The sequence below is a fragment of the Lactuca virosa genome, chromosome 2 (assembly GCF_052849685.1).
Source record: "Lactuca virosa cultivar CGN04683 chromosome 2, Lactuca_virosa_CGN04683_v6, whole genome shotgun sequence".
Lineage (NCBI taxonomy): Eukaryota > Viridiplantae > Streptophyta > Magnoliopsida > Asterales > Asteraceae > Lactuca > Lactuca virosa.
Genome location: NC_136427.1, coordinates 24,391,763 through 24,503,769, shown reverse-complemented (window position 1 = coordinate 24,503,769; position 112,007 = coordinate 24,391,763). Strand labels below are relative to the sequence as shown.

The window sequence follows — 112,007 nt, the reverse complement described above, 5'->3', positions numbered from 1 at the left end:
TTCTCTACGGGAGGAAGTGTCGCACCCCGATATGTTTGGATGAAGTCGGAAAGCGGATTATAAGGTGTACTGAGGTAGTGCTCCAAACCACAGAGATGATTCAGCAGGTTAGACAGAGACTGCAGACAACTCAGAGTTGGAAGAAGAGTTACGCAGACCGACGAAGTCCGGAGTTGGAATTCCAGGTTCGGGACATGGTTTTGTTGAAGGTGTCACCCTGGAAAGGTGTGATACGCTTCAGGAAGCAAGGAAAGTTGGGATCCCAATTCATTGGACCATTTCGTGTGATAGTCAGGGTGGGCAAAGTGGCTTACCGATTGGATCTATCGGAGGAGCTCGGTCAGATTCATAACACATTCCATGTTTCTCAGTTGCAAAAATTCTTGGTTGATGATATGGCCTTGGTACTGCATGATGATATTTAGTACGACAAGCGTCTGAACTACATTGAGAGACCGATAGTGATTTTTGATCAAAAAATGAAGGCCTTGCGCAACAAGGTGGTACCATTGTTCATGGTTCTGTGGCAACATCGGAAAGGCTCTGAGTGGACTTGGGAACCGGAGTCAGATATGAGGAATCATTATCTGGAGCTGTTCACTTCGACGGACTTCGAGGACGAAATCTGATCCAAGTAGGGGAGAATTTTTACACACGAATCCTGGTAAATTTTCCCTTTAATCTTTTAAATTATGAAGTTGGTACTTTGGTCCTTATGCGGGGCATACCTAGTGGGTACGTTGGTCGTAAGTGGGGTTTTAGCGGAACATCGCCATTTTGGGAGTATGTTGGGCATACTTCGTCTGGACATAAACCCTAATCCTTAGGGTTTGGACCCTATATATTGAACCTTAAGTCCCATTCCCTTATTCCATCTCCAGACTCCATCACTTGAAACATTTCCATTGCAAACCTAGCCCTATTGTTGCATTTTGAAGCTTGAAAGTGTGTTTTTGTGTGTTTCAAAGGAAGAAGAAGGTGGTGGTGATGCATGGAAGCTAGAAGCAAGTTTGGATCTTAAAGTTTTGCATCTTTCTCAACCTTCAGAAGGTATAAAGTTCATACATTGGTGAATAACTTATTAGATCTTGATTATATGATGAAATTATGAGCTTTTGTCCTTCAATTATAACTTTCTTGTGCATGGCTTGCTATAGAATGTATGGGTTGATCTTTTGGACGTTTTCTAGTTTAGAATGATAAAAATGAATTCTGGACCCTTAGTTCTTTCCCATGCAAGAGTATAGATGTCTTAATGGCTTAAGATGTTGACTTTTGTTTAGTATTTAGCTCTAATGGCCATGCAAGACCATAAAGTTGGAAACTTTATGGTCAAGGACAACATTTGGGACTTAGATCTATGTTTTGGACGAAAGAGCCTATATATTAAGCTCTTAATGGATTGAGAGGATTCAGTTGCGTACGTTGGGAGTACGAGATGGTACACAACGCGTATACAGTGAGATCCCTGATTGTTTTGTCGCGGTCGAGTACGCCCCGCGTACGTTCACGCCCTGCGTACGGGGCTAAGTCGATCCGGCTGGGTTGACTCGATTGATTTAGTTAGTTTGACCAATGTTTATTTAAGGGTATTTTTTGATAATATGGTATTAATTGAGGTTGGGGTGTGATTTGCATAATAGGTGACGGGTAGAGACGGTATTCGGATTCGATACTTATTGCAACTTGTGTCCAGTTTGAGAGGTGAGTTTTCTCACTAGGCCAATGGGTCTAAGGCACCAATGTTGACCCATTTATTGAGTTTATGTATCTTAGAATGTAGGATTGCTATGATAGCTCTATGTGTGATTTATTTGCATATATGTCGACATATGGATTGTTGGGTTGAGACTGGAGGTCAACAAACCCGATATGGTAAGTTTGAGGCCACACGCTGTAACAATTGGTAAAAATTGGTTAGAGTTTGGCGGTCATACCACCACGAACCGCTAGGTATTAATGGCCAGTTGTATGTAAATTGATGTTTATGATGTATATTAACTATATTCTATTTATAATTTCTTTCAGAACATCCCAAACTACTCAGACCATCTATCGCTGAAGATTGAATAAAAAATCAACAAAAATTAAATATAATTTTGGCGTTAAAAATAAAATTTTGCATCAGATATATTTGAGAGTTATGGATAAGGTATTTGAATAGATTATGTGCTGCTGACTTTGTGCATATACAGAACGTCCAAAACGAAGGTCGTATGAGAAAGTTACGCCTTTTTAAAATTACAAAAATCAGTATTTATCTGATTTTTCTGAAACAAACTGTGCACTGCTTTGTTTGGAATAGCTACGAACCTCAAAAATCAATTTTGAGCATGTTTTTGAATTCAAACTACGGACTATTATTTTATTATATTTTTAACCTCGACCAAAATCAGATTCGTAAAATTTGTCGAATCCGATCATATTAATCGTGAAACTTTAAATGTAAATTCACGGAGTTTGGTATATCAGAATTGAAATTCGTTTGCATTTTTTATTTCAGCATGACCAGGAAAATCAACAGACAGTTTCATAAAAATATTACGGAGTCGGGAACGATGGCACGAGAATCGAGAATCGGAGATTACATCATAAAATAAATAAAATACATATTATTTGATTTTACATCAAATATCTTTCAAAATCTGATTTGTGTACAACAAAATCATTTTTAATCAAAAAAAATCCCTAAAAAAATCAGATCTTGATATGGTTTCAATTATTGATGAAAGTTTGAGCTGGAAGCTACTCCATTCCCAAAAACCACTCAGCTCTCTCTCTCTCTCTCTCTCTCTCTCTCTCTCTCTCTCTCGTCTTCCTCAATCTATCTCCCAGTTTTATTTCTTCCTCTTCCTCTTCATTTTTATGTAAACACACCACCAGAGGTGGATGCATTTCCGAAGACCATCAAGAACAACAACTCCACCGGCGAGCCAAGAGGCTGTTGTAATATCCCGACTTTCAGGTATACGAATTATTTTTTGTATGATTTTCCAGTCGAAATCGGCGAGTTGGGTAGCCTCAACTCGGCGTGTTGAGGAATGTTTTGGCCGCGAGATTTAATGAAGCAACTCGGCGAGTTGTGACACCCCCATTTTCACAGCCAGAAAAGACCGATTTATTTTATGCTTTGTTTAAAAATCAGAGTAATATTTTAAATAAAAGTGTTGCGGAATTTGTTCCCAAAACAAAATATGATAAAGATTTATCAAAGCATTTCCGGAGAAATGTATTTCATTAAAAACCTCGGGATGTCATGTTCGATACAGATCAAAAGTATAAACAGTACAATATAAGCCTTACAACATTTATTCATATCTACAGGCCTATAATCCGTAATCCCTCATCCAAAACATCAAATATATGCTCGAGTACCAGTACCTGTAATACAAGAAACTGAGTGGATAAGGCTTGGGAGTCTGGTGAGCACATAGGGTTTTCAACCCACAATAAATAAGTTATTTAATTTCATCAACTAACAATAACCCGATTACCCGCTCCCGTTATCCTCACTTTACGTCCCTAAACACCAATCATAAGGGACCTAGCCTAAGGATCATCATCGGGATGGACACTACTGCTAAGGGGGTTCCTCGGCAATAAATGTCCTAAAGGCAACCATGAGGGGGATGGAGTACACCGGTGAACACATCGTTCACAAACACCTACAGGTTGCGAGCCTGGTAGCGTTCCACTGGACTGTCTAGAATAGTCTATGGTCATCATATATACTCTGCTAGATGACTAGATCATCGTAAACATCGAGGCCTCTCATCATTTTATCGCACATCGTCTATTTCATCTACCCATGTTTTACCCCAACATTTTTGTAGATATAAAATACATATACAGTTTAAATCATTTAAAACTTGTATAAAAATGTTCATCCCCCAACATTTTCGACGGGCCATAACTTCTTCGTTATAACTCGGGTTTCGGCGTTCTTTATATACCCGGAATCCTTGTTTCGACCACTACAACTTTATGTATAGATATCGGGTTTATATCACACTTTAATTTTGACGCTTATTTTTATCCTTTATTTATTATACCTTTATAATTAAGTACAAAGCACATAAATTCACATAATTCACATAATACTCAAATAATTCATCTTTATTACTTCAAAAGAAGTTACATTGGTTGACCTAGACTATTACATCATCTACTAATGCTTAGCCCATAAACACGGGCGTTACAATTCTCTCCCCCTTAGGATGATTCCGTCCCGGAATCATGCATCAGCAAACAAATGTGGATAGCGACTCATCATGTCACTCTCTGTCTCCCCATGTGAGATTCGGTCCATTCGAATGTTTCCAACGGACTAGCACAAAATCGACCATCTTGCGTCGTAACTTCTTAGTCTTACGGTCAACGATTGCCTCAGGCTCTTCGATTAGCCTCTTATTCTCATCCATTCTTAATTCTGAGATTGGAATTATGTCGGGAACTTCTCCCGTGAATTTCCTCAAATAACACACATGGAAGGTGTCATGAATACCCTCTAGTTCTTTGGGTAATTCGAGCTTGTAAGCTTGGTTCCCAATCTTCTGAAGAACTTTAAACGGTCCAATAAACCTTGGTCTCAACTTTCCTCGTTTCCCGAATCTTATAAGTCCCTTCCACGGTGAGACTTTAAGCAAAACCGAATCTCCTACTTCAAAAGTCATCGGTCATCTTTTCTTGTCAGCATAGCTCTTCTGACGATCCTGAGCTGCTAACATTCTTTCCCTAATCACCTTCAACTTTTCAGCAGTCTCATGTACTATCTCGGGGCCCATAAACTGCTTTTCCCCAGCCTCAAGCCAACAAGACGGCGTACGACATTTCTGTCCGTACAAAGCTTGATAGGGTGTCATCTTGATGCTCGAGTGGAAACTGTTATTGTAGGAAAACTCTACCAAAGGTAAGTGCTCATCCCACTTACCTTGGAACTCTATGGTACATGCTCTCAGCATATCTTCCAGTGTTTGCATCGTCCTTTCGCTCTGACCATCAGTCTGCGGATGGTAAGTTGTACTCAAACACAACTTCGTACCTAATTCCTCTTATAGACTTCTCCAAAACCTAGACGTGAAACGACTATCACGATCCGATACAATCGTAAGAGGAACACCGTGAAGTCTTACTACCTCCTTCATGTAAGCATTTGCGAGCTTATCCATAGACCACCTCTCGTTGGCTGTTATGAAGTGTGCACTCTTAGTGAAACGATCCACGACCACCCAAATCATGTCGTGACCGTTCTTTGTCCTGGGCAGTTTAGTCACAAAATCCATGGTGATGTATTCCCATTTACCCATGGGTACAGGTAAAGGTTCTAAACTCCCATACGGTTTCTGATGTTGTGCCTTAACTCTTGCACAGGTTACACACTCGGCCACATACTTTGCAACATCGAGCTTCATCGTTGGCCACCAGTAGTAGGGTTTTAGGTCCCTATACATTTTTGTGCTGCCGGGATGAATTAAGTACATGGTCTTGTGTGCTTCTTCCATCAGAAGATCTCTTATTCCTCCCGTCTTAGGTACCCAAATCCGATCTTGGAATACCTTCAGTCCTTGACTGTTTGTACCGAACACTAACGTTTTGTCCAAACGTTCTTCCTTTCGGTCATCCTTCTCTGAAGCTTCTTCTTGATCTTTCCTGATACTTTCCACAATCGTCGAGACAACTTCTCTTCTTAATGCTCTTGGCCTTTTCCTTTCAAGGTGTACCTTCCGACTGAGAGCATCAGCAACAACATTTGCTTTACCGGGGTGGTAAAGTATCTTACAGTCGTAGTCCTTGAGTAACTCTAACCAGCGTTGTTGTCTCATGTTCAATTCTTTCTGATTAAAGAGATATTGGAGACTCTTATGATCAGTGAAAAGTTTGTACTTTGTGTCATAGAGATAATGCCTCCATATCTTTAGGGAAAATACTATCGTTGCCAACTCCAAATCATGAGTGGGGTAGTTCTTTTCATGTTCTTTCAATTTTCGAGATGCATATGCTATCACCTTCTCTCTTTGGGTCAGAACACAACCCAACCCGACTCCAGATGCGTCACTATAGACCCTGAAGTCTTCAACTCCATCGGGTAGAGAAAGAATCGATGCTTCACACAATTTCTTCTTTAGCTTCTCGAATGCTTCTTCGTGCTTCTCACTCCATATATAAGTAGCTCCTTTGTGGGTCAAAGCTGTCAACGGAGCAGATATTGAAGAAAAGCCTTGGATAAACCTTCGGTAATATCCAGCTAATCCCAGAAAGCTTCGAATCTCCATGGGACTTTTCGGTCGTTCCCACTTCATCACAGCTTCGATCTTTGTTGGGTCAACCATTATCCCTTCTTGGTTAACCACATGACCCAAGAATTGGACTTCTCGGATCCAAAAATCATATTTGGAGAACTTTGCATACAACTTCTCCTTCTTCAATACTTCTAACACTTCCCGCAAGTGTCTGCCATGCTCCTCTTGACTTTTCGAGTAAATCGGAATGTCATCTATGAACACTATCACAGATTTATCGAGGAATGGTTTACAAACCTTGTTCATCAAATCCATGAACGCTGTTGGAGCATTGGTTAGTCCAATTGACATAACCAAGAACTCGTAGTGTCCATATCTTGTTCTGAATGCAGTCTTCTCAATATCTTGCTCTCTTACCTTTAGCTGATGATATCCTGACCTGAGATCGATCTTTGAGAAATAGCTCGAACCTTGCAGCTGATCGAATAGGTCATCAATCCTCGGCAATGGGTACTTGTTCTTTACTGTTGCCTTGTTCAGCTCTCTGTAATCTATACACATTCTCATGCTTACGTCTTTCTTCTTCACGAATAGCACCAGAGCTCCCCAGGGTGATGAACTAGGTCGAATGAAACCGTTGTCCAATAACTCCTGAAGTTGCGTCATGAGCTCCTTCAACTCCGTCGGTGCTAATCGATACGGTGCTTTTGCTATTGGTGTCGTTCCTGGTAACAAGTCTATTCGGAACTCTACTTGTCTATCAGGCAGTAATTCGGGAAGATCTTCGGGAAAGACTTCCGGATAATCACATACCACTGGTATACTCTGCACTTCCTTTTTCTCCTTCTTTGCATCAATTACGAATGCCAAATATGATGTGCATCCTTTGGACAAACATTTTCTGGCTTTCATCAGGGAGATGATTCCAGAATTTACTCTGCGTTTGTCCCCGTACACCATGAATGACTCATTTCCGGGTGGGTTTACTCTTACTATATTCTTTCGGCATAGTATCTCGGCATCATTGGCACTGAACCAATACATTCCCAGAACGATGTCGAAATCGTTCAATTCTACGGGAAACAACTCTTCGTGGAATTCGTTTCCGTTTAAGTCGATGACATGGTTCCTAATATGATCACTAACAGGTACGAACTTGCCACTGGCAACTTCTACAATCAGGGCATTATCAAGTTTTTCTACGGGCAATGCTAGTTTCCCACCAAACTTATGTGACACAAAGGAGTAGTTTGCTCCGGAATCAAACAGTATATTGGCAGGCAAACCATTTACAAGAAAGGTACCTAAAGCGACATCTGCTGCCTCCTTTGCAGCCTCGAGCGTCATCTGGAAGGCTCTTGCCTTCGGCTTTTGTGGAATGTTGGGTCTTCCTGCCTCCTTCTTCTTCGGGCAGTCCCTCGAAATGTGCCCTTCCTCGTTGCACTCATAACAGACCCTCTTAGTGAACGTTCACTCGTTGGCATAGTGCCCGGGCTTTCCACACTTGAAACAGGTGACCCCTCCGTCACATTTTCCTTGGTGCTTCTTCTTGCATTTGTCGCACCATTTTGCTTCGGCTCCTCCTCCTCTCGAACCAGACTTCGAGAACTTACTCTTCTTGCTGGACCTTGAGGATCCATCAAATTTCCTTTTCTCACCAACCTCCACTCTCTCCAGACCCTTCTCTCGAATCTGGGTCTCCACATTCTTAGCAGCCCAGATGGCGGCTTTCAGAGTGGTTGCTTGCTTGACCATCGGACCAAAGTCTGCTGGCAGTCTATTTGCGAACCTCTCAATTTTGGAGAGTTCGGTTGGCACCATGTATGGAAATAACTTCATCTTCTCAGTGAATGCAGTAGCATAGTCGTCAATGCTCATTCTCCCATTCTTCAAGTTTTGGAACTCATTGTTTAAATCAATCGGATCTATCTCTGAACAGTACTGCATCTTCAGTTGTTCCAAGAACTCTTCCCATGAAATCTTCAGAGCTTCTCCTCGTGGCATCGTATCTGCCAATAACTTCCACCAGCTCAAGACTCCGGTCTTCAGTTGCCTAACTGCAAAGACAGTCTTCTGTTTATCGCTATAGTTGCATCTCTTGAACACCATCTCCATTTCGGAGATCCAGTCCATAATCTCAACAGGCTTTGGGCTTCCTGAAAGACTTGGTGGCTTAGCACCCAAGAAATTCTTATACATCCGCCCATCCTTGTCGTTTCCCCTCTCCGGGTCATTCCTTCGTTCTCCTTGAGTCCCAACTTGAATCACATGGCGGCTATAGTTCCCTTCCTCCGATTGCTCGGGAATCAGCTCGGGTTGCTCAATGGGCATGGTAGGTTCGTCCCTATTTTCGTGCAACATCTGCCTCATTTCCTCCCTTTGTTCTGCTAACATAGCCCGAATCATGGCTTGTACTCCAGCCATGGTGATTGGCTCGGGTGCAACTTCTACTACAACAAGTATTTTCTGAATCACTGTGGGCTGATTCCTATTCCCATTTGCATTCCCAGCTCCACTGCGGGTTCTTGCCATTTTGATCTATACACCGAATAAGGTGAATTTAGATATTTATTTAGGATAGACGTTTAAATTTATCCTTATCGCTCCGAAACGTTTACATGTTAGTTCTAATGTCGTAGTCGTACGCTTAGAATCCTGAACACATAAGGTTTCCAGATCCGGTCGGCAACAGACTATAGATCCGAACAAATAATAGCACATAAATGCATTTTAGGCATCTTTCCTAAAATAAACTAGTGCTTGTGTCTAAAATATACTAGACACTCCTCTCACAATCATCGCTTAGCATTCTAAGTTTAAGTCTAGAAATCCTACAAGTTCCTAGTTCGCTTAAACGAATGCTCTGATACCAACTGTGACATCCCCATTTTCACGGCCAGAAAAGACCGATTTTGTTTATGCTTTGTTTAAAAATCAGAGTAATATTTTAAATAAAAGTGTTGCGGAAATTGTTCCCAAAAGAAAATATGATAAAGATTTATCAAAGCATTTCCGGAGAAATGTATTTCATTAAAAACATCGGGATGTCATGTTCGATACAGATCAAAAGCATAAACAGTACAATATAAGCCTTACAACATTTATTCATATCTACAGGCCTATAATCCGTAATCCCTCATCCAAAACATCACATATATGCTCGAGTGCCACTACCTGTAATACAAGAAACTGAGTGGATTAGGCTTGGGAGCCTGGTGAGCACATAGGGTTTTCAACCCACAATAAATAAGTTATTTAATTTCATCAACCAACAATAACCCGATTACCCGTTCCCGTTATCTTCACTTTACGTCCCTAAACACCAATCATAAGGGACCTAGCCTAAGGATCATCATCGGGATGGACACTACTGCTAAGGGGGTTCCTCGGCAATAAATGTCCTAAAGGCAACCATGAGGGGGATGGAGTACACCGGTGAACACATCGTTCACAAACACCTACAGGTTGCGAGTCTGGTAGCGTTCCACTGGACTGTCTAGAATAGTCTATGGTCGTCATCTATAATCCGCTAGATGACTGGATCATCGTAAACATCGAGGCCTCTCATCATTTTATCGCACATCGTCTATTTCATCTACCCATGTTTTACCCCAACATTTTTGTAGATATAAAATACATATACAGTTTAAATCATTTAAAACTTGTATAAAAATGTTCATCCAACATAGATATCAAGTAAACAGATAATATGCACATATAACACGTAATTTATATAAAAATACTTCGTATCTATGTGTAAGATGAAAGTAACTATGCACTCATTTGTTAAAGTGACGATTCAAAATTCAAGCAGCGCTTCGCTTCTTAACAATATGATTTCATTCGACGAAACAACAGGTTTTTATTAAAATCCGGGTTTCGCTGGAGCAGCATTTCCGAGCCGAAAATCTCTTCTTCTCGGAGCCGTCGAGCGCTTCGGGGCTTTCTTCTAGCGCTAGGGGAGTTCCCTAGGGCTTAGGGGGTTTTGGGAGGTTTAGAGAAAGAGTAGAGAGAAGAAAGAATGGGAAAGATGTGAAGAAAATGAGGGTGGGAGAGGTTCAATTTGTAGAGTGAAATATGGCTGAACTTGGTGCCACATGTCACCATCTGGTGGCAAAACTTGGGGAGAAAGCAATGGTCAAGATTGTGTCACGTCACCCATTTTCGCACAGCACACTTCCGACTTCTAAAATCCATAACTTTCACATACGAGTTCCATTTTTGACGTTCTTTATATCCACGTGCAGGTAAAAATAAGATCTACAACTTTCATTTTGACTCCGTACGCTAATTCTCGACCGATCTTAAACTTAACAGTACGAGGAGATTATACTATTAAATGTCCGCGTAAAATTCATAACTTCTACATACGAACTCCGTTTTCATCTGTATTTTTACCATTGAGTTCCTATTAATGAGATCATCAATTCTCATTTAGGTCGCGTAGGTCAAAAATCGCTCGATCTAAAATTCGAGTTTCGGGTTGTGCACTGCTATGCCAAATCTTAGAAAATTCATAACTTCCACATACGAAGTCAGATTTGGGCGTTCTTTTTATGCACGCTCTTGGTTTAACGTATAATACAACTTTCGTTTGTATTACTAAGGCTAAAAACTCCTCTATCATAAATTCACTATTTACGTCTCCCGGTGTCGTGCCGGTTTTGCCGTAAAACTTCGACGGGCCATAACTTCTTCGTTATAACTCGGATTTCGGCGTTCTTTATATACCCAGAATCCTTGTTTCGACCACTACAACTTTATGTATAGATATCGGGTTTATATCACACTTTAATTTTGACACTTATTTTTATCCTTTATTTATTATACCTTTATAATTAAGTATAAAACACATAAATTCACATACTTCACATAATACTCAGATAATTCATCTTTATTACTTCGAAAGGAGTTACATTGGTTGACCTAGACTATTACATCATCTACTAATGCTTAGCCCAGAATTGAGGGCTACCCATTGGTATTCCAGTCCAAGGACTGAGGGAGCAAGCCAGGCATAAGCTGTGGGCCCAAGGGAAAGCCAGAATTATGTTGTGGGATCGAGAGCAAGCCAGATATGAGTTGTGGGCCTGATAGGCAAGCCAGATTTATACTGTGGGCTCAAGGGGTAATCCAGTCTTTTAGTTGTGGACCCAATACATGCAGTTATTTGTATATGTTATCTGTTTGGGTGTTGGTACTTTGGGGGAACTCACTAAGCTTTGTGCTTACAGTTTTGGTTTATGGTTTCTAGTACTTTAGCGGATCTTGTCAGGGTGAAGGCGTGACAGTACACATCCTCGCATTTTTGGATTTATGATTTCTGGGAGACTCTGATAATGACAAAGTTTTGAAAACTATGTTGAGAACGATTTTGGTTTTAAATAATGTTTTGGAAACAATGGGTTTTGTAAACACTTCTATAGAAAAAGGGGTTGTTTTGAAAAGTTTAAATTTTATGGATGTTAAAGCTGGCATCGCCACCACCAACACATCCCTCTTCCTTTGTTTCATCGAGTACAACCCCAAAAAAAACACCCCCTGGATTCGTGTGGTGCTGTTGTTGTCTTTATCTCTCATTTTTTTAGCTCGGTAATACACCTCTCACCGGAGGTGGGTGACCCTACATGTAAGTCCCCAAATTCGCTATGATGTATCAATCGGATTCACTTGATGGTGCGGAATCCCAATCAAGTGAATGATGCAAGATCAAATATGTAATAAGAACACAAATAGTTAATCTTCAATGCACACTATTAGATTGAATAGTTGGGTACATAAGATGTTGATTACACACTGTTCTCTCTTGTTACTCTCTAAACTCACGTCCAACGCATGTGGCAGCCCCTAGAACGTCCAACACCCTATTTTAGGCTTAGGTAACACTATATATACCTAGACCTAATAACAAAGCCAAATCCCAAAACCTAAACAAAACAATATTAAGCCCAATCGAAATCACATGCGATTTTGGTCCAAACAACACCAAAACATGGTGTTTTCGGTCCTAGACCGAGAACTCTAATTGCTTAAGAAAAGCAAAGTATAAACCACAATTTATGACCTAACAATCTCCCCCCTTGGTTTATAGCTTTCTTTTCTCTTAGAATAAATCATAATTTAGTCCTAACAATCTCCCCATTGGTTTATTGCTTTCTTTTCTTTTCAGACCTCCTTGATCTTTGGCTTTCAGCCCTAATCTTCGATTTCTTCATAAATGCAAGATGAACATATGAATTTTCTTCATGAATAACTTCATCTTTAGTAGTTGGGCTTTTCTTCAAAATTTGACTTTGAACGCACGTTGGGTGTAGAGGCTTCATGTAAAGGTTCTTGACAATCAGCACTTTCAGCTTTGTAAAACTTCAGAGAAAATAACAGAGAGACTGATTCTTATGGATCACTTCAGCAAGTTCATAGATAGCAGCAAATTGATTGAGGATGCTTCAATGCAATCTGTCACATAACTTCAAGTACAGCTTCACCTTGCTTATGGGGTTGAAAGATTAAGTGTTGAAAGATGATCTTCACTTCTTGTTCCTTCGAAAGAATGTTCTTTGTCGATCACCGATGCGTCTTGAAAAGTAACAAATGACTAAAAATTCCCTGTGGATCACAGAATCATAAAGACCCTTCTCACCACAGTTGTTCAAGGACCTAGCCTTGGCTCATAAGGAGACTACTCGCAGTATCTGTGTGAACACGAAGGAACACACTGCGATTTGTTGAGTATCGGAGAAATACTCGTGGCTAGTTTTGATGTTAGCCCCTGTATATCCTAGATCAAAGATCTCAATACAGTTTTTCAAGTTAACAAGTTAACTTGGCCCTTGGCGACACGTTCGACGATATCTGTTTCCCTGTTGGGTGAATCGCCCTGGTGCCGTGACAGTTCTTAGGTAAATATAACTGATAAGACTAATTTGACAATCTGTACAGTTTCAGACTTTCAATTCCTTAAATACGACAGTTCTTATAAAGAAACCGCCTAACTGACATTTTGTACAGTTTCACACCAGGTATGAACCATTATCCGTCAATTTCATGGGTGAAAAAATCTAGAACATTAAAATGTTCACCGTCAATTCAGAAATAGATGGATTTCGGATTTTGGGTTTCACTTACAATCATGGTGACAATGACTTCCAAGATCATGAACACAAATTTTTTGGTAATCGTCAGCCGAGTTGTTTTATACTCGAACCTCAAGGGGTACCGGTACATGGAAATCATTTAATGGAGAAAATTTAGATATGGGTGAAGAATGGTTGGGAGTTTCACATTATTCATGGTGAAAATGACTTTTGATCATTTACATTTGATGCGAAGACTCCTATTAATACTGGTATATGTCTCAATATGGAAGAGTCTATCACTCGCATTTGAATCCTCCGTCAATTCCATTCCAAGTTTCTTCTCTTTGCTCAAAAAATTCCGATATAGTCTCCTTGAGTCTCTTCTTCTTAAGAATTCACGTTTTAGATACAGTCTCCTTGAGTCTCTGTCACACCCCCGAACCAGACGGCGGAAACGTCTGGGGGCTTGCTCGTGACTTCATCTTGAAATATCATTACAGTGAATATAATTGAAACATAACATCATCATCACCACACATGTAATATAACAACATTCATTGTTTACATCGAGTATTGTATTTGAATATTACATGCCAAAATAGTAAGAGTATGATGAAACAAAATATAACACGATATCCATTAGTTTGTTTCGTTCATCCTGCTTCAACGGTTTCCTGAGAATACAAGTTATTTTGGAAAACGGTCAACATAAAATGTTGGTGAGTTCATAAGCATGTTTGTGAAAATGATTTGCATAATTTTGAAAACCACCAGAAAATCCGATATTTTCTGCAAACTGTTTAGTATGTTTGTGTCAGATCTTGTATTAATGCATGTATGTTATTGTTTATTTGACTAAAAGGGGTAAAGAGAATGTAGAGAGAATGTAAAGAGCATGTAAAGAGAATATTCCCAGACAACCCGATGTTGTCTGTAAAAGAGAAAGTTGCCATACCAACCCCCGAGGTTGAGTACTAGTAAGAGTATGTTTCCGAGTAATCCAAGAGAAAAGAGAATGGTCTTCCGTAAACTTCATAACGTTAATTCCTCTAAGCGAGCCGTCATAACCATACTAATAATGACAAGTTCGCCTGTCTTTGCGTCTTTGGGACGCCGCCGGAATAGAATAAGGTTTTCATCACCCTAGACTGAGTTAGTCTAACTGTAGCGAACAGCTCAGGTGTGGGATGTCATCCCCGTATAGATCTATACACAAATCCCCGCTCTCCCTTCAAGAGACTCTGGTTATAACTACAGGCTACGATCGTACACTTAATAGGTGCCAACCGATAAAAACTCACTAGATCCTTAATCGAATTTACGTGAAGAAAAAGTATAAACTCATTCTAGGCCCAATGATCAATGTAAGTGAACCACTAAGGCATCACTAAACATGAAATCATTTCAAGACCCAAATGGAATGAGATTATATAACATGGGTTCGAAATATATATGAAAGGACAACTAAGGCCCATTTCACATGTAAGGTATTTACAGGCCCAAATAGCACACAAATAGTATCCAAGGTCCGTTCGCGCATGTTAATGGGTCAATGAGGCCCAATAAACATGTAAATAGTATACAGGACCTCTCACACATAAAAATGGGCCACTAAGGCCCAATAACTTAGAAAGTGATCAAATTAATTCGTTTGTTAGTTTAGCGTTGGTTTTGGTTCAAGTATTCACTAAAATAGCATAAAAGTCCACTTTTTGTAAAAATGACGTTCTTGGCCCAATAAGCCAAAAATTTACAATTGAGGTCCAATTTTTGTAAGAATAACACTTTAATCTCCATTTTGTTCAAAACTTGTGTTGATGGCTAGTTTGTGGTAAAAATAACATTTTAAACCCATTTTGTCAAAAATATCATTTATGGCTTGATTTTTGTGAAAATACACATTTTTCTGGTTTTGGGCTTTTCCGATCTAGTTTTTGGAAAATTTGTAGAAAAATCATCGTAAGTCTAAATTTGGATCCGTAAATTCTGGAAGTTTGGAAATTTTGTCTACTTTGTTCACAATTTTTCTCATAATTTTTAATGGCTTCTAAAAAGTGTGAAATTGCTCACCTTCACAGGCTGGTCCGAAAATATTTCAATTATGATAGACAGTTTTGTAAAATTCGCCAAAAATTGTAGAAAAATCGTATGAAAACGTGAGAGTAGTCATTTTAAAGGTATAAATCTGAACTCTATCCATGTAAAACAGTTTTGAAAAATATTATCATTAAGGGGTTCAAAACAGTCCGAGATTGGACCAAAACGTTTCTGTCAAGGGCTGTTTTATGAGTTTAATTTATAGATCTTAGAACACAACACTTATTTTTTGCTATTTAAAGTGTATAAATCCCAGATCTACTAGTTTATATGTAATATATGTGATAAAACATACTTTTCTAAAGGTTCTTATGAAGATCCAATTGGTAAACTTCAAGTTCTTAACATATTTTTAGATTAATGAAGAAATCAACACCTAATCACCAAATAATACATGGAAAACACACATAATCATGCATATACACATAGATCTACACATAAGACTTGTATTCTCCCCCAAAAACCAAGTAAAAATCGAAAATAGGGGGTATGAACTCACCTTTGCTTGTTGTTCTCGGTTTTGAAGAAGAAATGGAAGAGGTTTCGGTTCTAGCAAGCCTTCCTTGAATAGATCTCGAACTTATGGGGATTTTCTAAGAGTATGATCACAAAGATGCTTAGAAGGAGTGATCTTAACATAAGAATGAAGTTACACAACTTAGATATGTAAGGACTTACCAAGGAAAGATGATTTTTGGTGGAAATCTCCTTGAACAACCCTAGATCTTCGAAAATTTGGAGAAGAGAGGAGGTTTTCTAGAGAGGGTGTTCTTGAAAGATTTTGGAAAGAAAATGAGGTGGTGAGGAGGCCTTATGGCCGTGAGTTTGAAGAAGGGAGGGAGGAGAGAGGAAGCTTGCCTAGATACATGGGAAAATTACATTGTTGTATGGTGGTTATGGTGCATGGGTGACCACCATGTAACATTGAGGTGGCGCTTGCAAAATAAACCACCTTTTCTCTTTTTTTTTGTATGCATGATGTGGGTTGGGCCGAGATTTGGGCTAGGAAGAAAGAAATTGAGGAGATTTGAGCCTTTACTTGAATTGTTCGAATTCATGAAGCCCAAAAATAAATTTTCGGCCCATTGGGCCTTTAAGGTAGTTCACGGCCCAAAAGTATAAAAGAATGGGTTCTATGGTCCATTAAGGTTAATTGGAGTTGTTATGGCCCAATAAGGCCCATTAGAAATAAGATGGATCATTTTGGGCCCAAAGTAGTCAAGTTGAAAGTTTATTGGTTCATTAGACCCAATAAGAGAATCCTAGTCCATAATAATCTTGAACCGAGATTTCTAAGGTTTCCAACCCTTAGTTGAACATATGAGATGTATTTGAACGAGAATAGAGCATAGGCTTTTACAATGGATGATGTTTACATGGGAATAGAATTTCCTAGCAAAATGCCAGTTGTGACAGTCTCTTCTTCTTTTCAATTTACGTTTCAAGACAAATGAGATTTTGAGATAAACATAAAAAATAAAAATAAACTTAGTACACAATAGAAATAACTGATAAATAAAAATAAAATTAAAATACACTCAAAAGTAAAAATAAAATATTTTTGGATTTTTAATTTTCTGAAAATGAAATAAAACAGAAATAAACATCTTTTTGGAATTTTAAATTTTATGATTTTTGTTTGATTTTTAATTCTCTCCCCTAAATTTGTGCATAGAGGAAATATGAACAAATTTACTAAAAACAAAAATTAATGACTAAATTTTAAGACTTTTGGGATCAAAGTTGTCAAGCAATTCAATATCTTCTATCATCACACACACTTGCATGTTCAGATCTGGTCAATCACTGGTATTGTGGTCCACTTAAACACGAAGGATATTGACAAGTTGGACAGATTATAAATGACAAGACATTTGCTCTTATATTCCTAAATAGACCACTTAGCTGACGACGACCAATGATATTGTTGTCCACTTAAATTCAGCAGCGAGATCTACAAACAACCTATTAAATGGTTCAATTTTAGATGTACTAGAACGTGTTCCCCACTTCTCAACATACCCCGGTAATCAAGACCTTACAAAGAGTTCCTTACTTTAGGTGAGTAGACAATCATAAAGGAAGAGGTCAGATTCAGGATGCATATGTTGTATACTCAGGTCGGATCTTTTCCAATCACGCAGAGGGAGTAACATATGACTAACTAGAATAGAGAGATTGAGAATTAGAATGGTGCATATGTTGTGTTCCAGGTCGGATCTCTTCCAATCACGTAGAGGAAACAACATATGACTAATAGATAGAAATAATTACATAAATAAGAGGGTGCATAGAAATAGAGTTACATATGTTGCATTCTAGGTCCGATCTTCCGATCACACAGAGGAGACAGCATATGACTGACATATAGAAAGCAAGAAAATGATTTCCTACAGACCTACTTTATCAGAACCCCCAGTCGCCCTATCAATACCAGAATTAAGGACAAAAGTCCGTACATCGAAGAAATGTTAAGCCACAGTTCTATATACATATGACTTTAGTGTATCCCGCAGGCTCCCATGTTTATCTCACTGCTCAATCTACCCGAGCGTCACATGGTCAGACCAAATGAACCTATCTAAGTCCACACTATCAAGTCCTTTCATTGTCAATCTGTGTCTAGTCCTTTTGAATCATTTGTACCTACCAGCGCATTGAGCACAGAGTCTAGACAATTTAGTTTCAGTGCATTATATGCATTTCAAATTGCCTTTTATCACAAATATTCATATCATTTCTCAAAAGTACTTACAGGAGAAAACATCTTTTTGATTTTTTTTTGATTTTCTAGTTTTTTTTAATTTCTCCCCCTAAATTTGTGCATAGGGGAGAAAGGAATTAAAAGCGCAAATATAAACAAACAAAGATAAAAATTTGTCTTTGAAACGAATCAGTTGAATAAAACTCAGGAGTATCGAAAGAATTCAAATCGTAAGTCAGCAATTGAAGACGCATCCAGATGACTTGATAACAACAAGCAAATGCAACAACAAATTCAGCCTAAGCTGTGTTTCAATTCTGGAACGAAGTAAGCAAACTCAAAAATTCTTCACGTCGTTAAGTACTATCCCCATTTGTGATCCTCTTCTTTCTTCCTTTCCCTCAAAGGACACAAACTTGACCTCAAATGCCCAAAACTCGCCAAAAACACGGGATTTTCAATACTTTAATGCCAAACTCGATCTAATTATGAAGAACACGATGAATAATGGCCAAAAATTCATAAAGTATAAATCAAAAACACCTAGAAACTCCAAGAAAAACCGTTTGCAATGACCCGATTGATACCGATCCAAGCTCTGATACCACTTGTAAGTCCCCAAATTCGCTATGATGTATCAATCGGATTCACTTGATGGTGCGGAATCCCAATCAAGTGAATGATGCAAGATCAAATATGTAATAATAACACAAATAGTTAATCTTCAATGCACACTATTAGATTGAATAGTTGGGTACACAAGATGTTGATTACACACTATTCTCGCTTGTTTCTCTCTAAACTCACGTCCAACGCATGTGGCAGCCCCTAGAACGTCCAACACCCTATTTTAGGCTTAGATAACACTATATATACCTAGACCTAATAACCAAGACAAAGCCCAAAACCTAAACAAAACAATATTAAGCCCAACCGAAATCACATGCGATTTCGGTCGATACAACACCAAAACATGGTGTTTTCGGTCCTACACCGAGAACTCTAATGGCTTAAGAAAAGAAAAGTAAAAACCACAATTTATGACCTAAAAATCTCCCCCTTGGTTTATTGCTAGCCACTTTTACAACTTGTCTACAAGATGAACATCAGACTGATCGAATGCCCCAGCCCACAGCTTCTTGTCAATTATAGTGGCAACCATTCCAGTGAAAACTTTGCCAACAACTTCAAATAATTCATTTTCTACAACAAGTTGAAAATGTGACAATGTATGAATATCACGTTCACCAAACTTCAGCAAATCTCTGGGACCGACAAGACGATACTGGCCCTTCTTTAGCTTGATCACCACTGTCGCGATAATCTCATCATAAACCCAGAATTACATTGAGTCCAAAGAGCCTTCTGGTACATGTTTAGGAACCGGAATCCTTTTAACTTTCTTTGTGGGTGGCCACATAACATTCACCATGGTTTTATTAGTTCGAGGATCAATGACATCTTTTGCCTTTCTCGTGAACGATGAAACAGTCTTCATGCCTTCAAATTTATTTTTAGCTTGAGCCTCAAGAAACCTCTTAAAATCCCAGGCCACAGAGTCATTGGTTGGATTGTTGAAAGGAGCGTGAATAAGTTCAGCAAGATCAACTTTTGTCCATGACATAAAGTCATCTGGCTTCTCATAGTACTCAATTCGCTTGCTCTTTCGCTTTACAACCCACATTTTCCTGTCAGCATCATATCCCCACATCAAAATGCCAGAGCGATCTCCATACTTGTCAGTAAATTTCTTTCCTATTTCCCTCAAAAACATTTCAGGGTGATCACCTGAAACATTCTGATATGAATGTTGTTGGATAAGGTGTCTAAGTTCGTAACTATATTTGGTATGACTTGACCCGACCCGACATGGTCCATTTGGGTTGCACTTCACCTAACAATTTGTATGGATATATTTTTGAGAATAAGATGTTTATGATCCATTAATATATTATTTGTTATAATATATTAATATTATTTAATTAGTGTTGATCAAGAATTGATTTATGGAATTAATTCAATGATCAAATGAAACTAATTAAATATGGATTCTTGCATATATATGGAATGGGCTAAGAGTATATGGAAGTCCATGGATAGTCCATGGAGCTTTTAACCCATGGATCCTAGGTAAATGAAGAGTCATGGGTATTAGGGTGTAACCCTAATCCTCCATAGTATATAAAGAGGTCCTTGGTTCTAGAATTGGCACTAGAGTGTGTGAGAAACAATGGTGGGCCGATTCTAGCAAGCATCATATTCTCTCAAGTATTTCCAAGTTGTTTTGGGTGATTTGTGACACCACTTGAGGCATCCACACTATTGGTGCTAGGCTCTAAAAATCCAAGCATTCAACCACAAAAGAAAGGTATGTTGTTCTACTTAAAGTTTTGTATTACAAGTACCCCATAACATGTTAGTTAGGTTGTAAACCTTGGAAATTTAAATTTGCATGTATTTAGAGAAAAAATAGATCCAAGGTTTTTAGGGTTACATGTACACCATAGGAGTGTTAGTATGCTCAAAACCCAAAAAATGCTTCATTACTAACATCTTCCGTTTCAGCTCCTCAATTCGAGCTTGCTTCTTTCTTCTTTCTTGAGCAGAAGAAGGACCAGAAGATAAAAATGTGTCAAGAATTGCTTTGATACCACTTGTAAGTCCCGAAAATGCTATGATGTATCAATCAGATTCACTTGATGGTGGGGAATCCCAATCAAGTGAATGAATCAAGATGAAATGTAGAATAAGAATACAAAATGTTAATCTTCAATGCACACAATATATTGATTAATCGTCATGTACACAAGATTCGATTACACATTGTTTTCTCTCTAGTTCTCTCTAATTCACGTCCCAAGCAATATAGCAGCCCCTTGAACGTCCCACACCTTATTTTAGGCTTAGATAACACTATATATACCTAGACCTAATAACCAAAACCCATGCCCAAAACCCAAACAAAACAATATTAAGCCTAACCGAAATCACATGTGATTTTGGTCCAAACAACACCAAAACATGGTGTTGTCGGTCCTAGACCGAGAACTCTAATATCTTATGAAAAGCAAAGTATAAACCACAATTTATGACCTAAAAATCTCCCCCTTGGTTTATAGCTTTCTTTTCACTTAGAATAAACCATAATTTATGACCTAACACTCCAACCACCAGAAATGGATGACAACCCCTCCTCATCATCCTCTTTCTACTAATCGATCTCACCAAACACCCCACTTACTGTGGTTTTAGTCCGATCGGCCTCCTTACTTTCATGGTTAACGGTCGGAATAAGAAAAAGGGCAACCTTGCTGCCTTCCGCCCTTCTTCCCCGTCTTTGAATCGATCAAGCACCAGAGGTGCTTCCCATTCTGTGTTTCCACCTTTCCTTTCTCGATCAGGAAAAGATCAAGGATCCATTTACCCTCAAATAGTGACTACCAGTGACGAGGGAAAAGAAGGAAAGGCTCGCCGGAGATGCCGGATGTCGGCTCTCCCTTCCCTGCGATCTGCTTGACTACCGTTGTAGCTCCCCGTCACTTTTCTGCTTCCGTCCGTCCGTCCCTCTTCTTCTTCAATCAGATGGGAGATGAAGAACCCACCCCTATGTCGATTGTAATGGTCTAAATGGCCAGATCAGTCCCTTAAGCTATATTAAAAGGTCCAAAACAACCCTCGATGGTGTTAAGGTGACTAATCGGTCCCCTCACTCTGTTAAAAGATCAAATCATCCCCGTAGTTGTATTATTCTGACCAAAACAAACCCCATTGATTTAAGTATTACCAAATCAGCCCTTATTTACTTATGTTAAATCAAATCAACCACACATTTATTAAATTATTACCAAAACGGTCCTTTCATTTGGTTATTTGGTAAATATAACCCTTTTGTTAGTTAAGTTGTTAAGCAGCCCTTTATTTGTTTTTAAAAGATCAAACTATTTCCTTTTGATTTAAATCGCTACAAAGTAGTCCCTTTTTGTTTATATCAATACATAATGGTTTCAAAAGTGTTTCAAACTTCACGAGTGTCAAGTTGCAGTGTCTCACGTAAAGCGTCACCAAAAACAAATCTGATCGAGATCACGCATCGAATGTGAGTTTCTACGGCCCCTCTTTTACTGTTGTAATATTTGGGGGGGGGGGGGGAATACATGCGTGTCTATTGAAGTTTTGATGATTTTCATGTTTTTATACACAAAATAGCATCATATTTTATTATTGGTCAAAAGTTTATGAATTATGAATATAAATTGTCTAAATCATATAAGCTGAAGTAGAATGCTATAAATGATATAAATACACCTTGTTGTGATATATTAATTAATATTAATAAAAATCAAAGATTATATGTGAATTACTATAATAACATGAGTTGGTATTATAAGTCACAACAATGACGATTTTATATGTATAAGTTAAAGTATTGACTGGAAGTATGAAACGATATACGAATGACCAAAAATATTATTCGATTATAAAATGAAAGTACATTGTCATAAATTGTGGAAAGACTAAGTTTATGAAATTATGTAATTATTAGATAAAATTATCAAATTTAACTTTTAATATATAAGGTTGTGTAACAATGAATGTAAAATGTATTAATATATTTTTATATTAATTATAAAAATATAACTCAATTTACTAAGTTATGGATTTTATTGCAATAAATAACATGATCGACTTCACGACTTGAGAGTCGTTATTTGCGAAATATGGTATAGCATTAATCATGTAAGTTATAAATATTATGAGAATTGTTGGTTTCACATTGGTTGAAACCTGGAAAATATTTTCAAAATAGCCGTTATGTTGTCCAAATTTCATCACGGTAGATAATAAAATTTGGATATATGTTAAGTCTTATGATTCTCAAATACCAAAAGACTTAAATCAAAATCATTCCTAGACACCAAAGAATTATAAGTATTCAAGAGTCTTGTATCAGAAAGTTTAGGACTAGGATGCCTAGACTCATTGTTAGGATTCATCACACCCACGGGACGTTTTGTATGAGCTACGTTTATTCTAAAAGCTTTATGAGTTAGGATAATTTCTTAAGCTGCATGGGCTATGTTTGTCACAATACTAAGACCGTACATCTTAGTGGAAAGTGTATCGACCCAAATTTCCAAATAAATTTTTCATTTTTAATTAATCAAAACATTCCCATAAAATATGAAATCTCAATGAAAATTGTTTTCAAAATCCATTACATCAATATTTTATTTCAAATATCAGAGTGTCCCCATATAAAATGTCGGAGAGTGCACGTCGCGTCATCAAACCTTGCCCTTGCCCTTAGGCTCTGAAGTACCTGAAACAATCAACAAACTGTAAGCTATTGCTTAGTGAGTTCCCCAGAGCATACCCCACCCAATCCACATAATCACATAATCCATATTAGCTATATTAGCTACACAAACCACATAAGCCATGAATACAAACATATAAGGATGTCATGGAAACCCTCCAAGGTCTTACACTAGGTGCCACTGGAACCCCCACGTGGTCTTAGCCCACTGCCATGGGAACCCCCACATGATCTTAACTACTTGCCATGGGAACCCCCACATGGTCTCAAATACCTGCCATGGGAACCCCCACATGGTCTTCGCTAACCAAAGAATTATCATACAAACCAACCATATGGTCATGCTAGGATGCCATGGAAACCCTCCAAGGTCTTACACTAGTTGTCATGGGAACCCCCACATGGTCTTAATCTACTGCCACGGGAACCCCCGGGGTCTTCCATATAAATGTCATACCAACATAACACATAATCATCTAACAATCCATATATCCTATAATGGGCCGACCTTGGTGTCTTAGACCCATTGGTATGGTGAGGAGACTCACCTCTGTCTGCTGAATCCGAAAGCTGCTCTCCTAACAGTCTGAAACCACCCGTGCTGAACAACACTACCGTTATCCCAAAATTAGGGTTGAATATAATCTAATTAAAGAACCCAAGTACCCAATCCCAAGTCCTTTCATAATGGCCCAAGAGTCTTTCATTGCTAATGGGCCCAAAGTCCATTTCCAAAACTATTAATGGGCCTCATGGACCAATAAGGCCCAACCATAGCAACCATGACCAAAACATATAAATTAGACCACTAACTCAAATCATGACCAGGCCCAATAACCGATTAAGGCCCAAAGGGCTAACAAGCCCAAAACAAGCCCAAACCCATATGAGTGTGTACGCCTTGCGTACCACTCCTGTACGCTTAGCGTACTGAGTCCTTGAGCTGTACGCGCTGCGTATGCTATATTACACCCAACGTACAAGTATATTAAGCATCTACTTTCATTAAGTGCTTAATACTTGATGTTATCATGTCCAAAATCAGGTCCGAGTTCATTAAGACGTTCTAGGGCATAAAGTTGGCAACTTTATGCCCTTGCATGCCATATGGGACTTCAAAACTTCATTCTTCACATTAGGACTTCATATAAAGCTTCAAACTCATGCATGGAGTCTAGATAACCCTCAAGCTAGCACCTTTATGCGTCTAACATGCTCACAAAGCTCATATCTAACCATTTCAGTCTCTGGAGTTGCTCAACTCTCAAGAGAAGGTCCAAGAACCAACAAAAGGGACAATATGGAAAACCCTAACTAGATCTAATGAATAAGATGACAAGATCATCACTTTATACCTCCATAAGTTCTTCAAGGTAAACTAAATGCAGATTCTTGAAGCACAATGCCACTCCAAGCTTGCTCACTAACTTCTTCTTCTTAAATAAGCTTCAAAATGGCCACCAACACACTTCTATGCTCCAAAATCACACTCTCAAAGGAAAACCGAGGTAAATAGACGAAAACGAGGCTCTAAAGGCGGATTAGGGTTTAGTCCCAATGACTTAAGGATGCTTAAATAGGTATTAAGTCCGAAAATTAGGGTTTTGGTTCTTTGTCGCGTACGCCTCGCGTACTTATACGTACGCAATACACCTTCGCGATCCTTCCTCCATAGTACACTAAGTGTTGTACCCTTAGGTACGCCCAACGTACAAAAAGGGACCATTTTTTCCAACTAAATCATTTATAAGGGTTAGAATGGTTTACCTGATTTGGAGTGTTACATAAAGTCCTCTGTGTCATAACCGTTAATCAGTATGGAACGAGGAACGCTAGGTATAAGTTCAGTATTGGAGACTTATATGGGTTGACATCCCATCATCGGTTGCTAGCTACAACCATTGGTTGACGAGTCGAAACGAACGTTGGCGAATCCTAAATGATAAAGTCCACGACAATAAATAATCATGGGTGTGGACTTTCAGCACTAAAACTTGCAAGTGTTGGTTACAGTTCAATTATGACCTTATTATAGATCCCAGGTTAATACCAAAAATTAAGTCATATAATAGTTAATACCAGAAATTAAGTCATAGAATAGTTAATTAATATCATGACGCGACTGAACGAGGTTTATTAACTTACATAAAACAAGTTATTTATATAAACCCTTTTGTTTTTGTGCGAAAACACAATATTTATGTGGGGAGGAGTTTGCCCCACTGGTTAAGTGTCGGTTTCTAAATTAAGTAAGATAATACTTAATTAATACTACGACACGAATTTACAAGGTTTATAAACTCGAAACTTATGAGTTTTATATATGAACTATACGAATGCTTGTACAATGTTTCAAGGGTAAACCTGACTATTTTATGTTTTCACAAATAGTGACATGATTTTCTTTTATATAAATTGGTATTCAAAATCCTTATATAAAATATTTTGGTCATGAGAACCGTAAAAATTTGTTATAAGTTTGATTTACTTATATATTTAGTAAATGGTGTATTCATGGATTTGAGCAAACGATATTTTTAAATGAGTACAAATACACTTTCAAAACTCATTTATTTTTATACTTTTGATAGAAAGATACGAATTTATAAAAGCTGGTTAACCAGATAAATTTTACAAAACACTTTGATTATAAAAATACTTTATGTTAAAACCTGTAGAACTTACCAACAATTTTGTTGATGTATTTTAAATGCATGTATTCTCAGGTTATTTAGCAGGTCGTAAGTGTCCGTTTAGAAGACTCTCTGTCATCTTTATTATACATTTGTAAACGTCAGATTGTTAGGCGTGTGTCTCGATTTAGCAATGGTCTTGTCAATGTAATTTCTGTTTCATTAATAATAGAAGATTATATTTGTACCGTTCAATGTATGTTCGATGACCGTGATCACTGATTTACGTTACACACCTTGGCGTTTCCGCCGGCAGCCGGGGGTGTGACACGCACCAACAAACCTGGACGGTTAGGTTGAGGCCACTTGCCAACAAAACCTAGGCGGTTGGGTTAAGGTGATACTACTCTGTGCTGTAAACCAACAAACCCAATATGGTTGGGTTGAGGTCAAGGACCAACAAACTCTGTATGCATGCTTGTACTGTATTTATATTTGTTTGTGATGTGATGTATTTTGAGAAACCCACCAAGCTTGGCTTACAATTTTGGATTTCACTGTTTCAAGTACTTCTGATGAGCGGAGAAAAACGAAGGCGTGATTATACACCTCATCCCGTTGTTATGTTGATGGATACGTTGATTTGATATTTGATTTATTATGATTTGTAAACAATGTTTTGGTACTTTGGATTTGTGAAATTATGTTTTTAAAATGAAAATGTTTACTTTGGTTTTTGGGATGTTACATTGTCCAATTTTAAATTTTGTGATGTAATTTTTTCATTTTTGCTCTAGCTCTCTGTTAGAGTTTAGTGTGATGCAACTCAACCATTCTAAAAAAAGTTGAATAAGCCGGTGTCTATGATTGAATGGGTATTTAATGAAATGTGTACCGTAACAATGAAGTGGAAGAGCCGAATGATTATTTAATTATAAAAAAAAAATGATGATTATGATTGAATATGTTATTTTTTTTTGTTAATAAGTATTTAGTGAATGATGTGAAAATAATATTTGTTGAACTGTTAACTGGATTATAATTGCTTTAATTTTAATATGATAACATGAGTGGCCATCAAATAAAATAATATAATTACAAAAATATAGCTATATAAATTATAATCAATAACTTTACATAAAATACGAAAAAGAACAATAAAAGTGTAGCAATCATTACATGTTATTGTCACAAATGACAACGAATCAATTCGGAACAAAATGGCAATTCTCAAAAGAAAGTAGTATAAAATGTAAACAAATAAAAGAACAGGGGCCTGCTATGCCTTTTCCCAATTCTTTTATCACTCCCGCTTCTCTCTCTCTTCTGAAAACACCGAAATTCCCTCTCGTCTAACAAACCCTAAATTCAGACAAGAGAGAGACGTGTGAGGTTTCAGTTAGCGTCTCAGATAGCTCAAACCTAAATTTCCAAATAACTTCAGCTCTGCTGGCGATTAATTATCAGTTTCACTCTGTAAGTTTTCATGACTCCTTTTTTTTTTTTTATTCTTTAGAACTGTTTACGTGCTCTTCAATTTCCAGTTTGGTGTGTGTGTGTATAATGGCGACGTGAAGAGATTGAGCTCAGTTATTTCTAGATTTAGTCGAGGATTTTGTACCCTTAAAGATGAAATTCTTCAATTTTTAACGCAATATTGCTGTAATTTCAAGCTCGATTTCTTTGATTTGTTAGCTTTTTTGGTTATTTTGTACTTATTAATGATGTTCGATTTCAAATAATCCGAATGTTGTAGGCTAGTTGTTTTTTATTAGTCAGCAAAATCGTACGTGTTGACTTTTAGATTATTTGTTGTTTGAGTCGTGGGTTGGTGTAATTACGAACTAATATATTCTATCAGGTATAATCTATTTAAATGGAGAGTCAAGAGATGGCTTTTCATAGTACTGATGGAGTTAATGATATGAATGGTCATACTTCATTTGCTAATGGATTCGAACCCAAAGAAGCTGGGATTGGTGTTGAACACAGTGACAGTTTCAATGTCGAGTTTTTAGAAGATCTGGATTCAATGATGGAAGACATTGATAATCGACTAAGAGTTGCACGAGTGGTGAGTGATTCTGTGATAAAGGGAATGGTAAGTGCTGTTGAACAAGAGGCAGAAGAAAAGTTAAAGGCAAAAGACTTAGAGCTTGCAAGCTTAAAGAGGTCTCTGCAATTTCATAATTCGAATGGAGAAGAAGATCAAAACAAGTCTTGGTTGTTGCAAGGAACTCATGAATCAGAAACTATTCAGGTTAGTTTTGAAGATGCTTATGTGAAGGATGATGAATTAAAGGAATCATTGGTTTTCTTAAGAAATTCTGCTACAGATCAGTTTAAGAAGCTTAGGAAGCAGATTGAGAGTGTGAAGGGTTGTAAACTTAAGAGAAATGGATCTTGTCATGAAATAGTGGGGTTGGGTGGGATTTTGAAAGAGGAGAAGTATGAAAATGGTGTGTGTTTGGAAAAAACAGTTGATAATCTTGAAATGGTGATGAACAATGCATGTGGATTGGTGGATAAATTTTCTAAAACTTTACTTAGTAAATGTCAACAAGAGCATGAATTGAAAAGAAAACTTGAAGATATGGTAATGCAGACTTCTATAAGATCAATTTGGGATCAAAATATGGATTTGGCTGAGAAATTTAGTAGCATTTCACTTTTAAGAAATGAGTTAGAGACATTGACAAAGTTGCTTCCACATCATGAATCAGGGAATCTGCTCTCTCATGGTTCTTTTGATTTTGATAATACTCATGGAAACCCTTTAAGGAGTCAACTTTCTTCAAGATGGGAGGAAAGTGGAAAGTCAACTGAAGGTTTAGATGTTCCTGATAGTTTTGATGCAGCTCAATTAAGCCACTTGAACAAGGAGCAATTAGTAAAGTTTTTCAACAACACGATTTCCAAGATGAAAAGGGAACATGAATCCGAAATTCAGAAGAAGACTGAAGCCTATATTAGTTTAAAGGGGAAATACCTGAGTGAAAGGCGCTCTTTTGTCCTCCCTAAAGAGTTCGAAACATTAAAAAGGAAGATTCCGGAAGTTGTTTCCAAATTGGATGGAATTCTTTCTGAAAGTGATGAGTTTCCTGGAAAGGGTGATAGCGTTGTTAGTATTGACATTCTAAATAAAACACTTAACACCCTTTTAAGAGAAAACAATCATCTTAAAGATTCACTTATTGTTAAAAATGATGAAGTAAAGCATCTTGAATCCCAACTTTCTTCATCTGATGCACATTTCCAAAAAATGGTGAAGACCCATGAATCTTTAGTAACAGATGCATGTATAGAAGCTTCCATTGTTGAAGATGTATACAAATGTGCTGTTGGAGGGCTAAATTGTCAATTCCAAGACATGAAAGAAGAATCAGAGGTGGAAATTATCGCAATGCATGATATATATGAGGCTCTATTGGGATCTGGTGCTGAAGATTCTAGTGTTTCTGCAGTTGAGGACACATTTATGGAATCTTTATTTATGCAAGAACTATTGCAGACTGTATTCAAAGAATCTTTAACTGATGCTGAGAAAAAGATTGAGACTTTACATGAAGAATATATAAGCATCAACAAAAAGAAGGAAAAGGAAAGGGAGGCTGAAATGATATTGGAAGGTGAAGAGAGAGCAAAATTAGTGGAAGAAAAGGAAAGGTTAAAAAGGGAATTGACAAAAGAAAAAGAGCAATTTGAATTAGCTTTAAACGAGTGTAATAATTTAAGAAAACAAGCAAATTGGCATGAAACATTGATGCTGAAGAAAAACAAAGAAGTGGATGAAATCAATGACAAGTTTTCAAAAGCACAAGAGAAAGTTTTATCTCAGAGAATGGAAATAAACTCCCTTAAAGAAAAAGTTGATTTATCAATGAAAGAGATAAAAGCATTGAATGATTACAAAATCATGGTTCTTGATGTTTCAAATGAGAAACAGAGTTTAATGTCATTGATTGAAATGAAAGAGAAAGAACATAGGAAGCAGATGGAAGCGATAGTTGTTCTTGTTGATGAATTATCATCAAAGATTGGTGATTTTGAAAAAAGGGTAACATGGGATCTTTCAGATAATAATACAAGGTATTTAACTTTATCTTTATTGTTCTTTCATATATACAATCTTTGATATAATCAATTTCCTTTTTTTTAAATGTTTAGGTTGGAAAAATCAAGATCTGAATTAAATTCTTTCATCAAGGAAGTTAGTGTACTTAAAAAAACGGGGATTTTATACAAACAGAAGTTTGAAACAAAATGTAATGATCTTCAAATGGCTGAAGATGAGGTAAGTAATTCTTGGATGCTCTTTTTTTTAAATGATTTTATGTTCTTGAAACAAATAGCAGTTTCTTTTTCTTGCTATTAAATATTACCTTCACAAGATTGTTATAATCTTTATTCATTAGTTTGATATTATAGGGTTATTTTTGGTAAGAATAGTGGTATTGGCAAATAAGTTTATTTTGTGTTATTTTATTTTATATGGAAATAAACTGATTATTTTCCATATTAAGATTGATGGCATGTTTGGTATGATGGAATAAACTCACAAAGGAATGGAATGGAATGAGTGATTGCATTCCATTATCAAATTGATAAACAAATACAAAAAATATTATTTTATAAAAAGTAAACTTCAAATCAAATTACAATACAGTTACACCATTAAACAGGTTACATATAAACATATCTCATGTTTGTTTGAAATGTATTTTATATATATTTAATATATAGTCAAACAAATTTTCTTGATCACTTTAATTTTTTTTTTTGCTAAAAAGACTTACATTAAATAAAACTTTATTAAATTTCAAAATGAAATAAGTTTAATTTTTTTTTGGATTCAGGTTGATCTTTTGGGAGATGAAGTTGAAACCCTTTTAGGGCTTCTTGAGAAGATATATATAGCTCTTGATCATTACTCTCCAGTCTTGCAACATTACTCAGGGGTAAAACTGTAATTATTTATTTAAGGATAATATCATTATCATCCCTATTTTTCTACTTTATTATATTTTCAGTATCATCCGTATAAAAATATTTGTTACTGAAAAATAGAATTTTAAAAGGTTAAATGCATATTTATGCATCAAAATTTTACATTCTCCCCAATTTATACAATAAAGTGGCTTTTTAAAAAAAATAGAAATATGCAATGTTTCATCATTTTACCAGTTTATGCAATAATGTGTTTGCTTCTTTTACCAATTTACCTCAAAATGTTTCACAATTTTACCAATATATGCAACTGATAACAATTAAATTATTGCATTTTTTTTTGTCTTAATATCAAACTTGTGTTGATATTTTGTATAAAAACAACTTTGTTGCATAAATGTGCATTTAACCCAAATTCAAAGCAATACAACAAAAAAAGAAGCAAATGACAATATTACCCCTCCATTCTAATTCAGGTTATTGAAATCTTGGAGCTGGTTAGAAGAGAATTAAGTGGAGAATCTTTGAAAGCACATTGAGTAAGGTAGGTTCTCTTATACATTGCTACCCTTTTTTTTTTTTTTTTAAATATGCAAAAAAAAAATGTTATTTCTTGCATTTAGCCCTTTAATAAAAATTGAAAATATTCATATTTGATGATACAGGTGCACTTGTTGGGATCATCAGTTTTGAAAGAATGCAAGGTCTATTACTATTAGTACTGTGAAAAGTAGTTAAAAGTATGTGAATTTACCTTTTTGCCCATCTTTTTCGTGTCTACACATACAAACACACACGAATACAACACAAACCACCTTTCCGTTTGGGTTTCTTTTTTGGCCTTTATATATATATTTAGTTCTTTACCCAAAATGGTATGTGAATTTACCTTTTTGCCCATGTTTTTTTGCTTTATTCTTTTGGGTTTATGTCTTCTTGTATATATATAGTACAATAGCTTTTTAATGCTTGTTGAAATCCGTATAAGTTTTAATCATTTCATATAATTAATTCCAAATTTTTGTATTTATTATGAGATTTAGAGTATGTTTGGTTTTTTTCAATAAGTTTTTGTATATTATATGTAAATATATTCTGTAGTTGTAACCTTGTAGTTTGTACAATGCATATTTGAGTATTAAGTTGTGATTTTTCTTATTTACAAAAAAAAAAGCAATTAAACTTGATAAAAGCTCATAATAATCCAAATAAAGTTATAATAAAAAGTATATTTTTAGTTATTCTAAAGGTGTAATTTAATTAAATTTGTAAGATTTGATAGAAGATATGTTTTGCTAAAAACATCATAGATAAAAATGGGTTATGAAGGTTGCCTTTGCCTTTTGGTAAGAGACAACATTGGATTTTAATGGATAAACCTTTTTATCTATTTTTTTAATTCGTTTCTTTTTACACACAAAAAAAGAAGTAAAAGCGTTGGGCTTATTGGGTCTAATCCAATATTCGGATGGGTATCAAAAGTCAATAGTTCACACTATATATCAAATACGTAAAAGCCTTGGGCTTATTAGGTTTAATAGATAAATATTACTAACTATTGGTTGGCATAATATTATTTATGTTTTATTCAACCATACATCAACATATCTTCGTATCTTTCTACTACTGGCTTCCCTTTGACTTGACAATCATGATACATGATTCCACTTTGATGTAAGATGTATAATTGAGTTGTTTGGAAGTACCATGCATTTTGGCTTATATTTTGGTGAATGCAAACGATTTTCATCCAAAAATGCATCTACACCCTTGATATATTTGTGAAAATGACATTTTTAACAAGATATTGATTTCAATGTGAAGCATAGATTTTATATGTGTAAATATTGAACTTGCATTGCGATTTCGGTGGACCTTCTTTCTTGATCTACCTTACTTATCATTAGACTGTTCATACAACAAAAGACAAGTACATCCTTTTGTAGCAAAAAGATCGATTTATGCATAGAGAACTACTTAATAGAATAAGTCTATAAATATACACATAAATTATAACTTTTTACAAATAAATCCCTACCTTACCCCCTCCCCCCATACCCACCCATCCACACACACATTTCTAAGTATGTGATTCTTTATACAAAAATTATTCAGGTAACATTTTATCTAAATACCATTTTTTTATTGAAACAACACTTAGTGAGGAAAAAAGAAAAACGTCTGGTCTCTCATCTTCTAACTCCTAAATGGATAAAAACAAAAACAACAACAACAACAACACAGATCCCAAAAATTCCATTATAATGGGATATGAGTAGGTATAAGTCAATAGCCAGGTCTTCCAAGACGGAAGATCGATTGCGTCTCTAAGATAACCTTCGACATGTACACAACAAAAACATGTAGAAAAGGAAAGCAAAGGAAAACTAAGTCATAATATACAATAAGACATAAACATGAGTACTTTCTAAAAATGCATATCGATCTGAGAACATGCGAAAGAGGAAACTCCAATGATAGAGAACAATGTAACAATACATGAATAATCAGATAAGTAACATAAGTTTAGGAAACCGTCATCAACAAATAAAGATAAAAAGCAAAGACATGTAAGGTGAAGAGGCTATCCATCAACACTAATGTTTCACTTCCAAGCTGCCCTACATGAGGTCACGTCCTTAGTAAGCAAGTTTATTAATGTCAAGTCTCAATCTATCCTCTCATTTCCTTCTAGGATGCCATCTCTTCCTCTTAATGTCAAAAGCCTCCTATTACACTGACTTGTAGAGGAGAGAGAAAATTAATTTTCAAAATTTACCCATTTTTTCTCATATTCATCCCCTCTATTTCTTTTGTCATGTCATGTTAATGATACCACTCCCACCTTTTTCCTTTGTCATGGTAAATCAAAATGAAGTTTATGGGGAGCTTAGGTGGCCATGAGAAGTATGACACCATTTCCTCTGGCCTAATGCACATAGTTCAAAAATAATATAGGTGTAAAATTTGTTAGTTTTGATATATATATATATATATATATATATATATATATATATATATATATATATATATATATATATATAGAGAGAGAGAGAGAGAGAGAGTTAAGATCAAATAAGAAGAAAATTTTTGGGAGGAAGGTAAGAAGTTTTTTTTCTACATATTTTTTTCGCGAACAAACAAAATGAATCATTAGATGATTCATTTGGAAGATGATTCACAAGAAAAAATTCTCAAAAAACATCTCGATGATTCATTTATACAATGATTTTGTTGTTATTCACTAAAATTGTCATAAAAGTGATTTTTTTCTTAATTTACTTAAAAATGAATCATAAAGATGTTTTTTTGGGAATTTTTTCTTGTGAATCATCTTACAAATGAATCATCTAGTGATTCATTTATTTTGTTCGTCAAAAAAATATATAGAAAAAAAACTTGTTACATTCCTACCAAAAATTTCCTTTTTACCGGATCTATATCCTATATATATATATATATATATATATATATATATATATATATATATATATATATATATATATATATAATTTATTCTTAAAAATAAGTGTTTAAGTTTAAGATAAAGTCACGAAGTACAACGAACTACATCAACAACCTTGATTTCTGACGTGACATTTACCTGTCTTACAACACTAGGATCAAGAAAGACGGATTTCACCATGGTTCCACTGGCTTTGTTACACCATTCGTGCAGGTCGCTACTTATGCGACAAGGAATTTCGCTACCTTAGGACAGTTAGAGTTACTGCCTTTTCGGACCCTCAAGAAAAAATTATATTGAATCTATAAATTCATATTTTTTTAACAAGTTAGAGTGATCTTGAAAATATAAATATAAAATCAATAATTATTTTGTATTACAATATGGAACTATAATTATCTATAGACGCCAATGCTAGGTATTAAATGTAAATCATGACAATATATTTTAAGTTTTTAAAGTACATATTTTTATATGTAAAATCACAATACTAGTATCAATATTTTTATATTTGCTAAGATACATGCATTAAAAACATGTAAAATCACAATACAAATATCAATATTTTTATATTTGCTAAGATACATGCATTAAAAAGTTGATTTGATCATTTAATACAATAAAAAAAGGTAAAACTAGTTAAAATATAATTATTATATATAAAAAATTCAAACGCACATTGTTATTTAGCATAAATTTTTTTATAAGTTTACCTTTTGTAGCATAGATCTTGTTGTCTGTCGTTGGATATAGTTTACGATTGACAACGATAGTTTCTAACGGTTGCGTCAAAACCCTAATTAGGGTTTATCTACGTCAAAGTCTAACGAAGAGTAGAGTGTCATCGATTTGAATAACTCGGAATCGAGATCTGTACCCAATAAATTTGGAATATTTTTCATTTAATAGAGATGTCAGCAGTTGAACAAGAAGACAACTCAAATCAAAACCGAAGAATAACTTGGGAAGGTTGCAGCGTTTTGCTTGATATCAACGATGGTGATCGCCTCGTTTTCTCTCGTCTCACTGCTGGATCGTAAGTCATTACTCAATCGGTTCCAAACAACCCTACATTTTGATTTTTGATTTCGAACCTGCTATCTTTGTTTAGGAATTCGATATGGATATTGCTGTCAAATTAACATCAATATCGAATTATCTAATATTTGTGTAGTAAATATAGTGGATTACGAAATTTCCTTACAAGTTAGGAAATTTTCGTAAATTCGCTCTTCTTTCAGAATGATGACATCGTTTCAGTTTTGCATAATATGCGTTTTGATGATGATTGCTTTGATTGAAGAGTAGCATTTTATATGTGCTATTTTGCTTAAGATAGTGAAGATTGAGGATGAGATTTGACCAATCTTTGTGAATGGAGAGATTGTTTCAGCTTTTTCTATGTGCTTTTGATGATAGAATTGATGATTGTTGTAGGATTGTGAAAATTGGGAATAAGAATTACCCTCTTCGGCCATTGATTGGGTGTCCATTTGGTTCTTTATTTCAAGTAGAGAATGGAGCAAATGGTCCTTCATTGGCTCGTATTATTTCAACTGCAGCAGGTTTGTTTACTTTCTTTTGTTTATATTTATTCATTGTTTACTTTTTTACATCACATAGATCCATAAGCATGAAACTTGATATATTCCACCAATTACATTGATTTTCCCTTTTTTCTTTTCTTTTCTATCAGATAATAATGCTGAAGACAAGAAAGAATGTGACATAAAAGAAGAGTCAAGAGACAATCGTGCATTGATCGATAATAATACAGCCCAAACACTTACTGGTGAAGATATAGAAGGAATGCGAAGGTTAGAACTTGTTCTCTCACTTTCAAGTTCTTTTAAAATGACTCTTTTGCCCTCTTGGACCATATCCATAAAAAGTGATAAACTAAAGGGATGAATTTTGTAAATTGCTTTCTTTTCTTGATAAGTATGACTTATATATAGCTTTAATCCAGACAGGGTGCAAGTGGGAATGCTATAGTTGAAGCTCTTATTGCCAACAGTGCAACATTTGAGAATAAAACGTCTTTTTCACAAGTGCGTATTCTTCTATACAAATTACAACTATGCTTACATGTGTAGATTGCATACTGAACTTTTACGATTTTACCCTCTGCAGGAAAAATACAGGCTTAAGAAACAAAAAAAGTATGCTCCTAAAGTACTCTTGAGACGCCCCTTTGCACGAAGGTAATTGGAAATAAAACTATAATACACAAAGTCAAAATTATCATTGCTATTTCTTGCATATAACCCTAAATCATATTATCTTCCCATGTTGACTTTTTTCTTATCTTATCTCTTTCAGTATATGTGACACTTACTTCAAAAAGTATCCAGCAAGAATCGGGTAAATAATTATAATATCATCTTTCTTCAGTGACTTAATTAAATAATCATCAATCTCTTGTTTTGGAATCGATTAATCAATTATGCATATCTGAATCAATCTCAGGTTCTTGAGAGTTGACACATTATCTCTTCTTCTCTCATTTGCTAATGTTTCTGCACACTCTGATGTTCTTGTTGTGGATATGATTGGTGGTTTAATTACTGGTGCTGTTGCAGAGCGTTTAGGAGGTATGATTTTATGTTATTTTATAAAGTATAACTATTATTATTCTTTTTTATTTCCAACTTTTGTTATAATTTACTCTAAATAACATGTGCTTATTTAAAGGGAGAAAAGTGTTGTAGAATTTTTGATTTAATAGACTTAATATGGATGACTTAATCTGGTAAGCTATAAGCTATATACATTATACATGTGTTTCTTTTTTATTTAATGCAGAAAGAAAATGACCCATTTACCCTTATTCCTATTTTTTATGCTACTAAACTTTTTTGAAGATAAATAATGTTTGTTTTTGGTTGTTTAAACTTTAAATAATGATGTGGATTTAACAGGTACTGGTTATGTGTGCAATACTTATCGTGGAGATTCTCCATATTCCATTGAGATTGTCAGAATATTCAACTTTAATGATGAAATTAACAAAAGGTACATCACATCACCTTCCAATTCCAATTCCATCAAATCAATAATCTGTGAACAAATCACTCAATGTTTTGTAAGATGTTTTTGGAAAGAATGGAATTTGTCAAAAGGAATTGGAATTTTCAAATCCATCAAACATAGACTTTGAAGTATTCCAATGGAATTGAATTCTGTCCACACCATGGAATGGAATCCCAAATTCCAATTCCGACGATCCAACCCCACAAATGACAAACCATACACACCCTTTTTGATTTTCGATGGAGAGGTTTATTATATTGAAAAGTATATAAAAAGTAATCAATCAATCTTTTTTTTTTGGTTTTAGGATTGTGAGGTTGTCTCTTGATGAACTTTCTAATAATGGAGATTGGAAGGAAGATGAGATGATGCTTCAATCTGCAAATGATAGTAATGTTGATAATCCATCATCCAATCAGTCTGATGTTGTGTTGGAATCTTTAAGTTTGGAGGTGGGTAGCATGGAAGAGTCAGTTGCCTCAAAAGTATATAAAGCTGTAAAACCTGGAGAAAAAGCTCCTCAAGATGCTATCAAATCATGGAAAGAAAATGGATTTTCAAGGTTCACATCAATTTGCTTATGTCATGTTTGTTACTCAAGATAGACCTGCCACTTGTCACCTGTCATCTATCACTTGTCACCTGTTATCTATCACTTGTCACCTGTCATCTATCACTTGTCACCTGTCATCTATCACTTGTTATTTGTCACTTCACTTCTCATTTGTCATCTATCACTTGTCACCTATTATTTGTCACTTCACTTCTCATTTGTCATTTGTCATCTATCACTTGTCATCTGTCACTTGTCACCGGTCATTTGTCACTTTACTTCTCATTTGTCATCTGTCACTTGTCACTTCATTCTCATTTGTCACCTATCATATGTCACCTGTCATCTATCACTTGTCACCTGTCATTTATCACTTCACTTCTCATTTGTCATTTGTCATCTATCACTTCTCATCTGTCACCTGTCATTTGTCATTTGTCACTTTACTTGTCATTTGTCATCTGTCACTTGTCACTTCACTTCTCATTTGTCACCTATCATCTATGACTTGTCACCTGTCATTTGTCACTTCACTTCTCATTTGTCATTTGTCATCTATCACCTGTCATTTGTCACTTGTCACCTGTCATTTGTCACTTCACTTCTCATTTGTCACATGTCATCTGTCACCTGTCATTTGTCACCCATGTTTTTTTGCCTACCTATAAAAGTGGGACATGGACTCGCGCCTTATCTCTTGTTTGTGCAAAAGACATAAATTGCCCATTTCATACTAATTATTAAAAATAGTCCTAGAAAGCTTGTCCCCATGCCTTCTCTTGTAGTAGAATAAATGCATGAAAAAAGATGTTATGAAATAATAATAATTTGTTATTATTTGATATGTTGCAGCTTAATAATAGCTGCTCCAGATGTGGATGCTTGGAGTATTGTGAAGGAGGTTTTACCATTTTTATCTTTTTCAGCTCCTTTTGTCATTTACCATCAGTATCTTCAGGTCATTTCTTATTTGAATCTTTTTTTATTAATTTTTTTTAATGTGATATAATTTTCTAGCTTTCTTAAAATCAGACATTAATGGAAGTTGTGTTCAACTGTAGCCATTGGCAACATGCATGCATAATCTTCAGGTTGAGAAAATGGCAATTGGCTTACAGATTACAGAACCTTGGCTACGTGAATATCAGGTTTTTTTTTTCTACTTCTAATTGTTTAATAAGCAAATATTTGTAAATTATTTAATTTTCCAACACTTTATTATAAAAAAAGAGTAAATTACACAAATGGTCCCTATGGTTTGGGGTAATTTGCGCATTTGGTCCCTAACTTATTTTTTTAACTCGGAAGGTCTCTACTATTTGTTTTTGTTACACGCTTGGTTCCTGTATCACCTAAAAGGACTATTATGCTCTTATTTAAATAAATTAAAATAGTCTTTTTAGGTAAGATAAGGTGAGGTAGGGGTGGGGTTGGGGGTGTGTTTATTTAAATAAATTAAAAAATCAAGGGTAAAATAGTCTTTTTAGGTAAGACAGGGACCAAACGCATAACAAAAACAAACAGTAGGAACCTTCCGAGTTAAAAAATAAGTTAGGGACCAAACGCGCAAATTACCCCAAACCATAGGGACCATTCGTGTAATTTACTCTAAAAAACATATGAAAGTTAATAATTTTTGTTTGTGGGTATTATTATGATGTAGGTTCTTCCTTCAAGAACTCATCCACACATGCAAATGAGTGCTTGTGGTGGATACATATTAAGTGGCACTAAAATATGCAATGAAAAGTCAACAACAACAACCCAATAAGTCAACACCTTACTCTTCCATAAGTTGATTTTTCTTTTGTAAAACTTTTATTTTTTTGTCATGATGAAAGTCCCAATTTTGAATGTTATAGTATAAAGTGGGCATTCATTCATTCTCTCATAAACTTGGATATTAGTAGATTTCTTTGTAGGTTTTTATTATCTGTTTCTGTTAAAGATTTTGGTCACTTTGAGGTGGAAATTTCAAATTTTGTTCATGTGTTATGTAGATACTCTGTATTGATTTTTTAACGTTGTTTTGTTATAAGTAATCAATTATTATCGATCTTTTTTGAATACTCGATATTTTTTTTGTAGTAATCTTGTTTGTTTGAATCCATGATGATTGGGCTTTTTTGTTTTCCTTTTTTTTTTTCAAAACAAAATCTATTTGAAATACCCTTGCATGTTATTTTAATCATATATTTAAATGTCTCATTTAATAGTTATCATTTATCTTATCAATAATCTTTCACTAAATGTTTTATTTTATTAGCTCTCAACTAGTTTATCAAACAAAAGTTATTTTACCAGACAACATTATTTGGTCAAAATAACCTCAGCAACCTAAAAAGAGATATATTCCCACTATGACAAAAACCATCTTAGCACGCCCCTAATGGAGGGTGTTATAGGAAGACTTTTGTAATATCTCAATTAAGTCTTTACAAAATGGTGATTTGTAGTGGAGAGAATGACTTACATAGTAATAAGCACTAGAACGAACTTTTGTAAATGAATTATTAGAAAAAGATTTTGAAAATGTCAAGAGTTTGCGAAAGGGTGTGCTTGTGTGGGTGTTTTTTTTTTTCGTTTAATAATTCTATTTTATTTGGGTTGATGAAAACTATTTATTTTTAAAGACGTTTCCATTGCAACCATTGTTGCTCTTAATTTATGGTTTAGTAGCAAGACCGTTCCAAATACATTTTAGTCTGAGATGAGAGGAAAGAAAAAACTCATTAAAATTACAAATATCGCCAACCTTGTTATAATAATCCAATAACCTAAAGAAAGTTACTTTAACAAACTTCTTAGACACAATTTTTTTTATTAATAGTAGTATTAAGGAAATAAATATGACCTATAAACATTCATTAATCTAAAGAAAAAAAACACTTCTTCTAGCTTTTTAAGATGTAAAATCATTAATAATGTTATCAAGATCAATCCTATACAACATATATTTCTCTATATAAAAAAATACCAAATTGTTTAACATTTCTTGTGACATCGACGTAAATAATTCTTGAGTAACTTCAACTTTGAAAAACTTATGTCTAAAGATATTCAATATGGAATAAAAACATTCGGATAACAATAAATTCTTTTAACAAATTCCAAAATTTTAATTGCATACTCTATATGATTAGGCAAAATCATGTACAACACTTTTACTTTAGAAAACAAATCATTTGAATCTACATCATATACAATGTCATTAGAAAAACTAGTTGAAAATATTATACAATCAATTGACGTATCCACAACAACACAAAAGTAATAGAACCTTAAAATACTCTTCGTGTGATTGTATTTCTTGTTCATGATTAGTTTCATCAAATTGTTTTTTTTTTCTAATAACACGACGTCTTAATGTAAGTTTAGGCTCAACGTCCACATCAAATGCAATAACTTTAGCGATATTTATACTCGAAGCACACCCTTCATTTCTAAAATTCTTAGAAATAGTCATTATATTTTGTAATTGATGGTTAATAGTGGCATCATGACAAATAACAAATAAAACTTCATGCCAGATAATCATTCCAAGTAAAACCTCAAAACTCTCAGTAGCACTAACTATGTGAGTACTAGAACTTTTAGTTTCACTTTTTGATTTTGGGTCATCGTATTGGAGCTTGAACTTTAATAACTTTGACACTTTTAATCCTACTTTTTCAACAACTATTGGATAATACAGTTAAAATTGGAACATTATCTATAACATTTTCCATCCTTTAGTAGAACTAGAATATAATGTATATATGTGTTGCACAACACAAAAAAAAAAAACCTTTAACCCAAGAAACTGTCATATAACTAAGAGTAAGGTTAATACTATGCCAAACACATGACATATATACACCTCTAGGATTAATTTCAAGTAGTCACATTTTGAATCCCTTGACAACATACAACATGGTTGTATATGGATACACATAACAAATATCAGTTTACCTTGTCATCATCATAAACGCATGCAACAATGCTAATCGACATATATTTATATGATAACCTATGTTATTATTCAATACACGTAATTTTCTGGCCATAAAATTAATCAACCCATAATAGGTTATATTATATTGAATTTTGGTCTCAGACTTCGTTGCTCAATACCCATATGCAAATTGAAAGTAAAATTATATTTAACATTCGCTGACATTTACTCCAAAACGACATTTAACATTCGCCCACACCCCTGTGCTACAAAGAATTACTATAATAGTAGTACCATTTTGTGGATTCATTATCAATTCAATTATATAGGAAAATAAAGATGATACAATACATAAAGAGAAGTAATTGAAATAAAGTTATCTATTTATATGGGATGATATATGTAAAAATCAACCTAATATGCAAATGACAGGAATTTTTTGAATTTAACAAACGATAATGTTTCTTAAAAGTACCAAACCACGATATGTTTCTTAAAAGTACTAAATGATAATATTAAAACTTATAAAGTACAACCCATAATATTACAAAAAACATTAATGAATTTAACAAGAAGATGTGGAAGAGTCTATTTTGTCGAGATGTCTACATAGATGACATTAAAAACGAGTTGTCTAACAACATGAGCAAATATTGTGATATTAAGCATGTGGTCGGATATATAAGGGTAAACCATACAAATGACTTGCAAAACAATATGGAAAAATGAGAAATCAACATCTTATTTTTGCAACATCGGAAAAAATTTTCAATACCTTCTCATAGTCCTCATAAGATTAGGGTTGAAATAAGGAAAACGATGATATACGTGCATGGTATACGACTCAACACCACATGTATGAAGTTGATTGAGTCCCATTGAAGTAGTTGAAACACTAGAAGAAGACGCAAGTATATTGAAATTAGATTTCCAAGCTTTATGAAATATATGAACTACTTTTAAACAATTATTGATTGATAATTAGAGTATTGTGTGGCTATCTCGTAGAATCATAATGGCCCTTTAGTACATTTTATGTCACCTCCCACCTTAATAACAACCATGGCTTGCAAACAGATAACGAGTTTCCTATACCACATCATTCCTAACCATTGTATTGTAAAGAAGCAAATATACACAAATGATTTAAAAGCTTCCCTCACAAATGACTTAAATGTAGACGAAACTACAAAATTGGTCCCTGTGGTATTTAAAAAACTTTTGATATGGTCCAAAAAGTTTTTGACTTGCATGGAAGGTCCAAAATTAGGAATTTCCTTTGGTTTTGGTCCCTGGAAGACTTGAAATGACCATTTTACCCTTTTAATTTTTTTATATTTATTTTAATAAAAGTCTTATTTAAAATTAAAAAAAAAATCAGGCAACCACCCTACCCTCACTAGTACCCTACCCCTTATTTTAATCTCTCACCTTCAATTTCACAACATCAACTTCACCGTCGATTGCTTCTCCTCTATCATCCCTCTTCATCATCGAGTGCATCTCCTTTGTACTACATCTTCACCATGGACCTGCATCATCTTCTTCGTCCCTCTCCACCGGCCAACTACATCATTAAAATTTCCCCATCCTCATCGTAAACTGAAAACCATCAACAAAATCGAAGATTAGAAATCAAGACTCCTCTTCAAAACTTGTATACCAGTCGATCGATTGGAAATACGGTCTACCAAGAAAAATTCATCCTTGGGTTTTATAGATTCCACAAGATTTGTAAACAATGGTTTGATAATGAGCAAGAAATTTGATCTAACAGCCTATCGATTGGAAATCGACATCCATCTGCAAAATAGAAAACAAAATCGAAATTAGGGTTAAATGGATAACAATCGATGGCATTCATCATTTTGCAGAGGTATCAATAAATGTTGGTGGGGGATGGGGGGAGGGGTTACGGTTAGAGGATGTTATATATATATATATATATATATATATATATATATATATATATATATATATATATATATATATATATATATATTGTAAATGTATTAATATAGATTTAAGAAATACGGAAAAGGAAATAAAAAGGACATAATCGTATTTTCAAGTTTTTTTGGACCAAAATCACAAAAATGTTTTGATTTTGGATATTCCATGTAAGTTAGAAACTTTTTGGACCCTATCTAAATTTTTTTGAATACTACAGAGACCAATGTTGCAGTATTTTGCTTATGTCAGAAAAGTATACCCGCATATCCGCGAGCATGCATTTGTGATTTCTATGTTACTTTGTTAAAATCCGAAACAAATTGGTTCTATGACGATATATCACCACCTATTATGATCATTTTAGTGAATAACTCTTTCATAAAAAAATGATAACTATTTGTTTATACAACGAAGTTGATCTTAACAATTTATTTAACGTATTTTCATCAACTTTTTAGTAATTTATGTAACAAAATAAATTATGTACAAATTTATGCAAACATAAATTGATAAATCTCATAATAAATTAAAATATAACTATAAAGATTAATAGAAATCAAAGCTATTATATAACTTAACAATATATCATTTGAAAATTATACATATTATCGAAAAAAGATAACAAAAAAGTTACAAAATTATATATAATTTAATAAAAACATGTAAATTTATTCTTATCCTTATCCAATTTTAAAAAAAAATCCAAACATGAATCATGACATTATACACCATCTAATTGGGCCAGGCCTAACTTTGGAAAAACAGCAGAAGAGCAGAAGTGGAGCGTAGCGTTGGTGGGTTTTCTTCCTCTACGCATTCGAACTCCAAAGTCCCGCCTGCCTTAAACCTTCCCGCTGTTTCACCAACACATCACCACCACGTCCACCCTATTTGTTTCTACTCCTGTCCTTTTTCTATATTATATTTCAACGCCAACAGACAACAAGAATCAAACACCAGTCAGCTCCGGCGGTGGTGGTGGTGGTGGTGGCGATGTCAATGTCGGTTGCTGCCGGTGCTGATGACGTCAACTTGTCAGTTCAAAACCCTCTATCCAGAATACAACACACGCACCAACAAATTTCTTTTTGCAATCCTCCTATTGCTACTCAAAATTTGCCCATGTTCTTGATTTCAGTAAGTTAATTCATTGTCCCTCACTTTCTCCCCTTTATTCGCATACTAATTTGAAGTTTTTTCGTTGCTTTGTCTGATTAATTGCTGTTTATTTCGTAGAATCTAAGTTTTACACATTGAGTGTTTTTCGGATTGCTTATTTGACCAATGAGTTAACTTGTTTACAGTTTTTTCGCTTTCATATTTATTTGGGTTTCATGTTTTCAACATAATGTTCGGATTAAGTACTTTTAGTTGCGTTCATTGTAGAAAGATGCCGCTTTGATATATGTTTGACTCAAGGTCAAAGCGTGAGTCCTCATATGAACATTCATTCCTCTTGAAGTGTCTATCTCTCATTGATGAACCTAATAAAGCTACAACTATTAATCTAAGAAGTAAACTTATTACAATTAGGGTTTTATTTTGTTGTTGGGTTTATCCCCATTGGTCATTTAGGATGCGTTTGTTACACATGACAAATAAGATAGTCTTGTAATTAGTTTTCTTGTGTTTTGGTGGGGACAAAATTGTAATTTTGCCTCACCCAAAACTGTGGGATATGAACTCGCTCTTGTTCTCTTGTTTGTACAAAAGACATCAATGCCCTTTTCATCCTCATCATCAGAAATAGCAAATTCTATATTAAAACAAAGATCAAAATTATGGATACAAACATCAAGATAATATGTAACAAATCTATATAAGCAAACTATTAGATGTCATGTTATACCAAATTAGGCCTCGTTTATGCTTTTTACTTCATTGTGTTGTTATTTTTAGTAAATTATTTACACAATTATAATATTCAATATCATTAATGTTATCATCATCATCATCATCATCATAATCATAATCATCATGAAATATCAACTACATCAAGAAGTCAAATCCATATGGTAATTTCATTTTTTTTTCTATCTTATAAAACAGCCAAAACAAACCATCAAAAGTGAAGCAATTAATACAAATACAATTCCTGAAGAAGTAGATTGTCCTTCATTTGGATCATTGCCTTGTGGTGTTGTCAAGAGAAACAAGAAATTAAAGGCTTTTAAGCCTGGAAATCAAGAACCAAATGCTGGTAATACAAATACATCTTTTTTTTTTTTTCATTTGTAAATATTGTTTTTTTTGTAATTTTATTTTGAAAATTGATTAAACTCTCTTTTTATTACAGATTCTGGAGAAAATCTAGTTGCTGCTTGTCGTTATGATAGTTCTCTTGGTAAGCTTACTCGAATCAGTATTTTAATTGGAATTGGAATTGGAATTCAAGATTCCATTCCATGATGTGTTTTGTTGTTAATTGGACAAAATTTAATTCCACCCGAATCCTTCTAATTCCATCATTCATGGAATTCACAATATCTTTCAAGTTTGGAAGGACTTCAATCCCATTCCTTCTCTTATTTGTTAAAAGACCAAAATACCCCTACATATATAGATAAAAATATAATCTTTCAGAATTGGAATTCAAGATTCCGTTATATGACGTTTGGTTTCCAAATGGAAAAAATTCAGTTACATCGGAATCACCATCCCTTACAGAGTTTTCATTCCTTCCCTTTTTGTTAAAAGACCAAAATACCCTTGTATATAAAGATTCTAAAAATTAACTATACACGAAATTGAATTTCATTCATATTCTGCAAACCAAACATCCTTAAATATGCATGTTATGATTTCCAGTTTTTTTTTTTAATGAAAAAGTTTATTAAATTGTTAACAGGACTCCTCACAAAGAAGTTTGTTAATTTGATACATGCTGACAAGGATGGAATTCTTGATCTAAACAAAGCTGCAGTTATATTGGAAGTATGATCTGATATACATTGTCCTTCATTAATGGTTTATAAAGACTTATTTATAAATGTTTTCATCATTTTATTGTTTTTTTTGTAGTGATTAAACATTTAAAGTTTTAAACCATTGTCCTTTTATTGATTTAGCCACTAAGCTATTATTTGTTATCAGTTTAGCCACTGAACTATTATTATAATAATTATCATAGATAAGTAATAGTTTAGTGGCTCAATCAATAAAAAAGTGAAAGTACTTTGTGTTTATTTATTTATTTATTTGGTCCTAAAATGAAACTTTATTGCATATTTAATATAAAAACCACTTTGTTGCATAAAAATTGACAAAAGGTGAAACATTATTGCATATATGTTCACTTAATCATGGATATTATATATAGTTTTTACTTATTTGGTAGGTCCAAAAGAGGAGAATTTATGATATTACAAATGTTCTTGAAGGGATAGGATTAGTAGAAAAGGCTTCAAAGAATCACATACGTTGGAAGTAAGTTCATTCTTTTTATATTATAAATTTTGTGCATATATTTTCATTTTCTAACACATGGACTTATTATTTACAGGAAAAGTAAGACTTTATCACCACAAAATTTGGATAAACATGTTAAAAGATTAAAGGTATGTATAAAATAAATCATTTTTTTGTAACAGGTGTGTGTATTTATTATTTTTATAAGGTTTGTGCACTAAGAAAAGAAAAAAAGAAAAGAAATGAAAGACTTCATGCAAAATGTAAGGATTTGTTTGATTGGATAGAATGGAATAACTCTACTCTATATATTGTTTAATTATAATTTATGATTTTTTTTATTTATGAAAATAAAAAAGGAAACATAATAATAGTTCAGTAAAACCCAAATATGATTATAATAGAAAAAATATATTTTCTAGTTTAACCTTGGAAAATAAAATTGTAATTTAATTACAAAAGGTGGAAAAAAAAATCATATTTTACAAACTTGGAAATCTGCCAATATACTAAAGGTAACTGGGTAGAAAATGTTGTTGTCCAAATTTGAGGGGGTGAAAGTGATATTTTACAAAGTAGAGGGGTAGAAAGTGCCATTGTACAAAGTAGGGTGTGTAAACTGTAACATGCCAACATTATGAAAGTCTAGGGACAAAACATGCCAACATAGAAAATCTTGTGGCCAAAATCGGAAATAAAAAAGTCTTGTGGTCAAAATCTGAAATAAGAAACTCTTGTGGCAAAAGTGTGAAACACAAAAACTATACTATTCCTATTTCCTAAGCCAATCGGTTTTTAATATGTATAATAATTGTGAAAATTTTTATAAAGAATTTGTGTTGTTAAAAAATTATATTTAATAAAACGTGTTATATTTTAAATTGTAATCATTCATTCATTCCAATGTGTTTAAGGGATCAAAAGTAACAAAATGGAAGGAATTGTCCATTCCACTCCATGAGACAAAACAAAAAGTTAATTTTGTGATTCCAATGGGATGAGTGATTCCATTCCTTTCTATGACAGGCTGAGCTTCAACATCTAAATGCTGAAGAATCAAGACTTGATGAGTGTATAAGGGAAACACAACAACGCCTCAACTCTATGGAATTTGATCATAATACTCGAAAGTATGTTGTTTTTTCACATATAATAACTCTTATGATACTATATATATATATATATATATATATATATATATATATATATATATATATATATATATATTATAAAAAATTTGACTGATTTAAGTTTTTAATATCCTTGAAAGAATGAAAAAAATACAAAAGCACAATGTACTTTCACCATTTTATTGATTTAGCCACGTATACTTTATTGGGTTAATATCAAAAAAGATCTTATATTTTGTGTTTTTTTCCAGACGAAACCTCAACTTTATTTTTTTTTCCTGAAAAAGACCTTGTATTTTTTCGTTTTTTCCGAAAAATCCCTCAACTTTGTATTTTTTTTTTTCCAAAAAAACCCCTCAACCTTCTAAATGCTTTCAAATAAACCCTCAACTTTTTAAGTTTTTCTCGAAAAAACCCTCACATTTTACATTATTTTTGGAAAAAAAAATGACTAAAAGGGCCAAATTGGAAAAAAAATGAAAAAAATTCAAGGTCTTTTTCAGGCAAAAAATAATAGTTTAGTCACTATAGAAAATAGTTAAGTGGCTAAATAGATCTAATTGTGAAAGTACAAGTGCTTTTCTGTATTTTCCCTTTTTTCTTTTGTATTTACATTTTCATAATTTGTCCAATAAATTATTTTAAAAAAAGTTAATAACTCTGATATGATATCACTGATTCTTTCAGACATCTTTACTTAAGAGGAGAAGATTTTAGGAATCTTCCATGTTTTGAGGTTTGACTGGTTTCAAAGATTTCATATTTTTTTAATTTTATTCCCATAATTTTATATTAAATCCTGTTCTTTGATTATTTATTTATTTTTATTTATTTTTGACAGAATGAGACTTTAATAGCAGTAAGAGCACCACATGGTAGTTCTATTGAAGTTCCTGATCCTGATCAGGTGAGTATTGTAAATGAAACATGAATTTTTTTATTTTATTTTATTTTTAAATATTTTTTTTAGTGTTAAATGCAAGAAATAGCAATGTACTTTCATTTATTTATTTTTTATTATCCTATCATACTTTCTTTTACAAAATTTTACTTTAAATCAGTAGATTTTTCAAAGCACAATGTCCTAATAAGAAAAATCAGAAATTACTACAATGCTATTACTTTCATTTATCTTTTTATTTTATTCATAATGACTTTATTAAGATATATAAAAAAAAAATGTTGAATGTGCAGGATTATGGTTTCTCTCAAAAGCAATTTAAACTTATTATCAGAAGTCATACAGCTCCCATTGATCTGTATCTCATAAGGTACTTTCTTTCTCATTAATGATACTATTTAAAACACATTAATTCATTATGTCCAGATTAAGTAAAAAAGAAATTTTAATATATAAAGATGAGTTCAATTTATAGTTTTTGTTGTATCTTTTTATATTCTATTTCTCGTGTTCATTGCAACATGTATGTTTTGTTTTAGTGAATCATTTAAAGAATCTACTCAAGAAGGTGGGAGCCACATCAGCAAAAATAGTAGAGATTTACAAACACATTTAGATTCAGTCAAAGTCAACTCGGTTGACTCCCCTTCATATGGAATTCAAAAGATAATCCCACCACAAAATGATGTAAGTTTCTTACACATCACATGGCATGACATGACATGACATGACATGACATAACATAACAGAAAAGATTAAGTTAAACTGGGAATGAGACTGATGTCAATGGGACAAAAGTTGCAAGTTTTTGTCTCACTTGAAAAAGGTGGGACAAGGACTTGCTATCAGTCTCTTGTCTGTGTAAAAGACGTAAATACCCTCATCATCCTCATCAAAAATAGCCTTAGAAAGTTTGTGTAAGAGAAAACAAGTTGTACAAAATAGCCCTAGAAAAAGTTGGGACAAAAATTGTAATTTTTTGTCCCACCTAAAAAGGTGGACAATGCAAATGACGAAAATGCCCTCTTCCTTATAAAAAAAATAGCCCTAGAAAGTTTGTCTACGACAGAACAGCTGAACAGGTTGTACTGCATTTGATTGAGATTGAGACTTATGTCAGTGGGACAAAAATATGATTTTTTTTGCCCATCAAAAAAAGATGGGAGGACTCATTCTCGATCTCTTATATGTGCAAAAGACATAAATGCCCTTGTCATTTTCTTATAAAAAAGATTATCTGAATATTTGTGATTCTGATACCATGTGGGTTGTTGGTTGCAGATTGAGGATGATTATTGGTTTGGGCCAAACCCAGAGGTGAGTGCTACCGATTTATGGGGTCCAAATCTACCATAACATATTAAAACCTTCATTATTATTTAACATTTTAGAACTAGTTTTATAGCAAGGTTTAATTGATTAAAAAAAAAAGGAAATATGGAAAGTAGATGATATTACATTAGTTGTTTTGGTAATAAGAGTTGTTTTTAAACATACTTAGAGCATTAAAAAAAGGCTTTGGGTGTTTGGCAACCAAATGGTGTAACCTTGTATTATTATTATGATGATATATGGTTAGATTAATAGTGAAAAGAATTATTTAAAGTTATATTAGAAATCACTTTTACCAAAGTTTGATGAATATTAATGTTTTCAAGTGATATATATATATATATATATATATATATATATATATATATATATATATATATATATATATATATATATATATATATATATATATATTTTAATTATGACATATCAGCTTTTTGCAATGAGAATTTTCTTATTATTCATGCCATGGGAAATGTGAAACGAAAAAAAAAAAAAAAAAAGAATCCCCCCTCCCTATTTATCTATTGATTTGTTTAATAATGTAGAAGTTTGTTAAAATATATTAATAAATATAATCTAAATAAATTATAATATATAACATACTTATATAGTAATAAACTTATTTAATTAATAAATGAAATAATTAAAATGTAATAGATAAGCAAGAAGATAAATTTATAGTTTATGTTGACGTGGTTTCATATGGCATTTTGCTAGGTTGGTAGTGAGGTGGCATTGCAATATTCAGTTACAAGGGAATTGAGATACGATGGAGAAGCTTTAATACTAAACTTTGTTTTATAAATACATATATTGTTACATATTTAACATAAAGTATAAAAGTTAATTTACACAAAATATATTGTTGTAAAAATGTAATCAAGAGCTTTCAAATGATTACTATATTGAATAGGATATTAGAAAAGATTAATAACTACAATGACCAAGTTAGGAGGTTACATAATATTAAGTCACTACAAGATCGCCCTTAGCTAATACACATTAATCCTACTTTTAAATCTATTCATTTGTTCACAACGAGATTTGAACCTTCAGTCTCTCGTAAAGGAAAATTTTATACCACACCTGATACCGTTGGAATATAAACCTTTTGGTAAAATATGCATAAATTTGCAAAAAAAGGAAAATGATTTGTGAAATTGTTTGGTAAAAGAACATTTTCTTTGTGATATAAAAAGCAAATACTTAGCAAAAGTCATTTATTAAGGAATTTTTCAAAATTAAATTTAAAAACTTAATATTGAATAAATATTCTTTTTGATATGATATCTTTAGCATGTGATCCGAATGAAAAAAATCATGCTAAAACCATCATTTGTGTTTTCTCTCTGTGTGTTTTTTTTAGAGTGGAGATAATATAAATGACAAATCTAGTTTTAAAGGGTCAAAATATCTCCCGAAATAAATAATAATATAATATGATACTCTTTTGTACATATATTTGAGAATAATGTAAGGGGTCTACATAGCGACTTAGTGTGCATATTTTGAGGTGAAAATAATAAACTTTGTTATCTATTTTGATAAATTGTACATAAAGTGTTTTCTTATTTCTTGATATATGGTTTTTCAGACACACACTATGAGGAACACTCGTATGTTTGAAAATATCTTTATTAACTAGTTTTCGAATAAATTTATTAAAAATAGAATAACTTAGACTTGATGGTTGCAAAACCCTTTTATTTATGACTCTGTAATTGTTTTTTTGCTAGCTTATTGTTAGTTGTGTGTGTGTTTGTTTTTCTTTATTTTTTTTAATTAAGTTGTTAATAAAAAAGACATGATTAACGGAAACAGGTAAGAAAACTGGACTTTTCTAATTAGGTACTATTTTTTTTTTTATTATTAAAAATATCTTATTTATGTTTTCGTTACATTTCCCATCTGTTATTATTTTCTTAAATATTTTGTAAACATTTATTCATCTTAACAACACCTTATTTAAACAACTAGGCGGAAAAACAAAGTGTAAAATGGTTTGAATTTCGTATATTTTTCTAGAAAAAATAATAATTAAAACGGGTGAAATTGTTGTAAATTGTTACTTCTAGCATCCGTGGTCTTTGGTAATCTATTGTGTAATACATATATGTAATGAAATGCTTCTTTAATCCTAAGATCAAAATATAAATAAATATTTATAAGATACAAGAACGTGTTGTGGATTTAAAGTGAAAGAAATTAGAAAACATCCACATATACATTTCAAGAGAGAACATTACTTTAGGCTACATAAAAAGTTTACTAAAAAAATTAACAGGTATACAAATCCAAAGTCCAAAATATAAATTGAAATAAGTTCAAAAGAAAGGACTCATCTCTGACAATTGGTTGCTGCTTAGAACACATCCACCAATAAAATTGATTTCATAAAGAAAGGCATGTATGTACTATTCAACTATAAAGTTAACACGCCCTCTTTGTTACTGGACTACACACAACAATCTCTATAAGAAAAAGAAAGACACTTCAAAATAAAGAAGGAAAACAAGTTGATTAAAGCCTCTATTTTTCATATCTTGCAAATCCCACCATTTATTTATCTTCATTTACCCAGAGTACATCCCCATTTTCGATTTTTCATTTCAATCTCTTTAAAGAACCCAACCATTGTGTAGCTTCATTTACCCAAATTGCTTCTATTTTTTCCAGCAAACTCTGACTGCAATATTGCTTCCATAATACACATGTTGTTGACAACAAGTACCCATGAAGTTGTTTCTTTTCAGATCATTATATTTATACCCGCATACTTTTGAAGTGTTTGAATAAGTGTTTGAATAGGCATAACACATATAAATTATGCCATGGAGTGGGGAGAGCTCTTCTATTTGTGCAGATCTGTTTACTTTTCATAGAGTAGACAAAATGAGATCTCCTGTCGAAGTGTCGATTATTGTCATTATTGGAATTGGAATAGGTATTCTCGGAATTATTTTGGACTGAAGTCTTGACTGGATTTCTTTTCAGGTAAAATCTCATGTTTTTATTATACTTTTTAGTTACTTGCTTTGTTTTCAACTGAACAAGTATATTAATGATTCATTACATACATCACTATAAAACAACATGTTTTATCAATATTTTATGGAGCTTCTTTTGTATTTGCATATGGATACATGCATACAAAACATATATTTGTTCATGATGAAATCAAGCCCTTAGATTCAAAATATATTAATGTTGATTTCAAAATTTTCAACTTTCAATTATATATATATATATATATATATATATATATATATATATATATATATATATATAGAGAGAGAGAGAGAGAGAGAGAGAGAGAGAGAGAGAGAGAGAGAGAGAGAGAGAGGGCCGTTCAATCGAGAACAATTGAGAACAAAAATCACTTTTAAATTTACAAGGTGACATTTTTGTAATTAGTTTAAAGATTCGATGCAAACATCCAACATTTAAAAAATGACGAAGGTAGAATCATAAATATCAAAACCAATCCTGCAACTGCTAAATCGTGTGCATACATCACGTCTCCTCGATAACCAAAATTAAAAATCCTCTTTCTCTCAACCCAAAACCCTCATTTCTCTCAACCCAAAACCCTCATTTCTCTCTCACATTTCAACAGACTTTCAACAAAAACGCAAACATTTTCATCGATTTTCGTTGAATCAATCACAAAAACACTTGAAATGTCGTTGAAAACAACAAAATCGCCGTCAAAACCTTCATCTAAAGGTATCAAAACTCACACTGATGTGTTTTTCATCAATATCACTCGATTTTCATGATTATCGAGTTTTCTACTATAATTTTGGTCAATAAACACTAAATTTGTATTATTATAAAGTTTTTTTTTGAACGAAACCCCTAGTTTTTTATGTCGATCAAGTTATTGAAGGTTTTCTGTTTTGATAACACTCGATTTTACAACTATATCGAGTTTTTCTACTGTTTATTAGATCAATATACACGAATCTCCATTTATTCAAAAGTTTTTGTGTACAAAAACACTAGTTTTCGATGTCAAACAAATTATTGAATGTTTTCTGTTTAATAACACTCGATTTTACGACTATCAGCGATTATTTTTTCGATTTAGTATTTTGTTATTCATGTATTAAGTAAATAAAGTATGTTTGAACTTGTAGAAGTTACTAAAACGTTTGAAATAAAATATTCGAGAAATAAGATCTTAAAACTGTGAATGAAGGTGATAAATCTGTAACACCCATAAAATTTAAGCCAATTTAAAACTTTTTTTTAAAACATTTAAAACCATTAAGTTATTACAATTTGTTTTCAAAATAGTTTAAGCATCAGAGTATCCTTAGAATCAATCATGAAAATATGAGGAGGTGCACGATCACGCCTTCGCCTTCCCGCAATCATCAGAAATACCTGAAACAAAACCAACAACTGTAAGCCCGAAGCTTAGTGAGTTTCCCCCAAAATACCAACCTCATATAACCATACTCATATAATATCAACAAATACAAAATAACATGCATAATGAGCCTTCAGCCTGACTGGACCGCCTCGCAGGCCTTCAGTCTATCTGGACTGCTCTCCGAGCCTTCGGCACGTCTGGACCGCCTCGTAGGGCCTTCAGCCTATCCGGACCGCTCGCCGGGCCTTCGGTCTGACTATCATACCCTCCTGGGTCTGTAGTCTATCCGGACCGCCCTGGGTATGTTGGCCTTCAGCACAAAGCAGGACCGCCTCAACCCACCCCCAATCAAACAAACATGTGCACATACATGTCATACGCTAGCATATATAACAGTCAATCGATTTAACAGATCAAATAGCATAGCAACATCTTATAACCAGGATACCGACCTAACCAGTCACTAATATAGCATCATCCTATGCCCAGGATATTGACCTAACCAGGTCACTAACATATGTACAAATAATCATACGGATCTAACAGATCACATAGCATATCAACATCCTATAACCAGGATGTCGACCTAACCAGGTCACTAACATATATACAGATAATCATACGTATCTAACAGATTACATAGCATAACAACATCCTAAAACCAGGATGCAATCATAAAGGGCCGGCCTTGGTGCCGTAGACCCTGTTGATACAAAACACACACACAACCACCTTCCATGGTGGCTGGTGGCGACGGAACATGGCAGCTAGCGGTAGCCACCATGGCTGGCGGCCATGGTGGGTCTTTCTCCAGCCTCCGGCCGCACCAACTCGCACACCAGTAATCACACACATACCCCGGAACCGTTACACCACCACCCACCTAGTGGTTCACGGTGGCGACACGGGAAAATGGAAACAACAGCGTAACAACCGCCCTGCCACGATCCCCATCGTTATTCATGGCGGTTCCTCCGATCTCTCACGTCATCCGGCGGCTCGGGTTGGTGACAGAAAGGAGAAGAAAAGAAGGGCGGCGGCGGGCATCGGTAAGGGCTGAACAGCGTAGAAGAAGAAGCGGTTGGGGCCGCCTTGACCTCTTCGGAACAGTCCTGCAGCGGCGAAGAGACGACGCTCGGTCCTCGTCGGCAGCTCCGACTCTAACAGCGACAGCGCAGCGGCGGCTGGGGGAAATGGAACTCGACAGCGACGACGGATCGCCTGCTGGTCCCTGGTGGTCTTCAGCTTTTCAGGTCATGGATAATGGGTTCGCTGGTCTCGGTTGATCGGAGCAGGTGAAATGGTGATGGCGCCGGAGAGAGGAGAAGGTGGAGGTGGCGGCTTGGAGGATCCGATGGCATAAGGTGGCGGCTAGCAAACTAATTTAGGGTTAGGGTTTTGCGTGAATTATGATACATATATACGTGGGTTAAATGAGGGTGACGAGGTAAATCCCGTGTCCATAATCATCTTGGCACAAATAACAAATCTAGTCCCTCCCCATAGAATCTTTTTCTTATTAAGCCTATAATTTACAAAATAGCCTCCATCATTTTAGATTCTTACCAACAGCAGTCCCAGATGTTACCATTTAACCCCTAGCACTCCGATGCCCTTTAAATTTAAGTCCTAATAATTACCAAGTAGCCCCTGTCTTCAAAATCCTTCACAACATGAATCCCGAAATTACACCTTAACCCTCGAAAATCAAAATTATATCATTTGGCTCCCCAAAACTAACACCCCATTAATTATTATTTGATTTCAGACCATAATATTATAAAATAATAATAAAAATCACTTCTCGGGGTTCCGGGTTTATTATCTAATTATTCTATTTAAACGGGATGTTACAACTCTCTCCCACTTAAATTTAATTTCGTCCTCGAAATCGTCTCTTATCATTCCTTATATGCCAGACAACTTGAACTACATGGCCGCAACTACAAGCATACCCCAGCTTTTCCAAGGCAACCGTATCCAACACTCACAGAGTTTTGAAACCTGGTGGTAATTGAATTCTTTGCAATACAATTACATTTACTCAATCTGAAATCTGGTGTCTCGAAATGGTCTGGCGTCCTGACAGCCTGCCCACACTGGATCATTGCCGAGTTCTTGCACTTTTCTCCCAACTAGTTACTCAACTGCCAATAACCTGGGTTCCCACCCGATAACATAATCACCAATCCCACACTACTACCTGTAATTCTCTTCTTGACAAGAGATTAGGTACTCCTTCAAGAGAAATTCATCTTGATAACCAATTCCTAGTGATATAATGAACAACGGAATGTAAACTGGGAGATGAACCCCTTTTTGGATCAACACGACAATGTTTCCTTTGGTTCCTGAACCACATACATATAATAACCGACTCATAAGCTCAAACACTCATACCTGGCCCAATCAGCCTCGGGCTGGAATATCAGGCATGCCCACGACGGCTCCAGTCATCCTCAGGATGCAATACCCAAGGTAAGATTACCACTATATACGAACTCAGGTCTAACTCACAACTTGAGGTTCAGGAACCTACCCTTGTATTTCGCACAAACTTTCTAATTTCTCGTAGCCGATTACGGCTCGCTCGAACCTCCACAATATGTCTATTCCGAAAGCGCTTCAACAGATGTATGAACTACTAGGATCACTAGGCCCATAGCCTATGACTGGAATACCCCTACAAGGCCCTCATCATAGGTCTGGATTGCCTCTGAGCCCACAACATGAGTCTGGTATGCCCCACCTGGCCCTCAGCTCATGACTGGAATGCTCCTGATAAACTATCAACCTTGTCCAAAAGAAAAACCTAACCAACGTCCTTCACACACCAACCAGTGCCACGATGCTTCAATCCCACCATGCACGATTCACTTATATAATAGGTTGCTATCCAAGCAAACTCCTGCAACTCACGATCGCACATGACCCTAGAATAGCATGATAGCCGAACTCTGAATCCAATTGCAAACTTCATCCCAAACCTAATCAAGCACGTAAGCCGAACCAACCCTATTGCCACCTTGTATACCCGCCGTTACACATGAAGAATTACTACCATGTACATAATTGGGAATCCCTAACTCCACATTCACTCGCCATAAAGCCCATACTGGATCGAGACTGATCCGATTCTACAAATACCAAAGCTAGTCCGAGAAAACTTCCACAATTATTCCCAAGGTTACCGAAAATCCGAGTCCGATAAGAATCAAAAGTCTATTCCACTACTGAGGAGAAACATACCCCAAAGACTTAGGAAATGCAAGCACACTGCATAAGTAAATTGTTGACGCGTTCCTAGCTCCTCAACTGTCGCCTCTTGAATTTCCTTCGGAGAATTTCTCGCTTTCTGGGAGGTTCACCGATTAACGCCTGTCCGACCCTTCTTGAAACCGCAGTCTGAACAACAACAGACAAAACTTTCAATGGCTGACGCTCAACCTGAAAAATTCCCAATTCTGCTATCAAGCACCAAGATGACACGATTCGCACGCTGGGGAGTTTTACCGAACTCCCAACTCACACAAACCTTAACCCAATCAGCTACTTGGGTTGTCTTCCTTTCTGACAACGATGCGAAACTAATCCCACTTTCAAAACCGCTCCTGCTTCTGAATCTCATGATAATTCTCTTCCACTTAGAACACTAACCACAACCACTGGTATGGAACCCGACGTAACTTAGCCGATAGCCCCCGATGCTTGAATGATCCCACATCCAAATCTTGAAGTCCAAAGATAGATGCTCTACTAATACTTTAGCAACAAGCTATTTCCCTTGGCGCTCTCATACGCTAATCAATAACGATTACTAAAAACCACTGAATCCTGACAATGTCAAATAACTATCCCATGGGACTCTGTCCGCAACCTCCCACATAATACCCTTCTTCCCAAGTGCTCCAAACAAATCTCTCACTCTCGAGCTCTAAAAATCATATCATTCAGGGCCTCGCACCTTGACTCACTTACCAGCTCAATCGTCCATAGCTGAACTGCTGTAACTGAAGCAACCTCTGCCCTAACCGGGCTACAAACTACTCCCAAAACTTAGTCTCTAATCCTGAGATATCGCACAATCAATCCATACCGCTCGATACAAGAGATCCAAGGCAAATCCGATCTCAGCCCCTACGGGTCGGAACGGTAATCGCGTACGCCTCATGAGATACTCATGCCACATCGACCCACCTGCGCTTACCAGCGATAAAATATTGTCGCCAACCCTTGCGACTAACTGACCCGAGCTGGAATACAACCTGATCCTGGGTCACAAGCCTGCTCAATCCTTCGAGCTCGAAAGCTGAAAGGGCACAATCCTTTCCCTAGAAACGACATTCCAACCCTATCACTTAACCATTCTACTTCCAGCTGCATAAATCCAGCTGAACATAATCATTACTCCTTTCCGGAGTCCCCGCGACTCACATTCCAGCCTCGAGCAAAACCCCCGAAGCCTCAAATCTAGAAACTCATGTGCTAGACTCTCTCCCGCTCAGCCTGCGGAATGTAATGAGTATCGAACATCTCCCTGATCACAAATAACTGCAGCCCTTTGCTCATCAGAATATGTCCCTGTAACAAATCCTGGTACTGGAAAGCTCGACCAGCTCCTCCCCCTGCCGTCGTTACAGCTGTTGAAGCTGTTGTGGCAGCCGTCTCAGCAATGGCTGCATAGCGCTCGTCAGAATACTCAACCATGGCGGTCCTGATAGACCTAATCATCTCCGGAATCTGACCCCGAACAATCTCGATCACCTCCTCCCGGATGATCTCCCTGACACGATCCTCTAACAATACTGGCCTATCCTGGCTGCCAGCTCCCTATCCTGACCCGGATCCGGTCTCAAAACGCCTCGTAACCATCATTCTGATAATAAACCAGAAAGATCTCGTATAGTCCATATAATAACTGGGAACAAACTCCCAACTAAACCCCAGGGGTTGTGACTTCCTTGCTACGCGTATGGGTCCTGTTCTTTCAGTAGTACGGGCCCATACTACCTTCCACACCTACCCATATTTGTCTCAAGTATCACCACAACACCCTAACAATGTACATAAACATAGCAAGCGCTCAATCCTCACTTCCAGAGGAATGCTAAATATCTCATAACTGGCCTCCCGGCCTCACACAACCCACCCATCCATGAAACTTCCACCAACCCTGCAGCACTAGTGTATGCTAGCCATACATAACGCTGGACCCCATAGACTTTCGAATATCCAATCCTACCCTAAGCTCCCAATCAAACAAGAACAGAACATAAGGCCAAATCAAACATTCTCAGGCTATAAGATCTTAATTATGTACGGCCGTGATGCATACACTAAGCAACTACAGTAATGATGTCAATTTCATAAAAGGAAAAACCCTAGGCTATCAGGCATCATATAATCAGGCAATTCTATCATGCAATTCCTGAAGCTCCCTAGCCTAGTACTAGCATGATGTTCTAACATATCACATAATCAAATACTGTATGGTATTTTGGGGTTACTTACTGACTCCGGATGATCGTACACCCTGCATCCTCCTTTACTTATTTTGAAAACCATTTAAAACCCTTTTGAAAATCTTTCCTTGATTTGAGAATGGATTCACACGAATTTTCCTCCAATTCACTCAAACCAAGGCTCTGATACTAACTTGTAACACCCATAAAATTCAAGCCAAGGCTGACGGCCATGGTGGGTCTTTCTCCAGCCTCCGGCCGTAGCAACTCGCACAGCAGTAATCACACATATACCCCATAACCGTTACACCACCACCCACCTAGTGGTTCACGGTGGTGGCACGGGAAAATGGCAACAATAGCGTAACAACCGCCCTCCCACAATCCCCATCGTTATTCATGGCGGTTCCACCGATCTCTCACGTCGTCCGACGGCTTGGGTTGGTGACAGAAAGGAGAAGAAAAGAAGGGCGGCGGCGGGCATCGGTAAGGGCTGAACAGCGTAGAAGAAGAAGCGGTTGGGGCCGCCTTGACCTCTTCGGAAAAGTCCTGCAACGGCGAAGATACGACGCTCGGTCCTCGTCGGCAGCTCCGGCTCTAACAGCGACAGTGCAGCGGCGGCTGGGGGAAATGGAACCCGATAGCGACGACGGATCGCCTGCTGGTCCCCGGTCGTCTTCAGCTTTTCAGGTCATGGAGGATGGGTTCGCTGGTCTTGGTTGATCGGAGCAGGCGAAATGGTGATGGCGCCGGAGAGAGGAGAAGGTGGAGGTGGCGGCTTGGAGGATTCGATGGCATAAGGTGGCGGCTAGCAAACTAATTTAGGGTTAGGGTTTTGCGTGAATTATGATACATATATACGTGGGTTAAATGATGGTGATGGGGTAAATCCAATGTCCATAATCAACTTGGCACAAATAACAAATCTAGTCCCTCCCCATAGAATCTTTTTCTTATTAAGCCTATAATTTACAAAATAGCCCCCATCATTCTTGATTCTTACCAACACCAGTCCCAGATGTTACCATTTAACCCCTAGCACCCCGATGCCCTTTAAATTTAAGTCCTAATAATTACCAAGTAGCCCCTGTCTTCAAAATCCTTCACAACATGATTCCCGAAATTACACCTTAACCCTCGGAAATCAAAATTATATCATTTGGCTCCCCAAAACCAACACCCCATTAATTATTATTTGATTTCAGACCATAATATTATAAAATAATAATAAAAATCACTTCTCGGGGTTCCGGGTTTATTATTTAATTATTCTATTTAAACGGGATGTTACAAAATCATTTGTGTTCTATGACTGTGTTCAATCATAAATGATTTGATGATGTTATAATCTGCAAAAGGATTTACAAAAACTAAATCATATATGATTTACATATGTTATAATTACATGTGATTTGATGATAAATTCTTATATATGATTTGTTGATGTTATAATCTCCAAAAGGATTTATAGAAACTGAATCATATATTATTTATATAGATTGTAATCACATGTGATTATGTAAATTATTTTTAATCACATCTGATTATATAAATATAAATAACATTTTTTATATATTCAATTCTATGTGACTAACTTTATATATATATATATATATATATATATATATATATATATATATATATATATATATATATATATATATATATATATATAAAATTTACAGCAAATATACTTCTTGAGATATCTGAATGAGATCAATCATCCAAGATGTCATGCCCTTCAAGACTCAAATATCAAACCACAAATACCACATATGATATGTAAAAGTAAAAATAACAAAAGATATTGTGGAGTATTTGTGATGAGATATATGGAAACATATATGGGTTAAACAGATAGAAAAATTGGATTTCCAAAAGAAGGTGTTCAAGATGCATTGCTTGATTGGGTGAGAATTAGATATGCTTACACATTGATAAATTCTGAAAATAATTTATTGAAGGATGATATCATGGAGCTTGCTCATGATTACAACAAACAAGATAAAAAGATTAGAGAAAACGATCAAAGAAAAGCTTATGCAGAAATCCATAAAAGGTTGATGGACTGCCAATGAGGATGATTGAAGGCAAAGTGGTGAATGGGAGAAATGAAGATGGAAGTGCTGAAGGTGAAGGGGTGAAGGTGAAGGTGAAGATGGAAGTGGAGAGTGTTGAAGGCGAAGAAGGAAATTGTGAAGTTTGAAGGACTGTTTGTCAATGAATAATTTGATTGTTGGTTTATTTAGACAATGTTTACTTTTTAATTAGATGAATTCTTGCTACTTTATTAAGACAATGTTTAGGTTTTAATTAGATAAATGTTTGAACATATATATGATATCATGGATATGTGAAGCTTAATATGGATAAGTAGTTTATTACTTTAGAAAACAATCTTTATTTTTTTGTTTAACTGTAAATTAATGTTTAGACAATGTTTTATTTTAAATCATATATGATTTTGATATTTCTGACAGTTATAAAATGCCTTGTTCTTTGTACAATACGATGTGATATCGACAATCACGTGTGATTATTTGTATAATCACATATGATTTAGACAATCACATGTCATTAGCACAATATAGATTAAATCACATATGATTATAAATGTTTTTTTATAATACATTTATGTTGAATAACTTAACCATGTCCTATATATCAATCACATATGTGATTAAACATATAAACTTGAATATAAACACATGTGATTAGAATAATTATACAAATACATGATTAATTTGCATTAATTATGAACAATGTATGATTTATACATCAATGACATGTGATTACAAACATAAACATAATTTGAATACCCAATCACATATGATTATACATATAAAAGCAAAAAAAATACAATAGTATAATATGTGATTAAACATATAAACATTAATATAAACACATGTGATTAGAAAAATCATACAAAGACATATAAACTCTTGTATAATAATTTATTTTCACAATGGCATGTGATTATGAATGCAATCACATATTATTTGGAAAATTATGTATGATTATATTCATAATCATTTACGAAAGAATTAACATATGATTTCGAAAAACACATGTGATTAAAAGATTCTTGATCAGAAATATTAAATCAGAAAGAATCGCATATGATTAAATTGCATCTATTATGAACAATGTATGATTTATACATCAATCACATGTGATTACAAACATAAACATAGTTTGAATACTCAATCACATATTATTACCATATGTAATGTAGACAAACATATTAAATCAAAGACACTCACATATGATTATCACTTGTAATGAAAATTGAAAACAAACTCAAATATGATTATTATCAATTGTTATGAACATATAATGCTTAAAAAAGTAGAAAACTAATAATCAAAAAATAAATATCATAACAATCAAATATTATTATGACTTAAAAAATCATATATGATTATCACTTGTTATGAACATTGTATGCTATACATCATTTCTGAGCAACAAATCTGCTTGGACAAGTACGGTTGTTATGCGGTTCTCTTTTACCACACTCTGAGTATTTTCTGGTCTTCTTTTGAACTTTCATAATTGATTTTTCAACTTCACCAATAAGCATTTTCTTTCTACATCCTTTATTGCACTGAACATCTAGAACAAAAATCTCAACCTCTTCTGGTGTAGTAACATTATAAAGACTCTCAAGGACATCAAAATTTGTAATAGGCACTTCATTTGAAGAATTACTCTTCACATCATTCAACAAAAGTTGTGTTTTTTCAGCCAAAGACACTAGCTTCTGCTTATCATCTCTCACAATATCTAAAGCAGATTCAATATTGAAAAATACTTCATTGACCAGTTTAGTAACATCTGCATCCTCTTCATCAAAACGATCTCTTGATAGTTGATAATTTGAAGATATTACATCCTTTCTACATCGCCTAAGAATATATTTATCCAGGATTTAATCAAAAATTTTGCTCATCAATATTTTGAAAGCATGTCTACACAGTATACCGAAACGATTAAAATGTCCACAACTACAGTTCACTTCTTTTTCAGCATATTTTAGTTCCACCTATGACAATACAAAATCACATATGATTGTACATTAACCATATGATTATACATGTACTTATAATCATATATGATTATACATGTACATATAATCACATGTACCTATAATCACATCTGGAGTGGCACGTATGATCACATGTGATTTTAATCACATGTACCTATAATCAAATCTGATTATAATTACATGTGATTTAAAAAAAATTAATTTTTTCTATAATCACATCTAAAACTCATGATCTTTATAATCACATGTGATTATAATCATATGTACCTAAAACACATCTGATTATAACATTATGATCATATAAAAAATCAGGTATATTTAAAAAATAAAATACCTTATACGTTGGTTTTACTTCATGTTTTTGGTTCTTGTGCATATTTTTAAAAAGTTCTCATCCATCTCCCTTGCTTAAATCTTTAACATCACAATACCATCCTCCTTTATAAATCTCTTTTTGAACTTCAAAAAATAACTTGCTCGTGTAGACGTTTGCTGCATGTTCTTCTATCATACATGGAGACTTTAAAGAATAATGTGCTCCCTTAGTTTTATGATCAAGTTCACGTTGTGTATATTGTTGTTTTTGAATGGAATTGTCGTAATTCTTCATGAAATTTAGAATGAAATTTTCCGTTTGTGAGTATGTATTGAAAAAGGATTTGATACTCTCAGACCTTGATGTTGTCTTCATCAACACATACATTGGAAAATCACTGAAATATGCACGTACCTACACTTCCTTATTTTTAAAAATATCTTTAAACCACCTCTCATCTTCAAGATTAAATTATTTCATCAACAGTTCATTATTCCACTAAAAAACATCACGCTCAATATACATGTCCTAAACAAGCTTATTGAATCTTTTCTTGAAATCAGTGCTTTTAAGAAATTCCACTGTAACGCCCGCAGATCCGGACTAGTCAATTTAGAGACAATAAACATCAAAAATGAATTTTTGAAAGAAGATTATTTAGAATAATAATCTTAACTAAGTTGTAAAATATGTCATAAGGATTCCGTATAAATAAAGAACGCCGTAATCCGAGTTATAACGAAGAAGTTATGGCCCATCGAAGTTTTACGGCAAAACCGGCACGGCACTACGTAACGTAAAAAATGAATTTTTGATAAACTAATTTTTAGCCTTAGAGGCCTAAATGAAATTTGTAGTATACGTTAACCGAGAGCGTGCATAAAAAGAACGCCCAAATCTAACTTCGTATGACGAAGTTATAATTTTTCTAAGATTTGTCATAGCAGTGCACAACCCGGAGAATTTTAGATCGATCGATTTTTGGCCAACACAACCTAAATGAGAATTGAAGATCTCATTAATAGGAGCTCAACGATAAAAAGACAGACCAAAACGGAGTCCGTATGTAGAAGTTATGAATTTTACACGGTCATTTAACAGTGTAATCTTCTCATACTTTTAAATTTATAATCGGTCGAGAATTAGCCAACGGAGTTAAAAGGAGAGTTGTAGATCTTGTCAATACCTATGCGTGGATATAAAGAACGTCGAAAACGGAGCTCGTATACGAAAATTACGAGGTTTAGAAGTCGACAGGGTGCTGCTGCGAAGGGGGTGACGTGGCTGAATCTGGGCTATTGCTTTCTCCCCAAGTCTTGCCACCAGATGGTGACATGTGGCACCAACTCGACGAGTTGGAGGTCCCAACTCGACAAGTTGAGCTGTGTTTCAGCCTATAAACAAGATGCAAGGCTTCCACTCTTTCTCACACCTTTCCCTCATTCTTTATCTCTCTACTCTCTCTCTAAACCTCCCAAAACCCTCCTAAAGCCCTAGTAACCTCAAGGTGCTAGAGGAAAGCCCCGGAGCACCCGAAAGCTCCGATAAAAAGAGCTTTTCGGCTCAGAAGCTCTGCTCCAGCGAAACCTGGTTTTTAAGAAAACCCTCTGTAAGTGAGATACGCCTACCTTATTTTAAATATAACTTATATTTAATGTTGTTAGGAAATTATAATAAATATTTGGGATATTATTATGACTTATATAAGTGTCGTTATAATGCCTTTTTAACTACTCACGGTACGAGGAATTTGGTTTGAAGGGCCGCCTGGGTTGTTGGATTTCAGAAGTGCTTTAATGCCAAAATGGTCTTGCCCTCCGGTGTTTCATGTCTGGCCCCTGTCTGTACATAGTAGTTGAGAAGTATTGTTTAACGCTTATATAATAATAATAATAATAATAATAATAATAATAATAATAATAATAAGACTATTAATTAGTCGCGGTGAATATTAAATTAAAATCTAGTGGTAATAATATTAGGTTTCATCGAGGGAAATTGTTTCAAGAAGCGAAGCGCTGTCTGAGTTCGGAATCATCACCTTAACAAGTGAGTGCATAGTTACTTTCATATTACAAATAGATATGAAGTATTTTATATGAATTAGGGGTGTTCGCGACTCGGTTTGAAACCGTGAAACCGGCCAAACCGGTCATCGGTTTGGTTTTACGGTTTGTATTTTTCTTTACGGTTTGGCTTGCGGTTTCGAACTTTTCAAACCGTAGTGAACGGTTTGGCTTACGGTTTTTAAGATTTCAAACCGTATAAAAACCGGACCGGACCGCAAGGTTTTTATATATATTATTTAATTTTTTTATATGTAATTATATTTTGTTGTATTATATATTAATTTTTAAATATAAATAATAAGATTAAAACCCACCAAATTTAATTATTACAGCCCAATCCTAGTTTCTTTTGTGAAGTCCAATTGAAAAATTAGGTGCCCAATCCAACTATCCCACAGTTCAAAGACGGGAAGTAAGTTTTTATTTCTCTTACCCTAATCGCAAAAGAATCAAGCTCAGAAGTGAACTCAGAAGAGTCGAAGCCGTTTCCCTTTATACACCTCGAAGCCGCCTGCAGCAGCTCCAACTACACCTAGACACAGCCTGCAGCAGCTCCGACTACAGGTTCGCTTCTCGTTCAGAATAGTCTTGCTCCGCTTACAGGTCCACTTCTCGTTCTTCCTTTCTGAACAAATCGTTTGATTTTTTTGATTTTGATATGAGCTCTAAGCCCCTGTCTTCTAATCAAATGTGATTAAGATAAGCTGATTCATACTCAAATGGATACAGATTTAGATATATGTTCAAAAAGTATTTGAGAAAGAAGAAATTGTTCTTGTTTTAGATGGCAACTTTCAACATCCAGGAGGCTCTTATTTGGAAAGAAAAAATCGAGTCTGTTATTGATCAGGTATATTTGTAACTTTACATATGTTTATGTGAAAGCTAATGATTTGTTAATCTTTTACAACATCAAGAGTCATTGGTTGCTAATGGAAATAAATATCATTCTTTTGAGTATAAATCTAGGATGGATAGCGGAAGGAATGCTTCCTCATCAGATCAGGAAAGCCAGTAAGATCTCCCCCCCCCCTTTTCCTTTATTTCTGATAAATTATGTTTAAAAAAGTAATTGAGAAAATTGATACTAATCCAATATTTATAGATATTTCTTGATTTGTAGGTATAATGCAGCTGAAGATGAAAAGATTCACGTCCAAGTTTGATGCGAAAACAACCATTGGATATGGTGATTGTTCTTTTCCTCTTTTCCTCTTAATTATTATTTTCCTTTTTCCAATTTTATTATTCAATTTAGTAACAGGTCCTCCTGAATATTGGATTGGACCCAATAATGTTCAACATTATCAAGCCAGAATGCCAACAATCAGGCATTTTCAAGAAAACACACACTGACATCTCCTTCAATGCCAAAATGGTAATTTTTTTCTTCTAACTTAATTACTGAAATCAATGGGTATTCCGTATTTGGATTATTACTTATTTCTATCATGTAAAATTCCAAGCAAGACTTCGTATCTTTGAAGAGCTACTTGAAGTTGATTTCCTTGTATGACCTATTTTCTTATATATCCCACACTTGTAGTGTAGTCTTATATTTTTACACGATTATTTACATAGATATTTATTTACTTGTTTTTTATTTGAAATTTGAAAATACAGCTAGAATGGTAGTTTCCAGGATGGTAGCTTGGTTGAAGGGGTGGATGGACATACAACAATTCTATATCACAGAGACACAGACTTCAGCTTGATTGGTTCCCAACGTAATAAATTAAATTATTCTTTAATCATTTTGTTTCTCCATATTTGTATTAATATGTAAACTTTAATGTTTTTATAACAAAACATATATCATCCGGTTCCACCCGAAGGATCACGCACCGCTCGGTTTAATACCTTTAATAGTGCAATATTTTTTTCTTTTCTAAATTAGTCTAATGGGCTTGCCTAAAATGGGCCTAAAAAGCCCAAACCGTGAAACCAAACCGAAGCCAAACCGTTAGTAACGGTTTGGTTTGGTTCGATTTTAATTTTTAATGGTTCGGTTTCGGTTTTCGCTTGACAAAAACCGTTACTAACGGTTTGGTTTCGGTTTTACCTAAAAACCGAAAAAACCGGACCGTGAACACCCCTAATATGAATTACATGTTATGTGTGCATATTATCTGTATACGTGCTATCTATGCTGCATGAACGATTTTATACATGTTTTAATTGATTTAAACTGTAATGTATTTTATACATATAAATTACAATGGGTAAAGATGGGTAGATGAAATTTGAGTTGGATGATGAGATGAAAGGTGACATAGGCCATGAGATAAGGGTGAGAGGTGAACAATGAGAGAAGCCTTTTACCCAAGCGTTGGCCTCGTCATCTAGCAGAGTATGGATGACAACCATAGACTATTCTAGACAGTCCAATGGAACACTAGCAGGCTCGCAACCTGTAGGTGTTGTGAACGATATGTTCACCCCGTGTACTCTAAAAACCCATTGACATGTATTGTGGGTGGACTCCCGAAAACGATACTGTCAATAAACAAGATAAACCCTGACGACTATGGACTTAGTGCCTGTTGTATAAACCCTGACGACTATGGACTTAGTGCCTGTTGTATAAACCCTGGCGACTATGGACTTAGTGCCTGTTGTATAAACCCTGACGACTATGTACTTAGTGCCTATTGTATAAACACTGGCGACTATGGACTTAGTGCCTGTTGTATAAACCCTACAGACGATGGACTTCGTGCCTATTCCTTAGGATAATCCTTAGGAATGAACGAACGAGGAATAGCTGATTCTTAGGGTAGACCCTTAAGAGTAAAGAAGATAATGGGGATGGGAAATTGGGTTGACTGTTTGATGTTTAAACATAATAACTATATTATTGTGGGTTGAAAACCCTATGTACTCACCAGGTTTCCCAACCTGGCCCACTCAAGTTTATTTGTATCACAGGTGTCGATATGAAGCTACTTTACACTGAGAGATTTAAATAGATGTAGATCAATAATGTAAAAGAATGAAAGGTCTGTTTATGCTTATGTTTTTGTATTGACAATGACATCCCAAAGTTTTAAAAGGAATAAAAATACATTTCTTCGGAAATGATTTGATAACACATTTATCATGTTTTTCTAGGAACAAATTCTGCAACATTGTTATTAGAAGAGGTACTTTTATTTTTATAAAGCATAAACAAAATCGGTCTTTTCTGGCCGTGAAAATAGGGATATCACAGTTGGTATCAGAGCATTAGTTTAAGCGAACTAGGAATAAGTATTTATTTGTAGACTTAAACTTAGAATGCTAAGCAATGATCGTGAGGAGTGTGTCTAATAAATTTTAGGTAATACACCAGAATAGACACAAGCACTATCTAATTTAGGAAAAATGCCTAACATGCTTTTATGTGCTAAATGATTTATGATATGATCGGATCTATGGTCTTGTCACAACCAGGAATTCTGATACCTTGTAAAACCCTTAACAAAGTTAACATTGTAGTTAAAGCTTGGAAAACATGTATGATGCTTGTTCAATGATCACAAAAATTCTATCAAATACTCTACACAAACATTCAAGTAGTCAACAAAAGGTTGGAAACCCTAAAAATCCCGTTTCAAGTCCATTTTGGAATAGGATTTTCTTATTGGGCCTAATGGACCAATAAGCTTCCAATTTGACTATTTTGGGCTTAGAACTCTTATAGGGGCTCTAATTGGACCCATTAGCATGAAACTTAACATTTTGGGCCTCATAAGCCTAAAATGGACTAGTTTATTTTTAATGGGCCTTATTGGGCCATAACAAATCTAGTTAGCCCTAATGGGCCATAAAACTCATACTTTGATGAATATTGGGCCGTGAATTACTCTAAAAGGGCCAATGGGCTAAAAACCATCCAATTGGGCCCATATTATGGACTTAAGCACAAAAGGCCCAAAAATCTTCTTTCTCTTCTCTCTTTCTCGGCCCAAGGGGAAAAAAATAGAAACTAGTGGAATAAGGAGGGTTAGCCACCTCCTTGTTACATTTTGGTCTTCCATGCAAAACCTCACATGTCTCCATGCACCATCCTATCACCTCTCTCTCTTCTCTTTCTCTCCCTCTCTTCTTATTTTCGACCGAGAGGAGACACACACACACACACACAAAATTCATTCCAACTCTTTCCAAATCCTCTCAAGAACACTTTCACTTCTCCTTCAAAATTTTCGAGATTAAGAGCTTTTCAAGGAGGTTATTCCACAAAAATCATCATCTTAGGTAAGTTGATGCTTGGATCCATGATCTAGATTCTTTGTTTTATCAAAAATCTCTTCTTAACTCATATAAAATCATGATCATCATCCTAGAAACCTCTAAGATCGAGATCCACCCAAGAAGGCTTGCTAGGACCAAATTTTCTTCATTTCTTCCTTCAAAATCAAAAACAACAAGCAAAGGTGAGTTCATACCCCTCTATTTTCGGTTTTCACAAGTTTTATGGGGGAGAATACAAGTAAAATATGTAGATCTATGTGTATGTGTATGCTATGTATGATTTCATGTATGTATGTGTGATTTTATGTGTTTATGTGGTAAAAATGTAACAAAAAGGGAAGAAATCTCGAGATCTATGGCACAAAAGAGGAAACAAACATGATCTAATATACTTTTCATTGAACAAGTCAAGAAAAGTTTCTAGCTTAAGTCATAATAAACAAAATGCAACATAAAACTCATTTTTGGGCTAAATTTGTCAAGTAAATAAAAGTTGAGTCGAAATTTGTCATTTACGGTTTTCCTAAGGATTAAAAGAGTCAAAATAGTAAAAACAAATGTTTTTATGAATATTATACTCTTTAAAGGACTTGAAATGTAAATTGTAGCTTAATGGGCTAATTTTTGGGCTTTTCGGCCCATAGGCCCAAAAATTGCAAAAATACGATTTTTAAGGGGCTTAAGTGGTACAATTCTCAAAACAGGGGGTAAAAGTGGTAAACAAAACTATTTCAAGGGTTAAAATGTTTTTCTTTTCCAAAAAGGATAAAAAATGTAAAGTTTTTGGAATTTGGGCCAAAATTGTAAAAGTTGCGAAAAAGTTGGACTTTAACCGAAAGACTCTTTGCTGGAAGGGCTGAAACTATCAAAGAGTAAATTTTGAGCTAAAATTATTTATTTAAACAAGTCTATGGGTCAAACATGTCAAGAAAATGAGTTAAGGGCCTAAAATGTCTTTTTCTTTATGTAAGGGACTAAAATTGTCATTTTTATTGAAAAAAAGGGCTGAATGGGTCAAATCAATATTTTGAGTCAACTATTTTGGTTTTAAGATATTTGGGTCAAAAGAATACCAAATTACAACTTATGAAAGTGGAATGAAGAATATACATATATTTTCAAATATCGTTATAAACAACCGACAAGTTTCGTGCCGTTGAGAATTTAACAATTATTCAATCAAACTTCCGACCATTATACTATACCTAAAACAAGTAAATATTCAAATAGTTGGGCTTGAAAGACCTTAATCATGCTTATTGGGCCTTCGTGACCCATTGACATGACTTTTGGGCCCAACAATAATAACACATGTCTATTGGGCCTCCTGTGACCCAATTACATGTTTAAGGGACCCTCAATGGCATATATATGCTATTGGGCCTTGGTGGCCCATTAGCATTGCTAGTAAGGTCCAAATTAAATCAAATATGAAATGGGCCAACGCGTCCTTCGTATAACCAACAGCCTAAAATAACTCACGTAATTAGCAGGACTTTGTATTCCTCTTCTCCTCGTTTGTTAGGCTTATTTGCAATCAAAGTAAACAAATTCAGGTCGTTAATCAATAGTAATCAATGGTGATTCGGACGCGGAGTCCGAAGTCATCAACCCCTCTTACCCGACTAGGGTGCCCGCTCATCGGATGGGCCCGACTGGCCCTACACCCCCCCTGGGGTATCGATCTTTGGAGATGGAGCAGACGGTAGGGACAGCGACCCCCGTTTGACATGGCACGCGAGTTCTACGACTTGAGGGAGGGAGGACCAGTTGAACGCGCGCTTCCGGTCATGGTGAGACGATTGCGGAACACTGGCGACCTAGCTCAGAGCACCGCCGATCAGATGCACCAGATGCGGACTAGAGTCGAGCGTGCAGAATAGGAGACGCGATAGGTTATCCGAGAGTTCCACATGAGGCAGGTGAGGTGGGAGACTCGACTCCGAGACGCAGAACGACAGGTGGCTCGCCTTCAGGGAGCGTCCACTTCCTCAGCACCACCCCCTGGCGCGTCCCACCATGACTAGGGCTAGTCATATCTATCTTTAGTATTATGCTTATATGATCTATGCTATGTACCATCGACTCTATGTTTAAGTGATTACACTACTCATAGAGTCGTTACGCTACCGAACTTGCACCACTTATGTATGCCCCTTCGAGCAAATTTTCATGTATCAAAGTACGGATATTATTAATGGAAAAATTTTATGTGCTCTATTGTGATGTTGTTATCTGTTATGTATCCATGATTGTATGCTAATTTGTGAAACCACTTAAGTACATGCAATACACCTAGTTTATAGGATCACAATCTCACAAAAATCATAGGCACTCAACATCTTTCCGTTCCATGACAGAAAGATGCCTCAACGACCAACCCGTGGAAACCCTGGACCAACCCCACCCGAAGTCAACTCAACTGCATTCCAAGCAGCTGTATCTGCTGCGGTTACTGCAGCCATGGCGCAAATCCACCAAGGGAACAATGATGGAGGCAATGGACAAGGGGCTGGAAGTTCGAACAACGGAAAAAATCAAGGACCTACCAAGATGTGCTCTTACAAGGATTTCACCAATGCCAAGCCACGAACCTTTAATGGCACGGGTGGAATGATAACCCTAAAGAGATGGATTGAGAAGGTGGAATCAGTATTTGAGAAATGTGAATGCCCCGAAGAGTCGCTGCATGCACATTCATTGACCAAGCTCTCACCTGGTGGAATGGACATGTGGAGACCATGAATCTCCCCGTAGCCAACGCCATGCCGTGGGCGGAGTTGAAAGAAATGCTGATGGATGAGTACTGCCCGCGAGGCAAAACTCAGAAAATGGAGCAAGAGTTGTGGAATCTCACCGTCCGAAACTCTGATATAGATGCATACATATCAAGGTTTAGCGAACTGTCACTGTTGTGCCCTGGCATGATTACTTCAGAGGGAAAGAAAATCGAACGATTCATCTGGGGATTAACCTCCCCAATTCAAGGAAATGTGATAGCTGCAAACCCCGAAACCTTCGACAGTGCCAAGAGGTTGGCCAAGAAACTATACGACCACAACAACAAGAAGGGCGAGAAGCCAGTGGAAACTGAGGGCAAGAAGGAGGGTGACAACAAGAAAGGAAAGAACAACAAGAGAAAAGGGCGACAAGGCTCAGAGTCATCAAAGAAGCAACAAACAGTGACAGTCAATGCTGCAACCACTCAAGTTCCCTCCACACCACATGCTCCAGCCTCAGCTAATCCAAGTGCCCCTAGGCAGTATTCCGGGAATCTCCCAAAGTGCAACAAGTGCGGTCTCCATCATAATGGCGAATGCAGGGAGATGCATTGTACCAGTTGCAATCGGAAGGGTCATGTGACAACCCGATATTTCGAATCAATGTAATGACCTAAAAAGTCAAGAATTGTAATCTCTTTTGATATAATGAAATTAGCGTCAAAAATAAAATGTTCAAAAGTCTCTATTAGGTTGCCTAAAATGATAGTTATCATGTCAAGGTTTTCAGAAATATAAAGAACACTAGAATTAGAGTTATAACGAAGAAGTTATGACCAACCTAAGATTCACAACAAAACCGGCAATACGAATAAACGTTAAACGCGAAGTTTTAATAAAATACTTTTTAACCTTAAGTATCTAAACAAAAGTGGTAGATATCATTAAACCGTGAACATACACAAAAAGAACGCCCAAATCTGACTTCGTATGAGGAAGTTATGATTTTTCGAAGTTTCGGATATAACAGTGGACAGCTAAAAACTCGAAATAGAGATCGAGGGATTTTTGGCCGAACAATCTAAATGAGAATCGAAGATCTCAACAATAGTAGCGCAACGGTAAAAAGTCTGACGAAAACGGGCATCGGACAAAGAAGTTATGGATTTATGACGGAGTTTTCCTGTCCAGGCCTGTTAAAAATAATTAATTAAAAATAAATTCAAAATTAGCCGACGAAATCTAAACGAGAGTTGTAGAGCATGTTCTCACCTACACGTGCATATATAGAACGTCGAAAACGGAGCTCGTACGCAGAAGTTACGGATTTTACAAGTTCGAGACACAAAATCCGAGGCTGTCAGGCTGGCCACGACGTGGCACAGATGGCCACGACGTGGGGGCCCTGATTGATGGGTTTTCAGGCTTGGCAGCAGACGTCTCGTCCATGGAAGAGGATAGGATCGACTCCACGACATGGCAACCTTATGGCCACGACGTGGGACCCATAAATTGGGCTATAAATAGAGCTCAAGGGGTTCCGGGTTTCATTGCTCAATTCCCTTCTTTCTCGTGCCGAAGCTCTGCGATTTAACCCCCGAAGCCATCCCAAAGCCCCGGTCTTCGCATCCAAGTTCCGAAGGAAGGTCTTACACTCTCTAGAATTCCCGAGAATCCCGAGAAAATCCGCTTTCTCCTGTCGAAGCTCTGCTCGATTTTCATCTCACCATCTTCACTCTATCAAGTGAGTTCATACCCCTATAACTACGTTTTCAAATGCTTTGTAAATGCTTTTATACACTTTTAAGGGAGGGGGGGGGGGGAATACAAGTAAACACACGATTATCCTCGTGTGAATAACATAAATCTTTTGTTATACTTTTTGTTATAATCAATCATATGTGATTTATAACTATCATACGAAAACGTTCTCATACAACATATCACGAGAACACTTTGTCCTTTTTGGAACAAAATATGAAACACTTTATTCATATTTTGAGTATAAATGTTCAATAATGTTATTACAAATGTTATACTTTACATACAAAGTCGACACTACACTAGGGTTTATCATACAAACGAATCACACTTTTGGAAAAACTATAATAGGTATAGTTTACTAGATATTCATGAGATTTCACATACTATAAATAGTATATCAAGGGAATACTTTCATATACAAGAACAAATGGACTTTTCATACGTAAATCTATTTGATACTAAGTTTTGTGAGACATTCAACTTCACGTACTTTCAAGTATGCAGTTAAAGTCCTGTATTATATACCATAATCTCTTGTAGGGAGAGCGTGATTCTTGTGTATAGATCTATACGGGATTGACAATCCCGTACCTAAACTGTTAGCTACAGTTAGACCGGCAAGTCTGGGGTGACAATCGTCATAACATTCCAACGCCTGAAGAACGTTGTTACGGGCAGTCTGGGTCAATAGCATGGTTATAAAACTCACATGGAGTATTAAAAACACGTTGATTTACGGGGTTATCAAATGCCTTAGTGATTTTTACATACATAAATCTACTATTCTAGGCATGAAAAACACTTTTGCATTTCAGTTTTGGAACTTTTAAACTACCACATATTTATGGAAAAACATTGGATTTCTAAAAGCAAACATTCAAATCAGCCGGGTCTTGGTAGAAGACTACTTTTATACTAGTAGGAAATATGGGATTTTCTAGGAGTTTTCAAACATCTACAAACAATTTCATTCAGATTTATACAAACATTAACATTAAATACTTATGAACTCACCAGCTTAAATGCTGATCTACTCTTTCAAATCTACTTGTATTTCTCAGGGATTCAGTAATACAGGTTAACTTCAGCTTTTGGAGAAGTGACGCTAAGGCGTCAGTTTAAAACTCATTTTGTCATCATATTGTAATTTGTTTTGAAACAAGTATCATTCAACGATGTAAATTTTAAATTATATATATGATGGTTGGTTTACTTTCTTTACTATGTATTTAACTGTTACGATACTACATGAAGTCATCCGCCCTCGAACGATTCCGCCGTTCTGGTTTGGGGGCGTGACAGATTGGTATCAGAGCATTGTTTATAGTGAACTAAGTATATCGAACCACATAAGATATACAAACTATAAATGCATAGGGACGAAAACTCTCTGACAAAACGTTTTTACACATAAACCGCGTTTCATGTAGCTTAAATTATTTGGGTCATAAAAGCACAAATACATGCATACAACGAGTCATTTTCATAGTTAGAACTATACAAGAAGTATTAAGAAAAGTTGGACACTACGACTAGGCCTCGGAATATGTAATCGGATTTGGGACGAATATAGCCTGATCAACTATATTTATCCGAGATCGGACTAATGTATGTCGAGGAATGGTCCTAGTGAGCAACAAGTCAAAACTTACCAAAATGACACTAGTATCAAACATACAAACTTAAATACTATAGGAGTATTTGGTAAATACAATAGTTTAACTTACATGTTTAGATTCACATGTTTTTAATTTCTAGACAATTCTCATACCTCTATTCTCATACAGACACAATGGTTGGATTCTATCCGCACGGGGATCCGTACTACCCGAATCAGGGCAATGGAGGATGGATAGAGGAGGACCCCGAAGAGGATGAGGAACCTATAGAGTTGGAGGAAGGGGATGACTCTGGGACAGACTCAGAGCCAGAAGTAATCAACCCACCAGTCGCTCAACCTCCCGCATTTAGGGGAAACTTTCAGGGACCAACTCCCATTTGGGGAAGCCACATTCACCATTGGAGCCGACAGCAAGGATTACGTCCTCCCTACGGTATGTGTCGGGACTTCTACGACGTCAGGGGTGGAGGTTCAGCCGACCGAGCACTCCCAGTCATGGTGGGAAAACTAGCCAACCAGTCCTATCAATCTGGGGTTCAAGCAGACCGGATTCGTGAAGTCAACGTGGAAGTACAAGTTCACACTTCCGACATCCGTCGACTGGACAGGTTGCAGGAAAATGCCCAACTCCGCACCGACACATTCCAAGATCAACTGATTGCAGCCCTCTCTGAAATAAGGGAAATGAGGGAACAACAAGCCTCGTTTGATAGGCGTCTTATGGGAGCAAAGCAATCAGACACGGAGTCGAGCTCCAGGCGCAACCTACGTCGCAAGTAGTACTTGCTCGGATCCCAAAGATTTTGTTATAGAATAGGAACTCGGCTAAAAGTCTTACTTTTCTTTAACTTCTGTATCGGAGACCCATAGAAGGGTCGAAATTTTCTTAACTTCAAAATGTAACTCAACGTATGTTTAATATATATGAAGAAATTTCTTTGTGTGTTAATTCCTTGAATACCACTCAGATTCATAAGTCTATCTATCATTATACAAACTTATATTATGAAACAAACTCTAAACCTTGGATAGGTCAGTCAAATTCATAAATTGACGAAAATAACAAATTTATTAACACACAGCTTCCAATCATTAAAGACTTATGTTCTTCATTCTATTTCTCTAGCAGAACGATGCCGCCCCGTAGATCTGCTCGCCGCGTCAACAACACAACACCTCCACCACCACCACCTCCATCAACGGATAATGCCATCTTGATAGTTGCTGTAACAGCTGCAGTGACAGCAGCAATGGCACAGATGAGTAATAATGGGTCCGGAGGGGGGGGGGGTAAATAGCTCTACGAATGGCCAACGTCAGGGTCATTCAGGGGATTGCACCTTCAAGGACTTCACCAATAGCAAGCCCATATCTTTTAATGGATCCGGAGGGATAATGGCTCTATCATAATGGATAGAGAAACAGAAGCGGTTTTCGAGATATGTGCTTGTCTGGAAGTGAGCAAGGTAAAATTTGCTGCTTGTACATTCTCCGAGAGAGCTCTGACATGGTGGAATGGCCATGTCAAGTCACTAACTCTGGTAGTGGCTAATTCTATGGGCTGGGGGAATCTAAAGCAAATGTTAATGCAAGAGTACTCTCCAAGGGGCGAAGTACAAAAGCTAGAGCAGGAACTTTGGGGCCTTACTATGGTAGGCTCGGACATCACAACCTATACCAATAGGTTTAGTGATCTGGCAATCCTTTGCCCAGGGATGGTTGCTTTAGAGAGCAAGAAGATCGAAAGATACATCTGGGGACTGTCACCCCAGATTCGAGGAAGTGTACTAGCTTCCAAACCAGTCACTTTCGATAGCGCCAAACAGTTGGCACAAGCTCTCGTTGACCATGGAATCTGTCAAGGCTTCGCAACTGCTGTCCCGGAGCAAACCATAGGAAACAACAACAACAACATCAGTACCAACAACAACAACAAGAAGAAGTTTTGGAATAAGAGGAAGAGTCAGTTTTCACAAGAACCTTCCAAGAAGCAACAAATAGTGGCCGTCCATGCCGCTACTACCCCCACTGCTGCTCCTGTTACCTCTACAGCAGCCAAGCAATATGCTGGGAACCTACCGAAGTGCAGCAAATGCAATTTCCATCATAACGGAAATTGTCGGGAGATGCACTGCAACAACTGCAACAACTGCAACAAGAAAGGGCACACTGCCCGTTTCTGTAAGGCATCGGCACGACCAATCACCCAAGTCCCCGGAGTCGGTGTGGGCCAGGCGTGTTATGGATGTGGTGAGGTTGGACACTACAAGAGAGACTGCCCTAAGGAAAGGAATGCTGGCGGCATAGGAAGAGTGCTGGCAATCGGGCAGAACGAAGCAATAGCTTATCCCACGGTGGTTACGGGTACGTTTCTCCTCAATAGCGCTTATGCATGCATACTCTTTGATTGTGGTGCGGAGAGGCGTTTCGTGAGTCATAAATTCAAACACATACTAAAACAGAATCCTAAATCACTCAATAAGATATTTACAGTAGAAATGGCAAAAGGTAGAACAGAAAGCACAAACGATATGTACATAGGCTGCACACTAACTCTAAACGAACATTCATTTCCAATCGATCTAATGCTGATCACTATAAATAGCTTTGATGTCATCATCGGTATGGATTGGTTAAGCCTACACCATGCCGATATACTTTGTCACGAAAGGGCCGTTCGCCTAAATCTGCCAAACGGCGAAACTCTTGTCATTTATGGTGACAAACCCGGTACCAATTTGCAAATCATCTCTTGCGTCAAAGCCCACAAATACCTGCGTAAGGAGTACCATGCCTTCTTAGCCCATGTAGTAGATAAGGAAAAAGAAGCGAAAGACCTCAAAGATATTCCAGAAGTCTGCGATTTTCCCGATATCTTCCCTGAAGATCTTCCAGGAGTCCCACCAGAACGACAAGTCGAGTTCAGAATCGATTTAATCCCCGGAGCTACCCCGGTAGCTAAGTCGCCGTATCGTCTAGCGCCAGCTGAGATGCAAGAATTATCCAGCCAATTAAACGAACTACTCAACAAAGGATTCATCAGACCGAGCTTCTCACCCTGGGGAGCACCAGTCCTGTTCGTAAAGAAGAAGGATGGATCTTTCCGCATGTGCATCGATTACCGGGAACTCAACAAGCTCACTATCAAGAACCGATACCCCCTACCACGCATTGACGACTTGTTCGACCAACTCCAAGGAGCGAGTTATTTCTCGAAGATCGATTTGAGATCCGGGTATCATCAGCTACGAGTCTTGGAAGGAGATGTTCCCAAAACAGCCTTTCGAACTCGTTATGGTCACTACGAGTTTTTCGTGATGCCCTTTGGATTAACAAATGCACCGACAGTGTTCATGGACTTAATGAACTGAGTGTGTCGTTCATTCCTGGACAAATTTGTGATCGTGTTCATAGACGATATACTCATTTATTCAAAGAGTAAAGAGGAACATGGTCAACACCTCCGACAAATCTTGGAAACTCTAAGAAAAGAGAAACTATACGCAAAATTCTCAAAGTGCGAATTTTGGATTCGAAAAGTAGATTTCCTAGGTCACGTGGTTAGCAAAGACAGGATACACGTGGGCCCTTCCAAAATCAAGGCAATAGAGAACTGGTCAGCACCAAGAACCCCAACGGAAATCCGACAATTCTTGGGCCTTGCTGGCTATTACCGAAGATTTATACAGAACTTCTCGAAGATTGCTAAACCACTTACCACCTTGACCCAGAAGGGGGTAACTTTCAATTGGGAAGAAAGACAAGACACAGCATTCCAAACGCTGAAGCAAGCACTATGCAGCGTACCTATATTGTCCTTGCCAGAAGGAACAGAAGACTTCGTGGTCTACTGTGATGCATCTAATCAAGGTCTTGGATGTGTTCTAATGCAACGAGGAAAGGTCATCGCCTACGCCTCGAGACAACTCAAGACGCACGAGGTCAACTACACTACACACGACCTCGAACTAGGAGCAGTTGTTTTCGCCTTAAAGATTTGGAGACACTATCTCTACGGCACAAAATGCACAATTTTTACCGATCACAAGAGCCTTCAACACATCCTCAATCAAAAGGAACTCAACATGAGGCAAAGACGATGGGTTGAACTGTTGAATGACTACGAATGTGAAATTCGTTATCATCCAGGAAAAGCTAATGTGGTAGCTGATGCTCTTAGTCGAAAGGAATACTCGGGCCGCCGAGTGAAATCCTTAACCATGACGGTCCATTCACACCTGTCCACACAAATCACGGAAGCTCAGAGGGAAGCCTTGAAAACAGAGAATGTGACGGGTGAAGCCTTAAGGGGAATGGATAAGAATCTTGAACTCAAGGGCGACGGAGTTCGCTACTTCATGGATCGGATCTGGACACCGAGGTTTGGCGGATTCAGAGACGTGGTCATGAATGAGGCTCATAAGACTCGATACTCCGTGCATCCGGGTTCGGACAAGATGTATCAGGACCTCAAGAAACGGTATTGGTGACCGAACATGAAAGCAGAGATCGCTACCTATGTGGGCAAGTGTCTGACTTGCGCCAAAGTCAAGGTAGAGTACCAAAAGCCATCAGGATTACTACAACAACCCGAAATACCCGAGTGGAAGTGGGAACGAATAACCATGGATTTCATAACCAAATTACCCAAGATAGCAGGTGGGCTAGACACCATCTGGGTAATCGTCGATAGATTAACAAAATCCGCACACTTCCTACCCATAAAGGAAACTGACAAGATGGAGAAGCTAGCTCGAACATACATCCGAGAGATTGTATGACTGCATGGTGTACCAATATCCATTATCTCTGACAGAGATAGTAGGTTCACCTCGCGATTCTGGCAGTTGCTGCAAAAGTCTCTAAGAACGAGGCTAGACATGAGTACCGCTTACCATCTACAAACCGACGGTCAAAGTGAGAGGACCATACAAACCTTGGAAGATATGCTGAGAGCTTGTGTAATCGACTTTGGTAAAGCATGGGATACCCATTTACCACTAGTCGAATTCTCATACAACAATAGCTACCACTCCAGCATTAAAGTTGCTCAATTCGAAGCCCTCTATGGCCGGAAGTGCAGATCACCACTGTGCTGGGCTGAAGTGGGTGACACGCAACTAGCCAAGAGACAAGTACCCGACAACGCTCTCACAGGCCCGAAAATCATAAGAGAAACAACTGAGAAGATTGTTCAGATTCGGGAACGACTAAAGGCTTCAAGAGACAGACAAAAGAGTTATGCGGACAAAAGACGGAAGCCCTTGGAATTTCAGGTCGGGGACCGAGTGCTATTAAAGGTCTCGCCCTGGAAAGGGTTAATACGTTTCGGAAAACGTGGGAAACTAAACCCAAGGTATATCGGACCATTCGAGATCCTTGCAAGGATCGGTCCGGTAGCATACAAACTTCGACTACCGCAGGAACTCAATAACGTACATTCTACCTTTCATGTGTCAAACTTGAAGAAATGTTTGTCCGATGAGACCCTCGTCGTCCCTCTAGACGAAATCGAAATCAACGAGAGTCTCCACTTTATGGAGGAACCAATTGAGGTCATGGATAGGGAAATTAAACGAACAAAACAAAGTCGCATACCCATTGTGAAGGTCCGCTGGAATGCAAAACGGGGACCTGAATACACTTGGGAGCGCGAAGATCAAATGAAACAAAAGTATCCGCATCTCTTTCCCTAATCCACAAATATTTATCTTACATTAAATTTCGGGACGAAATTCCCTCTAACGGGGGGATGATGTGACAACCCGATATTTCGAATCAATGTAATGACCTAAAAAGTCAAGAATTGTAATATCTTTTGATATAATGAAATTAGCTTAAAAAATAAAATGTTCAAAAGTCTCTATTGGGTTGCCTAAAATGATAGTTATCATGTCAAGGTTTTCAGAAATATAAAGAATACTAGAATCCGAGTTATAACGAAGAAGTTATGACCAACCTAAGATTCACAACAAAACCGGCAATACGAATAAACGTTAAACACGAAGTTTTAATAAAATACTTTTTAACCTTAAGTATCTAAACGAAAGTCGTAGATATCATTAAACCGTGAACATACATAAAAAGAACGCCCAAATCTGACTTTGTATGAGGAAGTTATGATTTTTCGAAGTTTCGGATATAACAGTAGACAGCTAAAAACTCGAAATAGAGATCGATGGATTTTTGGCCGAAACAATCTAAATGAGAATTGAAGATCTCAACAATAGTAGCACAACGGTAAAAAGTCTGACAAAAACGGGCATCGGACCAAGAAGTTATGGATTTATGACTGAGTTTTTGTGTCCAGGCCTGTTAAAAATAATTAATTAAAAATAAATTCAAAATTAGCCGACGAAATCTAAACGAGAGTTGTAGAGCATGTTCTCACCTACACGTGCATATATAGAACGTCGAAAACGGAGCTCGTACGCAGAAGTTACGAATTTTACAAGTTCGAGACACAAAATCCGAGGCTGTCAGGCTGGCCACGACGTGGGGGCCCTGATTGATGGGTTTTCAGGCTTGGCAGCAGACGTCTCGTCCATGGAAGAGGATAGGATCGACTCCACGACATGGCAACCTTATGGCCACGACGTGGGACCCATAAATTGGGCTATAAATAGAGCTTGTATGGAGACATTCAAGTATGCAGTTAAAGTCCTGTATTATATACCATAATCTCTTGTATGGAGAGCGTGATTCTTGTGTATAGATCTATACGGGATTGACAATCCCGCACCTAAACTGTTAGCTACAGTTAGACCGGCAAGTCTGGGGTGACAATCGTCATAACATTCCAACGCCTGAAGAACGTTGTTACGGGCAGTCTGGGTCAATAGCATGGTTATAAAACTCACATGGAGTATTAAAAACACGTTGATTTACGGGGTTATCAAATGCCTTAGTGATTTTTACATACATAAATCTACTATTCTAGGCATGAAAAACACTTTTGCATTTCAGTTTTGGAACTTTTAAACTACCACATATTTATGGAAAAACATTGGATTTCTAAAAGCAAACATTCAAATCAGCCGGGTCTTGGTAGAAGACTACTTTTATACTAGTAGGAAATATGGGATTTTCTAGGAGTTTTCAAACATCTACAAACAATTTCATTCAGATTTATACAAACATTAACATTAAATACTTATGAACTCACCAGCTTAAATGTTGATCTACTCTTTCAAATCTACTTGTATTTCTCAGGGATTCAGTAATACATGTTAACTTCAGCTTTTGGAGAAGTGACGCTAAGGCGTCAGTTTAAAACTCATTTTGTCATCATATTGTAATTTGTTTTGAAACAAGTATCATTCAACGATGTAACTTATAAATTATATATATGATGGTTGGTTTACTTTCTTTACTATGTATTTAACTGTTACGATACTACATGAAGTCATCCGCCCTCGAACGATTCCGCCGTTCTGGTTTGGGGGCGTTACAGATTGGTATCAGAGCATTGTTTATAGTGAACTAAGTATATCGAACCACATAAGATATACAAACTATAAATGCATAGGGACGAAAACTCTATGACAAAAACGTTTTTACACCTAAACCGCGTTTCATGTAGCTTAAATTATTTGGGTCATAAAAGCACAAATACATGCATACAACGAGTCATTTTCATAGTTAGAACTATACAAGAAGTATTAAGACAAGTTGGACACTACGACTAGGCCTCAGAATATGTAATCGGATTTGGGACGAATATAGCCTGATCAACTATATTTATCCGAGATCGGACTAATGTATGTCGAGGAATGGTCCTAGTGAGCAACAAGTCAAAACTTACCAAAATGACACTAGTATCAAACATACAAACTTAAATACTATAGGAGTATTTGGTAAATACAATAGTTTAACTTACATGTTTAGATTCACATGTTTTTAATTTCTAGACAATTCTCATACCTCTATTCTCGTACAGACACAATGGTTGGATTCTATCCGCACGGGGATCCCTACTACCCGAATCAGGGCAATGGAGGATGGATAGAGGAGGACCCCGAAGAGGATGAGGAACCTATAGAGTTGGAGGAAGGGGATGACTCTGGGACAGACTCAGAGCCAGAAGTAATCAACCCACCAGTCGCTCAACCTCCCGCATTTAGGGGAAACTTTCAGGGACCAACTCCCATTTGGGGAAGCCACATTCACCATTGGAGCCGACAGCAAGGATTACGTACTCCCGACGGTATGTGTCGGGACTTCTACGACGTCAGGGGTGGAGGTTCAGCCGACCGAGCACTCCCAGTCATGGTGGGAAAACTAGCCAACCAGTCCTATCAATCTGGGGTTCAAGCAGACCGGATTCGTGAAGTCAACGTGGAAGTACAAGTTCACACTTCCGACATCCGTCGACTGGACAGGTTGCAGGAAAATGCCCAACTCCGCACCGACACATTCCAAGATCAACTGATTGCAGCCCTCTCTGAAATAAGGGAAATGAGGGAACAACAAGCCTCGTTTGATAGGCGTCTTATGGGAGCAAAGCAATCAGACACGGAGTCGAGCTCCAGGCGCAACCTACGTCGCAAGTAGTACTTGCTCGGATCCCAGAGATTTTGTTATAGAATAGGAACTCCGCTAAAAGTCTTACTTTTCTTTAACTTATGTATCGGAGACCCATAGAAGGGTCGAAATTTTCTTAACTTCAAAATGTAACTCAACGTATGTTTAATATATATGAAGAAATTTCTTTGTGTGTTAATTCCTTGAATACCACTCAGATTCATAAGTCTATCTATCATTATACAAACTTATATTATGAAACAAACTCTAAACCTTGGATAGGTCAGTCAAATTCATAAATTGACGAAAATAACAAATTTATTAACACACAGCTGCCAATCATTAAAGACTTATGTTCTTCATTCTATTTCTCTAGCAGAACGATGCCGCCCCGTAGATCTGCTCGCCGCGTCAACAACACAACACCTCCACCACCACCACCTCCATCAACGGATAATGCCATCTTGATAGTTGCTGTAACAGCTGCAGTGACAGCAGCAATGGAACAGATGAGTAATAATGGGTCCGGAGGGGGGGTAAATAGCTCTACGAATGGCCAACGTCAGGGTCATTCAGGGGATTGCACCTTCAAGGACTTCACCAATAGCAAGCCCATATCTTTTAATGGATCCGGAGGGATAATGGCTCTATCACAATGGATAGAGAAAACAGAAGCGGTTTTCGAGATCTGTGCTTGTCTGGAAGTGAGCAAGGTAAAATTTGCTGCTTGTACATTCTCCGAGAGAGCTCTGACATGGTGGAATGGCCATGTCAAGTCACTAACTCTGGTAGTGGCTAATTCTATGGGCTGGGAGAATCTAAAGCAAATGTTAATGCAAGAGTCACACGGCAAAATATTGCAGGTCACACGGCAAACTATTGCAGGACCTATCCTCCCCAGAACCAGCAGCAAGGGAACAACAACAACAACAACAACCGCAACAACAACAACAACAACACCAACAACAGCGGCAATAATGCAGGATCAAGCCCCACCTACTATGGATGTGGAAAGACTGGGCATATCCGTCGAAACTGCCCCAACATCAACAACACTGGGAATGGAGGAGCAGGAAGAGTGCTGACCATGGGACAGGGAGAAGCGGTTCAGGATCCCGCTGTTGTTACCGGTACGTTTCTCCTAAACCACACTTATGCATACATCCTATTTGATACCGAGGCAGAACGAAGCTTTGTGAGTAATAAATTCAAACACTTGTTAAAACAACAACCCCAGAAGCTTAATGAAACCTTTACGGTGGAAATGGCTAATGGGAAAACAGAATCCACTGGGGAAATCTACATCGGATGTACCCTGACCTTGAACCATCATGTCTTTCAAATAAACTTAATGCCTATATCCATTAGGAGTTTTGATGTGATTATCGGCATGGACTGGTTAAGCCCCCACCATGCTGAAATTATGTGTCACGAGAAGGCCGTTCGCCTTCACCTCCCAAATCATGAAACCATAACTATATACGGAGACAAACCCATCACGAAGCTTCGTCTCATCTCGTGCATGAAGGCACAAAAGTGTCTACGAAAGAAGGACTTGACGTTTCTGGCTCATATAGTGGATAAGTCCAAAGAAGAGGTCAATATTCGAGACATCCCAGTGGCTTGCGATTTCCCAGATGTATTTCCTGAAGACCTTCCGGGGATACCCCCAAAAATACAAGTCGAGTTCCGAATTGACCTCGTGCCAGGAGCTACACCCATCGCCAAATCGCCCTACAGATTGGCTCCTGCGGAAATGCAAGAGTTGTCCAGCCAACTCAGCGAACTTTTGGACAAAGGATTCATCCGACCCAGTTTCTCACCTTGGGGAGCTCCGGTTCTCTTTGTTAAGAAGAAAGACGGTACCTTTAGGATGTGTATTGACTACAGGGAACTTAATAAGCTCACTATCAAAAATCACTATCCACTTCCGAGAATCGACGATCTATTTGACCAACTCCAAGGAGCAAGTTACTTCTCTAAGATAGATCTGCGATCCGGATACCATCAACTCAAAGTCCGGGAGGAGGATATCCCCAAAACCGCCTTCCGAACTCGTTATGGACATTATGAATTTGTCGTAATGCCCTTCGGTCTAACGAATGCCCCTGCCGTATTCATGGATCTGATGAATCGAATCTGCCGACCATTCCTTGACAACTTTGTCATCGTTTTCATCGACGATATCCTAGTCTATTCTCGAAGCGAAGAGGAACACGGCCAACATCTCCGACAAATCCTGGAAACCCTGCGAACCGAAAAGTTATACGCAAAACTCTCTAAGTGTGAGTTCTAGCTTCGTAGTGTGAACTTTTTGGGTCATGTTGTTAGTCAGGAAGGGATTCATGTGGATCCTTCTAAGGTCAAAGCCGTTGAAGGATGGGCGATCCCAACAACACCCACAGAAATTCGCCAATTTTTAGGTCTCGCAGGCTATTACAGGAGGTTCATTCAGAAATTCTCCAAAACATCCAATCCACTTACCTCGCTTACGCAAAAGGGCGTACCCTTTGAATGGACGAATAAGCAAGAAGCTGCATTCCGAACTCTGAAGCAAGCACTCTGCAGTGCACCGGTACTATCACTACCAGAGGGAACAGAGGACTTTGTAGTTTACTGTGATGCGTCGAATCAGGGTTTAGGCTGTGTACTCATGCAGCGTGGAAAGGTGATAGCTTATGCGTCCCGACAACTAAAGACCCACGAGGTGAATTATACCACCCATGATCTTGAATTAGGAGCTGTGGTCTTCGCCTTGATGATTTGGAGGCACTACCTTTACGGTACGAAGTGCACCATTTTCATTGACCACAAGAGTCTCCAACGTATTTTAAATCAAAAGGAGTTAAACATGAGGCAACGAAGATGGGTTGAACTGCTGAACGATTATGAGTGCGAAATCAAGTACCACCCATGTAAAGCTAACGTAGTAGCTGATGCCTTGAGTCGAAAAGAATACTCGAATCGTCGTTTGAAGACTCTCTCCATAACCATCCAATCCCACCTGACCTCGCAAATCAGAGCAGCCCAGTTCGATGCCATGAAGGCAGAAAACAAAACAAGCGAAGCGTTACGTGGAATGGAAAATAATTTCGAAGTGAAGGAGGACGGAGCATATTACTTCATGAACCGCATTTGGGTCCCTAAACTTGGGGGATTCAGAGAAGTAGTCATGAATGAAGCCCACAAGACACGATACTCCATCAATCTGGGTTCGGATAAAATGTACTTGGATGTCAAGCAACATTATTGGTGGCCTAACATGAAGGCAGAAATTGCCACTTACGTTAGCAAGTGCCTCACATGTGCTAAAGTAAAGGTGGAATATCATAAGCCATCGGGATTACTACAGCAACCAGTAATTCCCGAGTGGAAATGGGAAAGGATTACTATGGACTTTGTGACCAAACTACCCAAGACGAATGATGGTTTGGATACCATATGGGTAATAGTTGATAGGTTGACAAAATCCGCTCATTTCCTGCCAATAAAAGAATCATACAAGATGGAACGATTGACAAGGATCTATATCAAGGAAATCGTGAGACTCCACGGAGTGCCAATATCTATCATCTCAGATAGAGATAGTAGGTTTACTTCACGCTTTTGGCAAACGCTTCAGAAAGCTATGGGAACACAACTTGACATGAGCACTGCCTACCACCCACAAACGGATGGTCAAAGCCAGCGAACCATTCAAACGCTAGAAGATATGCTTCGCGCATGTGTGATAGACTTTGGAAGGTCGTGGGATACCGACTTGCCTTTGATCAAATTCTCGTACAATAACAGTTATCACTCAAGCATCAAAGTCGCTCCTTTCGAGGCATTGTACGGGCGTAAATGCAGATCACTGTTGTGTTGGGCTGAGGTAGGTGACACTCAACTAGCAAAAGGACAAACACCAGACAATGCATTGATAGGACAGGAAATCATACGCGAAACGACCGAGAAAATAATTCAGATCAGGGCCCGACTGCAATCATCACGAGACAGACAAAAGAGCTACGCCGATAAGCGGCGAAAGCCCTTGGAATTTAAAGTCGGGGATAGAGTGTTATTAAAGGTCTCCCCCTGGAAAGGGGTGATTCGTTTTGGAAAGCGGGGAAAACTAAACCCTCGATACATTGGACCCTTCGAGATTCTTTCCCGAATAGGTCCAGTGGCTTATAGACTGCAGCTACCCGCTGAGCTCAGCAGTGTACACCCCGTGTTCCATGTTTCCAATTTAAAGAAGTGCTTATCCGACGAAACTCTCGTCATTCCATTAGAAGAAATCGAAATCAACGAGAATCTCCTGTTCATCGAAGAACCAGTCGAAATCATGGACAGGGAAGTGAAGCGTACTAAGCAAAGTCGCATTCCGATTGTGAAAGTTCGATGGAACGCGAGACGCGGACCAGAATTCACATGGGAACGCAAAGACCAGATGAAGCATAAGTACCCTCACCTATTCTCGCATTCTCAAATTTAGCTTTAAAAAGAATTTCGGGACGAAATTTCCTCTAACGGGGGGATGATGTCACAACCAGGAATTCTGATACCTTGTAAAACCCTTAACAAAGATAACATTGTAGTTAAAGCTTGGAAAACATGTAGGATGCTTGTTCAATGATCACAAAAATTCTATCAAATACTCTACACAAACATTCAAGTAGTCAACAAAAGGTTGGAAACCCTAAAAATCCCGGTTCAAGTCCATTTTGGAATAGGATTTTCTTATTGGGCCTAATGGACCAATAAGTTTCTTTTGGGCTTATAACTCTTATAGGGGCTCTAATTGGACCCATTAGCATGAAACTTAATATTTTGGGCCTCATAAGCCTAAAATGGACTAGTTTATCTTTAATGGGCCTTATTGGGCCATAACAAATCTAGTTAGCCCTAATGGGCCATAAAACTCATACTTTGATGAATATTGGGCCGTGAATTACTCTAAACGGGCCAATGGGCCAAAAACCATCCAATTGGGCCCATATTATGGACTTAAGCACAAAAGGCCCAAAAATCTTCTTTCTCTTCTCTCTTTCTCGGCCCAAGGGGAAAACAAAAAAAAATAGAAACTAGTGGAATAAGGAGGGTTAGCCACCTCCTTATTACATTTTGGTCTTCCATGCAAAACCTCACATGTCTCCATGCACCATCCTATCACCTCTCTCTCTTCTCTTTCTCTCCCTCTCTTCTTATTTTCGGCCGAGAAGAGACACACACACACACAAAATTCATTCCAACTCTTTCCAAATCCTCTCAAGAACACTTTCACTTCTCCTTCAAAATTTTCGAGATTAAGAGATTTTCAAGGAGGTTATTCCACAAAAATCATCATCTTAGGTAAGTTGATGCTTGGATCCATGATCTAGATTCTTTGTTTTATCAAAAATCTCTTCTTAACTCATATAAAATCATGATCATCATCCTAGAAACCTCTAAGATCGAGATCCACCCAAGAAGGCTTGCTAGGACCAAATTTTCTTCATTTCTTCCTTCAAAATCGAAAACAACAAGCAAAGGTGAGTTCATACCCCTCTATTTTCGGTTTTCACAAGTTTTATGGGGGAGAATACAAGTAAAATGTGTAGATCTATGTGTATGTGTATGCTATGTATGATTTCATGTATGTATGTGTGATTTTATGTGTTTATGTGGTAAAAATGTAACAAAAAGGGAAGAAATCTCGAGATCTATGGCACAAAAGAGGAAACAAACATGATCTAATATACTTTTCATTGAACAAGTCAAGAAAAGTTTCTAGCTTAAGTCATAATAAACAAAATGCAACATAAAACTCATTTTTGGGCTAAATTTGTCAAGTAAATAAAAGTTGAGTCGAAATTTGTCATTTACGGTTTTCCTAAGGATTAAAAGAGTCAAAATAGTAAAAACAAATGTTTTTATGAATATTATACTCTTTAAAGGACTTGAAATGTAAATTGTAGCTTAATGGGCTAATTTTTGGGCTTTTCGGCCCATAGGCCCAAAAATTGCAAAAATACGATTTTTAAGGGGCTTAAATGGTACAATTCTCAAAACAGGGGGTAAAAGTGGTAAACAAAACTATTTCAAGGGTTAAAATGTTTTTCTTTTCCAAAAAGGATCAAAAATGTAAAGTTTTTGGAATTTGGGCCAAAATTGTAAAAGTTGCGAAAAAGTTGGACTTTAACCGAAAGACTCTTTGCTGGAAGGGCTGAAACTATCAAAGAGTAAATTTTGAGCTAAAAATATTTATTTAAACAAGTCTATGGGTCAAACATGTCAAGAAAATGAGTTAAGGGCCTAAAATGTCTTTTTCTTTATGTAAGGGACTAAAATTGTCATTTTTATTGAAAAAAAAGGGCTGAATGGGTCAAATCAATATTTTGAGTCAACTATTTTGGTTTTAAGATATTTGGGTCAAAAGAATACCAAATTACAACTTATGAAAGTGGAATGAAGAATATACATATATTTTCAAATATCGTTATAAACAACCGACAAGTTTCGTGCCGTTGAGAATTTAACAATTATTCAATCAAACTTCCGACCATTATACTATACCTAAAACAAGTAAATATTCAAATAGTTGGGCTTGAAAGACCTTAATCATGCTTATTGGGCCTTCGTGACCCATTGACATGACTTTTGGGCCCAACAATAATAACACATGTCTATTGGGCCTCCTGTGACCCAATTACATGTTTAAGGGACCCTCAATGGCATATATGTGCTATTGGGCCTTGGTGGCCCATTAGCATTGCTAGTAAGGTCCAAATTAAATCAAATATGAAATGGGCCAACGCGTCCTTCGTATAACCAACAGCCTAAAATAACTCACGTAATTAGCAGGACTTTGTATTCCTCTTCTCCTCGTTTGTTAGGCTTATTTGCAATCAAAGTAAACAAATTCAGGTCGTTAATCAATAGTAATCAATGTTGTTTGGATTAAGTGAGTAATAACGGGCGACACCTCTAAGTGTCGTTCGTAGTCTGTAGTTATAATCAAAGTCTCCTGGAAGGAGAGCGAGAGTTTGTGTATAGATCTATACGGGGGTGACTCCCCCACACCTCAGCTGTTCGCTACAGTTAGACTCGGCCAGTCTAGGGTGACAAAATCTTAAGATCAATTCCGACGTTTATTAGGATGCCAAGACAGACGAACTAGTCATTATTATGCATGGTTATAACGACTCACGTAATTAAATAAATCTAATACTATCCGAGTAATCAAGGAAAAGTAATCAAAATCACTCGTGTGGCGGTATAACAATTTGAAAACAATTATATTATGTTATCGGAAAACATCGGGTTTTTCGAGGAAATCAACACCACTCGCTTGTATTTTCAATAACTATAATGCAAAACTTCCCATTTATACACGTTTTGAAATCATTCATGCACCAACTTATGGATCTTCACACTTTGGTAAACATTTGTCTTTTCAGAAAATATCGGATTTTATGGGTTTTATAAACTACACAAATCATTTTTATCACAACCCTGCTTATGAACTCACCAACATTTCATATGTTGACGTTTTCAAAATAACTTGTATTCTCAGGTAACAGGTAAGCTGCAGGGTAATATCAAGTATGTTAGGATGTTATGTTTTGAAAACTCTCAAACAATTGATGCTATGGATATGTAATATTTAGACAATGTACTGGATGTGAACAATGTCAATCGTTATGTATTAATGCATGGTGAAGTTTATGTTGTGTTTCATGTATAATCATTGTGATGATATTCAATTTAAGTCACGCGAGCCCTCGGACGTTTCCGCCGTCTGGTTCGGGGGTGTGACAGGTTGGTATCAGAGCCAGGTTTATAGTGAACTGGCATATCTAACCACACATTGATATGCAACTATAAACCAAAGAGGGACTAAAACAACTCTGAACAAAACAAATAAAACACAACGATAAAACATCCTTACTTGTGCGATATAGGAAAAAGAACATAATACCAAATGAAATAAGATGATACCGACATCTCGGTTGAGCCGGGACTGTTCCTAGTTGTATTAAGGGGATGGATGTAGCCTGATCAACTACATTTTCTCCAAGGTACAACTATCACATGCCCCGGGGAAACCTCGATGGTCGGTAAACCTAAAAACATACCCCTTTGTTACCAAGAAAAGAACATCAACACAATTTACATAATAATTAAAACATCTTAGGAATAATATTAGTACATTTATATACTATTGCAGACAGTATGGCCGGCTTCTATCTCCCCGGAGATCCGTATTTCCCTAATCAGGGGAATAACGGATGGTTGGAGGAGGAACCTGAAGAAGACCCTGAGGAGGGATCTGAAGAGGAACCTGAGGCGGAAGTCGAGGGCGGACCTGCTGAGCCAGTGGAGAGCCTGGAAGAAGAAGAAGCCGAAGAGGACTTCGAGGAGGAACCTAGCGATGATGGTGATTCGGACGCGGAGTCCGAAGTCATCAACCCCTCTTACCCGACTAGGGTGCCCGCTCATCGGATGGGCCCGACTGGCCCTACACCCCCCTGGGGTATCGATCTTTGGAGATGGAGCAGACGGTAGGGACAGCGACCCCCGTTTGACATGGCATGCGAGTTCTACGACTTGAAGGAGGGAGGACCAGTTGAACGCGCGCTTCCGGTCATGGTGAGACGATTGCGGAACACTGGCGACCTAGCTCAGAGCACCGCCGATCAGATGCACCAGATGCGGACTAGAGTCGAGCGTGCAGAATAGGAGACGCGATAGGTTATCCGAGAGTTCCACATGAGGCAGGTGAGGTGGGAGACTCGACTCCGAGACGCAGAACGACAGGTGGCTCGCCTTCAGGGAGCATCCACTTCCTCAGCACCACCCCCTGGCGCGTCCCACCATGACTAGGGCTAGTCATATCTATCTTTAGTATTATGCTTATATGATCTATGCTATGTACCATCGACTCTATGTTTAAGTGATTACACTACTCATAGAGTCGTTACGCTACCGAACTTGCACCACTTATGTATGCCCCTTCGAGCAAATTTTCATGTATCAAAGTACGGATATTATTAATGGAAAAATTTTATGTGCTCTATTGTGATGTTGTTATCTGTTATGTATCCATGATTGTATGCTAATTTGTGAAACCACTTAAGTACATGCAATACACCTAGTTTATAGGATCACAATCTCACAAAAATCATAGGCACTCAACATCTTTCCGTTCCATGACAGAAAGATGCCTCAACGACCAACCCGTGGAAACCCTGGACCAACCCCACCCGAAGTCAACTCAACTGCATTCCAAACAGCTGTATCTGCTGCGGTTACTGCAGCCATGGCGCAAATCCACCAAGGGAACAATGATGGAGGCAATGGACAAGGGGCTGGAAGTTCGAACAACGGAAAAAATCAAGGACCTACCAAGATGTGCTCTTACAAGGATTTCACCAATGCCAAGCCACGAACCTTTAATGGCACGGGTGGAATGATAACCCTAAAGAGATGGATTGAGAAGGTGGAATCAGTATTTGAGATATGTGAATGCCCCGAAGAGTCGCTGCATGCACATTCGTTGACCAAGCTCTCACCTGGTGGAATGGACATGTGGAGACCATGAATCTCCCCGTAGCCAACGCCATGCCGTGGGCGGAGTTGAAAGAAATGCTGATGGATGAGTACTGCCCGCGAGGCAAAACTCAGAAAATGGAGCAAGAGTTGTGGAATCTCACCGTCCGAAACTCTGATATAGATGCATACATAACAAGGTTTAGCGAACTGTCACTGTTGTGCCCTGGCATGATTACTTCAGAGGGAAAGAAAATCGAACGATTCATCTGGGGATTAACCTCCCCAATTCAAGGAAATGTGATAGCTGCAAACCCCGAAACCTTCGACAGTGCCACGAGGTTGGCCAAGAAACTATACGACCACAACAACAAGAAGGGCGAGAAGCCAGTGGAAACTGAGGGCAAGAAGGAGGGTGACAACAAGAAAGGAAAGAACAACAAGAGAAAAGGGCGACAAGGCTCAGAGTCGTCAAAGAAGCAACAAACAGTGACAGTCAATGCTGCAACCACTCAAGTTCCCTCCACACCACATGTTCCAGCCTCAGCTAATCCAAGTGCCCCTAGGCAGTATTCCGGGAATCTCCCAAAGTGCAACAAGTAAGGTCTCCATCATAATGGCGAATGCAGGGAGATGCATTGTACCAGTTGCAATCGGAAGGGTCATGTGATAACCCGATATTTCGAATCAATGTAATGACCTAAAAAGTCAAGAATTGTAATCTCTTTTGATATAATGAAATTAGCGTCAAAAATAAAATGTTCAAAAGTCTCTATTAGGTTGCCTAAAATGATAGTTATCATGTCAAGGTTTTCAGAAATATAAAGAACACTAGAATTAGAGTTATAACGAAGAAGTTATGACCAACCTAAGATTCACAACAAAACCGGCAATACGAATAAACGTTAAACGCGAAGTTTTAATAAAATACTTTTTAACCTTAAGTATCTAAACAAAAGTGGTAGATATCATTAAACCGTGAACATACACAAAAAGAACGCCCAAATCTGACTTCGTATGAGGAAGTTATGATTTTTCGAAGTTTCGGATATAACAGTAGACAGCTAAAAACTCGAAATAGAGATCGAGGGATTTTTGGCCGAACAATCTAAATGAGAATCGAAGATCTCAACAATAGTAGCGCAACGGTAAAAAGTCTGACGAAAACGGGCATCGGACAAAGAAGTTATGGATTTATGACGGAGTTTTCCTGTCCAGGCCTGTTAAAAATAATTAATTAAAAATAAATTCAAAATTAGCCGACGAAATCTAAACGAGAGTTGTAGAACATGTTCTCACCTACACGTGCATATATAGAACGTCGAAAACGGAGCTCGTACGCATAAGTTACGGATTTTACAAGTTCGAGACACAAAATCCGAGGCTGTCAGGCTGGCCACGACGTGGCACAGATGGCCACAACGTGGGGGCCCTGATTGATGGGTTTTCAGGCTTGGCAGCAGACGTCTCGTCCATGGAAGAGGATAGGATCGACTCCACGACATGGCAACCTTATGGCCACGACGTGGGACCCATAAATTGGGCTATAAATAGAGCTCAAGGGGTTCCGGGTTTCATTGCTCAATTCCCTTCTTTCTCGTGCCGAAGCTCTGCGATTTAACCCCCGAAGCCATCCCAAAGCCCCGGTCTTCGCATCCAAGTTCCGAAGGAAGGTCTTACACTCTCGAGAATTCCCGAGAATCCCGAGAAAATCCGCTTTCTCCTGTCGAAGTTCTGCTCGGTTTTCATCTCACCATCTTCACTCTATCAAGTGAGTTCATACCCCTATAACTACGTTTTCAAATGCTTTGTAAATGCTTTTATACACTTTTAAGGGAGGGGGGGGGGAATACAAGTAAACACACGATTATCCTCGTGTGAATAACATAAATCTTTTGTTATACTTTTTGTTATAATCAATCATATGTGATTTATAACTATCATACGAAAACGTTCTCATACAACATATCACGAGAACACTTTGTCCTTTTTGGAATAAAACATGTTGTTAAGTAAATATGAAACACTTTATTCATATTTTGAGTATAAATGTTCAATAATGTTATTACAAATGTTATACTTTACATACAAAGTCGACACTACACTAGGGTTTATCATACAAACGAATCACACTTTTGGAAAAACTATAATAGGTATAGTTTACTAGATATTCATGAGATTTCACATACTATAAATAGTATATTAAGGGAATACTTTCATATACAAGAACAAATGGACTTTTCATACGTAAATCTATTTGATACTAAGTTTTGTGAGACATTCAACTTCACGTACTTTCAAGTATGCAGTTAAAGTCCTGTATTATATACCATAATCTCTTGTAGGGAGAGCGTGATTCTTGTGTATAGATCTATACGGGATTGACAATCCCGTACCTAAACTGTTAGCTACAGTTAGACCGGCAAGTCTGGGGTGACAATCGTCATAACATTCCAACGCCTGAAGAACGTTGTTACGGGCAGTCTGGGTCAATAGCATGGTTATAAAACTCACATGGAGTATTAAAAACACGTTGATTTACGGGGTTATCAAATGCCTTAGTGATTTTTACATACATAAATCTACTATTCTAGGCATGAAAAACACTTTTGCATTTCAGTTTTGGAACTTTTAAACTACCACATATTTATGGAAAAACATTGGATTTCTAAAAGCAAACATTCAAATCAGCCGGGTCTTGGTAGAAGACTACTTTTATACTAGTAGGAAATATGGGATTTTCTAGGAGTTTTCAAACATCTACAAACAATTTCATTCAGATTTATACAAACATTAACATTAAATACTTATGAACTCACCAGCTTAAATGCTGATCTACTCTTTCAAATCTACTTGTATTTCTCAGGGATTCAGTAATACATGTTAACTTCAGCTTTTGGAGAAGTGACGCTAAGGCGTCAGTTTAAAACTCATTTTGTCATCATATTGTAATTTGTTTTGAAACAAGTATCATTCAACGATGTAAATTTTAAATTATATATATGATGGTTGGTTTACTTTCTTTACTATGTATTTAACTGTTACGATACTACATGAAGTCATCCGCCCTCGAACGATTCCGCCGTTCTGGTTTGGGGGCGTGACAGATTGGTATCAGAGCATTGTTTATAGTGAACTAAGTATATCGAACCACATAAGATATACAAACTATAAATGCATAGGGACGAAAACTCTCTGACAAAACGTTTTTACACCTAAACCGCGTTTCATGTAGCTTAAATTATTTGGGTCATAAAAGCACAAATACATGCATACAACGAGTCATTTTCATAGTTAGAACTATACAAGAAGTATTAAGACAAGTTGGACACTACGACTAGGCCTCGGAATATGTAATCGGATTTGGGACGAATATAGCCTGATCAACTATATTTATCCGAGATCGGACTAATGTATGTCGAGGAATGGTCCTAGTGAGCAACAAGTCAAAACTTACCAAAATGACACTAGTCTCAAACATACAAACTTAAATACTATAGGAGTATTTGGTAAATATAATAGTTTAACTTACATGTTTAGATTCACATGTTTTTAATTTCTAGACAATTCTCATACCTCTATTCTCGTACAGACACAATGGTTGGATTCTATCCGCACGGGGATCCGTACTACCCGAATCAGGGCAATGGAGGATGGATAGAGGAGGACCCCGAAGAGGATGAGGAACCTATAGAGTTGGAGGAAGGGGATGACTCTGGGACAGACTCAGAGCCAGAAGTAATCAACCCACCAGTCGCTCAACCTCCCGCATTTAGGGGAAACTTTCAGGGACCAACTCCCATTTGGGGAAGCCACATTCACCATTGGAGCCGACAGCAAGGATTACGTCCTCCCTACGGTATGTGTCGGGACTTCTACGACGTCAGGGGTGGAGGTTCAGCCGACCGAGCACTCCCAGTCATGGTGGGAAAACTAGCCAACCAGTCCTATCAATCTGGGGGTTCAAGCAGACCGGATTCGTGAAGTCAACGTGGAAGTACAAGTTCACACTTCCGACATCCGTCGACTGGACAGGTTGCAGGAAAATGCCCAACTCCGCACCGACACATTCCAAGATCAACTGATTGCAGCCCTCTCTGAAATAAGGGAAATGAGGGAACAACAAGCCTCGTTTGATAGGCGTCTTATGGGAGCAAAGCAATCAGACACGGAGTCGAGCTCCAGGCGCAACCTACGTCGCAAGTAGTACTTGCTCGGATCCCAAAGATTTTGTTATAGAATAGGAACTCGGCTAAAAGTCTTACTTTTCTTTAACTTCTGTATCGGAGACCCATAGAAGGGTCGAAATTTTCTTAACTTCAAAATGTAACTCAACGTATGTTTAATATATATGAAGAAATTTCTTTGTGTGTTAATTCCTTGAATACCACTCAGATTCATAAGTCTATCTATCATTATACAAACTTATATTATGAAACAAACTCTAAACCTTGGATAGGTCAGTCAAATTCATAAATTGACGAAAATAACAAATTTATTAACACACAGCTTCCAATCATTAAAGACTTATGTTCTTCATTCTATTTCTCTAGCAGAACGATGCCGCCCTGTAGATCTGCTCGCCGCGTCAACAACACAACACCTCCACCACCACCACCTCCATCAACGGATAATGCCATCTTGATAGTTGCTGTAACAGCTGCAGTGACAGCAGCAATGGCACAGATGAGTAATAATGGGTCCGGAGGGGGGGGGGGGTAAATAGCTCTACGAATGGCCAACGTCAGGGTCATTCAGGGGATTGCACCTTCAAGGACTTCACCAATAGCAAGCCCATATCTTTTAATGGATCCGGAGGGATAATGGCTCTATCATAATGGATAGAGAAACAGAAGCGGTTTTCGAGATATGTGCTTGTCTGGAAGTGAGCAAGGTAAAATTTGCTGCTTGTACATTCTCCGAGAGAGCTCTGACATGGTGGAATGGCCATGTCAAGTCACTAACTCTGGTAGTGGCTAATTCTATGGGCTGGGAGAATCTAAAGCAAATGTTAATGCAAGAGTACTCTCCAAGGGGCGAAGTACAAAAGCTAGAGCAGGAACTTTGGGGCCTTACTATGGTAGGCTCGGACATCACAACCTATACCAATAGGTTTAGTGATCTGGCAATCCTTTGCCCAGGGATGGTTGCTCTAGAGAGCAAGAAGATCGAAAGATACATCTGGGGACTGTCACCCCAGATTCGAGGAAGTGTACTAGCTTCCAAACCAGTCACTTTCGATAGCGCCAAACAGTTGGCACAAGCTCTCGTTGACCATGGAATCTGTCAAGGCTTCGCAACTGCTGTCCCGGAGCAAACCATAGGAAACAACAACAACAACATCAGTACCAACAACAACAACAAGAAGAAGTTTTGGAATAAGAGGAAGAGTCAGTTTTCACAAGAACCTTCCAAGAAGCAACAAATAGTGGCCGTCCATGCCGCTACTACCCCCACTGCTGCTCCTGTTACCTCTACAGCAGCAAAGCAATATGCTGGGAACCTACCGAAGTGCAGCAAATGCAATTTCCATCATAACGGAAATTGTCGGGAGATGCACTGCAACAACTGCAACAAGAAAGGGCACACTGCCCGTTTCTGTAAGGCATCGGCACGACCAATCACCCAAGTCCCTGGAGTCGGTGTGGGCCAGGGGTGTTATGGATGTGGTGAGGTTGGACACTACAAGAGAGACTGCCCTAAGGAAAGGAATGCTGGCGGCATAGGAAGAGTGCTGGCAATCGGGCAGAACGAAGCAATAGCTTATCCCACGGTGGTTACGGGTACGTTTCTCCTCAATAGCGCTTATGCATGCATACTCTTTGATTGTGGTGCGGAGAGGCGTTTCGTGAGTCATAAATTCAAACACATACTAAAACAGAATCCTAAATCACTCAATAAGATATTTACAGTAGAAATGGCAAACGGTAGAACAGAAAGCACAAACGATATGTACATAGGATGCACACTAACTCTAAACGAACATTCATTTCCAATCGATCTAATGCTGATCACTATAAATAGCTTTGATGTCATCATCGGTATGGATTGGTTAAGCCTACACCATGCCGATATACTTTGTCACGAAAGGGCCGTTCGCCTAAATCTGCCAAACGGCGAAACTCTTGTCATTTATGGTGACAAACCCGGTACCAATTTACAAATCATCTCTTGCGTCAAAGCCCACAAATACCCGCGTAAGGAGTACTTCTTAGCCCACGTAGTAGATAAGGAAAAAGAAGCGAAAGACCTCAAAGATATTCCAGAAGTCTGCGATTTTCCCGATATCTTCCCTGAAGATCTTCCAGGAGTCCCACCAGAACGACAAGTCGAGTTCAGAATCGATTTAATCCCCGGAGCTACCCCGGTAGCTAAGTCGCCGTATCGTCTAGCGCCAGCTGAGATGCAAGAATTATCCAGCCAATTAAACGAACTACTCAACAAAGGATTCATCAGACCGAGCTTCTCACCCTGGGGAGCACCAGTCCTGTTCGTAAAGAAGAAGGATGGATCTTTCCGCATGTGCATCGATTACCGGGAACTCAACAAGCTCACTATCAAGAACCGATACCCCCTACCACGCATTGACGACTTGTTCGACCAACTCCAAGGAGCGAGTTATTTCTCGAAGATCGATTTGAGATCCGAGTATCATCAGCTACGAGTCTTGGAAGGAGATGTTCCCAAAACAGCCTTTCGAACTCGTTATGGTCACTACGAGTTTTTCGTGATGCCCTTTGGATTAACAAATGCACCGACAGTGTTCATGGACTTAATGAACTGAGTGTGTCGTTCATTCCTGGACAAATTTGTGATCGTGTTCATAGACGATATACTCATTTATTCAAAGAGTAAAGAGGAACATGGTCAACACCTCCGACAAATCTTGGAAACTCTAAGAAAAGAGAAACTATACGCAAAATTCTCAAAGTGCGAATTTTGGATTCGAAAAGTAGATTTCCTAGGTCACGTGGTTAGCAAAGACAGGATACACGTGGGCCCTTCCAAAATCAAGGCAATAGAGAACTGGTCAGCACCAAGAACCCCAACGGAAATCCGACAATTCTTGGGCCTTGCTGGCTATTACCGAAGATTTATACAGAACTTCTCGAAGATTGCTAAACCACTTACCACCTTGACCCAGAAGGGGGTAACTTTCAATTGGGAAGAAAGACAAGACACAGCATTCCAAACGCTGAAGCAAGCACTATGCAACACACCTATATTGTCCTTGCCAGAAGGAACAGAAGACTTCGTGGTCTACTGTGATGCATCTAATCAAGGTCTTGGATGTGTTCTAATGCAACGAGGAAAGGTCATCGCCTACGCCTCGAGACAACTCAAGACGCACGAGGTCAACTACACTACACACGACCTCGAACTAGGAGCAGTTGTTTTCGCCTTAAAGATTTGGAGACACTATCTCTACGGCACAAAATGCACAATTTTTACCGATCACAAGAGCCTTCAACACATCCTCAATCAAAAGGAACTCAACATGAGGCAAAGACGATGGGTTGAACTGTTGAATGACTACGAATGTGAAATTCGTTATCATCCAGGAAAAGCTAATGTGGTAGCTGATGCTCTTAGTCGAAAGGAATACTCGGGCCGCCGAGTGAAATCCTTAACCATGACGGTCCATTCACACCTGTCCACACAAATCACGGAAGCTCAGAGGGAAGCCTTGAAAACAGAGAATGTGACGGGTGAAGCCTTAAGGGGAATGGATAAGAATCTTGAACTCAAGGGCGACGGAGTTCGCTACTTCATGGATCGGATCTGGACACCGAGGTTTGGCGGATTCAGAGACGTGGTCATGAATGAGGCTCATAAGACTCGATACTCCGTGCATCCGGGTTCGGACAAGATATATCAGGACCTCAAGAAACGGTATTGGTGACCGAACATGAAAGCAGAGATCGCTACCTATGTGGGCAAGTGTCTGACTTGCGCCAAAGTCAAGGTAGAGTACCAAAAGCCATCAGGATTACTACAACAACCCGAAATACCCGAGTGGAAGTGGGAACGGATAACCATGGATTTCATAACCAAATTACCCAAGACAGCAGGTGGGCTAGACACCATCTGGGTAATCGTCGATAGATTAACAAAATCCGCACACTTCCTACCCATAAAGGAAACTGACAAGATGGAGAAGCTAGCTCGAACATACATCCGAGAGATTGTATGACTGCATGGTGTACCAATATCCATTATCTCTGACAGAGATAGTAGGTTCACCTCGCGATTCTGGCAGTCGCTGCAAAAGTCTCTAGGAACGAGGCTAGACATGAGTACCGCTTACCATCCACAAACCGACGGTCAAAGTGAGAGGACCATACAAACCTTGGAAGATATGCTGAGAGCTTGTGTAATCGACTTTGGTAAAGCATGGGATACCCATTTACCACTAGTCGAATTCTCATACAACAATAGCTACCACTCCAGCATTAAAGTTGCTCAATTCGAAGCCCTCTATGGCCGGAAGTGCAGATCACCACTGTGCTGGGCTGAAGTGGGTGACACGCAACTAGCCAAGAGACAAGTACCCGACAGCGCTCTCACAGGCCCGTAAATCATAAGAGAAACAACTGAGAAGATTGTTCAGATTCGGGAACGACTAAAGGCTTCAAGAGACAGACAAAAGAGTTATGCGGACAAAAGACGGAAGCCCTTGGAATTTCAGGTCGGGGACCGAGTGCTATTAAAGGTCTTGCCCTGGAAAGGGTTAATACGTTTCGAAAAACGTGGGAAACTAAACCCAAGGTATATCGGACCATTCGAGATCCTTGCAAGGATCGGTCCGGTAGCATACAAACTTCGACTACCGCAGGAACTCAATAACGTACATTCTACCTTTCATGTGTCAAACTTGAAGAAATGTTTGTCCGATGAGACCCTCGTCGTCCCTCTAGACGAAATCGAAATCAACGAGAGTCTCCACTTTATGGAGGAACCAATTGAGGTCATGAATAGGGAAATTAAACGAACAAAACAAAGTCGCATACCCATTGTGAAGGTCCGCTGGAATGCAAAACGGGGACCTGAATACACTTGGGAGCGCGAAGATCAAATGAAACAAAAGTATCCGCATCTCTTTCCCTAATCCACAAATATTTATCTTACATTAAATTTCGGGACGAAATTCCCTCTAACGGGGGGATGATGTGACAACCCGATATTTCGAATCAATGTAATGACCTAAAAAGTCAAGAATTGTAATATCTTTTGATATAATGAAATTAGCTTCAAAAATAAAATGTTCAGAAGTCTCTATTGGGTTGCCTAAAATGATAGTTATCATGTCAAGGTTTTCAGAAATATAAAGAATACTAGAATCCGAGTTATAATGAAGAAGTTATGACCAACCTAAGATTCACAACAAAACCGGCAATACGAATAAACGTTAAACACGAAGTTTTAATAAAATACTTTTTAACCTTAAGTATCTAAACGAAAGTCGTAGATATCATTAAACCGTGAACATACATAAAAAGAACGCCCAAATCTGACTTTGTATGAGGAAGTTATGATTTTTCGAAGTTTCGGATATAACAGTAGACAGCTAAAAACTCGAAATAGAGATCGATGGACTTTTGGCCGAAACAATCTAAATGAGAATTGAAGATCTCAACAATAGTAGCGCAACGGTAAAAAGTCTGACAAAAACGGGCATCGGACCAAGAAGTTATGGATTTATGACTGAGTTTTTGTGTCCAGGCCTGTTAAAAATAATTAATTAAAAATAAATTCAAAATTAGCCGACGAAATCTAAACGAGAGTTGTAGAGCATGTTCTCACCTACACGTGCATATATAGAACGTCGAAAACGGAGCTCGTACGCAGAAGTTACGAATTTTACAAGTTCGAGACACAAAATCCGAGGCTGTCAGGCTGGCCACGACGTGGGGGCCCTGATTGATGGGTTTTCAGGCTTGGCAGCAGACGTCTCGTCCATGGAAGAGGATAGGATCGACTCCACGACATGGCAACCTTATGGCCACGACGTGGGACCCATAAATTGGGCTATAAATAGAGCTCAAGGGGTTCCGGGTTTCATTGCTCAATTCCCTTCTTTCTCGTGCCGAAGCTCTGCGATTTAACCCCCGAAGCCATCCCAAAGCCCCGGTCTTCGCATCCAAGTTCCGAAGGAAGGTCTTACACTCTCGAGAATTCCCGAGAATCCCGAGAAAATCCGCTTTCTCATGTCGAAGTTCTGCTCGGTTTTCATCTCACCATCTTCACTCTATCAAGTGAGTTCATACCCCTATAACTACGTTTTCAAATGCTTTGTAAATGCTTTTATACACTTTTAAGGGAGGGGGGGGGGGAATACAAGTAAACACACGATTATCCTCGTGTGAATAACTTAAATCTTTTGTTATACTTTTTGTTATAATCAATCATATGTGATTTATACCTATCATACGAAAACGTTCTCATACAACATATCACGAGAACACTTTGTCCTTTTTGGAATAAAACATGTTGTTAAGTAAATATGAAACACTTTATTCATATTTTGAGTATAAATGTTCAATAATGTTATTACAAATGTTATACTTTACATACAAAGTCGACACTACACTAGGGTTTATCATACAAACGAATCACACTTTTGGAAAAACTATAATAGGTATAGTTTACTAGATATTCATGAGATTTCACATACTATAAATAGTATATCAAGGGAATACTTTCATATACAAGAACAAATGGACTTTTCATACGTAAATCTATTTGATACTAAGTTTTGTGAGACATTCAACTTCACGTACTTTCAAGTATGCAGTTAAAGTCCTGTATTATATACCATAATCTCTTGTATGGAGAGCGTGATTCTTGTGTATAGATCTATACGGGATTGACAATCCCACACCTAAACTGTTAGCTACAGTTAGACCGGCAAGTCTGGGGTGACAATCGTCATAACATTCCAACGCCTGAAGAACGTTGTTACGGGCAGTCTGGGTCAATAGCATGGTTATAAAACTCACATGGAGTATTAAAAACACGTTGATTTACGGGGTTATCAAATGCCTTAGTGATTTTTACATACATAAATCTACTATTCTAGGCATGAAAAACACTTTTGCATTTCAGTTTTGGAACTTTTAAACTACCACATATTTATGGAAAAACATTGGATTTCTAAAAGCAAACATTCAAATCAGCCGGGTCTTGGTAGAAGACTACTTTTATACTAGTAGGAAATATGGGATTTTCTAGGAGTTTTCAAACATCTACAAACAATTTCATTCAGATTTATACAAACATTAACATTAAATACTTATGAACTCACCAGCTTAAATGTTGATCTACTCTTTCAAATCTACTTGTATTTCTCAGGGATTCAGTAATACAGGTTAACTTCAGCTTTTGGAGAAGTGACGCTAAGGCGTCAGTTTAAAACTCATTTTGTCATCATATTGTAATTTGTTTTGAAACAAGTATCATTCAACGATGTAACTTTTAAATTATATATATGATGGTTGGTTTACTTTCTTTACTATGTATTTAACTGTTACGATACTACATGAAGTCATCCGCCCTCGAACGATTCCGCCGTTCTGGTTTGGGGGCGTGACAGATTGGTATCAGAGCATTGTTTATAGTGAACTAAGTATATCGAACCACATAAGATATACAAACTATAAATGCATACGGACGAAAACTCTATGACAAAAACGTTTTTACACCTAAACCGCGTTTCATGTAGCTTAAATTATTTGGGTCATAAAAGCACAAATACGTGCATACAACGAGTCATTTTCATAGTTAGAACTATACAAGAAGTATTAAGACAAGTTGGACACTACGACTAGGCCTCAGAATATGTAATCGGATTTGGGACGAATATAGCCTGATCAACTATATTTATCCGAGATCGGACTAATGTATGTCGAGGAATGGTCCTAGTGAGCAACAAGTCAAAACTTACCAAAATGACACTAGTATCAAACATACAAACTTAAATACTATAGGAGTATTTGGTAAATACAATAGTTTAACTTACATGTTTAGATTCACATGTTTTTAATTTCTAGACAATTCTCATACCTCTATTCTCGTACAGACACAATGGTTGGATTCTATCCGCACGGGGATCCCTACTACCCGAATCAGGGCAATGGAGGATGGATAGAGGAGGACCCCGAAGAGGATGAGGAACCTATAGAGTTGGAGGAAGGGGATGACTCTGGGACAGACTCAGAGCCAGAAGTAATCAACCCACCAGTCGCTCAACCTCCCGCATTTAGGGGAAACTTTCAGGGACCAACTCCCATTTGGGGAAGCCACATTCACCATTGGAGCCGACAGCAAGGATTACGTACTCCCGACGGTATGTGTCGGGACTTCTACGACGTCAGGGGTGGAGGTTCAGCCGACCGAGCACTCCCAGTCATGGTGGGAAAACTAGCCAACCAGTCCTATCAATCTGGGGTTCAAGCAGACCAGATTCGTGAAGTCAACGTGGAAGTACAAGTTCACACTTCCGACATCCGTCGACTGGACAGGTTGCAGGAAAATGCCCAACTCCGCACCGACACATTCCAAGATCAACTGATTGCAGCCCTCTCTGAAATAAGGGAAATGAGGGAACAACAAGCCTCGTTTGATAGGCGTCTTATGGGAGCAAAGCAATCAGACACGAAGTCGAGCTCCAGGCGCAACCTACGTCGCAAGTAGTACTTGCTCGGATCCCAAAGATTTTGTTATAGAATAGGAACTCGGCTAAAAGTCTTACTTTTCTTTAACTTCTGTATCGGAGACCCATAGAAGGGTCGAAATTTTCTTAACTTCAAAATGTAACTCAACGTATGTTTAATATATATGAAGAAATTTCTTTGTGTGTTAATTCCTTGAATACCACTCAGATTCATAAGTCTATCTATCATTATACAAACTTATATTATGAAACAAACTCTAAACCTTGGATAGGTCAGTCAAATTCATAAATTGACGAAAATAACAAATTTATTAACACACAGCTGCCAATCATTAAAGACTTATGTTCTTCATTCTATTTCTCTAGCAGAACGATGCCGCCCCGTAGATCTGCTCGCCGCGTCAACAACACAACACCTCCACCACCACCACCTCCATCAACGGATAATGCCATCTTGATAGTTGCTGTAACAGCTGCAGTGACAGCAGCAATGGAACAGATGAGTAATAATGGGTCCGGAGGGGGGGTAAATAGCTCTACGAATGGCCAACGTCAGGGTCATTCAGGGGATTGCACCTTCAAGGACTTCACCAATAGAAAGCCCATATCTTTTAATGGATCCGGAGGGATAATGGCTCTATCACAATGGATAGAGAAAATAGAAGCGGTTTTCGAGATCTGTGCTTGTCTGGAAGTGAGCAAGGTAAAATTTGCTGCTTGTACATTCTCCGAGAGAGCTCTGACATGGTGGAATGGCCATGTCAAGTCACTAACTCTGGTAGTGGCTAATTCTATGGGCTGGGAGAATCTAAAGCAAATGTTAATGCAAGAGTCACACGGCAAAATATTGCAGGTCACACGGCAAACTATTGCAGGACCTATCCTCCCCAGAACCAGCAGCAAGGGAATAACAACAACAACAACAACCGCAACAACAACAACAACAACACCAACAACAGCGGCAATAATGCAGGATCAAGCCCCACCTGCTATGGATGTGGAAAGACTGGGCATATCCGTCGAAACTGCCCCAACATCAACAACACTGGGAATGGAGGAGCAGGAAGAGTGCTGACCATGGGACAGGGAGAAGCGGTTCAGGATCCCGCTGTTGTTACCGGTACGTTTCTCCTAAACCACACTTATGCATACATCCTATTTGATACCGAGGCAGAACGAAGCTTTGTGAGTAATAAATTCAAACACTTGTTAAAACAACAACCCCAGAAGCTTAATGAAACCTTTACGGTGGAAATGGCTAATGGGAAAACAGAATCCACTGGGGAAATCTACATCGGATGTACCCTGACCTTGAACCATCATGTCTTTCAAATAAACTTAATGCCTATATCCATTAGGAGTTTTGATGTGATTATCGGCATGGACTGGTTAAGCCCCCACCATGCTTAAATTATGTGTCACGAGAAGGCCGTTCGCCTTCACCTCCCAAATCATGAAACCATAACTATATACGGAGACAAACCCATCACGAAGCTTCGTCTCATCTCGTGCATGAAGGCACAAAAGTGTCTACGAAAGAAGGACTTGACGTTTCTGGCTCATATAGTGGATAAGTCCAAAGAAGAGGTCAATATTTGAGACATCCCAGTGGCTTGCGATTTCCCAGATGTATTTCCTGAAGACCTTCCGGGGATACCCCCAAAAATACAAGTCGAGTTCCGAATTGACCTCGTGCCAGGAGCTACACCCATCGCCAAATCGCCCTACAGATTGGCTCCTGCAGAAATGCAAGAGTTGTCCAGCCAACTCAGCGAACGTTTGGACAAAGGATTCATCCGACCCAGTTTCTCACCTTGGGGAGCTCCGGTTCTCTTTGTTAAGAAGAAAGACGGTACCTTTAGGATGTGTATTGACTACAGGGAACTTAATAAGCTCACTATCAAAAATCGTTATCCACTTCCGAGAATCGACGATCTATTTGACCAACTCCAAGGAGCAAGTTACTTCTCTAAGATAGATCTGCGATCCGGATACCATCAACTCAAAGTCCGGGAGGAGGATATCCCCAAAACCGCCTTCCGAACTCGTTATGGACATTATGAATTTGTCGTAATGCCCTTCGGTCTAACGAATGCCCCTGCCGTATTCATGGACCTGATGAATCGAATCTGCCGACCATTCCTTGACAACTTTGTCATCGTTTTCATCGACGATATCCTAGTCTATTCTCGAAGCGAAGAGGAACACGGCCAACATCTCCGACAAATCCTGGAAACCCTGCGAACCGAAAAGTTATACGCAAAACTCTCTAAGTGTGAGTTCTAGCTTCGTAGTGTGAACTTTTTGGGTCATGTTGTTAGTCAGGAAGGGATACATGTGGATCCTTCTAAGGTCAAAGCCGTTGAAGGATGGGCGATCCCAACAACACCCACAGAAATTCGCCAATTTTTAGGTCTCGCAGGCTATTACAGGAGGTTCATTCAGAACTTCTCCAAAACATCCAATCCACTTACCTCGCTTACGCAAAAGGGCGTACCCTTTGAATGGACGAATAAGCAAGAAGCTGCATTCCGAACTCTGAAGCAAGCACTCTGCAGTGCACCGGTACTATCACTACCAGAGGGAACAGAGGACTTTGTAGTTTACTGTGATGCGTCGAATCAGGGTTTAGGCTGTGTACTCATGCAGCGTGGAAAGGTGATAGCTTATGCGTCCCGACAACTAAAGACCCACGAGGTGAATTATACCACCCATGATCTTGAATTAGGAGTTGTGGTCTTCGCCTTGATGATTTGGAGGCACTACCTTTACGGTACGAAGTGCACCATTTTCATTGACCACAAGAGTCTCCAACATATTTTAAATCAAAAGGAGTTAAACATGAGGCAACGAAGATGGGTTGAACTGCTGAACGATTATGAGTGCGAAATCAAGTACCACCCAGGTAAAGCTAACGTAGTAGCTGATGCCTTGAGTCAAAAAGAATACTCGAATCGTCGTTTGAAGACTCTCTCCATAACCATCCAATCCCACCTGACCTCGCAAATCAGTGCAGCCCAGTTCGATGCCATGAAGGCAGAAAACAAAACAAGCGAAGCATTACGTGGAATGGAAAATAATTTCGAAGTGAAGGAGGACGGAGCATATTACTTCATGAACCGCATTTGGGTCCCTAAACTTGGGGGATTCAGAGAAGTAGTCATGAATGAAGCCCACAAGACACGATACTCCATCAATCCGGGTTCGGATAAAATGTACTTGGATGTCAAGCAACATTATTGGTGGCCTAACATGAAGGCAGAAATTGCCACTTACGTTAGCAAGTGCCTCACATGTGCTAAAGTAAAGGTGGAATATCATAAGCCCTCGGGATTACTACAGCAACCAGTAATTCCCGAGTGGAAATGGGAAAGGATTACTATGGACTTTGTGACCAAACTACCCAAGACGAATGATGGTTTGGATACCATATGGGTAATAGTTGATAGGTTGACAAAATCCGCTCATTTCCTGCCAATAAAAGAATCATACAAGATGGAACGATTGACAAGGATCTATATCAAGTAAATCGTGAGACTCCACGGAGTGCCAATATCTATCATCTCAGATAGAGATAGTAGGTTTACTTCACGCTTTTGGCAAACGCTTCAGAAAGCTATGGGAACACAACTTGACATGAGCACTGCCTACCACCCACAAACGGATGGTCAAAGCCAGCGAACCATTCAAACGCTAGAAGATATGCTTCGCGCATGTGTGATAGACTTTGGAAGGTCGTGGGATACCGACTGCCTTTGATCAAATTCTCGTACAATAACAGTTATCACTCAAGCATCAAAGTCGCTCCTTTCGAGGCATTGTACGGGCGTAAATGCAGATCACCGTTGTGTTGGGCTGAGGTAGGTGACACTCAACTAGCAAAAGGACAAACACCAGACAATGCATTGATAGGACAGGAAATCATACGCGAAACGACCGAGAAAATAATTCAGATTAGGGC

The 112,007-nt window shown here is 37.4% G+C and overlaps 3 protein-coding genes across 3 annotated transcripts; all 3 read left to right on the top strand.

Moving 5' to 3' along the window:
• The first annotated feature begins 27,364 nt into the window (after positions 1–27,364).
• Positions 27,365–32,058, top strand: LOC145158974 (myosin heavy chain-like protein). Its single transcript, XM_079077843.1, has 6 exons — positions 27,365–27,542; positions 27,928–30,155; positions 30,234–30,360; positions 30,923–31,024; positions 31,490–31,557; positions 31,679–32,058. The coding sequence occupies exons 2-5, from the start codon at positions 27,943–27,945 to the stop codon at positions 31,550–31,552; spliced, it is 2,505 nt and encodes an 834-aa protein (XP_078933969.1). The 5' UTR covers positions 27,365–27,542; positions 27,928–27,942; the 3' UTR covers positions 31,553–31,557; positions 31,679–32,058.
• Positions 32,059–35,216: 3,158 nt separating this feature from the next.
• Positions 35,217–40,064, top strand: LOC145158973 (eukaryotic initiation factor 3 gamma subunit family protein). Its single transcript, XM_079077842.1, has 12 exons — positions 35,217–35,515; positions 35,917–36,044; positions 36,176–36,296; positions 36,449–36,530; positions 36,613–36,683; positions 36,802–36,843; positions 36,949–37,073; positions 37,401–37,494; positions 37,820–38,074; positions 38,918–39,023; positions 39,127–39,213; positions 39,729–40,064. Exons 1-12 carry the CDS (start codon positions 35,391–35,393, stop codon positions 39,834–39,836), a joined length of 1,344 nt encoding a protein of 447 aa, XP_078933968.1. The 5' UTR covers positions 35,217–35,390; the 3' UTR covers positions 39,837–40,064.
• Positions 40,065–44,690: 4,626 nt separating this feature from the next.
• On the top strand, positions 44,691–51,584 carry LOC145156273 (transcription factor E2FC-like). Its single transcript, XM_079075709.1, has 13 exons — positions 44,691–45,089; positions 46,002–46,152; positions 46,249–46,296; positions 46,801–46,886; positions 47,290–47,378; positions 47,455–47,509; positions 48,387–48,490; positions 49,178–49,226; positions 49,332–49,397; positions 49,685–49,761; positions 49,931–50,078; positions 50,673–50,708; positions 51,444–51,584. The coding sequence occupies exons 1-13, from the start codon at positions 44,946–44,948 to the stop codon at positions 51,528–51,530; spliced, it is 1,140 nt and encodes a 379-aa protein (XP_078931835.1). The 5' UTR covers positions 44,691–44,945; the 3' UTR covers positions 51,531–51,584.
• Positions 51,585–112,007: the final 60,423 nt, after the last annotated feature.

What these genes read in the sequence shown, in the direction of transcription:
- LOC145158973 (XM_079077842.1), top strand. Translation starts at nt 35,391, where the DNA reads ATGTCAGCAGTTGAACAAGAAGACAACTCAAATCAAAACCGAAGAATA. An exon ending in AAGTATCCAGCAAGAATCGG is followed by an intron (nt 36,844 to 36,948) that starts GTAAATAATTAT and finishes AATCAATCTCAG; the next exon opens with GTTCTTGAGAGTTGACACAT. An exon ending in CTTGGCTACGTGAATATCAG is followed by an intron (nt 39,214 to 39,728) that starts GTTTTTTTTTTC and finishes ATTATGATGTAG; the next exon opens with GTTCTTCCTTCAAGAACTCA.
- LOC145156273 (XM_079075709.1), top strand. Translation starts at nt 44,946, where the DNA reads ATGTCAATGTCGGTTGCTGCCGGTGCTGATGACGTCAACTTGTCAGTT. An exon ending in TTTGATCATAATACTCGAAA is followed by an intron (nt 48,491 to 49,177) that starts GTATGTTGTTTT and finishes TGATTCTTTCAG; the next exon opens with ACATCTTTACTTAAGAGGAG. An exon ending in AAGTTCCTGATCCTGATCAG is followed by an intron (nt 49,398 to 49,684) that starts GTGAGTATTGTA and finishes TTGAATGTGCAG; the next exon opens with GATTATGGTTTCTCTCAAAA.
- LOC145158974 (XM_079077843.1), top strand. Translation starts at nt 27,943, where the DNA reads ATGGAGAGTCAAGAGATGGCTTTTCATAGTACTGATGGAGTTAATGAT. An exon ending in TTCAAATGGCTGAAGATGAG is followed by an intron (nt 30,361 to 30,922) that starts GTAAGTAATTCT and finishes TTTTGGATTCAG; the next exon opens with GTTGATCTTTTGGGAGATGA. An exon ending in TCTTGCAACATTACTCAGGG is followed by an intron (nt 31,025 to 31,489) that starts GTAAAACTGTAA and finishes ATTCTAATTCAG; the next exon opens with GTTATTGAAATCTTGGAGCT.